Source organism: Ziziphus jujuba, chromosome 6 (assembly GCF_031755915.1).
Source record: "Ziziphus jujuba cultivar Dongzao chromosome 6, ASM3175591v1".
Taxonomy (NCBI): Eukaryota; Viridiplantae; Streptophyta; class Magnoliopsida; order Rosales; family Rhamnaceae; genus Ziziphus; species Ziziphus jujuba.
Genome location: NC_083384.1, coordinates 31,256,120 through 31,366,029, shown reverse-complemented (window position 1 = coordinate 31,366,029; position 109,910 = coordinate 31,256,120). Strand labels below are relative to the sequence as shown.

Here is a 109,910-nt window from a genome sequence, read left to right as displayed (position 1 = left end):
CCACAATAAATCAAATAAATATTTGGCACATAGAAATTAAATTCCAAATATTTAAATCACACATAATATATTCACCAATTAAATTCCCAAAATTAATTTGAAGGTGGGTCACTTACCTGGAGCACGCAATTAAACCACGATCCACTACGGGATCAATTCTACGACTCACCGGTGCTCCTAGAACAAAATTCACAGACAGTCAAATAAATTAATATTTTATTCGAGTAAATAATACCCGGTACCCGGGGGGTCAAACACAAACGATTTCTAGAATTTACGAGTTATATACCTAATCGAAGCTCGAGTGATGCTAATCACAGATTCGGTCTCAATTTCCAAGGATCGTACCCGACGAGGTTTGAATTTCGTCGGAATGTTTTTCGGGTTTTGGCTCCGCAATTCTCCCAAACCGTCGCGAATTGGCGGAAACGGATGCCGGATTCGGGTTCAGGAGGTCGAACACAGCAGACTGGAGCCGGCCGGAAAACTGGGTACTCGCCGGAACAGTACTTTCCGGCGAGCCGCCGCGGTCACCGGTAACCGTCTCCGGCGGCGGCGCGTGCAATGGCCGTTGGTCGTGAAATTTTACAGATTTGTAGATAGTGAGGAGAGCAACCCAACGGGATCGGCGGTGAGCAAAACGGAGGCCGGACGGCGGAGAAATCACCGTTTGAAGATTTCCGGTCCCTCGTCGGTGGTCCGATGGCCGTGATTTTTGGTGGGTCGGCCGGAATTGAGGAGAGGATCAAGGGTGTACGGCGCGTGTGGTCGGAAAATGGCCGGAAGTGGGTCGATTTGCGGTGGCCGGCGGTGGAGGGGAAAAAGTCACCGCCGATCTTCGAAGGTCCGATCCGGGCGCGTCCGGCGGCCGTTCGCCGTGAAATTTGGAGGTTTTGCCGGAAATGAGGAGGGGAAACTTTCTGGCCGGCATGTGTACAGTAACTCGGCCGGAACAGTGGAAAAATTCCGGTGGCCGGCGGATCCTCTCTCTCTCTTTCTCTCTCCTCTCTCTCTTTCTCTCTCTTCCCCGGGAATTTTATCAAATAAAAACCCCTGTGTGATACTGTTCATGTCACGTGGACCAATCAGAAGCTGACACGTGATTATGCATATTAACCATGTGCTCTGATACCAATTGTTAGATTTTATGGATCTAAATATACATAATAAATTCCATTAATCATAAATCACTAACCTCCAAACGCAGCCATTGATAGATTATATCTTTAATCCTGCAAAATAGAAAACAATATAAAGTAATACCTATGGACACACTACTCTCAAACCACTCTCAGATCTCTGAAAATCCTAATATCAAAATACCGTATGGCATTCTTTGTTTGCTTACCCTAGACCTTTTATAGTCTCTGCAAGTCATACTTACCCATTAATTTTAACACACACAAAATACTAATAATTTAATAATATAATAATACTAGGAAAAATATGGGTAAGTCATTGGGCTTTTAAAGAGAGTTGGTCCTCCAGTCTAATGGGCCAACTGGAGTCTTATAGAGAGTATGTGACCAAGGGCCCTACTACAAAATAATAAAATAAGTCAATCCCATTAATGGCATAAATAGGCCCTGTAAGTGAGTAATTGATTATGCCAAGTCCACAAATATTCCTCCAGCTTACTTGTAATTTTGGCGAGCTTATGTCTAATTTAGTAATTCAACAAATTAGTTTAGTTCAGTTGACAAATTTCATTTGGATCCTTCACTTTTATCGTTATTATATTTTGAGTCTATGTTTTTGGAAATGATCAAACAACTATTTACTTTGTTTTCAAAGCCAAAAAAAAAAAAAAAACACCATTTACTTTGTTGGTCTCTCAACTATATCCATGTTTGCATTTTGATTTTGAAATTTTCTTTTACACACTTTCAACTCTAAATTTTTATTTTTGATATATTTTAGTTAGTTATTATATTATTTTTATCTATTTTTTAATGGTTTTAAATACATAATCCATTTAATAGAACGTGTAAAAATCTCATATGGTTATTCCGTTCTGCAAGTATATTATATTATTATTGCACTAAATGCATTGCATATGCCACAAAACTATTAAAAATAGTTTTGAATATTCAAATGGACCAAAAACTAAAGTTTAGTAATTAAAGTGTAAAAAACAAAAATAAAGACCGAAAGTTGAAATGTGAGTATAGTTCAGGAGTAATAGAGTTAAAAACTGTTTTGGAAATTCATCAATAACTTCTTTTTTAATCTTTATGTCTATTGAAATATAACCATATGTCAATTTTATAAGCTAAGTTACATAATTAATGTTAAAAATTTCTATTTTTATAATAGAATAATATTTATCAAAATGTAATTTTGATCTTTAATTTTAAAATCAACTATATTTTAGAAAATTTATTGTGTTTAAAATCAATTATTATACCAAATAATATTATAAATATCAATGTGATTAACATTGTTCTTATAACATATAAAAATAAAATAAAATAAAATGGTCATATACAAAACATAAATAAATAAAGTTTATAGAAAAATCAATATTATAATTGAGGTAAAAATTTAATTAATCTTTGAGGCCACACTGACGTTGAATGGTCTTATAATCGCAAATGTTTACAAAACTATAACTAATATTATCTCAAAATTGTAACACTTCGAATTCACAAAAGCAACGAACAAATTTACTAAACACTTTGTTTTTTATACAGATGAATGTATATGTATAAAACCAATTATTTATTTTCTGTTTGCCAAACATAGAAATCATACGCATATAGACACTACAAGAAAAAGGGGCAACACTTACGGCTCATTTTTGTCAGTGTATGCCCATTTTTTGTCACAATTTCATATATAGTAACAACAAACCAGTGTCACAGCTTTGTCATAAAAAATGTGACGCTAATGCATTTATACGTGTAACTAATGTGGTTGTCACTGAAAGTATATGTATTTGTGACAAAAAAATACATTGTCAGTGTTTTATATTGCATTAGCTACATTAAAAATGTCACCATATGGGCCCAAATAATTGTCACAGTAAATGGTATATTGTCACCAATTGCAATTTACGATCTTGTCAAATCTGGTAATTTAGTTACATAGTATTGTCACTGTTGTTTTTGTGACCATTTTGATATTCAACACAACAAATTTATCTGTGACAAGATACTTTGAGGATGTGGTAATGTATGTGTACGTGGATTGGAGTGTCTAATATCGGAACAGGATTGAGAAACGCCAACTATGTGATAATTGATTATTTCTGGCCGGATTATCTCTAAACAAGATGATAATTGCGATAATATTTATTTTTAACATATAGTGGAAGCACTTATCATTTTTGGAAAAGAACACATACACCCTTTTGTCACATGAATTTATAAATTTTAGTTTCTATAACAAGGTTTTAGGTTATAAATGTTTCCATTTGAAATCCATTAATAAAATCAAAACTATGTATTAAATCTTTTTATTATAAAAGAAAATATATTCTTGGGATGGAACTGGGGCAAAACATATGAATATAAATCACTATTTTTCTACATAAATTAACAGTTGTTCGAATGTCTTTGAAGAATTGACACTTTCTTTTAGTTTTAAATGTTTTTTAATAAAGGGTACAACAAATATGTCTCTTGTGGCACTTCCCACTAATTTTTGCTCAGATTCCTCACGTTAAATATCGTAGAGACCTTGTAGTTGTTCAAAGGGTGTTAGAAATTTTTTTTTGGCAATGGGCAATTGCTGTCTCAAAGGGGTCTCTGAGGACTGTTCCAATAATATCTAATATTGATGTATTTTTTAAGCTTTGAGATTGATTTTTTTTTTTTTAAAATTTTTTTACATCTGGTATCTTTTAGATTGAACATTTGGTTTTTTTTTTGTTTTTAGATTCTCAATTATTTTGTTTTTAAACATTTAGTGTTTGTTCAGACTCTTGGAATTTTTATGAACATCTAGTATTTTTTTAAACTCTTGAATTATTTTGAATTTTTAAATGGAAAATCTGAAAAATAAGTTAACAAAAATCATATTTGGAGTCATATGCGCAGCATATAAACCCAATTTGACAGTTTCTATCAATCTTAATGTTACTGGGTTAATTTGTAAAATTTTAAAAATTGGAGGTATCAACATAAAAAAATTGATTTTAGAACTCCCAAAATGAAATTAAGTGATGTTAAGGAACTATAGTGTAATTATCACTAATAAATATGCATTAAGAAAAGTAAAATACTAAGCGATTTGTCTTCCATCAAAAAGGTCCAACTTAACCAAGTGTGATCATCTACTTTCTAATAGGTCCCCATATCTCCCCACGGATGAGAGAAAAAGGAATGGTTGATTTATATGGTTGAGGTGAATAGATGGTGCAAGTGTGTTTTGCCAACTGACATATTTCACATTGGAATAATTTTGCATCTTTATTGATAAAGAGTGAAGTAAATAACATTTTTAAGTATATAAACTTGGGATGATCGAGATGATAGTGCCACATCATAATAGCACTATTTTTATTGGATTGACTAATGGACTCAATATGTTAGACAGTGTGACACTGAAAATTAAGACTAGACACATTGGAAGGAGTGGAACCCACAGTAGATGGATAAGGTACTTTGAGGAGGTATAGGCCCGCACAAAAATCATCACTGCCAATCATCTTCCCAAAGCCAAGTCCTTAAAAACACAAGACTTAGCAAAGAACTTAGTTTCACAATGGTGATCATGATTCAGTTTGCTTACAAATATTAAATTGCAATTGAGGTTAGGGACATAAAGAACCGAGTGAAGGGTTAAATTCTTGGAGATATAAATGGTACCACTTCCAACTACATGGGATCGTGACCCATTAGCTATGCGCACGGTTTAATTGTCTTGGCAAGGTGTATAAAAAGAAAATAATGATTTATCACCTATCATATGGTCGGACACTCCAGAGTCCATTATCCATGAAGTGGTTGGTGTGTGGGTGACATGAAGAGCTTGATTGGATGATGTATGATCAAGAACTCTAGATGGAGAAGAACCAAGGACTCCAACTGGAGAAGAATGAGATGGCAAATTTGCCTTGGTGAGTAGCTTTTGAAGAAGGTCTATCTGTTCCTTGGTGAATGGGAGTTAAGTGGATGTTTTGTTGGTCTCAGTTGTAACTATGTTGGCATGATTATCACGATCTCCACGAGCTGGCTTCCAGTTTGGAGGCTTGCCATGGAGCTTCTAACATGTCTCTTTGACATGATCTGGTTTTCTGCACTACTCACACCATGGGCACCCTCAGTGTGGTTGGGAATCAGTGCTTGATAGTGCGGCAAAAGCAGATGGTTCAGAAGTAACTTGCTGGTCTTTCGAAACAACAAAGGCAGAGTTGTCAGAAGGAGAGAATGAATCAGGCGTTCCTATCATAATCCATTTTCTGCTCTCTTCTCGACGAACGAACTTCCAGAAGACTTCTTGAAGGCTTGGTAATGGTTTGGTTCCAAGAATTCAGCCTCGAACTTCATTGAGAGACTTGTTGAGCCCCATCAAAAATTGGAAAATTCGCTTTGTTTCACCTATTTTTTTGAAATAGATTCTGTCATCCAAGCACTTCCACTCGTGTGACTCAAAGAGGTCTAACTACTGCCAATAGCGTTGAAGAGTCGTGAAGTAGATAGTGACAAAATTGTTGCCTTGACGAATGTCATGGAGGAGGCTCTTGACATGGAAAATTTCAGCAGTGTTGTCTTTGCTAGAGAAGGTTTCATGGGCTGCATCCCATATGTCTTTAGCCATAGTATAGAGGAGAAAATTTTCACTGATTTCTGGTATCATCGAGTTAATCAACCAAGACATGACTTGGTTGTTTTTAGCCCTCCATGAACGGAAAGAAGGATCAGTGAATGAAGGAGGAACCACACTTCCAGTAAGGTAGTCAGCTCGACTTGTGCACTAATAAACATCATCATCGATTGTGACCATTGAAGGTAATTATGGCCATTGAGTTTGTAATTGAAAAAAAGAACAACATTGTTGGAGGTTGGCCGAGGAATACCTTGAGGAGTAACTGGATTCAAGGTTGATGAGGAATTACTAGAGTTTTGCTCAGAGTTAGCCATGTTTGAAACAGAGAAGGAAAACGGAAAAAAAGCTTTATTAGAAGCACTCTTCATGCAATGGCACTATTCATGCAACGGTACTGCTCATACAGGAAAGAACCAGGCTCTGATACCATGAAGCTGAGCACGAGATTTTGGAATATTTTTCTCTATATTCTATTGTGAACCCTAATTGGTTCAATATATATACGACAATATCTAGTATTACAAGCCTATCTTTTAGGAATTGATTTACACTAAACTAGGAAACATATTTACAGCTGTATATAGTTGGTCAACCTTCCTAATATTTGCCTTTATCACATCCATTAAAATAGGAAACTATATCTCCTAATACACAGCTAGTTTGATTTCCTACATAAACAAACTAAGATCAAAGGATATACAACTGCTTGCAAAACACAAGAACTAGCCAATTCATACATTTTCCTGAAATGAAATACATCAAGCAACCTGTAACCTTTTTCTGAACTTTCTGAACTTGTATCAACAAGCACATTGCAGAGGTATATTGTTCTCCCTTATTTATCTTTGGCAGTTGTCTTCAATGATCTCAAGACATTTTGAACAATAAGAAAGTCGACAATTTTCCTATGTAGAGTAGTGCATAAGTAAAAAAACTTTTGCTTCAGTCCAATCATATTGAGGAGCACCAAAACTTAAGCTGCAAAATGCATGCAAAAAAGGTAACATAATAAGTTTTCTTATAACTTTGCTTCGCAAAATGGATGCAAATAAAGGGGGGGGGGGGGGGGGGGGGGAATAATTTTAGATTTCCCCTTCAAATTAAAGGCTAACCAGTATTTAAGATCATAATAAAAAGAAAGAAGGATCTCCATTTAAAACTTCCAAACAAGACCAAACCTTCTTCCCACCACTACCATCTAACTGAGAATACAATGGCTATGCAAAAGCAGGTTCAGCACTGAATCATAATCATGGCCCAAACAATTAGACCTGACAATTCGTGTTCTTGTCAACACGTTTAATAAATGTGTCAAAAATGCCTAACCCAAATACGACCTATTTATTAATCATGTCAGGTACCTAAAACACTAACTCGACCTGTTTATAAACTGGTCAACACGACATGACCTGATTAACACGATTACTTTAACGGATCGTGTTGACTTATTAACTTGTTAACCTGAAATTGATCCGTTAACCCGAAAATTAACCTATTTATTTTTGTTTTATTAAAGATTTATTTTTTGTCTTTAAAAAATTAATAATAGAAAATTATTTTTATGAAGTTTTTAATTTATAATATTTTTTAGTTATTAAATATTATATTATGAATAAAATGATAATTTAAAATTAAATTTAAATGGATTGTAATAGGTATATAATCGTATCGGATTGAAATTGACACGTTTAATAAATTGGTCATAACAAGTTAATTTCGAGTTAAACAAGTCAACCCGAAAATGACACGATTAATAATCATGTTAAACGAGTTGATCCGATTATAACCCGAACCCATTTATGATAAATCAAAACTCATTTATTCCGTATCGTTTTTGAGTCATGTCGCCGTGTCATGACCTAATTTGCCACCTCTACAAGCAATCTCAAATAGTACAAGAAATTAAACAAGGAAAAAGTAGCAGCCATAACCAACAGACAACTATACAATTATACATGTTGAGTTCATATAAAAGGATCTTGTTTGAGGTTGGTCTGTTGATATGGTCATTTGTTTCTGAGATTGGTAGCAATGAGAGGAATTTTCCTCTGTAAAGAAAGGCATCCAACATTCTTGATGAAAGCCAATATTTATTCATAGCAAATGTAACACACAAGGAGATATCAAGTATATATACCTCAATCACACATATATAAAAGTTGTAGAAATGTGAATTTTATACCTATCCTTTTAGAAGTGCACACACACACACACAAGAGAAGATTTAAACCACAAGGACAATATGATGAATCTACCACCGCTGACCATTTTTCTGTTAATCTAACAAGAGTTGCAGAGACTTTACCCAAAGAAAAAAAAAAAAGAAAAAGGCCAGAGTATCAGACACCATTTATCCATGAATACATGGAAACACGAGATTCTTGGAAACATCAAATAATCAAAATGTTTAAATCATCTTACTATTTACATCACCTGTAATGTAACTCCCAAATAGGACCAAACCGGCACAAATATCTTACAACCTCTCAAATCATGCAAAGAATTCTCAACATCAAACCAAACAAGATACAACATTTTGCATTTTGAGCCAAATGTCATGTTCCGCACTACAAAGGGTGGAATTCTCGAGGTTAAGACGGAAGATTCTACACTCTCTATGAAAATTCATGAAAGTTCATGAGAATTTAAGAGAAGTCTAGGAGGTTTTAGAAGATCCAAGAATATCGTAGACTAATGTAATTAGTAGGCTTTCTAGTAGGGCTAGAAATTTGGATTATGACATGGTGACATGACTTGAAAACGATACGGAATAAATGAGTTTGAGTTTATCATAAATGGGTTGAGGTCATAATCGAGTCAACCTGTTTAACACGATTATTAATCGTGTCATTCTGTTTAACTCGAAATTGACCCATTAGGATCCATTTATTAAACGTGTCAATTTCAACCTGACACGATTATATACATATTACAACCTATTTAAATTTAATTTTAAATTATATTTTTACCCATAATATATTATTTAATAAATAAAAATATTATAAATTAAAAAACTTTATAAAAGTATTTTTTTATAAAAGCACATGTATTGAGATTTATGTATTGTGGATTAGGATTTGCAAATATAATTTGAGGGTATATTACTATGAAATTTAAAAATTGTATCTTAAATTTTTAATGTTTAAATTATTTTTATGTTGTTTTTTTAATTATTATTTTTAAATCATTTTCAAATAAGGAGCTTGATTTTCAAGTTAGTAGAATAAATATATTAATAAGCAAGTTAATTTTTAATAGATAGGTTAATTTTGGATTAATAGGTTAATTTCGATAAATAGGTTAATTTTTAGGTTAATAGGTTAACAACTCAACACGACCTGTTAAAGTAATCATGTTAAACGGGTCGTGTCGGGTTGACCTGTTTATAAATATGTTGGGTTAGTATTTTAGATACCTGACACGATTAATAAACGGATCAGATTAGGATTGAGCATTTTTGACACAATTATTAAACAGGTTAACACGAAATCGACACGTAAATACGAATTGCTATCTATCTATGCTTTCTAGAATAGTCCATATAAATATCTAATAGAATAACCTACACCTCATCTAGGATAATACTATGTGTACATTATCTAAAAGTTTGTATTCTCGTACTACGTACCAAGCCCTCTATATAAAAGATTGGCTTTTAGTAAAGCAAGCATTTTCCGCATTCTCTCGAACTCTTTAAAACTCTCCTACTTCCTGCTCTACTATTTTTAGCTTCCATATTGTGCTAACTTGTGGGCAAGACTGACTTAGTAAGGGAGGTGCTAAGTGCCACCATTTTTTCAAGATATAAAATCAATTTGAATAGTTAAAATAAACCAAGAAAAAGAAAAAACCAACATGAGATGCTAAGCACAAAATAGGGCACAATAAAAGCATTCGATGGCCTTCTCCCACTCACTATTTAGATGCTGCAGTGTACCATCCAATCCTGCCATATCAAGCATATCTTCACGAGGGATTCTTGGCAAATAGTACCCATTCAACATCACCCAAACATCTGATGTGCGATCAAGGCCATGAATCAATGAGCGTGGAAATGGATTCATTGCCTGTAGTATGTAAAGGGGAACTTGGGCTTCATCCTTTAGGTCTAGTTGCACTAGACCCAAGAGATTGTACTTCATCAAGTACGATCTCAAACTTCGGCGCCATACCATGAAGTCTTCCTCACCGTGCAAAGGAAACGGAATCGAAAATGGAGGTATGCCCGCCATTTTCAAACTTGCTTGTGTAAAAAGAAAAATGGAAAAGGTTTTAGGGTTTTCTTGGTTGAATGGAAAGGGCCTCTGGGTTTTCTTGGCTTTCTGGGTTGAATGAAAAGAAAAATGGAAAGGGTCGGCAGAGGCTTGGGTTTATATTATAGCAGCTTGCGAGAGGCAAAGGGACTAAATTGGGGATCAAGAAACAACACTCTATCTCAAGTATGCAATGTGTGCATTGTGCCTTTGGAATCTGGGAGATTTTTCCCGCTATCGTCTTCTGACTACTCTTCTTCCCTTCCCTTCCTTTCCCTTTGCTTCCTTTGTTCAATATTGGGAATATTAATACTAAAAGGCAATGACAATTTGTATTTTTGTGGGTGATTTGACTCCCTCCCATTGGCCAACCACGAAATTCTACTTTATCATTGAAAGGAAGTCTTCAATGACAAACACATTTTTGTCGGTTGAAAATTTGTTGCTAAATCCCATATTTGTTGTTGTGCTCATGATAAAAAATTTAGTGCACTTAAAATTAAATAGTATTTTCATAAGATTATCTATACTGCAATATTTTTCATAACTGTTGAACTCTAATGAATTTTTTCATTAAGGTATGCAATAAAAACAATAGCTAAAAGTTCAATATGGTATTTAACCATGCTAAATTATTTTTAATAGACCATGTAAATTTATTTGTCCATAACAATGTGAATCAATTAAAGAGTATCATAGTTTAAAAAAATGATTAATGCAATTGAAGTTGCTTAAAATAGTTTTTTTCTTCATAATATAAAGTGAATTTTATTGATATTAATTAAGATAGTACAATGTAATCATTTTATAATGCATAAAAGTATAAGTTTATTACTAGTTTATATGTATATATGTAGTTAATTGTCATGTTTAAGATATCTAATATATATAAGTATATAATAAGAAAAAAAAACTAATTGCAAAATTCTTATGTAATAATATATGAAAATGAAAAAGTAATAAAATTAAATAAGAAATTTTTATGATAAAGTAGTAATAAAGATAAGGGCCATATATTATATTATCTAACACTTATATTTTTTATTAAGGGTATTTAAATCATTTAATATACCATATATGAAAATAATTGGACAGTTCTATCTATACCACAAAACATACACATTACCTACCTATATTACAATTTTAATAATTTAGATATTCCAACAATATACACGAAAAAAATATATATCTTACATAACTTAAATATTTAAAAAAAAATGTTTGATACAGATTTTATAAAATTGAAGATAAAAAAATTCTTTGTTTTATTGTCTTATTTTATTAAGGATATTAAGGTAAATTATGGGTTGCAGCGCATGTAGGTTTAATTTTAAATTATTAAAGATAAAATAGTTTGAAATTAGCAAAAATAAATTTTAAAATCAATGTATATAGATTGTAATACAGCTAATATGTTTTGTATATGGATAGAACCCTAAAATAATTTTGTTTTTATTTTTATTTTTATTTTTATTTTTTTTAGATGATAGTTATGTAAGAGGGTGCTTTTTGAGTTATTGTGAAATATTGTTTGAGCATATAACAATAATTTCAAATAGTGCCTAACCTTAAGGACAAAAAATATATACTTAATTATTATCCATATACCTTTATTAATTACCATAAATAAAATATTTATATAAGAAAAAAGATAATCACAAATTAACTACGCAACTCATAATTAAATCATATTCATAAAAGTAAATATTAAAAATAGGTGTCTATAACAATAATAGTAATTAAGGCAAAAGGAAGGCATGGACATTGGGTATTTTCAGCACTATAGAAAACAATTATCAGAATTGCAAATTAAAAAGCTTAAAATCTTTAAAAAAACGTTCTAGCATGATCCTCCAACGATTCCACCAAAGCCATAATGATTTGTCCTTATGGAGTAATTGTGGAATAACATGAGTAAATGTCAAATTTATAGACTGGTGAGAAAAAATTGGCGAGAAAAATGTAACAAGGCATATATTTCTTGGAACAGTGGTGCAAAAAATAAAATAAAATAATAATTATTATTTTGTATCTGCCCTCTAAATTCGTATTTGAGTTAAACTGTAAGGAGTTTTAGTATTTTTTTCATGGATTCTCTAACAAAAACGCTGGGTGTAAACATACGGAAGGGCGTTGATGATTATTTTATTTTGTAGCTTGCTAGAAAAGGGTCAAATTCAATAAATAAATAAATAATAATAAATAAAATAAAATAAAAGAAATAAAATTCAATATCTCATTGATAGATTAAAATAAAATAATTAAATTTTGCAATGATAATATTTAAATTATAAGATCCTTAAAGTTAAAATTTTGAACCTCTAATTGTTTTAAGAGAAAGCAGATTCCCAATGATACATCTGACTTGTATTTTTAACCCAAAAACAAAAAAAAAGGACCGAATTTTACAGAGATTATTATTATTATTATTATTATCATTATTTTAATGGAAGAGATTCCCTGAGAGAGTTTTCTTTTTTTAATTTATTTGTCACGTTGATGTTTATTTATACGCCCACAATGATCCTTTTTTCCTCTCAATTACACTTTTCCATAGTAACAGTGAGAGAAACCATTTAGAAATTAACTTTTGATTAAATAAATAAATAAAAAAAGAAAGAAACTAAACTTTTTGACTAGAAGCTTTAACACCAATTTCGAAATCTTACTATGAAATATACCAATTAAATATATTTGAATATGTAACATTTTCTGTCATCAAGTAATATTGTTTTAGAAAATGTCACGTTGGTAAATAATTACTTCTACTGATTTGCTTCTTTAATAGGCGGACTTACTGCGTTAACTTATAAGGAAAAGTTCTAATAATAAAAGCAAACAAAAATTACAGAGTACAGAAAAAATTAAGATCTCCCGAAACTGTATCTTCACCTCCAAAAAGAGAACCAGTGAAGGGGGGAAATTTATTCCCCCTCAAGCTTCTATCCAATCACGAAAATTACAGTAAAGTCTGCTTGCCCTAAAAACCTATGTCCTCATTTTTCTACTGCTTTATAAGCAGTGATCAAACAAAAAGAAAAAAAAAAAAAAAAAAAAAGCTAAAAATTTATTTAAAGTTCATCATGTGAATCATCATCTTCTGCTGATTCACCACCGCCTGGGGCACCACCTGACCTCTGGTACACTGCCGTGATGATAGGGTTGCAAACAGCTTCCACCTCCTTGAGCTTCTCTTCGTAGTCCTCTTTCTCGGCGCTCTGGTTGTCATCCAGCCATTCAAGAGCCTCTTTCACCGCGGTCTCAATCTTTTCCTTCTCGTCGGACTCGAGCTTGTCAGCAAGCTTGTCTTTGTCATTGACCTGGTTCTTCATGTTGTAGACATAGGTCTCGAGGCTGTTACGTGCATCGATCTTTTCCTTCACCTTCTTATCTTCTTCTGCAAACTCTTCTGCCTCGCGAACCATGCGTTCAATTTCCTCTTGGCTCAATCGACCCTTGTCGTTTGTGATGGTGATCTTCTCTGATTTCCCGGTGCCCTTGTCTTCTGCCTTCACATTCAGGATACCATTTGCATCGACTTCGAAAGTCACTTCAATTTGTGGTGTACCCCTGTTCAATTGAGGAACCAAAAACCATTAGATCACTTGAAGCATACAAGGCATATATAAATTAAAGAAATAATGACAGCAAATGCAAACCTTGGGGCTGGCGGAATTCCAGTAAGATCGAATTTACCAAGATTTCTGCAATCCTTAGTCAGACTCCTTTCACCCTCAAAGACCTGAAATAAAGAAAACAGGATTAAGCATTTCTTCATATGCAATAGACTATTAAATCTAAAGTGCAACATAAAGTGTAAAATAGTAGATCCTCACCTGAATAGAGACTGTTGTCTGCTGATCCTGATAGGTAGTGAAAACCTGTGACTTCTTGGTTGGGATAACAGTGTTTCTTGGAATCAACTTGGTCATCACTCCACCAACAGTTTCAATACCAAGGGTCAAAGGAGCAACATCCAGAAGAAGGATATCTGTACAAAGAATGCCCACATGACAGTCAATGCTTTAGTTCATCAAAACAGTCCATCAAGCAATATATTTATTGTTATTTTCAGCACAGTAAAAGATAAAGCTACCTTTGGTTTCTTCACCACCCTCTCCACTCAAGATGCTGCCTTGTACTGCAGCACCATAAGCGACTGCCTCATCAGGGTTCACACCCTTGTTTGGCTCCTTTCCATCAAAGTAGTCCTTAAGAAGCTGTTGGACCTTTGGAATCCTAGTGCTTCCACCAACAAGAACAATCTCATCGATTTGGCTTTTCTCCAATCCAGCATCTTCCATAGCCTTCTTCACGGGTCCCATGGTCTTTCTGAACAAATCATTGTTCAACTCTTCAAAACGAGCTCGGGTCAATGGTTCAGAAAAGTCTATTCCATCAAAAAGTGATTCAATCTCCACACGGACTTGGTGCTGGCTACTGAGAGCTCTCTTGGCACGCTCAGCTTCTCTCCTCAACTTCCCGATAGCTCTGCTATCCTTGCTAATATCCTTTCCATGCTTTTTCTTGATCAATTTGATGAAGTAATCCATGATCCTCTGATCAAAATCCTCACCTGCAGGTAGCAAAAACAACCAAAAATTGGTTATTTTCCAGGCTGTGTATACACTCTAAAGCATGTGCATGCATCTATAATGCAGTAAATTTTAACTAGGATGTAGTATAAAACAAAAGCAATTCTCACCTCCCAAATGAGTGTCACCATTTGTGGCAAGCACCTCAAAGACTCCATTGTCAATTGTCAAAATACTGACATCAAATGTTCCACCACCAAGATCAAAGACAAGAATATTCTTTTCCCCACCTTTCTTGTCCAAACCATAAGCGATTGCAGCAGCAGTTGGCTCATTAATAATCCTGGCAACATTCAGGCCGGCAATGACGCCAGCATCCTTGGTAGCCTGCCTCTGAGCATCATTGAAGTAAGCTGCATATTGGAAGAAAAACACCATTAAGTTTCAAGAACAACTGACATCCAGGATATATAAATGGGGAATAATAACTTGGGTATGCTTTACACACCAGGAACTGTGACAACAGCATCCTTGATCTTCTTCCCAAGAAAAGCTTCCGCTGTTTCCTTCATCTTAAGAAGAACCATAGCACTGATCTCCTCAGGGCTGAACACCTTGGTCTCACCATCCTTGATCTTCACTTGAATGTAAGGCTTGCCATCCTTATTCACAATCTTGTAAGGAAAAAGCTTCATGTCCTTCTGGACCTCTTTGTCATCAAACCTGGAAAGAAGATTGAACCACATTTAGTACTGTTCAACGATCCAAAGTAATATAAAGTGAAAAACAGAACTTAGAAGGTTGCTTTACTTTCTTCCGATAAGTCTCTTAACGTCAAAGATGGTTCTCTCGGCGTTGACAGCTGCCTGGTTCTTTGCAGCCTCACCGATCAGCCTCTCACTGTCAGTGAAAGCAACCCATGATGGGGTAATACGGTTTCCTTGGTCATTGGCTATGATTTCAACATGACCATTCTTATAAACACCGACACAGGAATAAGTTGTTCCAAGATCTATCCCAATGACTGTTCCCAACTTGGTAGCTTCCTCTTTAGCAATGGAAATTGCAAAAAGACAACCTGTTACGCAGCTTCCGCTGAGTTAGTACAGTAAAAGCATATCCCAGAAACTTTCCATTTAAAAAAACATATATATTACATATACACTTCCCAAACATATGCTAAAACACATTATTAACATCTAAGACACAATTATCTTATAGAGAATCAAAATGACCAACTTTACCTCAGTTACAATACATTTCCACGTATAAAAAGTGTGATATTTATGGTTTAACCATAATGGTAATAACATAAGAATGGGTATAAGACATCGCCACATTAACGACTAATGAATTTTATAGCTAGTGCTCCATATGCCATTAGAAGGTTTATTGCTAGTATACCATTCGCAACCACTGACGAATCAAATAAATCAAAGGCCTTATCTCAACAAAAACTCACGTCATTTAGCTTAATGATTCCGATTTTCTAATAAATAGCACTCTACTACAATAAATAATATAATCTCTTCAAAATTTTCTAAAAAACAGATCTACCAATGAATAAATCATTGCGGACACACTGATAAATCCAAATTAGCAACCAAATAACAACGAATTCAATCAATTTACACTCATCAATTACCATTTCCAGATCTAAAACCTCAAACTATTCACTATCTCAAACAAAACCGGAATACAAAAATGTAGCAAAATAACACAAAACCTTTACAATTTCCATCCATTTACGTGCTAACTAACGGTAACAAACAAGCAGAAAACCATCAAACCAAATCCAGATCCGTAGCATTTCCGGAATTCAAAAACTACAAACCCAACCAAAGAACAGTCAGATCTGAGCCACAGAAAAAGAAAACACTTACCGAACGAAACGATCGCAAGCACGATCAGAGACCCGCGAGCTCTCCACGAGCCAGCCATCGCGTCAAAGAATCTCTCTTTCCCTTCTGTTTCTCGAACCTTCTCTCTCTCTCTCTCTCGGCCTCTCTGGCTTTCCCTGCGATTCGGAAAAATGCACAACTTCGAAGTGATTCGCTTCGGCTTTTTTGGGTTTCTATTTAAGAATGTTTAAACGCGCGTTGCTCTCTGAACCTTTTATAGACTGAGATTTACGTCTGGAATCCGCTACTAAATAAGCAATTCGAGCGAACATGTCATTCATCCTGACGTGGACCAATCACATTTCGAGGACGGATTCATAGAGCCAATGACATCGTACCTTGTGTTGGGACAATCCGAACCGTTCGTTCTCCTAATTTGTTTACGTGGCCGTTTATCCACCGCTTTGCGCTGGACTCTTCCCTTTTCTGTCGAAAAAACGAACTGTCGTTTTGATCTTCGTTTCATGGTACTTTCGTCCACCTGATGACTTCAACGCTTCAGCAAATCAAAACCGCTGTGTGGTTCAGCCAATAAATTTTAAAGAGAAATTGCATGCAATTAATAAGTCAAAATAAAGATAATTAGAACAATAAAAGTTATAGGATTATCCTAAAGTTATCATTTCATTTCATCACAAATAATTATAAAAAAAAAAGGTCATTTTTTTAATAAAAAGAAATAGACAATTTGATTATTACTTTGCAGATTGATACTTTGTTTTCTTTTTTAAATAGGCTTGTTACTTTTTCTTTTTTCTTTTTTTTTTTTTCTTATTTTCACCATCCCTTTTTGTTTTGTTTAACAATTAATTTGGGCACTCATTTAATATTTATTTTGAATGTAAAATTAATTTGTTAGTGTGTGCATGTGTAGCTACTTTGCCAAGCATTGCAATGTGGCAATGCAAGAAATTGAATAATTTGTTTTCTTTTTTAAATGGGCTTATTAGTAATTGAAAAAAAAAAAAAAAGAAGAAGCTTATTTGTACTTCCCTTTTCCCCCTTCCTTTTTGCTTTCTTTGAAAATTAATTTGTGCATTAATGTGATAGTTATTCTAAAGGAAATAAGGTAAGCATTAGATTTTTTTTTTTTTTGACAAATTAATTTGTTAATATGTACATGTATAGCCACTTTCCCAAGTGTTCAATCTACAACAAATCATTGCAATGTGGCAATACAAGAAGTTGTCAAATGCAAGTTTAATTTGCTCTAAAATTTCTCCATGCCTTTCTCTGATCATATATATATATATATATATATGAGATGTCATGTAATTAATTAGTTTCATAAAATCGATTATATGATATATCCATTTAAAAAAAAAAATCAACAGTGTAAATTATTTGCTCAAAAAACAGATATATGATAGAGAAGATTGGATCAGAAAATTGAAAGAAATAATAAAAGACCCAAAAAAAATTTCTCAAAAAGGAAGAATAATTAAACCATTTACTTCTTTTGAATACATATTTTTCCATTAATTCAATAAAAAAGAGGTAATTACAGAATATATATAGATATAGTTAAAAAAAAAAACAAAAATAAGAGCAAGTATTTCCTATTATTCTCCATGAATACTCTCTGCCACTGTTTTCATGTCTTGGCTACAATTCAAATTGGCACTGATTATGTTATAGCCTAGGATTTCATAAGCTTTGAGCAATGGAGTTTACCTTCCAATGACTCCCTTCCTGTCATTATTTTTATTTTTTTACATTAAAAAAATACAACATTTTAATATCTATTGTTTTAATCACAAAAAATAAAATTACAACATTTTTATATCTATTGTTTTAATTTATATTCTCTTAAATAAATTTCAAAATTTTAATATTCAGTTAACTTTTTTTAAACATGATTTGTATAAAAATAACTTTTAAGATTTTAAATTATTTTTGGAGAAAAGTCTTTCAACTTTTCTTTTTACTTGTTTTTATCATTTTTTCTTTTAATTTTAGAAATAATTTTATAAAAAAATTCTCTCATATTTTTTGGAAAAAAGAAAAAAGAGATAGAGAATGTGAATGAGAGAAAATAAAACAGATAAAAAATAGAGTGAGTAAGAGCAAAGAACTATTTTGATAAAAAATTAATTATTATACGTAGTATAGTTAATTCAATTATTTGCATATTTGATTTCAAGAATATTTTTGTCAAAATAATTTGTTTCCATTATCCATTCAGTTGTTGATTCAAATGTTCAAAATATTTAAACTCATTCCACTCTTGGCTTAGTTTAGCCGAAATCGAAGCCACTTTTGGTGAAAGAGATACCCAGGGATCACTTTTGGGGCTTGAAATAATTATAAAGGGAGGAGGATATATAAATGAGCCCAATTCAAATCTATTGGGCTAACTCTTCTTACCCATTCGTTAAGCACATTTCTATTTTAGATGCTCAGATATTTTTGACTTTTGACTTTGATCTTAGGAAGCACACACACCTGCGTAACACTTTATTATTTCCAAGACTACCTCTCTCTCTCTCTCTCTCTCCAAGAATCAAGATTTTCTCACTCCTCCTCCTCTCTCTCTCTCTCTCTCTCTCTCCAAGAATCAAGATTTTCTCACTCCTCTCTCTCTCTCTCTCTCTCTCTCTCTTTCTCTCTCTCATTTCTGCAGAAAAGAAAAACTCCGATATTTTTTTCTCTTTTTTTTTTTTTGAAACCCCAAACCTAAAAGCTTGAAAAAATCTGCTTCAATGGCAATCGCGTATCCGACATCTCCGACTTTCTCAGCTTCATTCTACTGCATTCGAAGAGAATCACCGGTCGGCTTAGCTCAATTCCCCTCCATTGCGCTATCTCACACCCGCCGAACTGTAGCCCGAATTCATCCCCTAGCTCATCGACTCGCCGTCTCATCTCGTCTCAACTCGACTACGCCATCCGGAGCCGGAGGCTCGGTCTCGCCGGACAACGGTGACCTGCAGTACGAGCTATTCCATGGATTCTCCCCACAGCGCCGGACGGGATCGCCGGTTTACGTCATGCTTCCCGTGGATGCTGTGGGACCGGACGGTCTGGTTCGTAGGCGCAAAGCTATGTTGCAGTCGTTTCGGGCGCTCGCGCTTGCTGGAGTTGAAGGTGTGGTTATGGAGGTCTGGTGGGGACTGGTTGAGAGGAAGCGGCCTATGGTTTACGAATGGAAAGGCTATTCGGAGATCGTCGAGCTAGCAAGAAAGTGCGGGCTCAAAGTTCGAGCTGTTATGGCGTTTCATCAATGTGGCACTAGCCCTGATGAGCCTCATTGGTTAGTTTTTATTTTTAATTTTATATTATTGGCTTCAGTTCAATTCGGTTTTAAATAATTCCAATTGAGTCAATTTCTGATACTAGTAGTAATATGCCACATTGATGCGTCTTAATTGTTTTACTTCGAGTTCTTGGATTAATTCTTTACATCAAGTTTGACTCATTTCCTTTATTTGGTTTGGATTATGGGATTCTTTTGTTCTTTTCCGTATAGTACTTGTCATCGTTGCTTCAGTGGATTATACCGTAAGTTGCAACTTTGGAGCTAATGCCTAAAAGCTACTCTCAATTTCCATATCTAAATGCAAAACAAACGATGACAACTTCAGGATCTTTAAGTCTTTAAGCCAGTCTTGTAGGCAGTTGGAGTATGGACATGTTTGCTGATTCGAAGAAGATAATAATACCTTAATGTATGTTTTCTAACCACCCCCATGTGATTCCCAAAGACATGCAATAACACATTCTATTGACACCTGAAATATAATTGTCCAATAAAGAACTTAAAATGATTGTTGTTATGTCACTTGAAAGTACTTTCCTATAATCGATGGTATAATCATAACAATAATGAGTAATAACAATGGGTATACGATTGCTGAGGCCACTTTATAGCTAGTTCTCCCATATACCATCCTTACTGCTGTTCACCTTATTTTAGTTAGCTTTTCTGGAGGATGCTTGTAATCATATTCCCTACACTACTTTTTTGTTGCTAATACGGGAGATTTTGAGGCATTGCCTGAGATTTAAAGACAACATGTTAGGTTCCAGATGGCTGATGCAATACATTAGTTGTTATCTTCGTAGTGCTGGAATTGAAATTTTCTTTTTGGAGGCATTGCATGGGTCTTTTTAATTTACCACAGCTACCTCACTTTTGGATAAGCATTTTTAAGCTTTAGTTCTTGCCTTCCCTCTATAACTTTTTGTACATATGCCAACATTTCATGATCTAATAATGTGTATGCAATTGTTGTGACATGGTCATGATATTCAAAGTGAAAAATTTTCTGACTTGTAACTTATAGCTTATATAATTAACGTACTATAGTGTGTGCTATGAGAATGTCTTCTATAGCTATCTTCCCATTTGTTACTTTGGGGTTGGTAAATATTTCCTGAATTTACTCCCTGGCTTGTTTTTTGCAACATGCTGACTCTGAGCCTTTTTTTAAAATAATTTTGTTTGTGTGCATGAAAGGATTCCTCTTCCTCTATGGGTACTTGAAGAGATTGATAAAGATCCAGATATAGCATATTGTGATAGATTTGGTAGAAGAAATATGGAATACATTTCTCTTGGATGTGATACTCTCCCTGTTTTACGTGGTCGGTCACCAATCCAAGCATATTCAGATTTTATGAGGAACTTCAGAGATACTTTTAGACCTTCTCTTGGTGTAATCATAACAGTAAGATGATGCCATGGTGATATAACACGTTAAGGTTTTGTCGTACTGGTAATTTCCTTGAACTTAAATTGAGTTCCCTGGCTTTTCAGGGAATTCAGGTTGGAATGGGTCCTGATGGTGAATTGAGATATCCTTCATGCCCTTCCCGAATGATGACATGGGCTTGGCGCTTTCGAGAACTTGGAGAGTTTCAGTGCTATGATAAGGTATGAAAAATGGTTTAGCGCTAGCTCTATTTACAAGCAAGTAATATCTGCCTGTGTGGAGGAGGTTGCTTTGGTGTATTTATTTATTATTCTTTTCTTTAGCCTAAACCTATATCTCAGTTTCTGTACTGATTTGATTTGATTTCCTTTTTGTCTTCCTAAATGGTCTGGCCAGTACATGCTTGCGTCTCTCAATGCTTGTGCTAGAAAGGTCGGAATGCGTGAATGGGGAGATGGGGGCCCCCTTGGAACAGGCAGTTTGATGCACAATCCTGAATTTACAGAGTTTTTCAATAGTTACACTGGTTCTTGGAGGACACCGTATGGTGAATTTTTTCTTGAATGGTACTCAAGAATGCTGCTTATGCATGGCGAGAGGATATGTAGGGAAGCAGAGACCATTTTTCGGGGTACAAAAGTTAATACATCTGCAAAAGTGGCTGCTATCCACTGGCACTATAAAAAGCAGTCACATCCATCAGAGTTAACGGCTGGATACTATAATACTGGTTCAAGAGATGGATACCTGCCAATAGCTCGCATGTTTGCTAGGTATGGATTTACTTTATGCTGCTCATGTTTTGAAATGAAAGATGTCGAAGAGAAACCAGTGCACCCATTCAGTAGCCCGGAAGGCTTTCTTATGCAGCTTCTATGGGCTGCTAGGAGGTGTGACGTTCCCCTGCAAGGAGAAAATTCCGGGGCCAATTTGGATGATTCGTCATTCGAACAGATTGTAAAGATGGCAAAGTTTTACTCGGGTGGTATTGAAAAGCCCTCCTTCTCTTTCAACTTTGTTAGGATGCAGAAAAACATGTTTGAATATAATAACTGGCATCGTTTTACAAATTTTGTGAGGCAAATGTCTAGTGGTGATATTTTTCGAGCCAAACTAGAATCTGGAGGTGATATTAATCATTGTCCATCTTTCATCTTATCAGATGCTGCGAAAGTTGGAATTGCTTTTACATATTGTTAGGGAAAAAAATAAAAAAAACTACGTTTAACTGACACAATCAAGGCAAAATGTAATATTTTTTTTTTTTTTTTTTCACAATACCACCATTTGTTGTGCATACTTACACAAGAATTGATTACCTCTGAGCTATGTAATGAGATTGTGGAGTAATGACTCATTTTCTTCTTGCTAATGATTTACTCCGCACATATTGGCTCCTTTCTCTGTCTCTTGTCTCTTTTATCTTTTATTTTAAGGAAGGGCAACCCTTTGGAATGGATTTGAAAATATGGCTTGGTCCATCCATTATTGATCGCTTAGGCTGTTGGAATCCACCCTGTTCTGACAAAAGTTGTTTGCTTGTTTCGTTTTTTCCTGCACAGTTTCTTGGACCGATCAAGAGATGGATTTGGTGAAAATAAACTATTTGGAAGAAATAGATTCGATTGGGATTACATAACCCAGAAAAATGCAAAAATGCAAAAAAAAATATTATCATCATATGAGTTTTCATCATTCCCTTGAACCGAGGAGGTCCGACACATCCAGATTTTAAGCTGATAATGCTCTGGGAACTGCTTTTAAGATCCAAAACCTAACTTGTGGCCCCTAATTGGAATATTTTTTGCTTAGTCCACAAGAAATCTTGTGCCCTTTCAATGCTATAATGGTATTGGTGTGTACATTTTCCACATTAGGAGTGCCCATATTCTTGGGATTTCTTCATTCTCAACCATAGAGAGATTAAAAAGGAAAATTAATTTCCATTCACATTGTTTGCATGTCATTTTCCATTAATTCATAATGCAAGTCTGAGGGCATATACAGTTGCACCTTGATGATGCAACTGCCATGTGCCACAGCATTTGGAAAGGATGAAAGCGATTACACTATTAAAATTGACTACAGCACTCCACATTCCACCAATTTTTATTTTTTTAATTTTTATCTTTTTAAAGTTCTATGATTTCGTATCCAAGAGTCAATGGTCAGTTACATTCCAAACTAAGTTTTTAATTTTAAATTATTAGTTGAGGTGTTATCATATACATTTTAATTTGCCGTGTATGTTCTCTAAAGCATATCTCTCTATCCATATATATATTTCTCTAATCCTTGACTAACTCATGACGATTCACTGTTGACATGGCAGGTCCTGATTGGTCAGCAATATGTAAAATTTAATTGCCAATTTCACTGTATCTAAAGAAGTAGCTCCTGTTCAAATAAGATGACCAGTTCCTCCTTTTGGCAGAGATTCTAAAGAGCAAAGGCTGAAAATTGCTGCCGACAGTGCTTTAGATAAACACCAGTAGTATTTGACCTGTCACTGCAAGGGGAAAAAAAAAAAGAAAAAAGTAAAAAAAAAAAAAAAGGATTTTATAATTAATGCTTGTGAAGGAAAAGAGAGTAGAAAAACTGGGTGGTCAACTTTAGAAGGATTAAGACTTTCTTTGATTTGACTGCCACCATTCATGTATCAAAGACAAAATAAGAGAGAAGAAAGAAGAAGGAAGGTCCTCTTCGTGTAGAAGTGTACTCTATCCATGACCATACAATATGACATTTAAAAAAAAACAAAAAAAAAAAAGGTAGAAAAAAAAAGGGGAATCAATATGGGGAGGATAAGTTAAAGTTTGGTAAAGATAAGCATGCAATATGAATAGTGAACAATTCTGATCAACTATTTAGTGTTTGACTATTGTGTTGTGAGCTCATCGGCCATATTTGGTTTTTATTTTTATATTATTTTTTTAACTGATGCATTTTCCGTGCCTCATTTGTTTTAGACTAGTTCAAAGCTACATAACTACTTTGCGTTTTTGCTTTTTTTGTGGACAGTAATTATCGATCAGAATGTGTGTGTCACAAAATTTTAAGAAAGTCTTTAGAAAAAAATCCGACAAAACTGCAAATGGTCATAACTAGAAGGCAGGTATTCAAAGTTTTGAATAAGCATAGGGATTCAATATATGTATTTAAGTTATATCTGAACAAAGAATAAGAAAAAACCATGAAAGAAAACCCAAGATATAAGAAACGAAAAAACTGCAAATGATTCATATATATATAGAAGGATCAATGAAAAGTTATGAATGAGGACATATATGTATATAACAAAAGAATAACGTCTTGTTAAACATTCATAGATTAAAAACTTAATTAAGCTGAGTAGTAACTCTCAACACTTGCCAAATCATCATATCTTCCAACATAAAGTGGGAGATTATTCCCAACAAATCATGCAATATATGTGTGTGTGTACGTGTGTATATATATATATCTGTGCAGCATTTTCTGTGGATTTGATCAGTTTTTCAACTGCAGCCTCAAGTTCTGCAGAAATTAAGATGGTGGGTATATTAAGTTAGCATTTTAGTCTTTATGTTCTTTGAATTGAACCCGCCAAACAATAACATCATCATCAGCATTTGCTGCAACAGGATATATGATAGTGAAATTTAATAGGAAAATATAAGTGCTACGGCCGATGGGGTTTAAATTATTTTTTATTTTTTTCCTCTCCTATATATAGTATTTCTGCTAATTGATGGTTCACTTCCTTAAACAGCATTTCTAAATGCTTTTGACAATGATTTCAATTGTTGGTTCCCTCTCAGTTGACTTAATATAATATATGTAAATACTACATTAATTCCAAGATCAACAGCTTCATGCATTAAGTAGTAGTACCAAATACAAATCTTATATGAGTTGAGAAATGACATAAGGGCATTTTGCAAATGTCTTATAGTGGACTATTGCGGACAACCAATGACTATCCTTTTAAAAATAGATATGTTTAAAAATTTATACATTTATTTTTTTAAACATAAGCATGTAAATTTTTATATGGCCTATACACAGTTGCTATTAGCCATTTAGTCATGGTCGCCCTCTTTAGCAAAACCCCTTATATATATATATATATATATATGCATAAGACAATACAATAATGGATTAAATGTGGCATATGTTTGAGCGTTGGAGATCGTAAGCAAAAACCTAATAGCCAAACAAAACACATGGAGAGCTTGAGCCATGCAAAGCATTGACTCCTATTTCCATCCTTGTACATTTGATTAATTTGCCATATATAATAAATTAAGATTAATTGAACTTTAGAATTCTCAACTTTCATAATTTTGCAAATCAGATTTTTAACTTTTCAATTTAATAATTTAGATTTCAATTAGTTACAAATTTTTTAATTTAGTAATTTAAACTCTTAATTTTTCAATTAGTTACAATTTAAATCTCAATTGATTTTTAACTATAGGGTTTAACTACTGTCTTATATGCATTTAATTGTATCAAAATTGAAATTATAATAGACTATACAAATACAAATTTTTAAAACTAGTTTTAAAATTTTACATTTTAATATATTTTAAATAAAAATTTTATTTACTTTAATATTAGTTATACAACGTAACACGACTCTTAAGCTCTATTAATTAAAAGTAAAAAAAAAAATATTTAAATTATAACAAATTGAAAAATTAAAAATTTAAATTGCTTAGTTGAAAAGTTATAAATCTAAATTGAAAAACTTTAAAAGTGAAATATATCAAAATACAATTAACTTTAAATTTAAAAAATAAAAAATGTCAAAAGTAATATGTGCATGGTTGACTTTACATGGTGCTCTGCCTCAGATGCTAATGCCCCCACCCACCCATTCCAACTCAATTCTATATATATATATATATAGCATAAGTCTCTACCCCGTCAAAGTACCAAAACTTGTTCTCAAACATTAATATCCACAAGATGGTTTCTATGATCAAAGTCTATGCTGTCATTCTCCTCTTGATCTTTGTGAGCATGTCTTCAGGTGAGAATTTGTTAAACAATGCCTTTGATCAATTTGAATTTGTCAGATTCAAAATGCCTAAAGTGTATATATATATATATATATATTAATCTTTTCACCCTATATGCAGGTAGAGTGCAAGGGATCAGGAATGGGTTTTATCACAGAAACACACCAAATGAGGTTAGCGGATTATGTTTTTGAGTAATTCTAATCTTAAAACTTTTTGAGTATTCTAAGGATGTTCTTGTTGCCAAGGTTATTATAGTTACATCATCTTGTGTTTATGAATTTAAGGTAACTGTTGAAAAGGAAATGAGAAATCTCATGTCAGTTGAAGAAGTATTGGACTATCCACCGGCAAGACCTAATCCAAGGCATGGCAAAGGGCAACCTTAGCGCCTGGAGGCCCTAACTGCTGACCAACTTCATATATTCACTGCCTAATTAAGATATTCATATGTAACAATAAATTCCACTCTCTTTGTAGGAAAAGAGGGCTGCTGGGGTCCTTAGAACCCAATAAATGGAGAACAGGTTATATGGAATTATATAAAATATGTGTTTATAATATTATGTTTTTGTTAATTAATGCTAAATCAAAATTATACTGAGTATAAATAAATTAAGCCAAAAAACCCTGCAGCAGTGAAGGAAAATATTTGTATGTTTTTTTGGTAATTAGAAAATAATTATATGTTATATTACTGCAAGTTGTTCCATTTCATAAAGTTATGTATACATGTGTTTTACTGTGTTTTTATTTTTTATTTTTCTCCAAGTGTTAAAGATTGCTTCTTGTCCCGATTAGGTTTTAATATTAATTTATTAATTGAAGTGACATTTTTAACATTTGACACGTTCAAACATTCTATTTTATATTGATAACATGTTATCAATAGATCAATTTCCTATATATTTATATGTGTATATATATATATCATCTCAAAAATTATTTCTTAATTAATAGTGAAAAATATATATGGTAATATGACAAATGCTATGATAGTCAATTCCAATAAAATTTTTAATTTTAAATTATTAATCAAGATGCCATATTTGTTTAATATTATAAATTTCAAAAAGAATAATAGATAAATTATTTAAAAAAAGAAATGATAATTTGCATGATGTAGGTGCAACTTTGAAGTACTGAAAATGCTGCTGATTTGCATGACAAAAGATATAATATATATTATATAACAACTCGACAATGAGTTGGATTTGAAATGGTAGGGATAAAGTGGTACTTTTGAGGAAAGACATGAAAGGAAGGAGAGAGGCTCTAGCTAAGCTGAGAGGTGGGTTAGAAAATCATGGTTTTGATTAATATTTGGATGAAAGAGACCACGTGTATGGCCCTGAAGATGATATTGAGAAAGTTGTTGGGGTTGCTCCTAATTCATTTCTTTAATTTTAATTTTTTTTTTATTTGTAAAATAGGTGACCTAATTTTCACATCCTTTTGACATAATTCGACTCGATATTACATCTTGTCTGCCATTACCTTTGAAGTAGAAGCTTTTTTCAATATACCACAAAATCATCACTAAGATTGAAAACCTACCTCTCAAAGAGATAGATATTTGGTGAGCTTCCAATCTATAAGACAAATTCTATGGGGAGCTCTACTTTATCTGCCCATTCATTTCCCCTAAAACAACTATACTCTTCGTTAGGCATTATATATGTAAGCTCTCTCACAGTTAAACTTATCTGCATGGCAGAACACCTCTTTCTCACCTTATTATTATTATTATTTGGTAATTTTCTCAACCAAATATTATTACATACATAGGAGAGTTTTTATACAGGATCTTGGACTAAAGTTAAAATTCAATGCATCTTATTAGTGGTAATAGGAAACAAACAAATCTATGTTACAAGAATCTAACAGCTTATTAGTGGTTATAAGAGCCTATTATATATCTCTAATAGGATGTTCCTCAACTTTAATTTTTGATTCACATTCCATATAATTGAATTTTTTGTATCTAAATAAATCCTTAAATGATATTAAATCAGGATATATTGATTTGGAAGAAATTCTCCAAAACTTAGATCTAAGGTGGAAAAAAATGATGGGGGTTAGATGATAGGAAAACTTTTATTGGTTAGCTAGCTGGTTTGGCTGGTTGAGCTTACTGGTAGAGAAGCTTATTATGACAGGTACTAACAGTGAAAAGCATGATTTATCTAACCAACAACAGAGTTGGCGTAAAGGCACTGTAGATAATAATTAGACAGAAAAATGGAGGACCTGGCTCTGCAAGGAATCGAATTTAATGCATTAAAAGCTTAGCAAAAATGGGCTAAAGTCTTCTTCAGTATAGCTGGCATAGTTAGGAAGTCAATTTCAGGGCAAAGCTCTGCCAATATAATATGATTTTCATGACCACGTACCATTAATTCTTATGCATCACATTTCTTTCTATAAGGAAAGTAATGAAGCTGCAGGGTAAATATTTTCATACCCATTATTTTGGAAAATCCAATTTTTTAAAACCCATTTAATTAGTTAAACTGGTTTAACTAAACTTGGGGGGGGGGGGGGGGGGGGTGAAGGTCTAGAAAGAGATCTTGTTTTAAATTGGTTTGCTAATAATAACACACATAGATCTTTTTTAAAACTATATATTTGTTTTCTCTGATAATCAGAAAACAGAATCTGTATATAAAGAAGCTGAATTGTTGGTTGTTGGTAGTGTTATACATTCATATCTATTAGTTGGTTTTATCTTTCTCTGTGTTCCCTTAATCTCCTGCAGAATGTAACATGAGAAAGAATCTAGGGTTCATCAATGAGCTAGAGAAGACAACATCTTATTGGATGCATGAAAAGAACAAATAAAGAAGGATAATACTATGGATTATAATAATAATAATAATAATAATAATAAAAAGAGGTTATTTTAATGTTTTTTTTCGTGTTAGTAACCGGGGGATTGATGAGCATTTATATGGGTTTTCCTCCTGACAGCTTTAAAGCTTTTGTTGTTATAATGAGTATTTGGCCTTTGTTATTATGTCTGCCGACAACTTCAAGTTGTGTACGCAAACAAAGGACTGGAATCTTAATCATTTTTCACCTTAATTAATTGCTCTAAGGGCCACCATTATCAATTTGCAATCCTTATCCCAGGTGTTTTGTTGAATATATATATATATATATAAATAAACCATGTAAAAAAATGTACTTTTAACTCGTGTTGAAATGGATTAATCATGTATTACAACTTGGGAGTTAATACCAATGCTCATTGTTATTTGGACCGTTTCTAAACGAACGTGTATATATATGTTTCATACCCCGGAGTCCTCAAATGAGGGGATTTGTTTTTGAATAGGTCCCACCATTGATATTCACACTAGATTCTCACCCAAACGAGTGCTTTGATGTTGATTTATTTCCCTGATTAGTGTTTCAGTGTTTGCCATCCTGTTGATTGATTAAAATCAAAGTCCAAACAACATCTTAAATGAGGATTATTTAAAGCCACTAATTTGACAGAGTATAAACTATAAATGGAATGATACCTAACATGGTGAAAATGGCCCATGTGAGTGTCAAAGGGTTGAAAAGAAATTTTTTATTTTTATTTTTGTTTTTTTATATATGTAGATATAGATATTAAAAAGAGTGGGGGAAGTGAATTCCAAAAGGTGAACAAAACCCAACAAGAAAAAGTTGAATTGTCCCGCACCAACACTAAAATGCTTTTTTGGCAGATAAAAGAAGAAACCTGTATCGGAAAGGAACAAAAAAGAAAAAAAATGGTTTTGTAGTAGTAGTAGTAGCAGTAGCAGCGGAAATTGGTGCAGTTGACTTATGGGGCAGATGGTGGAATATTAATGGAGTACCAATGTATTTTCCCATAATCATTCCACAATGCTTTTGTGGGGAGTGTCATTATTGCATGCTGTTTTGGCTTCATTCTCTTGCCCACTCAATAAAATCCCAGACTACTTCCATATGTTCTTCCTATAAAACTCTTACACTTGCATATCTATCTATCTATCTATCTATCTATCTCAAGTCTGCATTTTTAAATAAACAACTATTATTAGTGAGAAAAAATATATATCTATATACCAAAACCATGATTCCTCATCAGATCAAGATCTTTATCCTCCTCTGCCTACTCATTTTGTCATTTTCAGGTAAGATTAGCTAGAAAGTTCTTAATAGTGTTTGAACTATTAGCTAATCTATTTTTCCAAAAATCTATACACACAAGCTGAAGTAGCTTAGAAACTTAATTTTCTGATCTTTTGAACTTGTAGGAAGAGTAGACAGCTTCAAGAATGGTGTGGAGCCCATCGATAACCCAAGTGGTCATGAGGTAAAGTTCACATTCCAAATTTTAACAGATAGATTTGCTCTTAATCATATATATTCAACCTCTCTCTCTCTCTCTCTCTCTCTAGATATATATATATATATATATATATATATATATATATATATATATTGTTTTCCCATTAGGCTTCTTAGATATGTAAAACTGGCATTTTGAACATACATATATATATATATATAAGTAAACTTCATAGAGATAAATATGGTGATGATGTTCTTGAGAATATATATATATATATGTTTGGAAAGTTAATTGAAATTGAGGATATGAGATGTGATATTGTAGGTGATGAATATTATCCAGATAAAGGGAAGAAAGCTTATAAAAGTAGAAGCAATGCTGGATTATCAACAGCCAGGACCCAATCCTACACATGAGCCACGTAAAGGAAAAGGAGGTGGTAATCCTTGATCATCATTAGCAGGAACTCAGCCTCCTCTCTTCTCTCTTCTTGGATATTTTATCTATATATATATATATATATACATATATATCAAGCTCTTTCCTGCAGCCTTCCATTGACTTGATGAGAACGAGGAAGAGAATTATTCATGTTTGCACTTCCTGTGGCTATGAGTGAATGAGTGAGTGAATAAGTGAGTGAAAGAGAGAACAAAGAGAGAGAGAGAGAGAGAGAGAGAGAGAGAGAGAGAGAGAGAGAGAGAGAGAGTTATGCATGTATGTGTGCACTTTCCATGGCTATGAGTGATCATCAGTACTGGTATTTATTTTGGGTGTCAAACTGTAAATACAATCAACCTTTTTTTTTTTGGTGAGAGAATTTAATTCTTAATTGGTTTGGTATTTGAATGTATTATCAAAACTGAATGTATTGCACGCACTTCTGGCATCTGTGAAGGAGTTGTGGAAAGAAATAAAAATTAACTTGTTTTAAAATGACATGAAAATTAACAAAATAATTTGTTTCAAATTACATTTGCAAATTTAATGGTAGGAGAGGAATGAATAAGGCTGGCATGACATATTATACATATATATATATATATATATATATATGTTATATACATGTATATGATCAGCTGCCTCTACAATAATATCATGACCAACTAGAATAATATCCAAATCCAGCACAGAGCTAAGATATAAGAATCAGAAAAAATATATAATAAAATAAACCCCAACGAATATTTAATAAAAAAAAAATTTGAGGACTCAAACTGCATGCATATTTATATGGTATTTTTGAAGAATTCCGTTGAATTTGGCTTCTTGTGACTTTTGCCATCTTACAAGGAAGCAACGATGACAATGGGTTTGCCTAATTATCTTTTTCTTTAGTTTGTCTTTACATACATGTATGTCACGTAACATACCTGAATTATATATATATATATATTGGCAATTTATATATAGGAATACACACACACACACACACACACACACACACACACACACACATATGCATGAGGAAATCAACATTTGCATGGTTTGAATTTGATCAGATAGAACAGTTGGTTGTTCTTAGCAATGGTATGACGAACAGCTCTTTTCTGGGGCCAAAATTATTCATCAATTTATTTATTGTGTAGCCTTTGTATATATGCATATGGGAAAGATATTTAATGGATATTCAACCATTTACTCTCAAAAACAAGTACATAAAATACAAGTTCCAATATTTGACACCGTTTCCTTCCCCTGTACCAGCTTCCTTTTTTTTTATTAAAAAAACAAAGAAAGTTACTGTATTTGACTGTTAAAAGAAGGGGAAAAAAACAAAAAAACATTTTTTTTTAAGTTAGATAAGATTTTTTTAATTTCAAATTTACAAATAAAAAAAAAAAGAAAAAAGAAAATTCCCAAGAGTGAAAATGACACTCAAAGCTCACGGCGTTAACGGAACAGTGAAGTTCCAGTTCTCAAGCAGGAGCAGCGGCACCAGAGAGCCCAAAACAGACGGAGGAGTATGGTAAATATTATGGTCCCATTCGTCATTGAGTCAATACTATACCGCCAAGTGCAAAAACAAACAGCAAGATCACGAGGCATCGACAAGTGTATAAAACGGTTGGAAAAGTCAAATCTGTATTGACCATTTTGTCCTCGTATCCAGAGGAGAGAGAGAGAGAGAGAGAGACAGAAAGAGAGGGATCAACCTCCATCACACTTTTGCCAGCGTTGCAGAGAGAGAAAGTTCAGTGATCTGGAATTGGCAACCCAAAATTCAGAGCTCGCTCTTCGTCTACTGCTTTCTCTCTGTGTCTCTGTCTCTCTCTCTGAGCCAGTGAATTCAATCACTCACTGAAAAAAAAAAAAAAAAAAAAAGTTGGTAGAGCATGGTAGCAAGTTCTAATCCACAATTAACTCCATAACCTCTTCTTTTTCTCTCACTCTCTCTCTCTGTCTTTCTCTTTTATTTATCAATTTTCTATCTATTTTCTTTGCTTCAACAAAAACAATTCACACACATTTTCATCATCTTCTTCATCTTCTACGATGCCGGGCTTGGTTTCCGTCAAAACCCCACCGGAGGCACCGCCGCTCCGAATCTCAGTCCCAGAAACCCAGACCCAAACCCAGTCCCAAAGATCCGAACCCGGAATCTCCAAAACCCCATCCCCACTTCCCAAAAAGCCACCTTCCCCTTCCCCTTCCCGATCCAAACCATCTCCGGATCGTCGCTCTAAAAAGCCCCAGCCTGAGAGTCCGAACCCGATCTTATCCGAAGCCTCGCTCGACAATCCGGATCTCGGACCGTTCCTTCTCAAGTTGGCTAGGGATACTATTGCTTCCGGTGAAGGTCCCACTAAAGCTCTGGACTATGCGGTTCGAGCTTCAAAGTCGTTCGAGAGGTGTGCGGTAGAGGGCGAGCCGAGCTTGGACTTGGCTATGAGCTTGCACGTGTTGGCGGCTATATATTGTAGCTTGGGGAGGTTTGAGGAGGCAGTGCCGGTCCTGGAGCGAGCCATTAAGGTACCTGATGTATCGAGGGGTGCGGATCACGCGCTCGCGGCGTTCTCTGGGTATATGCAATTGGGGGACACGTTTTCGATGCTCGGCCAGGTGGACCGGTCCATTTCTTGCTATGAGGAGGGCTTGAAGATCCAGATCGATGCCTTGGGAGAGACCGATCCTAGAGTCGGAGAGACTTCCAGGTCTTTTTTTTAATTTTTTATTTTTATTATCACTATTTTTTTCTGTTATTAATTTGTTTGGCAAAGTGGGTTTTTTGTTTGATTATTAAAGACCGGATTTTTATTACGCATTGGATTGTGGATTTTTATGTTTACGGAAAAAAAGGGGGCGAGGATATAAAGATATTTTTCAATTTGGATTAAGTTAAAACGCATTGATATAGGAGTAGGACTTGTAAGAGTGTCTAACCAAATTTAGAAATTTGTCATTTGCAAATTGCAACAATTTTCTATTTTTTGTGTTATTTGTCTTAATGTTTGAATATGCTAAAGCATTTGGCATTTAATTGATAATCTGGTAAAATGAACTTTATGACAATTGGCTACTTGCTTATTGACCAAAAAAACAAAAATAAATAAAATCAAAATTAAACTAAATCAGGTCCAATTTCTTTTTTTTTTTTTGGTCTAATTCTTTTACATGTAATCTGTCGACTAAAACTGATTGTTGTACTAAATTATAAGCACGCTTTGGATTATTTATCATGTTGCATCATTTCTATTGATTCATTTTTGTTAACTTCATATTCTAAATGGATGAGTTTGGCATATTTGTGCATATAAAATGTAATGTATATGGAGTATTGATGCAAATTTGACTGGATTATGAAGTTTTCAATGCAAGTGATTAGATTTTGATTTTCTTAGTTAAGGGGCTTGGTAAGTTACAGAATGTTCAATTGAAAATTTTAAGGTGCTGCAGACCCATGATACAGAATTGAATCAATATTTTTTTCCTGATTGTGAAAAAATTTCATTTGGACTAGAACATCCTAAATCGTTTATGGAAACCATTATCAGTTAAAATTATTCTCTCGTTGTGAAAATGCAGAAAATACATGCATCTCTTCTAACTCTGATTAATCTCTCATACTTTCTTCAATAGCCTTGTTCATTATAGGATTTATGCTTAAAATCTTTGAAATATTAATAAATTTATTGTTTGTCTCATCGAAATTAGATAATAAAGATTCCTTAGATAAATTTTGGCATGGCATTTACAAAGTGAAAACCAGGTAGAAAATTGGAAAAGAACAAAGAGACAAGTATCTTTAAGAACAAAAAGAAAAGTATCTTTCTTGTTTAATTATGTTATTGTTAGAAAGAAAAAACTTTAAATTTTCTCTTCAGTTATAGAACCTTTAAGTATAGGATATCTTGTATGCTAGCGCAGAAAGGTGATGCAAATGAAAATTTCTTGTACATGATTTAAGATTATTGCAAATGGTTAATTTTGCTAGCGGCTCATATTTAATTTCCTAAATGTTTTACCTGAAAAAAAAAAAAAAAAAAAAAAAAAAAGGAAAAAAAGATCATTCTATCTCTAGACTTGATTTGTTCCTCCAGTACTAAACCTTAGACTTATGACCGAATGGGAATATATACCTTTCTATTCTGACTTTGTGTTCATTCCCAGAGTGCAACAGACTGCTTTTCTTCTAATATCTGCGTGATAAATGTTACATTTTATTGAATGCTGTAACATCTTGAGTGAATTTATCCCCAGTAATTTTATGAAGGAAAAGGAAAAAGAGAAAGAAAGACAAACTAAATTTAACTGAATTGGTATTGGAAAATTCAGGTACTTGGCTGAGGCCCATGTTCAAGCAATGCAATTTGATAGAGCAGAAGAATTGTGTAAGAAAACTCTTGAAATTCATCGCGTACATAGCGAACCAGCATCTCTTGAAGAGGCAGCTGACCGTCGGCTTATTGCCCTGATATGCGAGGCAAAGGGTGATTATGAATTAGCCCTTGAGCACCTTGTCCTTGCCAGCATGGCCATGATTGCAAATGGACAAGACAATGAGGTTGCCGCTATTGATGTCAGTATAGGCAACATCTATATGTGTCTTTGTCGTTTTGATGAGGCTATCTTCTCCTACCAGAAGGCACTAACTGTTTTTAAGGCATCAAAGGGTGACAACCACCCTTTGGTTGCTTCTGTCTTTGTACGGCTTGCTGATCTGTATCACAGAACAGGAAAGCTCCGGGAGTCCAAGTCATACTGTGAAAATGCCCTGAGAATATATGCCAAACCTGTGCCTGGGACCACAGCAGAAGAGATTGCTGGTGGGCTGACTGAAATTTCGGCCATTTATGAGTCCATTGATGAGCCTGAGGAGGCATTAAAGCTTCTGCAGAAGGCAATGAAGTTGTTGGAAGATAAACCAGGACAGCAAAGCTCAATTGCAGGAATAGAAGCACGGATGGGGGTGATGTTTTACATGGTTGGGAGATATGATGAAGCACGGAACTCTTTTGAGAGTGCTATTGCAAAACTTAGAGCAAGTGGAGAGAGAAAATCAGCCTTCTTTGGGGTTGTGTTGAACCAGATGGGATTGGCTTGTGTGCAGTTGTTCAAGATAGATGAGGCTGCTGAATTGTTTGAAGAAGCTAGGGGGATACTAGAACAAGAGCGTGGATCTTGCCATCAAGATACCATTGGGGTATATGGAAATCTTGCTGCAACCTATGATGCTCTGGGGAGGTAATCTATCAATCATTCTTGCTTGCACTTTGGCTCAAGCTCTTAGCTTGTGGCTGATTTGCCTGAACTCTCAATGCCAAAAGTATTGTTTCACTTTATTTGGTTTTGTCCTAGTTGATAGCATATATTGTCTCTGTAATTGGAAAGCTTAAAATGCCAATGGGCAGCAAAATTGTAACTAATGATGATAGTATCATGGTAAGAATTGTGTTTTTCTGCCCACCATGTGACCTATATCAGCAAAAGTGGATCGCTAAGTGCCATATATTCAGTAGAGGAAACACAGTCAATGCTGTGGAGTTATCAAACTTCTGTAGGGGACTTCGTCTTTGCAGGCTTCCTGTGTCGTTGAGAAATTAAACCTTCGCATACACTGTTTGCTAACTTATGAGGGGGAAAAAGAAAAAAAGGAAAAAAAGAAAAGAAAAAAGAATGTATGATATGGTATTATTGTCGTCATTTGTTACATCTAGAGTTTGACAGCTTTCTTGAAAATTGTCGTTGACCATGGTATATATTAAATCTTTATCGAGTGTGCTTTTGTTTCTTGTAATCGTTCTACCTATCCTCTGGTGCTCTGTCTCTGTCTCTCTTATATATTTTGTTTTTTTTCCAAGCTTCCCCAATTGTCATGATGATTTTAGATTGTGTTACTTTATCTTTATCCATTCTATTCTAAGCTTCAAGATATCCTGAGATATAAAGTGAGAAAATTTGAGGGTTGAGGGTTCATTCCTAGTTATGGCCACATTGCTGAACCATTACATATATGTACTCCAATCACCCATAACTCGTAAATGAAACTTCATATTGTATTATATGGTATGGTATTACTGTCTTCATTTGTGACATCTAGAGTTTGACAGCTTTCTTGAAAATTGTTATCCATAGTATATATTAAATCTTTATCGAGTGTGCTTTTGTTTCTTGTAATTGTTCTACCGATTCTTTGGGCTCTATCTCTGTCTCTCTCTTATATATTCTTTTCCCGGCTTCCCCACATTGAATGCTTTCAGATTGTGTTACTTTAACTTTCTCTATTCCATTCTAAGCTTCAAGATATCATGAGATTTAAAGTGAGAAAGTTTGAAGGGTTCATTCTTAGTCATGGCTACATTGCTGAACCACTACATATATGTACTCCAATCACCCATGACTTGTAAATGAAACCTCATCTTGAAAAATATATGTTTGACCATCTCAACTTTTCATATATCTTTTGTTGCCATGTTGATTCTTCTGTGAGACGTTCTATATTTTCTGCCTTGATTTTTTCCAGTTCAATGTCTGGGTAATAACTGAGAATACAGTGCTAACAATTTTAATGTGTTATTGACATCCTGGTTTTCCACTAATTTAAAGCAAGTTGAGTATTCTTCAATATTTAGTTATTTTCCCTCTTGCTTTAATGAACTTACGTGTAACTTTTACAGAGTTGAAGATGCAATTGAGATCCTGGAGTTTGTTCTTAAATTGCGGGAAGAAAAGCTCGGAATTGCAAATCCTGATTTTGAAGATGAGAAAAGAAGGCTAGCTGAGCTGCTGAAAGAAGCAGGTAAGACCCGAGATAGAAAAGCAAAATCCCTCGAAAACCTCATTGATCCAAATTCTAAGAAGACCAAGAAGGAAGTGACAAAGAGGTGGCCTGGCTTGGGTTTTAGAATTTAAAGGGAAAATTCCTCTTCAGTATCCATATGCTTTTACAAGTGCACATTCTGTAACATATAAGATCATGTACAGGGTTGATGTTTTAATTTTGTCAAGGTTTCCTGTTACTTGAGCTTTGAAATTCTCATTTATTTTTCTCTGTTTAATTGTTTTATTGAATGTCTGAATTTTGAGCTTGAAGTTGTTCACTTGAAAGAGAAGATGTTCATCTGCGTGAATAAAGTTCTTGTGTTTTCTCCCTCGTCATTCGCTGTGTACTTTGCATTGCTTGATTATCTGATTGCTCTTTGAACATTATTTTAGTTGTGATAAGATTAAGTGAAAGCTGTAATTTGACCTATTTGGAATGCACAACCTGCATAGAACTTAGGAAAGAGCTGCGTACAATTATGCTGACAGATCCTTGTATTTGCATTCTGTCTGGGATGATCAATCATCAATGTCAGATTAGCTTGACTAATTTGTATGGGAAGCAAGTTCAAAAACAGGTATTAGAAAATGAAGCCACTTAAATTCAGGTATGGCCAAAAGTTAGATGCTATGTCTGATCTCAAGAGTTTGTATCACATAATTAAAGCATTGCTTGTTAGATGTCAAAGTTTAAACCATGTAAATTCTCCATGGTCCTAGATTTCGCTTGCATCTTGTTCCACAGTATGATGTCAATCTCTTCATAAAGACTAGTCATTGAGACTTGTAAATGACTTTTGCCATCGTCTACCTCTTCCCAATTATAGAGAGTCTTAGAACTGAGAATGAGTATTTTTCCCATTCTTGCTTACTCTTGCAAGTGATGCAACAGATAATCTCTCCTAAAAAGTGATGTTTTCTTGAACATTTTCATGTTTAAGCTTCTCTAGTGCACAAAATAAAGGATGTGTTTGTGTTTCTGTATATATACTTTTTCCTCTGATACATATATACATATACATATATGTATATACGGACCTACAAAAATCATTTGCTGAGTTCGATCAAGCCCTTTATATCGGGCTTTTAGCATCTTATAATTGGTAATAAGCCATGGGGCGTCCAACATAATGTCTGGACGTAGTAAATTATTTTTATACATACATATATGTCTAGGTTTGTATGTATGTATATCCATGCAGAAGAAAGGAATTTTATATCTCTTTAAAGGATGACAATCCTTTTCTGGTAGGGCCTCTCTCTGAAACTATACTGAACTGCATTATCCTAACTTCATCATTATTACCCATAGCCAGCTTGAAAAAGTTTTGGGATGTGAATCCCATAATCCCCCTATCCATTGGCTGACAAAAGCTTGTGGTTATTATTTGGTTTTGACATTAAACCAACTATAATGGAATTACATAAAGTTTAATTGAAAGAAAAAGAGCATCAAATGGAAGGATCAGTGGTTATGCAGAACTTATATCATACACAATGAATAGGCAAGTATCAGCACCTTTTAGAATGAAGTAGGTTTGGTGTTGTAAGATAATTATTCCGCTTCCAGAAAAAGAGGACTAGGTTGAAAAAGAATATCATAAAGAATTGGAGAAGTTAGTGATTTGGTTTTAAAAAAAGGAAAAGCTTTCCAAAAATATATATCACACGGGGCAGCTTTAGAAGCAAATTAACCATTTTTCGAAAATCATGAAGAATATATATGACTTTGGAAATTTTGCCCATATCTTGTCCTATTATTCCCCATTTCTTTGCTTCTCAAAATTGCAGATTGGACTATGTTAATGTCCCATCAAATACCACCTTGATTTTTGGTCCAATCATCAAAATTTCAGGTGTTGAAAGTGACATCTCTTTATCAGAATTTGATTCATCGATAAGACCCATAAAAAATTATAAAACAAAAAAAAAAATCATTCCTTGGAGGAAAAAAGAAAAGATTTTTTTTCTTTTTTTCTTTTCTTTTGCAATACCCTAAAAATTCTTTAAGTGCCTGCCCATGTCTTGATTGCGGCTGGAATCTTTCTTGCCACTAGTTGATATTTTTGGGTTGTGCTGTAAGGACTGTCTACCACTGGGTGTGCTTTTTATGCTTTCCTTGAGAGCTAAATTCATAAAAGACCTGCTTATCTGTTTCAGGGCTGCTTCCTCATTATGAAAGTTGTCTGAAAAACTTTTAAATTCTGAAATGATATAAAGGGAACCTAAACAGTTTTTTTCCAGCTAAAAGTATGTAGCCGCAGTAGTAGTTATGGAAGAAGAAGAAAAGTATCAATTAGGAAGTAAGAAAAATTCGATTTTGCCTCCATAAAAATATGTTTTTGATACGACTTTAAATATGATATCCAAATTAATATATATGACATTAGCATTTTTGTCCTATATGTTTACTACTAATTATAGCCTCATCCTCTTGTCATATATGATTAACTAAATGCTTTCTCGTATGGAATGGAGTTTATGCTCGAGCACCCTATACGGACAATTGAATAAAAAAACCATTTTTTTTTTTTTCAAATAATGATTCTGCTATTGAATTCTAACATATCTTATATAAAGAATTAATATGTATATATATATATATATATATATATATGTCAATTTTAAAAGTAATAGTTCAAACATTATAATCTGTTTGATATAGCTGATAAAAATATAATTCTAGTCTGAATAACTTTACATAATAGATTTTTTTTAAAAAAAATTATTAAAAAATTAATAAGTATTTGATTGTAAATAAAAAAACTGCATTAAATGTTTATTAAATTTTCAAAAAAAGTTAAAAAAATTGCATTAAATGCTATTAAATTTTTATATAAATTAAAAAAAAATTTATAGAGAAGTATAAAATTTAAGCTATTTTAAAACAGTTTAAAAAAATTGTTTCTTTCGTCAACAAGTACTTGTTGATTTTTACTAAAAATTTTCAATTTTTAATAAAAGAACTTTTGACCTTCAAGTAGAGTTTTTGGTCAAAAAAATACTCTGTCAAACAGATACTTATTATTTTCTGTGGGGAAACTAGATGCTAGTATGAGATAATTTTATGAGGGAAACTTACAAAAATTTACATAAGATTAGCATTTTTGTAAAGTAAAAACAAATCTAGTTAAAAGTAACAAGTCTTACCTATTAATATATATTACCATAATATATTAACTTTAATAAATAAAAGGTATAAAAGGGAAAAAGCTAAAGGCTAGACAGACCAAATTGCTTAATCAAAATTTTGATAAACAATGATATGAGAATATCTGAATAATTGATAGATAATTCATGCTCTATAAATATGAGAGAAAAACCAATTATAAATTGTTAATTTATTGTTTATTGAATTTTTGATAAATAAATTTAATAAGTGTAGAATTATTAAAAAAAAAAATACCAAATTATAATACCCATATCCACTTTGAATTTTATATTTATTATCGTGCTAAAATATTAACCAACTCATCCATATAAGGAAAAAAAATATCTTCTAAATCATCATTTAACCTTAGATTTCAGCACCAAAATAGTTAATGCAACTAAGAATTACTAATTTTAACATGGAACGTATTTTAATTTTAAAAAAATGGTTAAAAGTTCATAATCTTTGCTCACCACATTTCTTTTTCATTTTCTTCAAATAAGCCACTTCAAACCTTTTTTTCCCCTCGAACTTAAGATTACTGAATAAAAATATTACCATGTAAAGATATATATATATATATATATATTTTCTTAATGTACCCTTTTTCTTTCCTTTTATTTTTCTGACTCTCTTTCTCTCTCTCTCTCTTCCATTTCTATTTTTAATTTAATATTAATATTAATATTTTTTTAATTAGGGCCCACTTAATCTCTATGTAGCTCTATCTCTGTGTCAAAACCACTTTTTATTTTTTATTTATTTATTTTTTATAATTCTGATATCGTATTCCAGCAATTTTTTTTTATATAAATAAATTTAAAACGGAATAATCCAAGCATTAATATTCGCTCAGGGCATGAGATAATTTCGTATGTCCAGCTTACAAAATTTTCATAATTTGTTTAGCTATATATATGATCTCATTTTTCATAGTAGATTTCTTTTTTTTTATTGTCATTTTTTATGGTAGTGGTATTGTAATTAATGAACGGCATCATCATATGACATAACATTGTTGGCATCATGTATATTAGTGCACATATTTTTTTTTATATATCACATTATTTAATTACATGGCATCATTTACAAATATATATATATAACAATTCTATGGTGCGGTGTTGGCATATTTTTATTGTTTCAAAAAAACAATGATTTTTGAATAAATTGTTGTTTTGTGTAAAATATTGATGACAATTTTTTCAAAGAATATCTTTTTTACGAGTGTCCACGTGTAGATGTCTGCACCATAGTAGCGCCGTGATCTCTTCAACATTTAGAATTTTGCATTTTAGATCCTTAATTTTTTGATTTAACAATTTAAGTTGTTGATTTTTTAATTTATTGAAATTTACATTTTATTTGACTTTTGATTATGAGGTTTAATGACCAACTCATATAATTAATGTTAAATTGTATCAATTTTCATATTAAAATATAATAAAGTATAAAATATTAACCTATTTTAAAAATTTTGCATTTTTCGTTTCCTTTATTTGTTTAAAAAAAGTTGATCAAGGTCATTCACTTGGTTTTTAAACTGTATTAAATTTCAAACTATAAGATATCAAAATTGTAAATTTTTAATTTGGTTTTTTAAAACTTTGCACTTTTGTATTTTTATTACTAGAAGTTTGATGTAGTAATACTAGTTAAGGAAATGGCCGTTATGCTATATTAATCAAAAGCTAAGAGGTCCAAATTATAACAGATAGAAAATTTAAAGTCTAAATTAGTAAATGAAAGAGTTGAAAATCTAAATTGTAATATTTTAAAAATCAAAGATACAAAAATACAATTTAACATTTATATCTATATGTATAAATTACATCACACATATAAATACCACATGATAATATAGTGAATATATTATTGAAGGTGGGTAATTTTTCTATTTTATTTTATTTTATTTTTTTAGGATTCATGAATCGAAACCAATTCATATAAACCTACTTTTTTTAAAAAAAAAATATTAATAACAATAAATTGAACATATTCAAAAGGTACATTATTATACTTACGGAATTGCAATCTTTATTACACATAGCATTGTATCTTCGAACCATTTTTGAGAGTCAGAATCGCATGCTATAACCATTTTTTTATTATAAATTTCAAAATCATTCTTCAGACATGGTGGCCTAACTTTCATTTATTAAGTACCAAAGGAACCAATACCAAAACTACAAAATTGATCACACAGTAAACATGCTTAGTTTCTACTATAAAATGAAAACACCTCATGTTGTTTTCTACCTTTACTAAATATTCTTTTCCGATTTCGATTCAACAAAAGGAAAAAGTATAATTGTTTTTTAAAATGTACCCTTAATTTCAAGCTTAGTGGGTCATTGACTTAAAAAATCTCACTCATTCAAATTAATCTCCATCGTAAAAATATATATAAAATATTTATGGATGAGTGTGTATCCAATATCAATCAATATATTAAACTTTGAAGACTTTATTAATTTGCTTCTATTCCTTCTCAGAAATAATTACTTTTTTTACTTTATAAAGCTTCCTACATTTTAATTATGATTTATCCTTATTTGGAATTCCCAAACTACCATGAAACAGTGTGAACATACTGTTTCCCTCTTTCTTTTTCTTTTTCTTTTTTTTTCATATATATCTTCTTCATGAGACTAATTAAAGGAACTATTAGACCAAGCAAAATCTACTTCAGAAGAAGAAGATGATAAATATCATAATCTGAATTAATATGCAACATTAAATGCATAATTACAAAAAAAAAAAAAAAAAAATTCAACATTAAATGCATGGCCTACTCATGTTTTAACCATGAACCACCAATCCCCAAATCATGACCATCTTAATCTTATCCAATATCCAACTGTTAATGGAAGTTGGATTAAAAAATGGTTCAATGCAGAAATCAGGGGACACTACTTTTCTAAGTTTTTAATTTTAGTAGAGCTGCAAATCAAAACCCATTTATGCCCTTTGTAATTCATAACAGTGATCATTCTGGATTCTTTGTAAACATGATTAGAGAGGTGAAATTTGACAATTTTTCATGTAGATTAAAAGTCAGTAGCCGAGATAAACTTCATCTGTGCCTCTGATCCAAATGGCATAAAATGCACCTTACCTGGAATTGGATAAGTTAGACTATGAATATATTACCAAAAAAGTTAAGACTATGAATAATTTAGTTTCAATGGGGAAAAAGGGGCAGCCAATGACAAAATGGCTGCAAATCATTAAATATGTATTTCTCTATCTTTTTCTTTTTTTCTTTTCTTTTATTTTATATTATTTTTATTTTTATTTTTTTTCAAAAGAAAAGGTTTTGAAGGAAAAATGGAAAATTAATAAATGGGTCATTGTCTGAGACCCTGTAACGCTAGGGCTGTGAGAATCTTGAAGACAGTGCCAGCCAAAGCATTCTCTCTTTCTCTTTGTCTGTGTGCACTGGATATATATATATATATATATATATATGAACATGTCTATCCTTGGTCTGTGTATATGTTCCATATATTTAAGGCGGTTTTGTTACATGTGTTGGTTGAGTTCAACACCCCAATACATGCCTTGCAAGTAGCTAGCTTTTGGAAATACAAATCCAATCTTCCAACCATATATCAGACACATTCCCACCGACCTCTCTCCTCCTTATAATTCTCTTCCTTATTCACTTAATCTTCTTATCTCTCTCTCTCTCGCCTCTCTCTTCTCTCTCTTCCACCATTGTTCTTATCCTCTTTCTCTTTCTTCTTCATCTTCGTCATTTTCTTCATCATCGTCTTCTTCTTCTTTCTTCAGCTACTGCTTGTCCTGCAATATTAACCATGGTTTCTGCTGATGCTGCACGAACCGTAGTTGGTATCATAGGTTGGTCAAAGTGACTAAACATATACTGTGCTTTTATTTTTCTGTTTCTTGTTATAAAGGTAGCAGATTTTATAATCTATTTGGTTTTTTTTTTTTTTTTTTAATTCTTCTAAAATATCAAAAATTTATGTGGGATACTGTTAATCTTTTTTGTTCTTCTGTTTCCAGGAAACATCATCTCCCTTTTCTTGTTCTTGTCTCCAGTGTAAGCACAATTTTATTCTGTCTCTTCTTTCAGTGACAGTGAAATCAGTTCTGGCAACTTCATATAATTTTATTGGAGAGTTCATTTTACAGATCATATATATACATATATATATATATATATATATATATATATAAAGAGAGAGAGAGAGAGAGAGAGATAGGATATAAATTTGATGGTTAATTTCCTATATATATATATATATACACACACAAAATAAACGGTAATTATTTTATATATATAATTTATTTGCTAAAATAATTATTTTATATGTTACAATAATAATTATAAAAGGGATGATTGATTTGTGAAGTTGTTGCTATCGTTATCAAGCGGTGGTAGTGTGGTACTTTTTATAATATAAAATGTAATCTATGGTTTCCCTATAAGAAGCACTAATGAAGTCTTTTTTTGTGCTAAATTTGTCCCTTTTCTGCAAAGTCAAAATAATATAAATATATATACAATTTTTGCATCAGGTAACATAGTGGTAGGATAGGAAAATCTATAGCAAATAATATAACAAACATAAGATGTTATCTAATATTAAATATATACATTTTACATAATATGTTATGTAATATTAAATATATGTATTTTACAAAGGATAAATACTTTATATAACAAAATTATATACATCTATATATATATATATATATTTATTCCTTAAAAAATTAATCGTAAATTAATTTAATTAATTTTTCAGGCCAACTTTCATTCGGATATTGAAGAAAAGATCGGTGGAGCAATATTCACCAGCTCCATACCTAGCAACCTTAATAAACTGCATGGTATGGACCCTGTACGGACTGCCCATGGTTCACCCAGGAAGCATACTGGTTGTGACCATTAATGGCTCAGGGACCGCCATCGAGTGCGTCTACATCATCCTCTTCTTCATTTTCTCGGACAAGAAGAAGAGGCTCAAAGTGTCTCTGGTTGTGCTCTTTGAGATTGTATTCGTTGGTTGTCTGAGCCTTCTGGTTTTAACCCTTGCTCACACTCACAAAAAGAGATCTTTGGTTGTTGGCATGGTTTGTATTCTCTTTAACATCATGATGTATGCTTCTCCCTTGGCTGTCATGGTAAGTCTCTCTCTTCTTCAACTTTGAAACATTAATTTGCACCTCATTTTCTTATTTATATATGATAATATAAATTATCTATAGACTCCATTGAGTAGGCACTATGGTTTATGTATAAATTGTCTAATGGAACACAACAAATAATTGTTGATATATGATAATTGTTGCTCAATTTTTGATATATGATAATTGATGTTCAATAGGCTGTCTGTATATGCAATCACATATAAATTAATAACGAAAAGTTATGGAAATTAAAGATAATATCTAAATTTATATTAGTTGGATGGACTTATTTAATGGAAAAGATTGTTAATCAAAATATATTTTAAATATATCTATATATATATATATGTGTATATTATAATAATAATAATATTGTTATTATTTTATGAATGGTACAGAAACTGGTGATCACCACAAAAAGCGTGGAGTATATGCCATTTTTCCTCTCCTTGGCCTCCTTTGCTAATGGCCTTGCCTGGACTGCCTACGCTCTCATCCGTTTTGACCTCTTTATCACTGTAATTTCCTAACTCTACCCTTTTCTTTTTTTTGTTTTAATAATTAAATGTAAAAAATGACTAAACCTTTGATTACATACATACATATATATATATATATATATATATATATATATATATATTGTTTTTGTGTCTGTTGTAACTTTAGAATGTTTTAAATCTTTTTTATTTCTTAACAAAGAAGATAGCTCTAATGGTTGAATAGGTTATATCTATACCATAAGAGCATGGATTCGAATCATGGAAATAAAATTTGGGATAACTTATAATTTTCAAAAAAGAAAGAAATATTTTTGACTTATTTCAAAAAAATAACTTTTTGATTTTTTTTTTTTTTTGAGAAAAAACTTTTCAATACGGTATTTTGTAAAACATGGATAAACACACACTATCAAACATATTCTATTAAAAAATAATATATTTTTTTGTTTTATTTAGAAGCTTCTCACTTTTTTTTTTTAACTAAAAAAATACTTTCATTTAAGAAAAATAGAGGGAAAATAAATCGCATGCCCATTTTTCCTCATTGCATTAAATTTGTTTTTTTTTTTTTTTTTTAACTGAAAATGGGCTTTAATATGGTCTTGGGCTCTTGATTATCAGGTACCCAATGGGCTTGGAACATTGTTTGGCTTGGCCCAGCTGCTTCTCTACGCAGCATACTACAAGTCCACAAAGAGACAGATGGAAGCAAGGAAAACCAAAGAAGTTGATTTTTCAGAGATTATTGTGGCTGGAGATCAACAAGTGTCCAAGAAAACAGCCGCTGCTGCTCCAACTCAGATCAAGAGTGGTCCTACTACTCATGAGAACCATGGGACATAATGATAGAAAAGCTCTGATTTTCTCTCCACCGCCGGATCATACTGGGACCCCCCACCACCAGAAAAAATAGAAATTAATTTTAACTAAATATAAATCAAGAGTGACAGTCCATTTACCATAATATGGGCATGAAACGTGTAATATTTTGTCCTTGTTTTTTTATAACCTGTGGAATGTTAACCCACTAGAAATATCCTTCTCTACAGTCTCAGCTGCGAAGCTCTTTTCACATTTTTAGGACCAATTTAACTGGGCATCTGTGTACCCATGATGATCGTGAAAGGACCAAATGCCCTGTACTGTGGTTTCCCTGCAAAACAACGATATAATCCCAGTAAAAACTATTTGATCTTTTTTAATCTGTTTATAATCGGTTGCTTAATTATGCTCCATATACTTTTTGTATTTTGACCTAAAATGCCAAATGGATAGTTTGAACTAATGAGTTAAAAGAGGCTATGGTTAAGAGAAAGGGCCAAAAAAAAAAAAAAAAAAAAAGTTTTGGAACCAAATTACAAATCATGATATGGTTTAAGGACAATTGGTGCAAATAACCATATGTATAGCGCATACGTTTATATGAGTTTAGTGGAAAAGCTTGGATTTTATTTAAGTGGATTAATTAAATTATACATGTTATATATTTTATAACTTATAAATATACTACATCCGAATGAAAATGTTTTAGTGAAAACAAAATTGGAGAGAATTAGGTGCCTAGTGAATCATATGTTTCCATCAATTGCCCGCATCCAATACTTCTTTTTTTTTTCTAATTGTTAAATACTTATTCTCCACCATTTTTAGCAAGAAGTAATTCCGGTACAAAGGACATAAAATGAATGATCAGGCTTAGTTTCAATGATCAGGCTTAGTTTCGATGTAAATAAATACATAAAAATATGTATAATAATTAATATGCAAAATGGATGTAGACGATGCATATTGTATAGCCTGAGATTCTTTTGTGATATCCGTCCTCATCTTTGTCTTTCAATACGTCTCTGTTAGGTCAGGGAATGATGAATATTGTGATTTTAGGTATCGAAAAGGCAATCATTGGTTGGATTTCAATATCCAAGAATTCGCATATATACCACTAAAATATGTTATGGAACATGGAATATGGGAAATCTATCAATTTATAGAATAACTTTAATTCAATGAACCAATCTTTCATTGCTTTCTGGTTGTCCAGATTTCCCTTTTCTTTTTTCTTTCCATTTTTGGCAACGTAAAAAGGAAGGGACTCGACCCCTTTTTTTTTTTTTTTTTTTTTTTTTTGGGCTTTAGTATTGCTTTTAGATACGTATGCATGCAGAAATATTGTTAGTCCCACTGGTAGTCATCAATGTGTATCTCACAGATCTATGGCATGCTGCCACATGGCAGTGTTAGGGCCTTAGAAGAGGACATATAGCATAGGGTGTACTTTTATGGTCCATATCACTTTCCCTTGCCTGTGCAATCTTTGTTGTCCAATCACATGATGACACCTTGCTGCTAAATCCGATTCTCTATTGTCCAGAAGTAATAACAAAACAAAATGTTCGCATTCGTTAGCCTCTCGAGTTCCCAACTCATACTGATTTATTTATGTCTTATTTTGGTAATACTCAACTCATGCTGGTATCGTATGGGGATGGAAGTCAAATATATTCCTTTCCTTGTAGATAAGTATGTTTACTGTTCCTTTCATAAAAAAAATAAAAAATAAAAAAAGGATGTTTTCTGTTAGGATGTTTTCTGTAATAGACCATGTTTGATAATTTGTGTGTCCCACCCATGACACATACATTCATTTAATTATTTAGTAACAAATAATAAAATCTATTCATTCAAAAGTTCCAACACACCAAATAATAAATAAATATATAAAAAGGAAACAAAACAAAACAATGTTTTAGTCAGAAACGAAAATGGGTCTGCATTTTTAATTGGGTCTCTTGAGTTTGCCCAGTTGGTCCTTTATATCCAAAGAGAGAATTCTATTTAGACACACTGGTTGGGAGATCTCAAGACTATAGTCATGCTTGCATAATACCACAGAGCAAGCTTTAAAGTTTAGCTGCTTGCTAGAAAACTCAATGGAAGCAGCGCTCATGGCTTTTGTTAAGAGGGTTTTGGATTGTTAGCTTACTGGGGTATTGAACAATGAATGACAGCGGCCATTTCTAGTGATTGAACCTCTGAAAATTGGCTAGCTGCTCATACATTGCTGAATGGTATCAACACTATAATCTTAATGCTTTGGATTAACAAGCTAATTCACTTGATTACCTCCTAAATTGGGGGATAAGTTTCAAGGAACGCTTCGAAACGGAAACATCTCAGAATGTTTAAAGAAAATTTCAAAACATTTTTGAGTTTTATTTGCTTTTTTTTTATACTTTTTTTTTTTTTTTAAAATCCATATATTAGCCATATAACATTAAAAGGGGTGAAAGGTGAAAATATTACATAGACAACTGGGATTTCTACAATTTCACTCAAAAATTTTCTAACTGAAACAAAAGCCCTAGTAACTAAAATATACACCTTGACTTTCCCAGCATCCTATAGAAATTTGTTACAAATTGAACGTATATACAATCTAATCTTCACTCAGTGCTCTCACAGGAGCTACCAAGATTTGGCATTATGTCATGGACCAAAAGTCTAATCATATTGCTGCCTGATGATATGCAAATATCCATGCATTCTTGGAGGTCTGCATCGCATGCTATCAGAACCCATTCATGGTCATCATCCATATATTTGATATCAAATGTACCTACCTCCAATTTCAATCGTTTCGCCACTTCCTCTTTTAGCTCCACAATACCAGAACCTAAAGTGATCCGGAATCTTATGATATCTTCTCTATATGTAGCCTTTATGGTGACACTCTTCATTTCTTGCCTTGGTTTAAGATGTGACGTTGTTGGGGCAAGTGTTCCCATTGGTAGCTTGGTAGCCAGGTCCAAGCATTGAGGGTTTACCCAACAAAACTCTGGAACCTGTTCATCCAAAATTGCATCTGCTGTAGGACACAGATTTCTCAAATCTTTTGAACTTCCAGCATCCTCAATCAGCATTCTCCCAAATGGTTCTTGAGATTCTGTCGTCACAAGAGCGTCTATTGAGCATGCAACTGGAAATTTAAGTAGTTCATCTGTAGGTTGTAATGCTGACTCAGGTGAGACATCTACCTTAACACATTGCTCATGGATGGAAGAAATAGGATCCTTTATGATTGTAGTTCCATTCGCAGGACTATCTTGGCATGAAGCCAGGTAGTCCTTTTCAGCTGCACTTCCATTTGCGGGACTACCTTGGCATGAACCATGAGAAGTGGGGGTCCCAGCACTTGCTTCCCTTGAGCTGCTTCCTGATTTGGACTGGTTCAAGCCTCTACCAATCTCTGGCAAGAATCTAATATTTTCGTGAATGAGTTCCTCTGGCCTCAATACCCCTCCCAGCAGCGGTTCTTCCATTCCAGCCAATCCCTCTCTTCCTAGTGAAAAAGATGTTTGTTGTTTTTTCTTTTCTGTTAGAGGTTCACAGGCTTTAGGACTTGGGGAATTAGTCCCATTTAACATAAAAGGCTGAGAAACAGAGGCTACGGAAACAGGAAGTGGACTCGAACTAAGAGGAGTTAACCCAAAGGCTCCTTCAGCACCTTGGACAGATTCAATTACACGTTTTAGCTTAGAGAGGGAACGGTTGACCTTGTTGATCTTGCGAGATGGCCAGCGGGGGATTCCATGCTGTCTACAAATGCGTTTCATAGTAGTAGGGCAAACTGCAAAGCAATATCGTTTATGAGAAAAGTATATTTCAATTGCAAATGTACGTAAATAAACCAAGGCAGATAATACAGACATTAGTATATTTTTAGAAGCAATATTTGAAAGCAACAAGAAACATACCACCAAGGCTTTTAGCAGCATCTTTAAGACTCCCAGCAAAGTATTGTTGAAGAACCTCTAGACTAATTGATTTCTCAGTCTTTCCACGTTTCCTCTCTGATGTTTTTTTAGTGTCTTTGCTCTCTCGTAAAGAAACATGACTGTGGCTTCTGCCATCCTGAGCAGCAGTGCTCCGATCATTTGCAGCACAAAAGTCCTCAATTAATTGGTGTGGTGATGAATCTGGCTGCACTATATCTCCTACATTTGATAATATGTTAGGCCCTGGGGATGATTCTGGGGATTGGGAAACCTGAATACATTCAAGTCTTGAATCAAGTCCCTCACTTGAAGAAGCTTGAATGATTTCAACAAACACTTCCTCATCAAATCCAACTCCAGAAGCAACCCTGAGACTCTGGAAATGCTTCTTCATTGTTGCCAATAGAGAGCCCAGGAAAATTTGTTGTTGACTACTGTCTGATATACTAGGGGGCAGGAAAAATTCTAGAATGTAATCATCATCTCCAGTATGAGTGCTCCGTAAGCAGATTGCAAAACAGCTGGTTAATCCAAACATGCGTGCATAGTGCACCAAGGGGTACTCAATTTTGCAGAATTGGGTAATATCTGCACAGAAGCATAAGTTATGGGTCAGAAATGCCCTTCCAGCAACTCCTTGACCCTTTTGTAAGTGATGCTCAAGACATGCCTCGCGGAAACGCCACATGGAAGAATCTATGATATAGAATGCTACATCAGTTATGGACATACAGACTTGTCCCATGCAACTTCCATCAAAGCTAGTACAGCTCTTCTTCAGGCCACCACCATAAGTCAAAACATTGCGATGCATGCAAGGAACCCAGGTCTGAGCCATTGGCAATTTGTGAGTTTCACACACCACTGTGAGTATCTCCAAAATTTCTGTCAACGCATTTTGGCGACCTTCATTACAAATCTGGTTTACAAGAATTGCCAAGTATTTTCGTCTGTGAGAATGGAGGAGGAAGAAATGAAAGAAATCCAGACTTACATTCCTGGTTTTCAAAAGCACAAACAAATTTGGAAAGCATAATAGTTGCAACTCACCTGAGTGCCTGTGTGATCCAATATCTCTGAACTTTTCAAATTTACTGCCTGCAGAACAGCTGAAAATGTGAGAAACAAATTTCACTATTTGTGCACCTTTACATTTTCCAGATGCAGGACAAAACAGTAAAATAATCATACAGGAAAGCATTTCGTGAACATTATCCAACATTCACCACGTGTGCATAATACATAATATTTTATGCATATGGAAAATGGGAAGAAATACCAACCTCAAGTGCTTTGCAAACTTTATCAACCTCAGGTGCATAGTTGATCTTTGGGGAAGTCATTATGAGCTCAAGCACACCAACACACGCCTGTCCAGAAGGCTCAAACACAGGCACAGCCAAGGTTCCCTGGACGTTGTAATGCTGAGCATGACCAAGCCTGGGATACTCTCTGATGGAGTAGTACTGCACATTTGGAGTCCATTCAGGTAACTTTTGCCGGAAAACACGGCCAGGAAGCCCAAGTGCTCCCTCACTATCACCATCCACAGAAAACATATACATCAGGGAGACCATCCTATACTGATGAAGTCCATTACTATGTGGATCAAGAACAAAAGGTTGTCCTGAAGTTGCGAGTACATATTGACAACCATTTTTTACTGGTGCCCAAACCTGAGCTAGAATATGCTGGTCGGTTGAGTCCTTCAAGTATCGAAGTGCTTGATTCATCTTCTCTTTGATTAAACAATATCCATCTAGATTTTCAATTGGTGCCGGTCCCAAAAGTGGGGATATCCACACTCTCTTGTCTTCATTCATCTTCTCTGCTGGCGTTTCCGTTACCGAATTGGAGTCACCTGTATTTTGTGAGATTTCAGGGCAAAATAAACTTCATGAGTGGACACACTGGTATTATTACTAAGGACTGCAAGAACTAAAAGAAACAATACCACGAGAGTTTCTTACAAGATGATCAATTGAATTTGTTTTTTCAGTTCCAAACTATGAACTAAGAAATCTTCACAAATCGGTAATGTGCCAAATTTAGATATAAACAAATAATAAAAAAATTCAGAAAAGAAGATTTAGAATAGTACAGTTTCCAAATTTAAAATATGTCTCAACAGGAGGATTTCAGAGTGCCTTAAAAAGGGGGGTATTTTTGGATGCTGAGGGAAAAAAGATAATATATTCCAATTTCAGCAGTTTACGTTGTTTGGTTCCCGAGAGAGTATACCCAAAATAGGAAGAAAAAGAAAAAAAACTGTAGCACTCCATAGAAATGCCAACAAGTGTTCCTTAGTTGAAATCACTTTCCAGAAAGAAACACGGGAAAGCTTATCCTATCTTAAAAATCCCTTTTTTTTTTTTTTGGTATATCATCCTGCTTGTCAACAAGCAAACAGAAATTAAAAAAACTTTCCAGGAAAAAATATAAGAACTTTATGCTAAAGTTACGAACTTCATATACATTTCCGATCAGAAAAAGCATATCCAACACGAAACATAGCAAAAAACCGACAGACCCACATAGGAAAAAACGAATCAAAGCTGCGAAAAGGAACAAAAACCCCATAAAAACATAGACCCACAAAGAGCAAAAGGGAAAAAACATAAAATAAACTCACAGGAAATCATTCGAGGGCAGTCAGCGATGGGTGAGTTAACATTGCCAGCGAGCTTTTCGTCGTTGTCTCCGTCACAAAAAGCCCAGAGAGGAGAATAAGGCTGCTCAGTTGACGAGAAGGTAAGCGGAGACATGGGATTTGAAACAAAGGCGATCTGATCCAACGGCCATGGACTTGCGATTTCCAGGTCGAAGTCCATAAGAGCTGCTTCTCGGACGTCGTCCACCACGTCCTTTGACTTTGGCGGGAAGGATGGAGTTTCCTCCTCGGATTCGGACATTTTTCCTAGGGGAAGTGTTTGGTTTCCGGGAAAACTCTCTCTGTGGAAAGAAAAGAGTCGGCAAGGTAGAAAGATGAGCGTTGCTGTTGTTTTTTTGGCTTTTGCTGTTGCTGTTGTTGTTGTTGGTAAAATGCAGCAGAGAGCGATTCCATGGAATCCAACAGTTTTTTACAACTTGCTTTCTTTCAAGTTGCTTAAACTCATAAAATATGGAGCAATTATTCCATGTTGCTCACGAGTACCAAATCTTCCCTGTAATCAAATATAATTTATTTATTTATTTATTTTTTGTTTTTCGGATCATACAATATCAAATAATTTATGTTCATGATTTGTCTTTCTTGTTTTATTTTATTTTATTTGTCAAATTCATTTTATGATAAAATAAAAGAACCATTTTTCAACTCCTTGTTGTTCAAAAGTTTCACTAATTGAAGAAGAAAAAAAAAAAAAAAAAGCTTCATTTATTCTCCACAAAGGACAATTGATACGTGAAAACCTGTATTCTTCTTTGGAATTTATTTTATAATAAAATACATTTTTTAAACTTATAATTTGTTTATTTATTTTCTATCCTCGAAATCAAATTAAATAACATAATTATTGTGGTTGATGGATGTCAAGTAAAAATCTATATGACAATTTATCGCCTACTTAAAGTTGTTAATGTTACATGGGCAATATATAAGTAGAATAGAACAGTAAATTTTCAACATTGCAACATTGGTGTAGGTCAGAATCTAATGTACATATATACTATATAGGTGTGCGATCTAAATCTATGTAATTTTTTTGGTAGAAAATCTAAATCCGTACACAATGGAAGAAAGATAGCAATAAGGATTTTTTTTATTTTTTATTTTTTTGGTTTCTTGGATAGTAAGGAAGATTGTGATAAGTGGTGTGGTTATTGAGTGGTAGAGATCTGAAACATTGTGGTCCTCTAATCTTTCTTAAACTTCTCATCATTACGCCCATATATTCCCTTTCAAAAAAAAAAAAAAAGAAACAAGGGAGATGTGGTCTCCCCCAGCACATACAAACAAGTATTTAATCCCTATTTCCATCCCATTTTCAAAACAAAATAAATCCTAAATTCAGATTTACATGTTTTGCAACTTCACAAGTCAAAAACAAACAAAAAAAACAAAAAGGGAAAGGATAACCCTGGAAGGTTGAAGGAAATAGGAAAACAGAATCTACAATAAAAAAATGTAATACCAAGTAAGTGCGCATAGCCTATGATACAATTACCAAAAGGAAGCCTCTAGTTTTTTGATAATCGTTTTCTGATTCAACCAGCATGTTGCATCACTGTTTTTGTTTTATTATGGAGTAAAAAAACAAAAAAAAAAAAAAAAATTGAAAAATTAATGCTGAGACAAAGCAAATTGACTAGTGGGTCTCACACTTTGGTTATTATACAAACTAATAGAAAAATGAGCAAGTTGTTAACTTTTTAACATATTGAATTAGCTCTATATATACAAATTAGATTTTGTTTAATCTTATAAATGAATTTATGATTGGCCCACTTCCTAGCACTATTATATAAGGAGCGGTACTATACATTTCAATAAATAAGATTACCTCACACATCATTTCTTTTTCTTATATATTGTATAAAAACGAAAATGAGAAAGAGTTTACTATTCTACTATTGTTTAAACGAAAGAAATGGTCAATGTGATGCTGAATCTAGACATAGTTATTTTACTTTCCATAATGTTGCAAGTGTGAAATCCAATACTATTAATACAGTTGTTTTTATTTGGACAGTGATTTGTGAATAAGCAGTACATTTGTTTTTTTGGCAAGCGATGCATATGGATATAATATAATGGACCCATTAGAAAGACATTGACAAAATTGGTTATATCGATGAAGGCCATGTAAGTTCCTTATTCTAAGAAAAAAAAAACAAATTAAAAAAAATCAATAATTTTCAGATAATCATCAATGAGACATCAATAATTTTGTAATACATTATGCTTAAAACTTTCTTCTATCTCTTTTTGCCTTTTGGTTGATGTGGACTTTGCATTGTTTCTTACAGCTCTACTTCCACGTCCTACGAACCATATATATATATATATATATATTTTTTAATTATGATATTTGAACAGTAAATCCCAAAATGACCACCATAGAGTTGAGGACATTCTCCATCACTGAATTTGTATATATAATTGATTTTGTACTGTATATATATATATATATTTTCTGAATGCACTGTATATATATATATATAGAAAAATTTTATAATATAAATGTTTATATTTTTTATTGTCCGAATATTTTTAAAAAATAACACTTTTAAAAAAAATTTGTTATTTATGTAAGATAGTATTAACTATTATTTTTTAAAAATCATTGTATTTTTTAACATCCATACAAATATATACATATATATATATATATATATTATATTTATAATGTAGATATCTGTATTTTTTATTGTTCGAATATTTTTAAAAAATAATATTTTTTAAAAAAATTATTATTTTTGTAAGATAGTATTAACTACTATTTTTTAAAAATCATTATATTTTTTAGCATCAATACAAATATATATATATATATATATATATTTGTGAGCGTTAACATGGAATAAGATTGAAGAATATACTAGAATGAAGACTTCGCTAGCTTGCTTGCTTTTACTGTTATCATGCTGAGTTGAGGAAAGATAAATGAAGGGCATGATCTCTTCCTTTTTTATTTGTTTTGTTTTTCATTCTATATATATATATATATATATATTTTTTCCCTAAAAGACTGCAAAATAGAGAGAAGACGAAAACTAAGTTATTATGGTTTTTTATTTTTATTTTTTTCTTTGCACAACCAACCCCACAAATCTTCTTTCTATTTGTTCCCAAAAAAAAAAAAAAAAAAAAAAAAAAAAAAAAAAGGAAAAGAAAAAAACTAATAATCTTCTTGTCTCATACCTCATGGTATTTCATGCTGGCACATATAACCCCACTTCAGGAAAAGTACTGAAAATTACACCTTTGAAGCACCAATCTATTGGCTGATCAAGTGGAAATGTATTTGATGCTACACTAAGTGCAATATATGGAATTCTTATTAAGGCTATTCTAGTCAATTGTGAGGCAAGAAATGAAAGTACTTTTGAGAATATGCATAGTCCAGCTTCAGATTGCTAAAAGGCTATTTGTTTCTTGGACAGATTATAGATCTATGTTTTCAAAGATGAAAATAATTTCGATTATTTAGTAGCTTCAGATTGCTAAAAGGCTATTTGTTTCTTGGACAGATTATAGGTCTATGTTTTCAAAGATGAAAATAATTTCGATTATGTAATTTTAAAAATTTCTTTCTATTCAAGGATATTGTAACAAGTAGAGAGAAATTGTTAAGAAAAATAGGTTTTCTGCAAGCGTTCTATAATCATATAACTGGATAAGGAATCATTAAGCAAAGAAAGAATCTGGAAATGGTGGACCAAAATATTCTTGGTGTTTTTTTTTTTTTTTTCAATATTTCTCAGTGGGGTTTGGAGGCTGCTCTTTGTTGAACAGATCCAAATTCCCATTGGAGAACATCTTTAAAGTTGTATGGGAATTCAATTTGGCTAATGATGTGTACCATTTATAGTTTTATGAAACATATAAAAAACTCCTCACACCTCATGCCGCTTCATCTTCACAGTCATATGTCACAATGATAAAGATCCCATATACATAAAATAATAAAATAAAAAAAATTATTGCATAAGAAATAAAGAAAAAATGAAAAGGAAGTCCACCGCCATAGCTTTAGTTAGTGCACAGCATATAATATACAATTACAACCTCCAATTGGGTCAACAAAATTGTGGCAAACTTTACTCAAAAATGATAAAACAGAATAAACTAACAAAAAGAAAAAAATGTAAAAGTCAACTAAACATAGTAAACAACGATTTATGTTGCCTTCTTTAGCAAATTATATAAAAGAGAAAGTGAGATGGCACAAATTATTGATTGCTAACCACACCAGAAACGAAAAATAATAATAATAATAAAATGGTCTAATAATAATAATAAAATGGTCTATTCACCACGTACAGACTATACCAAAATCAGATAAGAATTTTCGAAATATCTTTTATAAGGATTCCTTTTGTTGGATTTTAAAATAAAGTTTTATGTTTTTTTTATCCTTTTAGAATTTTACTATCTTTACTATACATATATATAATTTATAAATATATTTTTAAATCGTAATTTTTAAAACAAGCAATTCAAAGAGTTAGGCTGACATGACCATTCATGATTCGTTGAGCATATCACAGTTCATAGTGTGGGTGGTATATATTTATGACAGCCAAGTTGCTCTCCATATACTTGTTAGAAGCGTCCATTATTCCAACACATATGGGGTCAACTTGCTGTTTTCTATTATATACCTTTTTTTTTTTTTTTTTTGTGAGCCTATAAGAAAACCAATTGAACTGCAACTGGCAATATACATATACATATACATATATATACCACTGATGGTACATGGGAAGAAGAAACATTGTGATCAAGTTGTCCAAGAAACAGAGACATTTGCAAACAAATTGCAATCTGTGAAAAGACAAATAATGAAATAATGGGTTTTTTATAAATTGGTTCATTTTGGTGATGAAATATAGGGTAACAAGAAACATAGTCAAGTTGTCTAAGAAACCGAGACATTTTCAAACAAATAGGCTTTTTTTTTATTTTATTTTATTTTTTTATTTGGGGTAAAACTCAAACAAATAGGCTTAAGTACACATAAGTACTGCAGATGTACATTGTTTTATTATAAAATCTCATTAGTTTTAGATGAAGAATAATTTTCTATATCCTTTAGTTTGCCATTGATGATCAATGTAGCTCTAGATATGTAGGTCTGTGTTAGGAAAGTCAAGATCATAATGTTCTATTTGCATAGGTTCGAGAATGATTATTTGTTTTATGTAATAGGGTTTTCCTGTCATCAATTCATCTGAACATATCTCCATTTATTATTATTATTATTATTATTATTTTGCAACACGTTATTATTAAAACGTTTAATGGCAAAATAAGGAAAATCAATGATCAGTTTTGGAGGATACTCTTTGAACGTTAATTATGATTTTATGCAAATTACCAGCAAATTTTTGATATTATGAAAATTGTCATTAATTATTTTGTAAAAATTTCACATAGAACCCTTACGCAGGATAGACCACAACTATTTTTCAGCAAGATGAAGTTTAAATCACTTTAATTGGCATTTATTTAACTTTACCAGTCATATATTATCAAAATTTGTATATCTCTCATTCTAGTCGACCTGAAGCTGCTTCAAGAAATGCAAAAAGTTTCAAGAAACTGGTTTTCCATTGATTTCAAGCACAAAAGTTAAATCACTTCCTGTTTCCACCTCGTGGTAGGAAAAAAGAAAGCAACTTGACATTTAGCAAGGCACATAAAATTTCTCTACTCGAATAAGTCATAATCAAGACATTCCTATAATCCAAATATGATTGGCAGCTCCGGAAACCATCGACTAAAAGTGTACCACGTTGCACTACTCCCCTCCAGGGTAGGGTACAAATGAATACCTCTTAGCTTAGAAGAATATGATTGAGACTCCCATCGTGAAGCATCCAGCAGCCACCCAAGGACTCAAACGTTCACCTGTTTCAAGTGGCCACACAAAGTCATTCCACCATAAAATGACTTCACGAGGTAAAAACTTAAAGAGGGGTTTTTATTGCTAGCTTGTGCAGGTGATATCTAAGTAAAAGTTAGCATATCTTCTTTGACTTACAACAGACCAAGACAAAGATGGTCAAATCATCAAGCTGAGGTTTCCAAATCAAAAAGCAAGACCACTAACCTATTCCCATTTTTTTAATATACATTCTCCATGGGTGGTCTACATACGTAAATGGGAACCTGTGCATCAAGACATATTAAGGTGGGAATTTCCTTAGCCATGATTTTCTCATATTAGGATAAGTCCTAAAGTGTTGCTTTCATCATGTAAGCTACCCTGGTTGGTTGTTTATTTAATTTTGCTTTTTCATTCTTTAGTGCGCACAAGATGATGATAAAAGCAGCATTTAGTTTCAAATGCCATTCGTGTGAAGTGATGCAAATTATGTATTCAACTACTTTAAGCCCTACCTATTCTAGCTGCCTTCCAAAAGAATCCGCGGAACCTGCCAGAAGGACAAACCTGATAAGAACATAGCTTGATTTGAATATAGACATTTATACACAGAGCTAGACCACAAAAAGAAAGCAAATAATAATACTGAGAAGAACAACTAGTTGGTGCAAATAGGAAACACCAAAGCAAAAAAGGAAAATAAACTTGCAAAAGTGAACATTAATTCCACTACACATAGCGAGAGACTATGTCCTCTATGCTGTAAGCTTACCCAAAATCATATCCCAAAAAATAATAGAATCCTTTATTTCACACCACGAACACTAAACTGTGACACTTAGTCTTTTCCTAACCAATTCTTTTCTGCAATGCTTGAACTGTATTCACAATACGTGGTGGCGGATGAAAGCCAAAAATCAAATATAACGTCAAATTGTTTAACCTAAGCTAATATAATCTGCACCCCAACCTGTGATGCCAGCTCAGATAAGTACTTCCTCCAATATCAACTGAGAAACAGCCATATCTATCTTCATAATCCATAATTCTACTTTCAGTACCGAAACAAAAGACCCCCAATACAAGCCTGAAATAGCTGATTCACAACTTCATGAATCCATATAAACATTGACACTCGGAACCAACAAGCAAATGCACTTTTAGTCCATTTACTCAAACCTTTAACACTAGACAGATTATACAAATCTCCCAAGTTACTAATATTGATGCTAATAGTCAATGAAAATCTTATTAAAGTTTGATAATTTCTTCTAGCTTTCAGCCCCCAGGAAGGGGAAATAAAAAAAAAATCTATAGAAGCATGGTTCAGATCAAAGCAACGCATTATCTATTCAAAAACGAAATTACAAGTTCATAGTAATGCAAAAGGAAAAATTACAAGAAGAGAGAAGGTAAGGAACAAACCCAGTTTTCTGTTCAAGGAAGGTTGGGAACTGCATCTTCAAGAAAGTGCATGTGCAAATCACCAACAACACCACCGTCAAGAACGAATTGAAATTGAAAAGCGCCGACTACATTCGCAAATATATTGAAAAATTAGAAAAAATAAAAAATAAAGAACCTGAAAATTTCAATCAAATCGGAGATAATTTATTCGGAAACTAATTCAGTAACTAGAAGGGATTGGCATCAACCATTTCTGGTTTTCTTTGAATTCGTTCAGATCTGCAGGGAAAATGGTGCAATAGCAAATTAGCAATAATTAAATCCAAATAACAACTAAAATATGCACAGAACAGTAAATAGATAGAGACAAAGGCTTGCCTGAGGATCTAGGTCACTCTAAGCTAGGGTTTACGAAGATTTGCAAGAGATTAAAACTGTGGAGCTCACTGATTCTTCCACAGATTGATGACCGATCGACTAAGGCGTTTGAAACTTTTTCACGCCTTTCTTTCGCTTAAAGAAACGCTAACACAAATGGCGGTTCTGGGCAAAGCAATCAGCCAACAGAGAGAAACCGAAGTTGTGAATTTGGTGCTCTTCGGCAAAACGACATGCTGAAAAACTATTCATCTTTGTACGGTATGTCGTTTTCTGTTTGTAACTCGTAATGTATCACTGTGAACTCCAACACACGCCACGTGGTGAAGTATATTATTGTCTTGCCGAAAAGGCCCACTGAATCTGGCAAATATTACGATGCTCAGCCACTATAAAATGCGGCACGGTTTCGCTCTTACCAAGAGATTCCCGCCATTTCGAAACACAGAAATGAGACCGAAAGGCACTCTCTGAAAAATCTTCATCGTCTTCTCGATTCGTTAGCGTTTTCAGATTATTACTTCGGATTTTTCGGAATTCTTTATTTTTTTTTTTCAAATTTTGTTTTTGGTGAAGAATTTATTCTCTGATTTATTTTGAGAGACTGCTATGGAGGATGTAAAGCGATGGAGCGTGACCTACACGAAGCACTTGAAGCAGAAGCGCAAGGTTTATCAAGACGGTTTATTGGACCTCCATACCCCAACAAACAAGGTTCTGAATTACAATTATTCAGAGAATTAAGTTTTTTTTTTTTGGTTATACTTCAATTTCAATTCTGTTTTCCTTTTTTAGGCGTTTAAATTTTAAATTTTTTGTTTTTTAAAATTCGGAGGTAGAGAAATTTTGTATATCTAATACTTGTGTTTGGTTGCCCGGAAACTGAACTTTGGTTACAGCTACTGCTGTACGATGACTGCGAGAAACTCTTGGAATGCAGGATGTTGAAGAAAGACGAAGTGGTTAGCTGCGGCGAAACACTCACATTCAATGCTTACCTTGTTGATGTTAATGCCTCCGAGGGAGATCAAAAACCTGCTACGCCTGCTTCGACTTCATTTGCAAGAGATTGTAAAATAGTTGGGAAAAACAAATTGCGACCGACTCTGAGTCCGTCTCAAAAGATTATAAGAGGTTCGATTCTCGAAATTTAGCAAATATGTAGTGATTTATTTCTGTTAGAATATGTTAATTTAGGTGAGTTTCGTGCATAAATCTCCGAAAAAATTTGTTTCGTTGTCATCGAAATATATTGCTTTTCTTTAATTGACAATGGCGCTATGCTTCTCAGTATGGTTTTGTGTTTGCTAACATTTCAGACTTTAAGAAGAGAGAAGTACGGAAGTATGCCACAACGCCGACCGCAACTAGTCCTGATTTTATGGAATCTAATACAAGAGGTCAGTCTTGAACCGGAATACAAGTAGAATTTGGATTTTTTTTTTTTTTTTTTTTTTTTTAATAATTATGTTAGTGCTATGAAATGGTTAAGTTTTGAAAAATTGTGCTGCCGCAACTTGGATGGCTCTTGGAGTCTATGTATTGTCTAGATGAGTCATGCTTACTTCTTAATTTTCATATGTCGTATTTCATTTGACTTTGATGATTTGCCATAGGAAGTTTTTGCGCTCTACACTGGTTTACTTTGATTCTAGTTGCTGTGTTCTCAATGTAGAATGGGAGGTGTTGTACACGACACAAATCACTCAAAAGGCTAAGAAGTATCATGATGGTTTTTTACAACTTTCAACTCGAGGATCCTTCGGGAGGCAGGTTGAGTTCTGAAAATACTTCCCTTAGTTTCAATTTTAGATGCTCAGTTCTCTTCTTAGTTGATAATTAATGATATTCAGGTTTTGAAATATTGGTTTGATGTTCTTAATCTTTTGTAAATTGTCTGACCCACTCTGTAAGTCCCTCTTCAGGTCATGCTGTATGATGCAAGCAGGAATCTCTTAGATAGCAGGTTCCTTAAGAATGATGAGGTGATAGAATCTGGAGAAGCAATAGCATTGGATGCTCATCTAGTTGAAATTGGAGAAAACCAGGGAGATCATAAAGTTTTTAAAGAAAATAATTGTAATGTTAATAAGGAAACAGGAACAGCGCCCGCAGAGCACCATGGTTCTCATGTCCAGAGACCTGTCGAAAAAGGTCAGTAAGTGAAATATTAATATTTTTCGGGTTGATATTCATATGCCTTTTTTTAAATATTGATTTGCACTATATCAATCTCCTTTCAGTGGATTCTTGCAAGTTATATTTACTCCTTTATTAGTATTCTCAATAAACAGAAGTGTGAAGCCTGTGTTGCCTCTTGCAAGTGTAGTAAATCCATCTAGTTTCTAGGATATAAGACTGCTTTCTTTCGCAGTTTCATCTTTTGAAGCCTTAAGATGCACTCCATTTTTTCCTTCAAACAACTAAGTAGTTACCTTCCCTTTCATGGTGCCATTTGAACCTTATATTGAGTTTTCTGATATTCTTTGCTTCAGAATAATTTAGACTTTAGATGATTGTCCATATTCGAGTTTGATGTTTACCTTATTCCAGGGTTTATTAAGAATGAATTCAACAAATTTGGGGCATCTCATAGCAGTAGAGGTACAACAGGATCTAGTACAAGAGGTTAACATGTTCAATCTGTTCAGGTTTTTCCCTGTTTTTGACTATCTATTCTCAGGTTAATGTTTTCTTTTCAATATAGAATGGAATGTCATGTACACTACACAATTAACTCAGAAGGCCAAGAAGTATCATGATGGTTTCCTACAACTTGCAAATTGTGGCTTGCGTGGGCGGCAGGTATCTTCTCTGAACTTATTATTTCATCTTCATAAGGTGATAATTGTCCAGGCATTGTAGCTAAACATCCTCTGTGCGGAGATAAACATAACGATAAAAGTCTGATTTTTTTTCTTTTGTTGATTTCCTGGTTAGGTCATGCTTTATGATTTAACCAGGAAACTCATCGACAGCAGATTCCTTAAAAAAGAAGAACTTATAGAATCTGGTGAATCATTGGCTTTTGCTACGCATTTGGTTGACATTGGAGAACCTGAAGTAAAAAAAGAACCTCCAGATAATTTGAATGTTCAAGGAAAGTGTTTCAATGTTCTTCAGAAAACAGGGAAAATGCACAGGCAACAGGAGCATCTTGCAGTCAATAATATTGTTCTTAAAGGTCCATAAGATGCATGCCAGACTGTTGCATTTTTCTGGTGGCAATTTAATAGGTCACTTATAATATTATTTATTCCATCTAATATGGATGCTTTTGATTCTTCTACCTTGTCCTGTGTTTCTTTTTTGATTTTTCTAAACTTCAGGAAAATGCATTACTTTGATGCGACTCCATAAGTAATATCTTAATAGTGTTGAACATAAAGATTTTCGTCTACTTCATTGGTTGGTATATTGATACTATTTAAATATGAATTAAATGGTCAATATCATGTAAAATCAAGAGATCAGTTTGATGCTTTTGACATAAATATTGGGTGGTTAGTGGAGATTTTTTTTTTCTTCTCTGTTCTATTCTACTTAAAACTATATGAGTGACCTTTGTTCTTATATTTTTGAGACTCATCCTTGCATGGTCCTTCATCTCTTTTCTCCTAATGTTGTTTTGGCCTGAATATGCAGGAAGACCTCATACGAATTCTTCTTCAGGGAAAGATGTAGACTTAAAAATTCTCTTTTCTAATGCTAACAAGACAAAAGCAAATGAGAAAGTCCCCATAGACAAGCCTTTACGTGACGGTATGTTATTGGTTATTTGGTTACTTGTTGAATCAGATTCATTTGTTATTTTAATTATTATTCTATAATTTAATCTTCTTCTGGTGCAGCCAGTCAAATTTTATCCATTCTCCAAAAGCCTAGGGCTCAGATAAGCATGGTTGAGGATGATACTAATGGCAGTACGACAAGATCAGTTTCACCCACAAAGGAGCCTCCAGTATCAGATGTTGTGGATTTGCATTTCCCTGAAGATGATGGACCACCAAGTTCATCATTGGCTCATCAGGAATTAAGTGAAAATGTGGACGCTAAAGAATCAAGAGAAAACGTAGTTCTCAAGAGACCGCCTGAAGTTGCATCTTCCAAAGGCAAGTTTTATTGCAACCTTTTTACTCTTGTAACACCCTTCACCATTTGGACCTCTTATATATAGTTTGAAATCCAAAAATATGACAAACTTAAACTGTTTTCAACTTTGCAGCATCATCTAGTTGTAAGGACAGTCAATTAGTCATGGGCACCGAGTCTGGAAACTCCTACCAGGTCTGATCCATCAACTTAAGGCTTTCATATAAATATGCCATTAGATGTTGTATTAACCATGCTTATCATACATATAGAAGCTTCTTTCATTTCCCTATTTATGAAGCGCATTTCTGAAATTCTCTAGCTTGGCTTTTAGTACAAAGTATAAAGCATCTGCATATTGTTCAAGCAGCTTTATTCAGACAACATGGAAGCAGACACTAGCAGTGATGAAGTAAATGCTTCTAATAGAGCAACTTCTGCTACCTGTGCTTCTTATGGTGATGATGACAGGAAGAAATCCGAGGAGCTTACATGTGCAAGGGAAACAGTTGAAGGTCCAAGTTTTGATCTTGGATTTTAAAATGATTATTGATTACAAATTTCCCTTGTGGAATGTAATCAAGCCACTGTCTACATGCTATTTTTGAAAACTGCATGTGGATGTTATATACCCGTCTCAAAAATTAAATGCCTATTATTGTACTAGCAATTTGATTAATTTCTCTGGCCATATTCTTTTAATTGTTGATCTTGGGAAATTTTGAATGTTTATAAATTTGATGAAATATTGGACAAATCCTTGAGATAGAGGGAATGACAATGTATAATATCAGTCGGTTAAATAGATATCTATGAGATACCGAGTGGGTAAAAACTTAATACTAACATGCACCATCAAATTCTCATCTTTCTTCATTTGATAAACACCCATGAATAACAACTTTTCCATTTATACGAAACATCATTATCACTTTAAGATTTATAAAGTTCACAATCACTGAAACGTTTGATAAATAATTCACTCCAAAGCAAATAGAAAATGTTACTCAAACTCTTACAAGAAGGGAAGCTCCAAGAACGGGTTTAACTGTATGGTACAAACATTCTCCTTTCATTTACTTATTTTTTATGGCAATCTTTCTATTCATTTCTCTCTCTCTCTCTCTCTCTCCTTCGAGTAAGAAAGAAATTACCCACCAAGTTTATATTTTGTGAACCTAAAATTATGGGAAGCAGTGATGCAAACATGACCACCTTCTGCTTAGTCCTCTTTTCAGTTCTCATCTGTTTATTGGCGTTAGATGACATCCTTTCTTGACTTGCGCATGCTGAGCAAGGCCTTAAACAACCGTTTGTCTTTGCTATAATGTTGTTCACTTTCTTTTTCTCTGTCTCTTTCACCAGGAATAGACACTGAAACCGATCTCCGTGGACCTGGTGGATACTGCAAATATAACAGAAATATATGATCTTGAAGTCAGAAAAAAATGCAAACAACATGTACTAGTATTTAGACTAGTTATGTCACAGTCTGACTATTTCATTCAACATGCCTCTTCTTGTCTATCTTACCCTCTGTTTAGAAGTAGAGAAGTTTATGGTACTTGATCTCTGAATAATATGAGAACCAGAACGCATGAATGGAAACTGTTGAGGTGAGAGCACACGCCTCTCTAACAGGACAAAAAGAAAAATCGAAATGAAAAAAAGTTAAAAGAACATAATATTCAATAAATCACCATCAAAACACATCAGGGTGAGAGATAAACAAGTGATTTCTATATGAGAATTAATCATTTAAATGTTTTTTTCCAGACCTTGTCTTGATCCAGTTCTTGAAAACTGAAAGTTTCCGAGTGAAGATTGTGGAGAGTATGATGCAGGATGTTCTTCACTGAATCATAATTTTAAATAAGAGAATGACATTGATGAAGTTTAGGGACATAATAAGTTTATCATAGTGAAGGGAAAATGTTGTTTCAAAGCGTACCTGACTATTGTTGGAGAGGTCTCCCTTGTTCCTATATGGAAAAATATTCATATAATAGAGATAAAGTCATTCCACTACCTTTTTTTGTTTTTTTTTTTGGTAATTGAAATTAGAATGAATGATGAATATTAAGTGATGAAATATGATACCATTAATAAATTGGCTCAACTCCTCTTCAACACTGTGATATATAGACTGGCCAACAACATCCATGGTTGCTCCAGCTGAAGGAAAAATGAGAGAAACCAGGTCGAGTAAATCATATATACGTATATATGTATGTAAATATTTTCTTCTCCATTTGGCTTAAGAATCAAGTTATAAATGCAAATGAAAAGGAAGAGAATATATTTGCCTGGAAAGATGTAACGCTTATGGTGCTTGGAGAAACTTAGCGCTAAAGATTGTTCGAAAAGGCCTCCACCAGCAATGAATTCTTTGCATGTCCGAAGTCTCTAAAGATTTCCAGAAATTAGAAAACATTGTTAAAAGAGAAACAATGATCAAAGAAACAAATGCAAGTTTATAGATTTTTTTTCAATACTACTCGGAAGAAGTTTATGTGAAGTAAATTGTAATACCAAAAGCATTAACAAGAATGGGGTTAGCACTTAGCATAACTCTGATGATCAAAAACCAGGCTTTAATTCATTCTAAGTTACAAATAATCCCGAAACATTAAGCGGATAGGAAGTAGGCGTAACTATGTGTTATGAAGGGAGACAACAGACAGATAGCTAGCACCTACTGGAATCAACTTAAAAGGGTAATCTTTTCACATCATGCACTTTGGTGTGAATGGTAGTTTTAGAGTAGTGGAAATAATATGGAAGTGAATTTGAAGCACTACCTGTTCAATGCAACATAACCTAAGCTCCACTCCTGAAACTTCACCAATTTTTTCATCCAAACAATCATTGACCTTATATGCTATAGAACCCAAGTGATCTACTGTATTGATTAAGGCTTTGATGGTATAATCCTTCACGGTGGTCACCACCCTACACAGATTGATAAAAATGTTGCAAATAATTAGAATCAATATCTGAAGCTTTTGTCTCCCAAATATGATAATTTCTGTTCTAAGAACAAGGAAAGAATCAACTATGAAAAAGGAAAAGCTCACTCACATACTTCTATTTTCTTCTTTTCTGTAGGATAATTCAAAGTACTCTGCTGCTGAATGCAACTGTTTTCTCAGATTCTTCAATTCCTAAATTCCCAAATGCCTTCAGAAAGTATACATATTCATAGTTTCATAAATAGTTCTCAATTATACACCAAAAAAAAAAAAAATTCATTTTTTCCTTGATCATAATTCTTCAATCTTAATTGGTTTTTACTTTGATTTTTTTTTAAATTTTTATGAACACCGTTTTGCATAAAATGAATTATAAAAAAAACAAGGTGATTTATAATCATAGATAACAAACATTCAAACTCTCTGAAAATAGAATGCTCTGCTGCATGAAGAGTTCATCCTGGTGGGAAGCTTCTTGTGGGGCAGAAACTGAACAGCCAGAAGTCACACTCTCCATGAAAGAGAACTCTGTTGACTGTTGCAATAATTTATAGTAGAAACAGAAAAAAAGAAAAAAGAAAAAAAATAATATTAACCATTAGAATGTTCAAATGATAATTACTCCCCATATTCATAAAGTCTCCGAGGAGAGTTTAAAACCAGAAAAATGGTATTCAATGAACAAATATACAAGTAGTTTTGTCAAACTGTTAACTCTGAGTCTAAGCTTAGTTAAGACTGTGGAAATGAAAGACAACAATAAACATTCAAACAAACACAAGGATTGCTTCTCCTTTCTAAACAAACAGAAAAATGGACGTCTGCTGTATCATGCTAAACAAATTCAATAGAGAACCGGCTATAAGAATAGTGATGAGAGTATACAACTGGGTTTTCGTTGTTCCTAGTCTGGAAACTGCAATCCGAGGCTTTTTCCACTCAAACTAGCTTGACTGCTTCTTTGTTCTTAGAAAGAACATATTATAGAGAACTTGTAAAACTTATAGAGAACTTGTAATACTTCATGACTCGAATAACAGGTCTTTTCTGACATTCAATTAGAGAGAGAGAGAGAGAGAGAGAGAGAGAAGTAGAGAGAGAATGCTTAATGAAGTATTAAAAAAGTAATAACGATCAATAATTCATCAAAAAAAAGTAATAACAATCAATAAAAGGGCCAAGTGAGACATATTATTATTTTTGCTAAGCAACTTAATGTTTGATTTTTTCTTTTTCTTTTTTTTGCAGTTGGAAAGAGCCTAATAATAAGAACATAATACAAGTCAGCCAAGTGTTGGCATTGGACGGGTTTGATTATTTCCAAAAAAGGTGGGACCCTTGAGTAGATGGGAAGAAAAACTGGTCTTGAATTCTTATTTACATCATCATCATTCACCTAGTTATGGAGGGTTTTAGCTACTTTGCCTGCAGAAATTTAACAGCGTAATATATACAGAGCATGCAAAAAGTGCTCCATCAAACGTATTTACTTCAATCTATATACGAGCCAACAACTTTAACCCTTTTCATATAATGAGCTTTCACTGATTTCTTAATTGTAAAAATTTATAATCCAACTGCAAAAATAAATCAGTATAATGAATTCCAACTTTTCTTAGCTTGGTTGTGTTGCTTAAATTCTCAATTTTGGCCTCTCATATGACTGAGTTGAAAAAGGATGGTTCTTTCTTTGAACAACTTCCAAGTATAAAAGACATGGCTTTTTACATATATTTTGATGATGCTGTGAGAACAGAAGGGCAATGTTGGCATAGAGAAAGAAGACAATGTCACCAATTAATTAAATTTGGAATTCATGGTTGTTGTGGGCTCGCATCAATATCAGATGGTTGAATCATATGATTTATGATATAAAAAGATGGTTGGATCACGTATGATTTATGATAAAAATGATAAAGAGTGATTAAAGCGTCTCAGCTGCCATCATTTGACCTACTCTTAACATGGTTTATATCTTTCTTCAGCCTTCTTGCTTGGTTGAGGTCTAATTAATATGTAAATTGTGCAAATTGAAGATTGACTATTGGGACTTGGAAAAATACATATAATTAATTTGGGAATTGCCCTATTGACTATTCAATTCCAATCAACCTCAGAAATTCATTTCCACTAATATTTGTCAAACGTCCATGTTGATGAATGTAAATGCCAGAATAACCAGGCTCGAAAAATGTCACAGATATAACAAAATCAAAATACAAAGTAATTTCTTAAGTAGGAGATAAATTCTAAAGTAGCACAAATTGTTTTGGAGTTTTTTTTTTAATCTCAAGCACATATCAGTTACACAATCCGCTCCAACTCTCTTGCATAACTAAGAGTCTGGTTGATGAGTTGCAGGGAAGGAATCTCTTTGCAAGGTGCAGATTCTTTTGCCTTCTGGAAATAAACAGAACCATCCTTTATCTCCCACTCAGGATGCTCCTGCATTAACAGAACAGATTCTCAGATTGTTAAAATATATATATATATATATGTATATATGTATATGAAAAAAAAATAAAAAAATCAAATCAAATCAAATCAACAGAAAAGGGCCTGCATTAGAATACTGGTAAGCTGGGGATCTTCAAGCTATCTCATATAAGGGCAATATATAATAAGACTGGCAAACAATTGCTTAACACAAGAAAACAAAGAGTGTTCATGCATTTGTAGTAGAGCCCTCTTGGATATTCCAGGTCAAAGCCCAAGCCATTCAACAACGTTTAAATGAACTCCAAAGCAGCTTCTGCATTTATAATGCCTATGCCTTTTCCACTTTCCAATTAAGGAATTTCAATGGGTACCATAGAATAATTGCTAAAGATGTTCTACAGCTCATAGGAAGTTCATTCAAACAAAAGATACTCCAAAGTTGGTCAACACTTAAATAATGGTTTCTTTTACGAAGGAAAAATAAAAGGAAAAGGAAAAACGTTCAAAACTGTTCACCTCTTCAATATAATTCAGCAGTTCTTTGTCAGAAGTGAACAGCAACATTTGCCGTGCATTGCTAATTGAAAGATAATCATATGCCTTCTCACTACATCCAGCTATTTCATCTCTAAAAGTGACAACATAAACCAACCAATAAGAATAACATGATAAAAGCATGTTCCAAAAGTACAAGCAAACATAAAAACTAAACTAATGAGGATTAGTATTCAAATGCACCAACCAATGGTTAGCAAGAATCAGTGATTATACACCACGACCACATGCAATTGCTGTTCTTGCAAAAAGAAATATGCTAATAGACAGTCCAAGTCCATTTTCCAGGCTTCCAACAACTTATGAGTCAAACTATAAATTGTAACTCCTAACTTGTATTAAAAGGGTATTTCTTATTATCTGATATTTTCTTAGGGAAAAAAAAATGGAACCATTATTTATGTTAATAAATGTTGATACTAGGAAACATAACAACGTAAAACAAATGAGAAACATATGCTTAATAACACACTGAAAATGGAGGTAGTAAATTATACAAGAAGCATGGTGCTGAATGCAATATCTAATAAACCAAAACTTAGTTAAACTGCTGGATCACCCAGTGATGAGCATTTATTTTAAAACTCTTTTCCTCTCATTTGCTGTTGCTTTTCATTTTATTTCTTCTCTACATTACACTTTTGTTGACATTAAACTAATGAAGCCACACTACTCCCAATCACGAACCCTAATCCCTAAAAGAAGATAGGAAAGCACATAGAAAAAAAGTCTCAAGATATAAATGAGTTCATTCAATCATCAAAATTCTTACCACTCTCAGCAAAGTCATAAACATACCTTACTGTCTTTGCAAGGAGATCCATAAAATAAACATAAGTCTCATGTGGCACTGTCTGTCTAGCACTTAACACACGGTTGTAAGCCCCCTCCATGAAGGATTGCTCCAACTCCACGGCATGCTTAATGCAAGGATTTTCCAAAGCAGTGGATGAAAGCAGTTCCAGTTCAGTATGAAACTCAGCAATTCTGTTCTGCACAAGCAGTCTCAACAAGTTGAGACCTAAGATTGGGTACTCTTGAGGTGATTGCGGAAGCCGATTACTGCACCACAACAAAACAAATGAAATTAACAAACATAGGCTTTGCTCTTGTTGCTTCAGTCAGATACCCGACTCAGTTTTCCCATAATAAAAAGGGATTCTAAATGCATAAGTTAGCTGAAACCTAGAATAGCTTACCGAGCATCTGTGTAATAAGGCTTCAACTGAAAGAAATCCCTCTCAAAAGCATCTTGATCCTCAACCTTCACACTGAGGACGACAGCATGCTCATATATGTCTCCTAACAGTTCACAAATGCAAAATTGGACATTAAAAAACCACTAAGGTAATGAAAGCAATAACATCTACTAGAAAATATCAGAGAGAGGAATTTCATATAATTATTGCCTTTTATTATGGTGGCGTTCCCATAAAATATGGCAAATCAAATGGTATATGCATTAAATATTGGGGAAGCACACTTTGAAAATTGAAGAACAGGGATTACAAGTATGGCCGAAGAACCAAAATAATGCAAAATAAAAAAAATAAAAAATAAAAAAATGCTAAAAGAATGAGCCACCGACTGAGTAAAGAAAGTTACTTGCTAGGGTTAATTCATGAACTGCGTTAGGAGTATCTTCAAACAATGGTGGCAGGCTCCTGAATCCTGTCAGCAAGACCTGCAAAATATAAGCCAAGATGAACATAAAGTATCCACTTAAATACTCAAAAATGCAAGAAAAATTGGCTTCAAATCATGTCAAAGTACCACTACCACACCATAAAACAAATTGCTAGAGCTGGAAAACCTTCTTTTGCTTCGCTTATCAAATAAATAAACAAAGAAGCAAACATACACTCAAATAAACGTATTTATATTATTCAATATCCAACCTTTCATTTATTTCATCTTTGTTATCTTTAATATGCTTCCAACCCACTAAGCAATGAGATAATAAATCAAAAGAACAGCCAGATACTAATGTTCAATCTGATTAATGCTAAATTGCAAAACGCGCAACGAAGTCCTAATTACATGAAAAATCTCAATCTTGCTTCCAAAGTCTTCGTATCAATATATAGAATTCCAATACAAGCCCCCCACCTCAGCATTCCCCAATTTATCACTTAGAGAAACCATGAACGCCAAAAAGAACTGATATTTATCAAAACATCACACAAAAAGTAAGGGGAAAAAACCATATCTCGGACATTGCCCAATTTAGCTTCTGTAAGTCTAACTACCCAAACTCATTCATGCAATAATACAACGCTATTTGGGCACTAATTCAGAAGTCCCATTACATTGTCGCACTATATAAAATCACTCATTCATAGGAGGAAAAAAAGAAAAAAAATCAAAACTTGATTCAAATTCAAGTGTTAGGCCACTATACACACTTTTTTTAATTTCCCATAAAAAATTACCAATAACCCAAAAAAATAGATGAATATTGGAGAACATAGAATAGCAAAAAGGCAAATATTAATTAAAAAAAAAAATTAGGGCTACGGAATCGGTACCTTCAGCTGGGAAAGAAAATTTTCACAGGTGTTGAAATCTTTACGAATAAACGCAGCTTTGAAGCGCTCGAACAGTTGGGAAACTTCTGTTAACTTGGGATCCATGGTTGCCTCTTCTCGTCTTCTTTGAGCTCTGTGTGTTTCGTTGTTGATTTTGCTAATTCCTTTTTCTTTTCTTTTTTTTTAATGCTTTCAGTCGCTCTTTGCTTGCTCTTTAAGAAGGAAAGAATTGATACCGGGTTAGATCCAACCCGTTGATAGACAAATCCAAATCCGAATCCGAATCCAAATCAAAAGATTTTTCCTTTTTTTTGGTTATATATATATATATATATATACTTTTTCATTGTTTTTAGTTTCCTTAAGCTAAAAAAATAGTTTGATTTATTATTAGTTACTATTTATTAGATATTTCAGTCAAAAAAATAATTGATATTATACATTTGTATATTTTTTTTGGATCTTTATATTTATATTTATATTAATGAGAAGATTACTATTTTAATTTGTAAGAGCAAAGGAATCCTTTACCGCTTGTTTGCCACGTGTATTAAAGTTTTGTATTGTATTATTTTATTCAATACAGTATTTGATCATTTTCGTAAATAAAAATATTTATTTTATTTTATTTTTAATACTTTTATGTAACATTTAATTTGCTATAAAAAGTTTAATTTATTATTTTTTACTATTTAATGGATATTTATATTAATAGGAGAATTTGGATTTTTTTTTTTTTTTTTTTTTTTTTGGTAATTGATGAGGTTCGAATCCGAGCTGTGATATTAGTGCTTCTAACGTTAGGACTACCACACGATTTCAAATTTTGGATTTTATGTTGTAACTCTAAAAAAGTAAAAAAATAAAAAATTTGAAAGTAACTCATAAAAAATGATGATTAATTTCTCATAATTTTGATGAAAATTACAATATAAATTATATTGCTCTAGCTTTCTTTAGAGGATCCAAAGAGAGTGAAAAATATTTCTACCAAAAAAAAAAGAGGGAGAAAAATATAAAATAAATAAAATAAAGTTTTCTTAAGCAAAAATAAATATGCACAATATAATAAAAGAAAACAAAAAAAGCTTTCTTTCGTTATTTCGTGGAGTAATTTCTAACGTACGCCGTGGTGCGCAAAACCCTCGCCTTATCTAAAAGCTATTTTCACTTGCTGAAGAACGCAAAATTTTTTTGCCAAACTGTTGCTCCAACAATGGCCTCTTCTTCCTCACTCTCTGCCACTCGCACCTCTCTTCCTTCTTCCTCCTCCTCATCATCCTCCAAATTCCCATTTTGCCCCAAATCGTTTTCCCAATTTACATCTCCCCAACCCATTATATCTTTCACCCACAGCCTTAGACCTTTTCCTTCTAAATCAAAACCTCTGTTTGGCCTAACAAGAACCCACAAAGGCCTAGCCGTCAATGCCCAGACACTGGACTTCTCGGGCTCATTCTTCGAGGGTGGTTTCGGGTCGGAGGACGACCCGCCATCTCCGCCCGGGCCGGGCCTGATTGCCGTGGATGACAAAGAGGAGCCTCAATGCCCACCTGGGCTCAGACAGTACGAAACAATGGCGGTTCTGAGGCCAGACATGTCCGAAGATGAGCGTCTTGCACTTACCCAGAAGTACGAAGAGGTAAAAGTTCGAATCTTTTTTACCTTTCCTTTTGATTTTTTGGGTTGTGTTTGGTTGCTGTGAAAATATTTAAAGGGAAATAAGGGAATGCTTTTTTTTAGTGAGAGATTTTTGAATATGATGCAGTGACGACTGAATAAAAACATTGAGCTTTGATTTCGATTTTTATGTTAATAATTAAAGAAACTGAAGTAGAAAAGGAGCTAAATTTATGCATGGCCTGCAAGGGAGAACATGATCCTAAAGCAACAAAAAAACACAAACTTTTGTCTCTATGGAGTTTAGATGGGGACTCCATCTTTAAGATGGTCCAATTTAATTTGTAGTGTTTGGCTGGAAACAAACTTTTAAGGAGGAGTTAGATGATGTCAAATTATTCGCATCTTTCTGTGAGAATTATAAACGAAAATGGGAATTTTTTTATTTTTATTTTTTTTTGTGTGTGTGTGTGTAATGGTAATCGTTTTCTAAACCAATTTTGGCGTTAATGATAAACATATCTATTCTCGATAGATATGTTGCTGTTTTCACCCAAAAAAAAATATATATATATCCTATTGATTGATCCATAGTGCGTGATGAGCAAGCTTTACAATGCAATAGGAAACACAATCCGATCCGCTAAAAGTTTGTACATATATTTGGTTAATCATGGGTTGGTGCTTCACATGAGTGAAGAATAATCATTTATTCCATCCTGTATTTAATATTTTGACATTCCATGAAACTATTTGTCTTAGCGTCATCTGTGTGCTCTGGTATAGTGCTGTCCTTATTTGAAAACTTGGTACTTTTGGTGTTGTAAGTAACAGGAAAAATTACCGGTTATAATTCTGACATCCAAAACAAGTTTGAGTTAGGTCAAAGTGCCTTGTGAACCCAGTCGAATTACATTTGTGTCCACATGTCAACCAAAATGTCCCTTGTGGTTAAACAGATTATGGATTTACAAGTTGTTTCTGTTTCAGCAATAGTATATCCATTTGACCATTTAGTTGACCCATAATCCATTAACTAGGCTGTGAACTTGTTGGTTGTCTTCTTTCAATGAAGAAGAAGAGGCTGTAGACCTGGTTAGAAACCTTTTCTCTGTTTTTCTTTCGATAACCAAGTTAGAATTATCAAAAAGGAACTTTCTGTTAGGGATTTACAAGTTGTTTCTGTTTCAGCAATAATATGGCCATTTGACCATTTGGTTGACCCATAATCCATAACTTGGAAGAACTAGGCTGTGAACTTGTTGTCTTCTTTCAATGAAGAAGAGGAGGTTGTACACCTGGTTAAAAACATTTTCTCTGTTTTCTTTCAATAACCATGTAAGAATTTATCAAAAAGGAACTTTCTGTTAGACCATTAAATAACCAGCTGTTTTTCTAAACTATAACAAAACTTCGATGTTTAAGTAGCCAAGCAATTTGCATTCATGCATGGTATATTGTTCATTAATATTCAGTAAAGCATCTTGAAGCAATGAGAGATGGGGCTTTACACACTACCCATTAGAAGAATGTATTTGCTAAATGGTCCTCATTTTGCAGTTGCTTGTTGCTGGAGGAGGCATGTATGTTGAGGTATTCAACAGAGGGGTCATTCCACTAGCCTATAGCATCAGGAAGAGAAACAAAGCTGGAGAGACTAATACTTACTTGGATGGTATCTATCTTCTCTTCACCTACTTTACAAAACCTGAGTCCATTGAAGTTCTTGACCAGACACTGAAAACAGATGATGATGTCATCCGATCAACGAGTTTCAAAATAAGGAAGAGGAAGTATTAGTTTTGGTTTTATTTCATTTTTTCTAGTTCTCGAAGGAAGACATATATTGCAAAGATAAGTTACATGTACCATGTAATATTATATGTACTGGATCTGACTTCTTTCCCTATTCAATTTGTTTTTGTAAACATAGTTGGTTTAATGAGAAAAGAAGGACAATTTCAGTTGCTAAAAGCAGTGTACCAAAATTCATCAGCCTGTTTCCAATTTGTTCTTTAGTTTATAGAAATGCATATTCAGCAGAAAATTCAACATAAATTGTTGGAGCATCATGTCTACTAAAGCACAACGAAATGAATAATAAAAGTGATTAAAATAAGTAATCTGTAAGTTACAATCACACGCACAACACACAAACTCCATTTGTTCTATAGTTTATGGAAATGCATATTCAGCAGAAAATTCAACATAAATTGTTGGAGCATCATGTTTACAAGCACAATGAAATGAATAATAAAAGTGATTCATTTACCCAAAAAAAAAAAAAAAGAATAATAAAAGTGATTCAAAAAGTAATCTGTCAGTTACACACACATACACACACATATGGAAGTTGAATCTGATCACACACACACACACATATATGGAAGTTGAATCAGATGATTTGCTGACAAAATCAAGCAGTAATAATGTCATTAAGCTAACAAAGTTAAGTTTACTTTTGTCTATAATGTTGAGGGAGGTTTATATCAATCTGATGACGTTGCTCAAATCTGTCCTTTCTGAAAAAGAATTCAAACCGAATGGTATTTTCTATATCTCTGTGTTTCTAACATGTCTTACACAAGTTAGTCATCATCCACTGTAACAAAGATCCTACTTTCTTAATTCCAGCAACAATATTAAAGTCTGCTGTACAAAGATGCATAGAGATGCAGTCATATACCGTTGGAAAAAAAATAAATAAATAATTCATGCCTTGAGATTCAAAATCAATTCTTCTTGGAGAGCACTTTTATCAAAATAATTAGGCATTTATATTATAGTTAAATAATACGAGCCTATGGAGTCAGCTTTTGCCCATGTAAGCTGCAAAAAATTCTAAAGCTTTCACAGCCGCCAGTTGATAGTGATGGAACTCTTTTTCACTTGTCAATTTCAAACTTCACTCAGCTGCTAAGGATAAAAGAGATAAAAATGAGAGCACTTCGCTTAGTAAAAAGCAAATCTGTGATATAAAAGTAAGCACATTTTTTTTTTTTTTTTGGTTTTTTTAGGCTAGAGAATACGATTTGAGTGTAGATTGAGATCTGATTTCATGCCCACTACGTGAGATGATGAAGCTTTCGTCATGGTCCACCAACAACGGCAAAAAAATCTCATCTACTCAAGTGTGGGACACCTAAACATCAAAAACTGTACAAAAGAAAAAAAAACATAAAAAAAAGATGAAAAAGGAGGTCCCATTTGCACTTGGTAAGAACATAAAATAAGTGTGAAAATAAATTAAAAAAACAGAGCAGAAAAAGTGAGGAACCTTGCCAGTTGGTCTCAGATATTCATTCCTGTAGACTAAGATCATTGTTTGCTATGCTTAACTTAAGTGGCCATATCAAAAAAAATCCATAGTCCGTATAATGAAACGCAATAAAGATTGCTCTGCACTTTACCACTATGTCTCTATGAAATTTGATCAAATTAATCTCTTCATATAAATCAAAAGGCTAATATCTGCAACTGCAAAAACAAATTTTGAGAAGCTATATATATATATATATATTTACATATTAACTGGTAAAAAAAAAATTGTAAAAATGATATCTCTAAAAAATCTGTAAGCATATAAAATAGATGGAAATTATCAGCAGTAAGATCCGTTTAGTCTATCATTCTTTTGGTCTATTGTTTAAGCTTTGGATTTAATCAAGTAAAAAATATAACACACAGGGTCTCTCTCAGAATAAGTACCAGGTGACCATACTTTTTTAGTGATGCTTTAATGTCGATCTCTTGTTTAAGCAAGGATGAAAAGTACAAAGCACCAACATTGGTTGAAGTTAATGCACGAAAGAAAGGTATTCTTCCTTTTCCTTTTTTTAGTGACGGTTTACAAATTTCCCTTCCATTTCCAAAAAGAACAAATTCTCTCACTAAATCTAAAAATTTAATGACCACTCAAATATTGTTTGACCCTTATAATATATATTTTGAGAGATCGTTTCGATCTCCTTAACCACTTTGTTAAGCTTATAAGATGTCACATCATCATTTCTCACCATAAATTTAACGACATTACATTGATAATATAAATCATTTAATTGTATAATCATTTTCACATTAAAATATATTAATTTCAATAAAATCCAAATGCATTAATTTCGTGCAAGTTTGTTCTTTTTAGAGATTGCTATCAAAACACTTTTTTTTTTAATAAAATAATGCATGTAATTATGCATTTAAACTTCATTCAAATTGAAATATTTAGATGTGATAATTTTTATATAAAAATTATAGATATAATCACTAAATGGGTGTGTACTCTGTACAACTTATCCTCCCAAAAATGTATTCTGGTGTTGATTTGACAAATGTTGGGTAACATCTATGGCAAACAAACTCAAATCTGCATTATCCGTTTATATATATATATGCATGCCTAACCATGCAGGTGGGCTCAGCACTATAAGTTAGAATTGTGTCAATTATAGAAGTTGAAGTGGAGAAAGAAAGACATATAGTAGGGTCTTGATTAGAGGTTTGTTAGGTCATTGACCTGCCAACCATGGATAAGATCCAACAGCTAATTAAAACAGAAAATCTAGGCCTAAAGCAAAGAGCTAACAACAGCCAAAACATAAAAAAAGAAAAAAAAGAAAAAGAAAAAGCAAAAAAAACAAAACACAAAAATAAAAAAGAAGCTATCTACCTTGTTTTGAGAGTGAAGCATTTCCACACTAGATCTCTAGGAGAAAATAATGAATCAAAGTTGCTGAGCTAACCATCCACCAGAACAATTACTAATTACTTCTTATAATCCAAGTAATTAATTTTGAGATTCACAAAAAAAAAAAAAAGAAAAAGAAAAAAGTAATTACTTTTGAGTTTTAGAAATCTGATTTTAGAAATTAAAAGACTTTATGATAATTTTTGGGCCCTCATGCTTTGCTGAATAAGAGATAAATGGGCCTTAGTGCTAGGTCTTGGTGCCCATAGTTTAGTGGAGAGGCATGGGCTTGTCCCATCATTGAAAAGGAAGGAAAGAAGGAATATATACCATCATGTTAATTTGATCTGAAAAAAACTTGTTGCTGGTTCCTATTTTATTAAGAAAGTTTACACTAGTAATCTGTCTTTTTCTCCAATCTAAAAGCAATCATTAAGTACCTCAGCTTTCCTCCCTCCAGGCCACAATGGAAAAAAAACATAATAATAATAAAACAAAATAAAAAACCAAAAGAATAAAAAATACCAGCTTTTTAATCAGATGGCATTAGTTCTTCTAAGTAACAAAGATATAAGTTTAAGGATCATATCTATGACCCCCCACCCTCCTAATAAATAAGATATCTCTCTCAGAGCAACAAACCCACAAATAGTTTTCAAGAAAAAAATAAATAAATATAAAAAAAACCCACCATTAGTTGTCTCCATAAATACACTCAACAAAGCCTTTCTATCTCTCATGTATCTATATGATCTCTCTCTACTTGGGCAAATTATGATCTTATAGGTTTCTCTTTAGCTAGAAACTAATCCCATCACCATTTTTCTCTCCCCAATTAAAAAAAAAAAAGAAAAAAAAGAAAAAAGAAAGAGAAAAATTCTATATCTTCAGCTAAACAAGCATATATACTAATTCTCACCAGCTTTTGAAAAAGCTAGCTCTAGATGGGCCTTCCTCAATCTTCAACCTCTCCTCATCTTTACTCTCAAGCACTCCAACTTAAACTATACCAGGCCTTCATTTTCTCAATTCCTATCCTTTTTTCCATCATTCTCTTCCTGTTGTTTTACTTGTTCTATCTCAAGAGGAGGGCTTCAACTCTTTCAACCTCTCCATCCATACTTGCAAGAAGATCTGATATTCATCAAGATGCACCCTATGTTTCTTCTGTAAGAACTCTATCTTCTCTCTCTCTGTAATTATTTGAAACATACAAAACATGCATGCTTGGACTCAAACTACAATGAGAACCAAGAAGATCCATAATTATATGTTTGTTCATCTTCAGACAATAGATTCTTAATTTCAGAGTTTAATTATTTTATGAATCCAATATATATCTTTTTTACATCTAATTCCAAAGCAATAGCCTTGTCAGGTGGGTTTGAAGGGGGAGCTGAAAGATAAGCTACCAATAGTTTTGTTTGATGAAGAATTAAGGAAGAGGGATTCACAGTAAGGCTTTTGCTTTCTATATCTTTCATTTTCAAATTTAATTGGTTTTCTGATCATAATGAACCCAAAATAGACATGTTATTAGAATTTGGTCTTTATTTTGGAGACATTACTGTGGTCCATAATGAGTCATACCCTACAACATGTGCATAAAATAGTGTAATATCATATCCTTTGAATTGCAAAAGGTCAGTGCAATTTAGGATGGGTGATTGAGATTGACCCCTGAAAGAAAAAAGGGGGTTAAAATAGCTAGGGGCATCTTTGAAAACCCTTATATGCCGGTATAGAGTTATATTCTTTTTTTCCTTTGGGTAGAAAAGATAAAGAGTTATCTTCTTGCAACCAATACTCATGGCCTAAAAGAAAACTTGATAGCACTTATCTTCTCTTCACATGCCCAGAATATCTAATAACATCCACTATTTTTAAAAAGGAAAAAGAAAAAAAAAATAAAAAAATAAAAAAAGACTTTTTAGAATATCAAAAAGGAAGTAAATATAAGGGATTGGAGGTGAGAACTTTGGCAAAGTTTTACATGGAATAAAAAATGGTTTTCTAAACAAGTCCTAATTAAGAGTTTACAGTACACGTGGGTCTGACACTACATTTAGTTGACATAAAATATTGCACTGTTTAGCAAATAGAGTCCAATTGAATTGGATTGCCAAAAGAACATTGTTATTCATAACCATTAATGTTAAATCACATCAATAGTATGGATAACAATTCTATTCTTTAAAGATAAACTGTATAGTAAAATGCATTTAACTATTGTTAATGCGGGAACAACCTAGTAACTTGTTTTCTCAGAAATTTAGTGGTTTATTTTCTTAAACAATAATCCCGAGTACAAACCTCACTCCCCCAATATAAAAACAAATGCCTTTAACTATTCAAGATTGTCCAAAAGAGATAAGTAAAGTGGATAAGGGGAACATAAGTCAAGGCCTGCTATGTGCATACGGGGTTGATGTCCCATTCAAGTTCTATGACAAAAGCACTTGAAAGAAACTGTGCTTTTGATCCTACCCTTTGATGAATTAGTCCACTTTTCTGGGTCTTTTTAGCTAAATCCATACTAATATCTTTAACAGATGCTGTGTGTGCTTGGGAGACTTCGAAATCAAAGAGGAGTTACTTCAGATCCCATCTTGCAAACACGTGTTTCACATTGATTGCATTCACCATTGGCTGCAATCCAACACAAGCTGTCCACTATGTAGATGCTCAGTCATCCCTACCGCCACGAAACTCGCCAATCCTGTACCGCCACCTAGCGAATCCGAGCCTAGGCCTGAACCAATCATCCAGCCAAACGTTGCCGTTTCTAACCAGAGTCAACAGGTTGTACCACAGGAACAGCAGCAGCAGGTTACTTCCCCTTCAAGTATGGAAGGAATATCACCATCAAGTCCCATGAGAAGCACAATTCCAAGGGACTGTGGTAGCTCATCCTGGTTTTCATCTATCTGTAGGGGGAATAATGAGATGGGGAATTATCCAGAACAAGAATCAGTTATCATCCACATCCAAACACATAATTCCTGAGGCAAAAAATAAAAAAATCATGATTTCTTCATTTTCAAGTTCAAATAACAAGGCAGGCATGCATAAGATGGATCCTATATATGCCTGTTGGCAAACCCATTCTTCAGCCATGTAGGCTTCTGTTTTTGTTTCCCCGGTGAGTTGTCCAATAGTACTGGAGCAGTTTTGTAGATCACTTATGATCAGGAAGTAATATGATCTCTATATCAGATAAAAAATAGTTTGTTATTTTGGAAATCTTAACCAACTAATTTGTCTTTAATCTTCGAGAAAGTCTTTATATACAATTTTTGTACAAGTAAGATAATGCAACAAGACAACATATTGTCATTTATTTATTTTGTAGATTTCATATGCTTTAAAGTTCTCATTATGTGTGGCGATTGGTTGTGGAATGTACATGACACATAATAATTTGGCGTACCAAAGCAAAAGTGATGAAATTGCTAAATCACACATTAATGTTATACTAGAATTTCTTTGCAGTACTTGAGAATACAATTGTATAGAAAATTATTAAAGTAGGAGGTGGAAGAAACTGCAGCAGCACTAATGCTACCTTAAAGTAGCATTTTTTTTTCCCATAACACAACTTGGCTTATTGGAGGTGAGCTCAGAATCATTTATATACTTTGAATAATTTAAAGAGCAAATTAAAGCTCCTCAACTTAATTCCTCAGAATAAAACCAGATGCTTTATAAACAATCCATGTAAGAAAAGCTGCAAGCACTGTAGTTTTGCTAGGAAGCTTTCCTTTGTCGCTCCTAAGGAAGACAGAGTCATAAATTGGCCAAAAATTCAGTGCAAAATATCCTGCAATAAACATCTGCACAAACAGTTCCTCCATTAATTTGCTTCCTCTGATGATCTGTACAATCCCCACAAAGAATGATACCAGATTGAGTATTGCAGCCATTGTTAATGGCACAAAAATGGGTGATGGGACTCCAAACTCAAAGATTCCTTGTTCATATCTTTTGCTTTGTTCATCTTCAACAACTTTGCTAGTCACATTGAATCCTTGGGTGGAAATTCCAAAGCATTTGAGAAAATATTCGACCAATCCAAACAAGTAGGATGACAGTCCCCTTATCATCCACATCCTCTGATCATTCCACCAATTTTGTACTGTTCCTTCTTCTAAAACATAGATAATCAAATTATGTCCATATGCTCCTAGTCCAAGAAACATGTACAATAAAAACCATGTTTCTGAGACCTGCAAAATATATCATTCAATCAACCCTTCAACAAAAATGATTATATTGAATAAGAAGTTTTATTATCTATAAAGTAACACTTAATTGTGTAGATGAATGATACATACCTTGGGGAAGATTGGGAATCCTTTTATAAGAGCTAGTTGGGGGAGGAAAGCATAAATGGTGATTGGAATGGACCATGTGGGCCAAAAAGCTATATTCGAATAAGCAAGGCCCATGCGTAGGCCCAATGATCGTATTCCGAAAGTTATTGGACTATATTTTGAGAAACCCACCTCAAGGAGCCCAATGGACCATCGTTTAGTTTGGTTTAAGATATCAACGAGGTTGATAGGCGCATCACCCAAAAATGCTGGTCTTTCAGGATCACAGAATATGGATGTCCATCCTCCACAGTGCAACCTAAAGCTTGTGTAGTAGTCCTCCACTAGGGATCCATATCTAAAGCCAATCTGCATATTTTGGAATAAATTCGATTTGTTCAAATCAAATGTATGATTATAAACAGAAATAAAAAATTATAAATAAAAATAAAGTAAAATGAAGCTAACCTTAGAGCCCCAGTAGGTGTGCTTCTCATAAGTGCAAGATGATACACGATCAGCCAGTGCCAAAACTTCTTGTGACTTAATAGGCCTTTTCACAATGTTATATGGTTCAAGCTCAGCGATTTCTGGTGGCTGAAAAGACAATGGACTACCAAAAAGAGCACGCCGATGGAAAAAGCAACCAGTGCCATTAAAATTACTACCGGCAAGTCCATCAAATCCCTTAGGATCAAGTCGGAATATATATTTGTATTCAGAAGCATATATATCATTCTTGTTAATCCCATGAAATCGTTGAGGAAATTGAACAAATCCCAAATTGGGTATAGCTTGATGGCCTAAAAAGTAACATAGTTGGCGCAAAGGTGTTTTGGGATCATTTGAATACATATCACAATCCAAGACTAGGAATATGGGCGCATTGGTCATGGTAGCTGAAACTCTAATCTAAAGAATCTCACAATATAACAAACAAAATTCTCTCATTAAAATTAGACTTAAAAATAATGATTAAATGAAAATTAAAAAAAAAAAAAAAAACCATGTAAATGGGTTATAATAAGGAGCTTACTAAGACATTAAGAGCACCAGCCTTAAAATTGTGAGGTGAAGTGGTGGACTTTTGCCTAGACACATAAATAAGGTTGGGCAAAAAATGACCGGTGATGTCTTTGTCTTGAGTATTTTGCAAGATAACTTCAATAACTGAGGGGTGTTGAGAGCGTGTAAATCCTTCACTCCAGTACTTCTTGAACGCCTCAACTTCTGTTCCCCCGTTGATGTGCTCTAACTCTGCTTGCCCAACTTTCCCTCTCTCTACCACTTTCTCTACCCTGTCTTTCATGCTATCGTACATAATCTGAAACCCAAATTCATTTGGTTGTAAATGATATTCCAATTATTATATGTACATATACATACATATGTTACGGTAAAAACAAGATATATGCGGATCTTTAATATGTACGACAGTTTTTAAAAGAATCGTCATCAATGTATTAATGTTGTAAATGGTATTTCAATTATTATATATATATATATATATATTTGTTATAAATTGTTATGAGAACATTAATTACAAAAAAAGGGCTCTTATTCCCCAAAATAGGTTGGTTGCTAAAAAGTCTAATTCCCGCGAGAAAAAAATGCATACGTATTGTTTCCGGTGGAGACCTTTTATACCAAAGCTTATTTGGTATACCAAAAAAACTAGGTCGCTAAATTTTATTTTTGTTTATTATCGTGACCTGAAAAATACAGCGATACTGTGAACAAATGCAGTTCCAAGCAGCATTCAATGATTGGAAAAGTCCAAAACCAAGTTTAATTAATTCCCCAGCATCTTTATACAAACAAGAATACGTATTATTTATTCAAACAAAAAAAACAAAAAAAAAAAAAATAAGTACCAATATATGTGTGGGTCAATAGTCTTTGATTATAATTTATCTTTTCTTTTTATTTATTTTTGGTTCCAGTCAATAGAAACAATATTATTGGGGTCAAACTTTTCTCCCTTGATAGATAAAATATAATAACACAATTATTTGTTTAAATATATGTTGATTAATTCTATACCTATAAGCAATATATCTTCATTATCATAAATGAAAGTGGGAAATAAAATGTCATAATTTATTAATTATGCACGTGGAAAAATAGTGAAAATAAAACTAATTCGAAAAGGAAAAATGAAAAAACTAAAAGCAGAAGAAGGACAGATTTTGAGTTGTTATAATTACCTTGATCTTCTGAGATTCGGATTTTAAGCTGGAAGAGTAATGATTAGCAGCAAAATAAGCTTCAGGGCTCCGCTCTACAACATTGTTCTTCCTGCAAAAAGGCAACCAGTGGCTGGCAAACTTTGCAGCCTCCATCAAAGCGAAAAGGGTTAGAGCCGAGCCTCCGTCGTCGGAAACATACACCGAAAGCTTCTCCGTCGGATAATCATAAGCCATCACCGATATCGCAGTATTCACGACGCTCATAGCTGGCTCCTTTTGTGGATCCGCCGTGCATATGAACACGTCCAGTGCCGGAAACTCGGATTCCTTCGCAACTTTCTTGATGTTTTCCGGGAATTCATTCCTGTAAACCAGACGCATACGGAAAGTCTGTGTCATGGCCCACATGGAAGCAAGAACAAGGTCGGAGATAAGCAAGCAGAGAGAGATGAAGAAGGACGATGACAAGGTGGTGGAGTGGAGGAGCGTGAGTGCATGGTGATAGAGCAAGGCCATTATGGCCGCCGCGTAAATAGCGGCATAAACACCGTTCACGGCGGTCCGACGGGAGATATGAACCGTGTGAAGAGTTGGAGCATGGCTGGCCCTGGCCTCCATTTTTATTTTTTTTCCTTGTGCTGTGAGCTTTGCTAGAGCTGCACCACAAGGAGAGATGGTACTTATATAATAATGTGAAATCTAATTAAAGACATATATATATATTTTTTTTGTTTTTGTTTATGTTGTTTATAGGGATAATTGTATAAACTTTACTTATATTTTAAAATTTTTGCACACTTACCCTTCCATTTCCTTTGTTTTGCAGAAAATTCCCTATAGTTTGACTTTTTTTTTTTTTTCATAATTACTCTTGCATTTTCGTTTTTAACAGAAATTTCCTTTTGAATTTTACATTATTTACTATTTTCTCATTCTTTAGCATAATTATAAAAATAAACGAAAATTGATGGGTTGGACAAGAAAATAATTAAAGCGATATATATGTATTTTCAACTTTAATTAAAGAGTAAAAATTATCGACTCAAAAATTTAATTTGTAAATATTATCATTATAAAACCTAATTATTTTATTTTAGTCCATCAATAAGATGGTGAATTTTGTTACTTCAATTTAGATTATGTTTTTTCTCATAAAAATTTTAATCCGATTTTATATTTTATTCCAAAAAAAAAATGAAGAAATTGTAATGAAAAGTGAAATTTAAAAGGAAGTTGATATGCTAGAGTAAATAAGTAAAATATTTCAAACTTAAGGAAGTTTCTACAAAAGATTAAAACAGAAAGGTAAGTGTGCAAAAGTGTGTCCGATCAATAATATATAATTCAGTAATTTTATTAGATTCAATAATCTAATTCCATGTATAAATTGCATATGATTAAATGGGTACACATTTAATATCAAAGACATGTATGTGTTTTATAGCAAATTTCATATAAAAAGCATACATTGATCATGTGATGGTGATATTCTAAGCAAATTTATCTTTTTAGTAATAATTCTAAGCAAATGTAGTTGGTTTGGTTGATTGAATTTGAATGGATGTTTTTTCGTCTATATGCATATGACAGGGCACATGCGCATAAACTAAACAACATTATCAAGATGGTGAATCTATATATATAGTTTAATTCATATATTCGGGTGCTAGACAGACGAAAAAAAAAAAAATCATGTGTCAGTATAAAAAATTTAACCCAAGTTTTATTTAATATTTTAATATATAGTTGAGAAACAAAGCAAAAAAGATCAATACTTATATATCAACTAGTAATTAAATGTATTTAAATCAATTTTCACTTTTTAAAATGAAAAACCTATATATAAAGGATATGGATCCTCTCCTAAAAATCTAACAGTGTACTCTCATTTTAAAACCATTAATAATTAACACATTTATTTTATTGGTAATAATAATGTAAATAATGTTTTTCTTATTATTAATGTACATAAAAGGAAAATATTAATTATTAATCTCCAAGTGGCAGTATATTTGTAAGCATCTCCACGAAAAGAATCTTTTGTAGTTCGTGAAATATATATATATATATATATATATATACACATATATATATCAATAACGACCAAAATTTGGTAAGCTCTTAGAAACTAAATAATGAAACACACCTCAAAATTAACAAATACAATTTTTTTCCTTTTTTTAAATGACAGGGATATGATGCTGCACATGACACTGAACCATTGGCCATGTGCACCAACTTATATTCCACCAGCCGCAGATTGAACATAAAAATTTTACCCATTCTGGGATCAAACAAAACCTTCGCTATTCACCAAAAAAATACAAAACAAAACCTTCACTTAATTAAATGCCTAAATGTAGCTGAAAGATAAGCTGCCTATAGTTTTTATTTGATGAGGATTTAAAAAAGAAGGATATTCAAGTAAGCATTTGTTTTTCTATCTTTTATTTTCAAATTTAATTATTATTATTATTATTTTTTTTTTTTATCATATTGATCCAAAATTATAGATGATAATATAGTCTGGTCTTTAATTTGGAGACATTATTGTGTTCCATAATGAGTGCATACCCTACAACATGTGCACAAAATAAAATAGTATAATATCAAATCCTTTTAAGTGAAAAAGGCAAGTGCAATTAAGGATGGGTTCAAGATTGACCACTAAAGACAAGGTTACAATAGGGGAATCTTTGAAAACCCTATATACGATTAGACCATATATAATTAAACAGTACTACAGTTGTACACATAAAGATGATGTTCTTCTAATTGCTAGTATAAGAGTCTTAAAAAAAACACTTACCTAATAAAGAGCGATGAAATTTCTAAATCACACCAATTATTTGTTTAAATATTATATCAGAATTTCATTGCAGTAATTAACAATATAACTGTATTCCCTGAAAAGATAAAATCTCATAGGAGGCAGCAGAATCTACAGCAGCTCTAACTCCGTCTTAATTAAAGTAGCAACTTTATATTTGTATTTTTCTTCTAATAGAATTGGGCTTATTGGATCTGGTAAGCATAGAATCATTTGTTTGCTGCTTTGACAAAGTTAAAAGAGTAAAAAAGCTCCTCAACTTAATTGAACAGAATAAAACCAGTTGCTTTATAAGCAACCCATGTAAGAAAAGCTGCAGTTACGGTAGTTTTGGTGGGAAGCTTCCCTTTGTCATTCCTGAAGAAGATTGCTTCATAAAATGGCCAAAAGTTCACTGCAAAATAACCTGCAATAAATATTTGCATAAACATTTCCTCCATAAATTTGCTTCCTCTGATAATTTGCACAAGCCCCACAAAGAATGACACTAGATTGAGTATTGCAGCCATTGTTAGTGGCACAAATATAGGTGATGGAACTCCAAACTCAAAAATTCCTTTATCATATCTTTTTCTTTGTTCATCTTCCACAACTTTGCTAGTCACATTGAATCCATGTGTGGAAATTCCAAAGGATTTCAGAAAATATTCCACCAGTCCGAACAAGTAGGATGAGAGTCCCCTTATCATCCACATTCTCTGATCATTCCACCATTTTTTCCCTGTTCCTCCTTCTAAAACGAAGATAATCAAATCCTGTCCATATGCTCCTATTGCAAGAAACATGTACAAGAAAAACCATGGTTCTGAAACCTGCAAAACATATTTATCAATCGTTTTTCTCAGACACCACCACAAAGATGACTTGTTGAATAAGATGTTATGTATAAAGTAACATTTATTGATGAAGCTAAACAATACCTTGGGGAAGATTGAAAATCCATTAATGAGAGCTAGTTGGGGCAGGAAAGCATATATGGTAACTGGAATGGACCATAAGGCCCAAAATGCTAGTTCGCATATCCAAGGCCCATGAGGAGGCCTATTGACCGGGTTCCAAATGTTATTGGACTGTATTTCGAGAAGCCTACTTCAAGGAGACCGTTGGACCATCTCTTACTTTGGTTTATGACATCAATGATGCTGATGGGTGCATACCCTAAAAATGCTGGTCTTTCGGGATTGCAAAATATGGACTTCCATCCCTCACAATGCAACATGAAGCTTGTAAAATAGTCTTCTACTAGGGATCCGTATCTAAAGCCAATCTGCAAATTTATGACAAATTCGATTAGCTCAATTAATTGATGATTATGAATAGAAATTAAAAAGATATTAAAAACATGAAGCTAACCTTAGAGCCCCAGTTGGTGTGCTTCTCATAAGTGCAAGATGATACATGATGGGCCAATGCCATAACTTCTTTGGACTTGATAGACCTTTTCACAATGTTATATGGTCCAAGCTCAGCAACTTCCGGTGGCTGAAAAGATGAAGGGCCACCGAAAAAAGCTCGCCGATGGAAAAAGCAACCGGTACCATAGAAATTACTTCCGACAAGTCCATCAAATCCTTTGGGATTGGTTTCAAACACATATTTATACTCAGAGCCATATATATCATCTTTGTTGATCCCACGAAATCGTTGAGGAAATTGAATGAATCCCAAATTTGGCCAAGCTTGAGGGCTCAAGAAGTAACACAATTGTCGCAAAGGTGTTTTGGGATCATTGGAATACATATCACAATCCAAGACTAAAATAATGGGCGCATTGGTCATGGTTGCAGAAACTCTAATATAAAAAAGCCCACAATTTAACCCAAAAAATAAAAAAATAAAAAAATAAAAATCTCTCATTAAGCAGAAACTCTAATCTAAAAAAGCCCACAATTTAACCCAAAAAATAAAAAAATAAAAAAATAAAAATCTCTCATTAAAATTAGACTTAAAAAAATAATATATACCAAAAAAAAAAAAAAAACAAATGTAAAATTTGGTTATGATAAGAAGCTTACTAAGACATTAAGAGCACCAGCCTTAAAATTATGAGGTGAAGTGGTGGATTTTTGCCTAGAAACATAAATAAGATTGGGCAAGAAATGGCCTGTGATGTCTTTGTGTTGGGTATTTTGCAAGAGAACTTCAATAATTGAAGGATGTTGTGAACGTGTAAATCCATCATTCCAGTACTGCTTCAACGCCTCAAATTCAGATCTTTCATTGATGAACTCTTGGCCAACCTTCCCTATCTCTACCACTTTTTCTACTCTATCTTTCATGCTATCGTACATTACCTGAAACCCAAATAATTTGGATAAAACAAAGAGGAGGAGAGAAAATATTAAGCTAAAAAATTAATTGAGAGCATAGACTCTATCTTTGAAGCTATTATACAAGAGGAGGGAAAACATTAAGCCAAATAAAAATAACTGCGAACATAGAATCTCTATCTTTCATGCTATCGTACATTAACGGAAACCCAAATGATTTGGATAAAAGAAAGAATAGAGGGTGAAAAACACTAAGCCAACAAAGTTAACTGAGAATATTCCACCAAAACAAAAACAAAGTTAACTGAGAATATAGAATCGTCGCCAGCAGGGTTCCAACCTGCGCGGGCAAAACCCAACAGATTTCAAGTCTATCTCCTTAACAACTCGGACATATCGACGCATTTTCGGTATTTTATTTTTCATATTTATTTTGTATGGCAAGATCGATTTATTTATTTATTTTCCTGCGCGAGCCAGATTCAATTTTTTAAGTCCCATGTCTAACTACAAAGTTTTTATTATAATTTTTTTTGGCTGGTTCTTTCATCGAATTAATTAAAATCATCGTGCTTTCAACATTTAATGGTAATGATCAAATTTGGTATCATATATTTTATATAATACTTCTTGGATATTTTGATAATTAATATTCAACACAAGATGTAATGATTCGTCTAGTCCTTTCTTTTTCCTTCTCTCTTTCAATTTCGTTTTCAATGGAGATTGAAATATCATGTTCCATACATTATTAACACTTGCAGCTAACTTGCTAACAATCCAATTGGTTGATGACACCGAAAATATCAAGAAAATTGTGACCCTTTGTAATACTTTTCCAATTTCTCCTTCTTTTTATTCCCTACCATTTATTTCACATATAATTGGAAGACTATGGGTTTAGCATATACACTCTATGCAGAATATACTTTATTTTTTCTCGACTTATTTTATTTTTTTAATGAGATAATATTATACTATTGATCAACATAGATTGAAGGGAAAAAAACAAAAAAACAAAAAAAAAAGGAGAAGATAGGAGATCCAAAATCAACTTTGTGGCCACAAAATGTCCATCACTCAAAAATCAATCTAATCAAGAAAAACAAAGAAATTGTCTCAAACTAATTCATAACTCTTGGCTCTTTTTAGCTCAAACCAATTCATATGGACCCTACTTTGATAATTAGAATGTTTAACAATTTTAATGATAATGTGCATGAATTTAAGAGCATATATATATATATATAGAATTACTGTAGTTTTTTGCACATTTCTTGTTAGACAATATATTATCTGCCGTGAGAAGTACAAATTATAATGGGATGAAAAGCATTTTGTAAAAAAAATTATATATATATATATAGCCTAGCATGCATATATTTTGGTGAAATAAATATAAAATTAAGTCTCACACACACACACACATATTACCTTAATCTTCTGATTCTCAGAGCTCCACTTAGCTTGATTTAATGCAAAATATGCATCTGGGTTCCTCTCAACCAGATTATTAGTCTTGCAAAAGGGCAACCAATAGGAAGCAAATTTAGCAGCCTCCATGAAAGCAAAGAGAGTAAGCTGTGAACCTCCATCATCAGAAACATACACAGAGAGTTTCTCTGTTGGATAATCATAAGCCATCACTGATAACGCAGTGTTCACCACACTCATCGGCGGCTCCTTGTATGGATCCGCAGTGCATATGAACACATCCAACGCCGGAAAATCTGCTTCTTTCACAACCCGTTGGAGGTTTTCAGGGAATTCCCGACGGTGAATCGGGTTCACGCGGAAAGACAGAGTGGTGATCCACATGAAAGCGAGAAGAAGATCGGAGATTATGAAGGAGAAGGAGATGGAGAAAGAAGAAATGTTGGTGGAGGCAGAAAGTGAGCGTGCATGGTGAAAGAGAAGGGCAAAGATCGCAACACTGTAAATAGCTGCAAAGGCACGGTTTGTGGGAGTGTAGGGAAGGAGGCTATAAGTGTGAAGGTGATCATCAATGGTGTGAGAAGAAGCTTGAGAAGTGGCTCTCACATTCTCCATTTGTTTCTGAATGTGTTCTGATAGTGTTGGTGTTAACTGGGTCTGTATTTATATGTAGTCATTTTCTACAGGAGGATGTGGGACACATTAATTATATGTAGTTTATGATCCGATCAGATATAATGAATAGGTTATTAGAGAAAATAGCATACCAGATACAGGCGGACAGCCCATTAAATTATTTCTCTATATTATATAAATAAAAATAAAAATATAGTCATATATATATATATATATATATATATATTATCTATGAGAAAAATATGGGTGGACCGTTTTTATTCTTTTGTTTTTGATAAAAGTAAAAAATGATTTTTCAATGGGAATCATCAATCTAGAAACTACTTGAATTAGTATATCACTAATCCATCTTTGTAATATTAACCCTATCTTTGCAACCTTATGGGAGTCCAAATCCAATAATATACAGCTTTTGTAGCCCTTTCCACCACATAACTGGGCATAATGTCGTGTACAGGAGGCTTACTAGAGACCGAATTAGCAATCTCAGACTCACAAAGTGATTATTTCCTTCCACTGCTTCACCTTCCCATGTGTGGTGGATCATTTTCATTTATTTGGTTGGCATTGTCCTGACTTTGACTGTCTTGTTGATGAATCAATAGGAATCTTTGGTTGCCCTCTAGAAGACTATGATCTTTTGCTTGCAAAGTGCTAGTTTGCTCGAGTAATTGATTATTTGCAATTAACTCACTAAGCTTCAATGATTATTTTATAAAGTGTCAAAGTGATAATTTTGTATGTAGAACATGGATAAATTAGGATCTATTTAGGAATGATTATGTAGCTAGGAACCGATAATTTGTTCTATTAGATCTATTGAGACTGTTTCTATGTTCAGAAAACAATCTTTTGAAATCATTTTCTATTATCTATCCCCAAAATAAACTTTTTAATATCATTTTGGAATTCATACTTTCTATTTTCTGACTTTTTTTTTTTCCCCTGCCATCTATATCTTATGCTTTGGTATTTCACCATTTTGTTAAGGTACTCTGCTTTTTTGCATTTACCTCTTTGTCTATGTCCCACTTTATTCATATATAAAATCTGTCTTTGTGTATACATTGCACGGACCAGAGAAATTAAGGCCATATTACTCTACTTAACAAGTTGAAATTAATATTGTACTATTGTACTATTATAATTACAGAATGACTTGCATCAATTTATAAAATTGATCTCCTAATTAACCCTGACAAATAATTAAATTCAATAATGGCCTTTTATTAATTAACCACTACACAACAAAAAACAGAACATTAAAGAAAAAAACAGGAAAGGGAAAATTCAGCCCCCAGTTCCCTTCAATTCCTCAAGACAAAAGAAAATGCTACAATAAGAGCAACAGCAAGCACCATCGAAAGTAAAGTGGTTTTTATAGGAAGTCCTCCTTTGTCACTTCTCTTAACTAAAGCATGATAAACAGGCTTGCAATTCAGTATACCAAAACCTGCTATAAAAATCTGCACAAAGAGCTCCTCTAGATTATTGCTCCCTCTCAAAACCCCCAAAATCCCCCAAACAAAACCTCCCAAATTGGCAAATGCAGCCATTGTCAAAGCCACAAACATGGGTGATTGAACGCCAAACTCAAACACCCCTTGTTCATATCTTTTGCTCTGTTCATCAAGCAAGACTTTGCTTGTGACATTAAACCCATGTGTATAAATGCCTAAAGATTTCAAAAAGAATTCAATGGATCCAAACAAGAAGCATGAAAGTCCCCTAATTAGCCACATCCTTTGGTCATTCCACCACCTTTGGAATGTTCCTCCATTTACCAAAAAATCCAAAAAATCTTGACCATAAGCTCCAAGAGAAAGAAATAAATACACCAAAAACCATGGGTCTGAAACCTGCAAAACAAGTTTTGGGTTTTGTCAGAAGATTTTTACATGAAAAATGGGATAAAAAGTTGTGAAAAATAAAATGTTACCTTTGGAAAGATGGTGATTCCATTGAAGAGAGCTAACTGGGGAAGGAAGGCATATATAGTAATTGGAATGAACCAAATGGGCCAAAATGCATAGTGGGCATAGGCAAAACCCATTAAAGGACCCATTGCCTGAGTCCCAAAGGTTACAGGACAATATTTAGAGAATGCCACCTCAAGGAGGCCTAGGGCCCACCTTTTGTTCTGATTTAACACATCAACAAGGCTGATTGGTGCATCCCCATAAAATGCAGCTCTTTCTGGGTTGCAGAATATGGAATTCCATCCCTCACATTGCAGACAATACCCCGTGAAATAGTCCTCCACCAATGATCCATACCTCACACCGATCTGCAAAATTTTAACAAACATTTTTGCATTAAATTGTGGTAAAATTCTCTTATGTAGTTTATTGCAGCATATATATATATATATATATATATCTTTGATTCAGAACTTCAGTCAACCATAACAATCGAGCCACCAATTTGCCTACCATATATTCTGATGCTGAGTCATATGGTAAGATATTAAAGGGTGAAAATCACCACATATATCGGTGGGACCGGTATGAACTAATAATTAATATATTATCATATCATATCCGAAATTTATGAAGTACTGCCATTCAGTCATACTCAGAAAATGCTGTGAAATTTTGACAGTTGCGTAGACACCATTAAGACATGCCATGTGACAATGTGGGACAAAGTGGAGACAAATGACTCTTTCCATTAGTCCATGACTCCAATATTAATACTATTCAATCAATATTAATACTCTGTTTACCTTGAAGCCCCACTGAGTCTGCTTCTCATAATTGCAACCAGCCACAACCTGAGCTAACTTCAACACTTCAGGGGACTGAATAGGATTTTCCACAACACTTTCCGGACGCAGTTGAGGAATCTCCGGTGGCACAAAAGCCGATGGTCCTCCGAAGAAAACACGTCTAGAGAAGAAACAACCAGTTCCAACATAACTCGTCCCTGCTAAGCCATCCATTCCAACAGGGTTGATTTGGAAGAGTCTTTTGAACTCACAAGCATAGATGTCATTCTTGTTGATGCCGCGAAAACGCTGAGGGAACTGAATGTAGCCGAGTTTCGGCTGAAGTTTCTTGTCTGATAAGTAACAGAGGACTCGTACAGGGGTTTGAGGATCGTTGGAGTTCATGTCACAATCTAAGGTTAAGACCACTGGTGCATTGGTCATGGCGGCCGATACTCGAAGCTTATACATACACCAATATAAACATATACATAATTATAAGCGTTTTATTATATGAAATAACATAGTAATGGAAAAGAATGAATTGGGTGCGATGAATATGGAAGAGATATATCTAGGTTGCTTACAAGAACGTTAAGAGCACCGGCTTTGAAATGGTGTGGAGAAGTCTTTCTTTTCTCTCTGGAGACATAAACAAGGTTTGGCATCACATGACCTGCGTTGTCTCTGTCTCTGCTGCTGTCCAATATAACCTGCTTGGTTGATTAATTAAAAATTTTATATTAGTCGAGGGTTTATTTTAATTAAATTTCTTACTAAACACATGATATTATAACAGAAATAATCATAAAAATTAACAATGGTGAATCTTAATTTAGGAGTAGTTAAAGCTGAAATGATATGGATTTGAACCTGAATGATAGTGGGATGTTCATGGCGGGTGAATCCAGGAGTATTCCATTTGCTGAAAGCTTGGCGATCTCGTTCATGGACAATGTGTTCCTCACCAATTTTCCCTCTCTCAACTACATTTTCCACCTTCACTTTCAGGCTTTCATATAAAATCTGTGTTTAAAAAACCAAAAAAAAAAAATGCTATTAATAATCCAGCTCATTTATTGGGCTTGAAATGAGTTAAAAATCCTAATAGCAGGGCATAGAGTGGCATTGAACTTGTAAAAATATTTATAGAAAAACCGGCTAGCTGTTCTATATAATAGGTATGTTTTACTTTTGACATCATTATAGTTCTGTTTCATTACTTATAATTAACCAAGAAGTCCAATTAAATTAACCACCATGATCTAAGCATGCGAAAAAAAGGTCAAAAAAGTTGGTGCGTAGATACACACACACATATATACAGGATCCTTTCTACGTACCGATGACAAAGGTTTGTCAAATTATTGTAAACCATTAAATAAAATTAATTTAATTGTTTTATTTTAACGAATTGTAATTTTAAAAAACTATTTATTTTGATAAATGTTTAATTGAGGAATATTAATTCACCGATGAATTAACCAAATCAATTCAATGGTTAGGACGATTTGTCAAAATTCGTTGGCATATAAAACACTAGCCTAAATAATATATATGTGAACCACATAATCAAGTGCTTGCCCTCTAGACTTATAACTAGAAAAGAACAAAAGGAAAAGCCTCCTAAACAAACAAGTCGCTTGAAGCCTTGTATAAGTTCTTACACCTAAAAATAGAGTTCCTTGTAGAAGTTCCTACACCTAAAAATAGAATTTTTAGATTTTTAAGAGGTCGTGCCCAAACAAAAAACTAAGTGGTAGTGTTTTAATAAATTGCTGATATTTGTAATCATCCATCATTATCATGAACGATATTTATAGATAGAGTTTTTTTAATGTCATCAATTGTGATATTCACTGCATAGTAAACTTTAATTGAAATATTTAATTTATTACTATACAATTAATTATTAATTTAAATATATATAAAAAAATATTATATATCATAATTAGTAAATTGTTACTCATACAATAATATATATCAAATGACCATTTAAATAATAATTATTAAAAAATTTTAATTAAAAAAATAATAATAAAATTAAATATTTTATTTAAAATTTACCGTTAATAACAAATAACAAAATACTCACCGAAAGAATATCATTGTTCTTTCATTAATAATGAACACGATGGGTTCTTTGGCAGCATTAAATGATTGGAAAAGTCCAAACCAAGTTTGATTAATCCCAACCGTCACAAAAACAGAGGATAGAGTTCTATATTCAGAAAAAAAAACAAAACCAAAAAAAAAAAAAAAAAGAAATGAAAAAAAGGTAGAGTTCCATTGCTCTACCAAAGCTACATACTTTATAGCCATGGAGTCAACAGTACTAGTCCTTCAAAAGGCCCTTTTTTTTTTTTTTTTTCAGTCAATAGAAATATTATTGGGGTCAAACTTTTCTCCCTTGACAGATAAAATAAAATATCTTAATTATTTATTTAAATTTATACATAATTAATTAATTATATAAACATAAGCAATCTTAATTATCACAAATGAAAGTAGCAGATAAATTATATATCACATTAATTTACTATATAAATTAATTAGAAAATAAAACTGTTTCCCTCCATATTTTGATCATTTTTATTTTTATATTTTTTTATAGTTTCAGTAACCACGTCGATTAAATAATTATGTAAGTACTGATTGTGATTGTGCCATCAAGTTACATAATTAAATTGGTGATTAATTAATTAAAATTAATTATACATGTTGAAAAATAGTGAAAAATATACCTGAAAACAAAAGAAACTAAAACAGAAAGGAAATTTTGTACGTGGTATGATTACCTTTATTTTCTGAGTTTCAGAGTCGGAGTTGGAAGAATAATGATTGGCAGCAAAATAAGCATCCGGGCTTCGCTCCATTACGTTGTTCTTCCTGCAAAAAGGCAACCAGTGGCTGGCAAACTTCGCAGCCTCAATGAACGCGAAAAGGGTCAGAGCCGAGCCTCCGTCGTCGGAAACGTACACCGAAACCTTCTCCGTCGGATAATCATAAGCCATCACCGATAACGCTGTATTCACCACGCTCATAGGCGGTTCCTTATATGGATCCGCCGTGCATACGAACACATCCAGTGCCGGAAACTCCAATTCTTCCACCACTTTCTTCACGTTTGCCGGGAATTCTTTCCTGTAAACGGGACGCATACGACAAGACTGCGTCGTCGTCCACATGAAAGCAAGAACAAGGTCGGAGATGAGCAAGCAGACGGAGATAAGGAAGGATGAGAAGGTGGTGGAATGGAGGAGAAGTGTGAGTGCATGGTGATAGAGCAAGGCCATTATGGCCGTCGCATAAACCACCGCAAATACACGGTTCATGGCCGTCCGACGGGAGACGATAACGGTGTGAAGAGGTGGAGCATGGCTGGCCTCCATTTTTATTTTATTTTTTATTTTTTTTCCTGGTGCTGCAAGCTTGCTAGAGCTGCACCACGCAAGGGATATGATACTTATAATGTGAAATCTAGTAAAAGGATTTTTTTTTTTATTATTATTTTAAGATTCTACAATTTTATATGCCTAAGTGTAAGAGACTCACCAATAATTAAAACAATTTTATTTAATTAATATTTATAATGTTTTGAAAGGTAAATTACTCAGGTTTTGTAATATTATTGATGTGATCATTTAAGTTCAAATTAGATATTTAATATTAAAATTAATGTTAATATTTTTTTTAAAATTTTTATATTATATTAAAAATTAAAAATTAAAAATATATTTATTAATTATCAAATTACCATACAACTTACATTTTTATTTAATATATTATTAAATTTATATTTTAATATTTTTAAATTTTAAATTTTAAATTAAAATTTGACAGAGAAAATTTTAATATTAAAATTATCAAGTCTAATGCCGTGAACTTAATGTGATAATGATATATGCTGAGCAAATTTTTTTCGTTTGATTGACTGAATTGGAATGTGTGTTTGTTGTCCATATGCATATCACCTTTCATGCAACTAAATTAAACAATATTACCATGTGGTCAATCTTTATGTAGTTTAATTTACATCTTTTGGGGTTTGGACCCATTTTGCACCAAAAACAATCTAGCTGATCGATAATATCAAAATTTAACCCATGTTTTATTAATTCAATAATCTTTACTAAAATTAAACATTTTGAATAAGAAAATTATTTTAAATAAATCTGTGTACTAAATATAGTGCCAACCATATATATATATATGAATTATACACAAACACGGTTAATACTAGTGGACTTTCAGAAAATAAATAAATACATAAAATAAATACTAGTGAACAAGAGGAAACAAGAAAATTTTTAATGTTCGTAAAAGAGAAATTATAATTGTTAGTCTCCAAGTGGCAGTGTGTAATTAATTGTTCATTAGCGTCTCCAATTGAAAAGGATCTTTTGTAATTTAAAAATAATATTTGTGAGCACTGGTTTCCTTTATCCTTGGGATCCATATTTATATGTTAGTAAATAATGCTAATGGTTCACTTTTTGAGTTAGGATTTTCGTTATTAAAACGTTAAAATTGATTTAAATGCAATAACTACTAATTCATATGTAAGAGAGTCGAAATAATCATTTTTAGGGAAATATTGTGAGCATGGAAAAGAAAATAACAGTTTGCAGGGGGAAAAAAAGAAAGAAAGGAAAAGTAAGATAATAAATAAATAACTAAATGATCAACAGGATGTTACTGGGTTAACCCTTCAAACATTTCTAATGAAATAAATAATGATGTTTAATTTAATTTTTTAATTAATTATTTCAAATAGTAAAGAAAAAAAATAATAGCGATTAATATGCAACCAAACAATTGTTTATTAAATTATATTTTAGCTGGTAGGATCAAGTTATTGATTCATGTACCTTCTGCATCTGAATTATTTTTATATGAGATTTTTGACCGAGCAGAACAATGGCAAAAGATGTTCGAGACCATCTTTTTCCTTTTTCTATTTTTTAAATGTTACATGGGAGTACGTGCTAGGTTTTGTTTTATTTTACTTAGTATTTGTTAGGATTATATTATAATTCTTATTTACAGGTGAAGGACGATTGTGATTTGAACCCACGATATCAAAGCTGTGCGTGTAAAGCAAATATATATATAATATATATATATATATATTAACAAATCATTTTTTTTTTTTATTAAAAACAAATGGATCCATGAGACGTATGTATGTATCAATTATCTAAGAGAGTTGAGAGAATCATTTTAGGGAAATATATATATATATATACATATATATATGCAAACAGACAATGGTTTCTTAAATTATATTTTATCTACTTATTGATTCATGCACTTCTCCATACGAATTATTATTGTAAATGAGATTTTTGACTGAGAAGAATATAGCAAAAGTATTAAATGTTACATCGATATACGTGTTCTATTTTATTTTACTTTGTCGTTGTTAGGATTATAATATAATTCTCTATACGGGAGAGACCGCCGTGATTGCGTATAAAGGATATATTACTTTATCAACATTACTTGTCAAAATGTGTGTAAGGTTGAACCACATAGAATATAAGTTTGATCCAGATATTTTTCTTTTTCCCATTTGTGACGCTGAGCAGAAGTTTGATTGTTTTCAAGGAAAAAAAAAGGAAGAAAAGTTGAAATTTGATGCAGATTTGCCAATCAAAGTGGCACCTTTGATAAGGGGAAGCTTTTAATTCGCTTATTAGGACAACTATTTTCCACATGAAAGATTACCGTCCGATTGCGACCAAACAAAACAATAATTTAATTGAATGTAATTGAATGTATATATATATATATATGCAAAATGTCAGGATTATCAATCTATTATTGGTACTTGGTAACTCTAATAGAAAGTCTCTTATTTTTTAAAATTTTTTTTTTTCAGTTTGAAAAGTATTAAATTTTTGAGAGAATTGATTTGTTTGAGAAGTGTAGGAGACCGTGCTTTTAATTCAATTTTGTAGGAATAACTTTCATGAAAATCAATTTTCCTCATCTAATATTTAAACAGTACTAAAATGTTTGAATTTAAAAAGTAATTAAATTAAATTTAATATTGCAAATTAATGGTAACTTTTTATTTTAAAAAATTCCATAAGTATTTTTCCCCAGATATTAGTTTTTACTACTATAAGTTACGGTAGGAAAATGTGCATAACAATGCCCAATAAAATAAAATTTCATATACATCTTTATCTATATGTATGGACACGACACCAAAAATAATAGTCAATCACGTGGCTTACTTTATGACTGGCAGGCTAGGAGCTAAGGTATAATTATTTTTGTCTTTTGATGAGTAAGCTAAGGTAGAATTAAACATGTTGCTTTCCAACTTGCAAGGAGACTAGTAAATTGAGGAAACATAATCATTATACCATACAGATTCTTAGGATAAGTATGTAAGAATTGGAAGGTGGATATGAAGATAAGGATCCCTTGTGGTATTGTAGACCAAAAAAAAATCCCTTCTAGTATATATGTTTTCTCGTGATTAGTTTTTGATTTTTTGTTGGTAAACTTCTCTCATAGTAACTGTTCTCTTTCTTTTCTTTTTTATTTTCTTCGGAATTCGTCTCTGTCATGATTACTTCTTTTTTTTTTACTTTTAAATATTCTCTCGTGATCACTTACTAATTTGTTATTTCCTTTATGCATAATCACCTTTATCACATTAAAAAATCTTAATTTTATAAAATCAAATATTAATATGTAAATTAATCGGTCGGGATATAAAATAAATGAATTATCTATAACTATTTTATAATATATATATTGATTTTATAAAATCAAAATATTTGGATGTGATTAATAATATATATCTGAATTAATTATGAACGTATATTTTTTCTGGTGAAATAAGGAATTAGTTATTGATTGATATTTTAAAGAATTACTTTTTGGTAAGTGGACTGTGAAATTTGCAAAAATACATGTCAAGCACTTGTAGCAGATTTATTAGTTTTACTACGTATAATTTCCAACAATGCTATACGGCACGACTTTTTCTAAAATACAAATCCAGTTGGCATGCTTCTGAAATACAAGACTTGATTTATTGGGTATCCTAATTTTTATTTTTTTTCCTTTTTTTGGAATTGGGTATTTATTGATGTTTTGGAGTTTGTCGAATAGTAAAAGTTATTATTTGCTAATACAGTGATCCAGTTTGGAAAAGAAGAAGAAGACAGTAAACCAGAGGACCAATGCTTGGTTGCCTTTTTGGCCTATTACTGACAAGAAAGTGTCTTTCACAACCCCACAAGTGGTAATATAGTGAATCCTGGACAAATTGTGTTCAGGTTTCCAGAGCTGAAAAATATTATAAAGTTATACAATAAGCATGGGTGGGACCGTTTTCATTCAGTTCCTCAAGACAAAAGAAAATGCTACAGTAAGAAGAAAAGCAAGAACCATTGAAAGTAAAGTGGTTTTCATAGGTAGTCCTCCTTTGTCACTCCTCCTAACCAAAGCATGATAAACAGGCCTGCAATTCAGTGTACCAAAACCTGCTATAAAAATCTGCACAAAGAGCTCCTCTAAATCTTTGCTTCCTCTCAAAACTCCCAAAACCCCCCAAACAAATGCACCAAGGTTAGCGAATGCAGCCATTGTCAAAGGCACGAACATGGGTGATTGAACTCCAAACTCGAATACCTCTTGTTTATATCTTTTGCTCTGTTCATCATCCAGAACTTTGCTCGTGACGTTAAACCCATGTGTATAAATTCCTAAACATTTCAAAAAGTATTCAATGGGTCCAAACCAAAAGCATGATAGGCCCCTAATTAGCCATATCCTTTGGTCATTCCACCACCTTTGTATTGTTCCTCCATGTACCAGAAAATCCAATAAATCTTGACCATAAGCTCCAAGGGAAAGAAATACATACAACAAAAACCATGGGTCGGAAACCTGCAAATTAAACAAGTTTTGGGTTTTCTTAGTAGATTTTTACTTGAAAAATTGGGATGAAAAAGTTGTAAAAAACGAAAAAAGAAACAAAATTAAGTTACCTTTGGGAAGATGGTAACTCCATTGATGAGAGCTAATTGGGGAAGGAAGGCATATACAGTAATTGGGATGAACCAAATGGACCAAAATGCATAAAAGGCATAAGCAAAACCCATTAGAGGACCCATTGCCTGAATCCCAAAGGCTAGAGGACAATATTTAGAGAAAGCTACCTCAAGGAGGCCTATGACCCACCTTTTGTTCTGATTTAGCATATCAACAAGGCTGATTGGTGCATCCCCATAAAATGCAGCTCTTTCCGGGTAGCAGAATATGGAATTCCATCCCTCACATTGCAAACGATACCCAGTGAAATAGTCCTCCACCAATGATCCATATCTCATACCAATCTGCAAAATTTTAACAAACATTTTTGCATTAAATTGTGGTAAAATTCCCTTATTTACTAACATTTTGCAACAAATATATTTGATTCAGAAATTCAAAGTCATTAAGAAATATTTATTCAGTCCTGCTCCGAAAATTAATACTTCGAAATTTTCAAAGCTGGGTTGACACCATTAAAATAATGCCATGTGACAATGTGCGATCCAAAAATGTCACATGGTAGTGTCTTAATGGTTATAAAGTTGGAATAAATTCCCTAATTATACCATTAATCCATGACTCTATTTAATATTAGTACTTTTAAATCAATATTAATATTGTGATAACCTTGAAGCCCCACTGAGTCTGCTTCTCATAATTGCAATCAGCCACAAGATGAGCCAACTCCAAAACTTCGGGAGACTGAATAGGCTTCTCCACATCACTTTCCGGACCCAGTTGAGGAATCTCCGGCGATACAAAAGCCAACGGTCCTCCGAAGAAAGCACGTCTGGAGAAGAAACAACCAGTTCCCAAATAATCGGGCCCTCCTAAACCATCGAACCCAACCGCGTTGATGTGAAAGAGTCTTTTGAACTCACAAGCATAGATATCATTCTTGTTGATCCCACGAAACCGCTGAGGGAATTGAATGTAGCCAAGTTTCGGTTGAAGTTTCTTGTCCGACAAGTAACAGAGGACTCGTAGAGGGGTTTGAGGATCGTTGGAGTACATATCACAATCCAAGGTCATGACCACCGGTGCATTGGTCATGACAGCTGATACACGAAGCTTATACATACACCAATATAAAACATTTATATAAATATAAGCATTTTATTATATATGAAGAAGATAGTACTAATGGAAAAGAAATGAAATGGGTTTTGAATATGGAAGATATAGAGGTAGCTTACAAGAACGTTAAGAGCACCAGCTTTGAAATGGTGTATAGAAGTCCTGCTTTTCTCTCTGGAGACATAGATGAGGTTTGGCATCACATTACCTGTGATATCTGTGTCTCTGCTGCTGTCCAATATAACCTGCTCATTATTGATTTGTAAATGGTGGATCTTAATTTGGAGTAATAGTAAGTCGATCAATGATGTGGAATTAATTAACCTGAATGACAGTGGGATGTTCATGGCGGGTGAATTCAGGAGTATTCCATTTGCTGAAAGCTTGGAGATCTCGTTCATGGATAATGTGTTCCTCGCCAACTTTCCCTATCTCAACCACATTTTCCACCTTCTCTTTCAGACTTTCATATAAACTCTGTATTTAGAATAAAAAAAAAAAAAAAAAAAACTAAATTATTTTAGGATATATAGGTGCTTTTATTAATGTTCTGGAACCTATAATAAATTTTGTTTTCTTTAAATAATTATTTTCAAGTGCTATTTACCAAATTTTCTGGGATCTGATTGTTACTATTAATTAAAAATTAATGTTAAATATCAATTTTTTTTGGTGGTAAATGCTTCATCGTCTAATGCTTCATTTATTATTATTATTTTTTTTCCTCAAGTCTTGTATTAATGATATCAAAAAAAATTTCAATTTTATTGGGCTTGTGTCAATTAAATGTATAATTTAAATGTAGTTTATATTTCATATATGTCAAAAGAATAAAAGAATTATTATTATTATTATTATCTTTCACCAGTAGCTTATTTTGATTATTCAAATAAAAATAATTATTGAAAACAAAATAATTAATGATGGTGAAAGATTTGTATTTATTATGAGATGTGACGGGAATATATCGACAAAAGAAGAAAGACAGAGAGAAAGATAAAAGAGTACTCCACGGCAGGCATGTCCAAGATGAGTTTGAGATATTTTAGAGGTGGTGCCCAAACAAAACACTAGTGGCAGTGTTTTCACAAATTGACCATGGATCATGTGAACATGCGTTTCAAGAACGAATATTGAAGAGTCAAATCGTAATTCTGTGAAGATGTATACTTTTGGCAGCATGCGATGATTGATGGAGATTTCCAAAACCAAGTATAATTGATTCTCAACCATCTCTACGGCTTTACTCGAACAAAGGACAATTTCTGTATCTCAACCAAAGCTATATAGCCATGGCTTTCATAGTCCTTTGAAAGGTTTCGAAAAGATTTTTTTTTCAGTTAATAAAAATATTAATTGAGTCAAACATTCTTCACTTGTAGATAAAAAATAGGAAATGAGGTATCTCTCACCTTTGATAGTATATGTACTATTTGATAAATATTTAATTAATTATTTAAAAATATTTATTTTTGCATATTAAATTTTTATGTAAAAAATTAGTATGTATTAAAGTATACCAAATTAGTATTTTATTTATTTATTTATTTTAGTAAAATTTTAAAAAACAATTTTATAATAATTATTAAAATATTTATATATAGTTAATTAATTATAGAAGTATAATCAATCTTAATTATCATAAATGAAAGTGCATGGGAGATTGAAATTAATTCGTTGGAAATATTCCATCTAAAAGCTCCTGGAACTTAGACTTTAAAATTTTCAATCATCACATCTTTGAGGGATTTAAGTGATGTAAACTCAAAAAGTATGAATGAAACAATAAGAAAAAAAATTAAATTTAAAACGTAAGAAGAGTACTGATGATAGTTTTAAAACTTGAACGATGATATTGTAGTTAACATGTACCTCAATGGAGCTAAATGATATTAAATACTCTTAATTCATTATATAAATTAGCAAATTAAACTGTTTTGCCCCCGGTTTTTGATCAGGTTTTTAATTTTTTTTTTTAATTTTTTCTTTTGGTAATGACATCAAATAATTAATATTACAAGTACAATTGTGATTACAATTGTAAACGTATCATCAAGATAGATAATTAAATTGGTGAAAAACTAAATTAATTATTCATGTGGAAAAATAGTAAAAGATACTTGGAAATAAAAGTAAATAGTAATGGATCAAAATTAAGAAAGTAAAGCAGGAGGAAAAAATTTTCCTTGGTATTTTTACCTTTATTTTTTGAGTTTCAGACTCAGAGCTGGCGGAAAAATAATGGTTGGTAGCAAAATAAGCTTCAGGGCTCCGCTCTACAACATTGTTCTTCCTGCAAAAAGGCAACCAGTGGCTGGCAAACTTTGCAGCCTCCATGAACGCGAAAAGGGTTAAAGCCGAGCCTCCATCGTCGGAAACATACACCGAAACCTTCTCCATCGGGTAATCATAAGCCATTACAGATAACGCAGTATTCACGACGCTCATAGGCGGCTCCTTGTGTGGATCCGCCGTGCATATGAACAAGTCTATTGCCGGAAACTCGGATTCTTTTACCACTTTCTTGATGTTTTCCGGGAATTCTTTCCGGTAAACCGGACGCATACGAACAGACTGCGACATCGTCCACATGAAAGCAAGAACAACGTCGGAGATGGACAAGCAGACAGAGATAAGGAAGGATGAGATGGTGGTGGAATGGAGGAGGAGTGTGAGTGCATGGTGATAGAGCAAGGCCATTATGGCCGTCGCATAAACCACCGCAAATACACGGTTCATGGTCGTCCAACCGGCGACGTTATCGGTGTGAAGAGGTGAAGCATGGCTGGCCTCCATTTGTTTTTTTTTTTTTTTTTTTTGGCTCTGCAAGCTTGCTAGAGATGAGCTACAGTACCAAAGGGAGCGATGGTAGTATGGTACTTATAATGTGAAATCTAATTAAAGGCTTTTTTTTTTTTATTTCTTTCTTTCTTTTCTTTTATTATTATTATTTTTAATGTTTTGGATATTTGAGTATGTATTTATGTGACCCAGTGATATGTTGAACAAGTTTATTTGGTTAAGTTGATTGAATGGGAATTTTTGCTTTTTGTCTCTATATACCGATGACCTTACCTTCATTCACCGACAGAAAACGTATGATTTATTTATTTTTTATATTAAAAATGGGATGATTCAAAGTCGGGTCATTACCTAACAGAAAAATGGTTAATATATATTACTGTACCCACAGAAATTAAACTATATTATAAGGTAATCAATATTTATATATAGTTTTTCTTTTTCTTTTTTTTTTTTTGGGGGGGGGGGGGGGGGGGTGGGTTGGTTTAGTCCAATAGGCAGCAAAAATAATCGTGCACCATTAATGTATATAAAAGTTTAACACAAATTTTATTCAATAACCTTTATCATCCATAACATTTTGAATAAGAAAATTAATTTAAATTAACTTTTATATAGTTTTACTACAAAGATGGTTAGGTTTATTACGTAAAGTAAAAATCTAACATCAATATCATTTAAAAAAAATCAATTTTTATATCAAAATAGATTATAAAAGAGCCTCCACTTTAACATCAAACTATCTTTAAAATCAAACTAACATTTCTCAAAACTGTGTATATGAATACTTTTTTTCGGAAACACAATAAATGCTTGTGGACAAAACCGTATGTTGTCAGCTCAATTAATTCATTTGAAATGTACGAAAAACGCAAAGGTTAATCATCTGTTTCCCAATGGCGGTGTATTTGTCTCCAATTGAAACTAATATTTTTGTACGATGTGAAAAATATATATGATCAGTGGCAATCAAAATTTCGCAACCTATCTCTTTTCCAGCTTGGAAAACTAAATAATTATATTGTAAACACGCCTCAAAACTAACAAATACTCTTTTTATTTATTTATTTATTTTTACTTT

At 33.0% G+C, this 109,910-nt stretch overlaps 15 protein-coding genes, 1 long non-coding RNA gene and 1 pseudogene across 23 annotated transcripts; 8 read left to right on the top strand and 9 right to left on the bottom strand.

Moving 5' to 3' along the window:
* Positions 1-12,827: 12,827 nt before the first annotated feature.
* On the bottom strand, positions 12,828-16,660 carry LOC107429814 (endoplasmic reticulum chaperone BiP). The gene is made up of 8 exons (XM_048463989.2): positions 16,444-16,660; positions 15,371-15,638; positions 15,069-15,283; positions 14,731-14,973; positions 14,122-14,601; positions 13,862-14,016; positions 13,685-13,767; positions 12,828-13,595 (listed from the first exon to the last, which is right to left on the bottom strand). Exons 1-8 carry the CDS (start codon positions 16,499-16,501, stop codon positions 13,097-13,099), a joined length of 2,001 nt encoding a protein of 666 aa, XP_048319946.1. The 5' UTR covers positions 16,502-16,660; the 3' UTR covers positions 12,828-13,096.
* A 2,296-nt stretch (positions 16,661-18,956) lies between these two features.
* Positions 18,957-22,514, top strand: LOC107429815 (beta-amylase 1, chloroplastic). Its single transcript, XM_016040564.4, has 4 exons — positions 18,957-19,714; positions 20,921-21,131; positions 21,221-21,337; positions 21,513-22,514. Exons 1-4 carry the CDS (start codon positions 19,164-19,166, stop codon positions 22,314-22,316), a joined length of 1,683 nt encoding a protein of 560 aa, XP_015896050.1. The 5' UTR covers positions 18,957-19,163; the 3' UTR covers positions 22,317-22,514.
* A 3,511-nt stretch (positions 22,515-26,025) lies between these two features.
* LOC107429810 (uncharacterized) lies at positions 26,026-26,819 on the top strand. Its single transcript, XR_001582473.4, has 3 exons — positions 26,026-26,133; positions 26,243-26,295; positions 26,410-26,819. It is a non-coding gene; the product is annotated as an uncharacterized LOC107429810 (long non-coding RNA).
* Positions 26,820-29,899: 3,080 nt separating this feature from the next.
* LOC112493358 (uncharacterized) lies at positions 29,900-31,323 on the top strand. The gene is made up of 3 exons (XM_025078885.3): positions 29,900-30,273; positions 30,397-30,455; positions 30,759-31,323. The coding sequence occupies exons 1-3, from the start codon at positions 29,976-29,978 to the stop codon at positions 30,882-30,884; spliced, it is 483 nt and encodes a 160-aa protein (XP_024934653.1). The 5' UTR covers positions 29,900-29,975; the 3' UTR covers positions 30,885-31,323.
* Positions 31,324-32,415: 1,092 nt separating this feature from the next.
* Positions 32,416-38,033, top strand: LOC107429821 (protein KINESIN LIGHT CHAIN-RELATED 1). The gene is made up of 3 exons (XM_016040572.4): positions 32,416-33,589; positions 35,211-36,119; positions 37,553-38,033. The coding sequence occupies exons 1-3, from the start codon at positions 32,931-32,933 to the stop codon at positions 37,785-37,787; spliced, it is 1,803 nt and encodes a 600-aa protein (XP_015896058.2). The 5' UTR covers positions 32,416-32,930; the 3' UTR covers positions 37,788-38,033.
* A 6,298-nt stretch (positions 38,034-44,331) lies between these two features.
* Positions 44,332-47,556, top strand: LOC107429824 (bidirectional sugar transporter SWEET4). Its single transcript, XM_016040575.4, has 5 exons — positions 44,332-44,712; positions 44,881-44,917; positions 45,624-46,002; positions 46,407-46,526; positions 47,130-47,556. Exons 1-5 carry the CDS (start codon positions 44,670-44,672, stop codon positions 47,349-47,351), a joined length of 801 nt encoding a protein of 266 aa, XP_015896061.2. The 5' UTR covers positions 44,332-44,669; the 3' UTR covers positions 47,352-47,556.
* A 2,144-nt stretch (positions 47,557-49,700) lies between these two features.
* Positions 49,701-54,461, bottom strand: LOC107429823 (protein NLP7). Of its 2 annotated transcripts, XM_025079022.3 has the most exons (6): positions 53,916-54,461; positions 52,567-53,144; positions 52,334-52,381; positions 51,263-52,202; positions 50,543-51,135; positions 50,290-50,451 (listed from the first exon to the last, which is right to left on the bottom strand). In XM_025079022.3, the coding sequence occupies exons 1-6, from the start codon at positions 54,193-54,195 to the stop codon at positions 50,422-50,424; spliced, it is 2,469 nt and encodes an 822-aa protein (XP_024934790.1). In that variant the 5' UTR covers positions 54,196-54,461; the 3' UTR covers positions 50,290-50,421. The 2 variants fall into 2 exon arrangements, with proteins under 2 accessions (XP_015896060.1, XP_024934790.1); XM_016040574.4 differs by having other exon boundaries at positions 49,701-51,135; positions 53,916-54,459.
* A 5,078-nt stretch (positions 54,462-59,539) lies between these two features.
* On the bottom strand, positions 59,540-61,813 carry LOC107429799 (uncharacterized). The gene is made up of 5 exons (XM_016040548.4): positions 61,621-61,813; positions 61,491-61,521; positions 61,261-61,367; positions 60,351-60,385; positions 59,540-59,858 (listed from the first exon to the last, which is right to left on the bottom strand). The coding sequence occupies exons 2-5, from the start codon at positions 61,491-61,493 to the stop codon at positions 59,791-59,793; spliced, it is 213 nt and encodes a 70-aa protein (XP_015896034.1). The 5' UTR covers positions 61,494-61,521; positions 61,621-61,813; the 3' UTR covers positions 59,540-59,790.
* Positions 61,814-62,020: 207 nt separating this feature from the next.
* On the top strand, positions 62,021-66,421 carry LOC107429776 (uncharacterized). 6 transcript variants are annotated; one of them, XM_025079443.3, is made up of 12 exons: positions 62,021-62,334; positions 62,561-62,754; positions 62,940-63,020; positions 63,296-63,393; positions 63,546-63,774; positions 64,174-64,248; positions 64,328-64,425; positions 64,561-64,804; positions 65,266-65,382; positions 65,472-65,732; positions 65,846-65,907; positions 66,083-66,421. In XM_025079443.3, exons 2-12 carry the CDS (start codon positions 62,562-62,564, stop codon positions 66,251-66,253), a joined length of 1,629 nt encoding a protein of 542 aa, XP_024935211.1. In that variant the 5' UTR covers positions 62,021-62,334; position 62,561; the 3' UTR covers positions 66,254-66,421. The 6 variants fall into 6 exon arrangements, with proteins under 6 accessions (XP_024935211.1, XP_024935208.1, XP_024935210.1 ...); XM_025079440.3 differs by having other exon boundaries at positions 62,520-62,754; positions 64,174-64,224; XM_025079442.3 differs by having other exon boundaries at positions 62,520-62,754; positions 64,561-64,724; positions 65,270-65,382.
* A 141-nt stretch (positions 66,422-66,562) lies between these two features.
* LOC107405469 (protein ABIL2) lies at positions 66,563-69,967 on the bottom strand. Its single transcript, XM_016012526.4, has 10 exons — positions 69,570-69,967; positions 69,097-69,219; positions 68,794-68,876; positions 68,514-68,664; positions 68,019-68,118; positions 67,813-67,887; positions 67,664-67,694; positions 67,491-67,567; positions 67,246-67,346; positions 66,563-67,117 (listed from the first exon to the last, which is right to left on the bottom strand). The coding sequence occupies exons 2-10, from the start codon at positions 69,199-69,201 to the stop codon at positions 66,971-66,973; spliced, it is 870 nt and encodes a 289-aa protein (XP_015868012.3). The 5' UTR covers positions 69,202-69,219; positions 69,570-69,967; the 3' UTR covers positions 66,563-66,970.
* An 818-nt stretch (positions 69,968-70,785) lies between these two features.
* On the bottom strand, positions 70,786-74,400 carry LOC107429793 (26S proteasome non-ATPase regulatory subunit 8 homolog A). The gene is made up of 6 exons (XM_016040542.3): positions 74,207-74,400; positions 73,284-73,362; positions 72,878-72,980; positions 72,477-72,740; positions 71,640-71,751; positions 70,786-71,129 (listed from the first exon to the last, which is right to left on the bottom strand). Exons 1-6 carry the CDS (start codon positions 74,309-74,311, stop codon positions 70,989-70,991), a joined length of 804 nt encoding a protein of 267 aa, XP_015896028.3. The 5' UTR covers positions 74,312-74,400; the 3' UTR covers positions 70,786-70,988.
* Positions 74,401-75,333: 933 nt separating this feature from the next.
* LOC107405472 (small ribosomal subunit protein bS6c) lies at positions 75,334-77,800 on the top strand. Its single transcript, XM_016012531.4, has 2 exons — positions 75,334-75,848; positions 77,387-77,800. The coding sequence occupies exons 1-2, from the start codon at positions 75,423-75,425 to the stop codon at positions 77,624-77,626; spliced, it is 666 nt and encodes a 221-aa protein (XP_015868017.1). The 5' UTR covers positions 75,334-75,422; the 3' UTR covers positions 77,627-77,800.
* Positions 77,801-81,103: 3,303 nt separating this feature from the next.
* Positions 81,104-83,854, top strand: LOC107407519 (probable E3 ubiquitin-protein ligase RHA4A). 2 transcript variants are annotated; one of them, XM_016014807.4, is made up of 3 exons: positions 81,104-81,679; positions 81,889-81,965; positions 83,063-83,854. In XM_016014807.4, exons 1-3 carry the CDS (start codon positions 81,455-81,457, stop codon positions 83,514-83,516), a joined length of 756 nt encoding a protein of 251 aa, XP_015870293.1. In that variant the 5' UTR covers positions 81,104-81,454; the 3' UTR covers positions 83,517-83,854. The 2 variants fall into 2 exon arrangements, with proteins under 2 accessions (XP_015870293.1, XP_015870292.1); XM_016014806.4 differs by having other exon boundaries at positions 81,108-81,679; positions 81,880-81,965.
* A 149-nt stretch (positions 83,855-84,003) lies between these two features.
* Positions 84,004-87,822, bottom strand: LOC107407276 (cellulose synthase-like protein G2). Its single transcript, XM_016014537.4, has 6 exons — positions 87,815-87,822; positions 87,031-87,691; positions 85,860-86,147; positions 85,292-85,735; positions 84,845-85,192; positions 84,004-84,736 (listed from the first exon to the last, which is right to left on the bottom strand). Exons 1-6 carry the CDS (start codon positions 87,820-87,822, stop codon positions 84,185-84,187), a joined length of 2,301 nt encoding a protein of 766 aa, XP_015870023.3. The 3' UTR covers positions 84,004-84,184.
* Positions 87,823-89,979: 2,157 nt separating this feature from the next.
* LOC107405466 (cellulose synthase-like protein G3) lies at positions 89,980-94,362 on the bottom strand (annotated as a pseudogene).
* Positions 94,363-95,388: 1,026 nt separating this feature from the next.
* Positions 95,389-100,409, bottom strand: LOC132799072 (cellulose synthase-like protein G3). The gene is made up of 6 exons (XM_048463891.2): positions 99,688-100,409; positions 97,763-97,915; positions 97,477-97,602; positions 96,908-97,351; positions 96,122-96,469; positions 95,389-96,041 (listed from the first exon to the last, which is right to left on the bottom strand). Exons 1-6 carry the CDS (start codon positions 100,279-100,281, stop codon positions 95,490-95,492), a joined length of 2,217 nt encoding a protein of 738 aa, XP_048319848.2. The 5' UTR covers positions 100,282-100,409; the 3' UTR covers positions 95,389-95,489.
* Positions 100,410-104,079: 3,670 nt separating this feature from the next.
* Positions 104,080-108,988, bottom strand: LOC107406686 (cellulose synthase-like protein G3). The gene is made up of 6 exons (XM_016040562.4): positions 108,227-108,988; positions 106,352-106,504; positions 106,147-106,272; positions 105,578-106,021; positions 104,905-105,252; positions 104,080-104,803 (listed from the first exon to the last, which is right to left on the bottom strand). Exons 1-6 carry the CDS (start codon positions 108,821-108,823, stop codon positions 104,252-104,254), a joined length of 2,220 nt encoding a protein of 739 aa, XP_015896048.3. The 5' UTR covers positions 108,824-108,988; the 3' UTR covers positions 104,080-104,251.
* Between the last annotated feature and the right edge of the window lie 922 nt (positions 108,989-109,910).

What these genes read in the sequence shown, in the direction of transcription:
- LOC107429821 (XM_016040572.4), top strand. Translation starts at nt 32,931, where the DNA reads ATGCCGGGCTTGGTTTCCGTCAAAACCCCACCGGAGGCACCGCCGCTC. An exon ending in AGAGTCGGAGAGACTTCCAG is followed by an intron (nt 33,590 to 35,210) that starts GTCTTTTTTTTA and finishes TGGAAAATTCAG; the next exon opens with GTACTTGGCTGAGGCCCATG. An exon ending in ACCTATGATGCTCTGGGGAG is followed by an intron (nt 36,120 to 37,552) that starts GTAATCTATCAA and finishes TAACTTTTACAG; the next exon opens with AGTTGAAGATGCAATTGAGA.
- LOC107405472 (XM_016012531.4), top strand. Translation starts at nt 75,423, where the DNA reads ATGGCCTCTTCTTCCTCACTCTCTGCCACTCGCACCTCTCTTCCTTCT. An exon ending in TTACCCAGAAGTACGAAGAG is followed by an intron (nt 75,849 to 77,386) that starts GTAAAAGTTCGA and finishes CTCATTTTGCAG; the next exon opens with TTGCTTGTTGCTGGAGGAGG.
- LOC107429799 (XM_016040548.4), bottom strand. An exon ending in TTCCTTGAACAGAAAACTGG is followed by an intron (nt 60,386 to 61,260) that starts GTTTGTTCCTTA and finishes TCCTTCTGGCAG; the next exon opens with GTTCCGCGGATTCTTTTGGA. An exon ending in TTGGAAGGCAGCTAGAATAG is followed by an intron (nt 59,859 to 60,350) that starts GTAGGGCTTAAA and finishes CACTTGAAACAG; the next exon opens with GTGAACGTTTGAGTCCTTGG.
- LOC132799072 (XM_048463891.2), bottom strand. Translation starts at nt 100,281, where the DNA reads ATGGAGGCCAGCCATGCTCCACCTCTTCACACCGTTATCGTCTCCCGT. An exon ending in AACATCCCACTATCATTCAG is followed by an intron (nt 97,603 to 97,762) that starts GTTCAAATCCAT and finishes TCAACCAAGCAG; the next exon opens with GTTATATTGGACAGCAGCAG. An exon ending in AGACTCAGTGGGGCTTCAAG is followed by an intron (nt 96,470 to 96,907) that starts GTAAACAGAGTA and finishes AAAATTTTGCAG; the next exon opens with ATCGGTGTGAGGTATGGATC.
- LOC107429814 (XM_048463989.2), bottom strand. Translation starts at nt 16,501, where the DNA reads ATGGCTGGCTCGTGGAGAGCTCGCGGGTCTCTGATCGTGCTTGCGATC. An exon ending in TGGTGACACTCATTTGGGAG is followed by an intron (nt 14,602 to 14,730) that starts GTGAGAATTGCT and finishes TGCTACCTGCAG; the next exon opens with GTGAGGATTTTGATCAGAGG. An exon ending in GGGTGGTGAAGAAACCAAAG is followed by an intron (nt 14,017 to 14,121) that starts GTAGCTTTATCT and finishes TTCTTTGTACAG; the next exon opens with ATATCCTTCTTCTGGATGTT.
- LOC112493358 (XM_025078885.3), top strand. Translation starts at nt 29,976, where the DNA reads ATGTATTTTCCCATAATCATTCCACAATGCTTTTGTGGGGAGTGTCAT. An exon ending in ACTCATTTTGTCATTTTCAG is followed by an intron (nt 30,274 to 30,396) that starts GTAAGATTAGCT and finishes TTGAACTTGTAG; the next exon opens with GAAGAGTAGACAGCTTCAAG. An exon ending in ATAACCCAAGTGGTCATGAG is followed by an intron (nt 30,456 to 30,758) that starts GTAAAGTTCACA and finishes GTGATATTGTAG; the next exon opens with GTGATGAATATTATCCAGAT.
- LOC107407276 (XM_016014537.4), bottom strand. An exon ending in ACACCTACTGGGGCTCTAAG is followed by an intron (nt 85,193 to 85,291) that starts GTTAGCTTCATT and finishes CAAAATATGCAG; the next exon opens with ATTGGCTTTAGATATGGATC. An exon ending in GATTCCCAATCTTCCCCAAG is followed by an intron (nt 84,737 to 84,844) that starts GTATGTATCATT and finishes TATATTTTGCAG; the next exon opens with GTCTCAGAAACATGGTTTTT.
- LOC107429823 (XM_016040574.4), bottom strand. Translation starts at nt 54,195, where the DNA reads ATGTCCGAATCCGAGGAGGAAACTCCATCCTTCCCGCCAAAGTCAAAG. An exon ending in AAGTTTGCAAAGCACTTGAG is followed by an intron (nt 52,382 to 52,566) that starts GTTGGTATTTCT and finishes GCTGTTCTGCAG; the next exon opens with GCAGTAAATTTGAAAAGTTC. An exon ending in TGCTGCTAAAAGCCTTGGTG is followed by an intron (nt 51,136 to 51,262) that starts GTATGTTTCTTG and finishes ATTGCTTTGCAG; the next exon opens with TTTGCCCTACTACTATGAAA.
- LOC107406686 (XM_016040562.4), bottom strand. Translation starts at nt 108,823, where the DNA reads ATGGAGGCCAGCCATGCTTCACCTCTTCACACCGATAACGTCGCCGGT. An exon ending in CTGAAACTCAAAAAATAAAG is followed by an intron (nt 106,505 to 108,226) that starts GTAAAAATACCA and finishes TTCTAAATACAG; the next exon opens with AGTTTATATGAAAGTCTGAA. An exon ending in AACATCCCACTGTCATTCAG is followed by an intron (nt 106,273 to 106,351) that starts GTTAATTAATTC and finishes AATAATGAGCAG; the next exon opens with GTTATATTGGACAGCAGCAG.
- LOC107429776 (XM_025079439.3), top strand. Translation starts at nt 62,230, where the DNA reads ATGGAGGATGTAAAGCGATGGAGCGTGACCTACACGAAGCACTTGAAG. An exon ending in GAGGATCCTTCGGGAGGCAG is followed by an intron (nt 63,394 to 63,545) that starts GTTGAGTTCTGA and finishes GTCCCTCTTCAG; the next exon opens with GTCATGCTGTATGATGCAAG. An exon ending in GTGGCTTGCGTGGGCGGCAG is followed by an intron (nt 64,426 to 64,560) that starts GTATCTTCTCTG and finishes TTTCCTGGTTAG; the next exon opens with GTCATGCTTTATGATTTAAC.
- LOC107429793 (XM_016040542.3), bottom strand. Translation starts at nt 74,311, where the DNA reads ATGGATCCCAAGTTAACAGAAGTTTCCCAACTGTTCGAGCGCTTCAAA. An exon ending in TCATGAATTAACCCTAGCAA is followed by an intron (nt 72,981 to 73,283) that starts GTAACTTTCTTT and finishes GTGAACTGTTAG; the next exon opens with GAGACATATATGAGCATGCT. An exon ending in TGCTGAATTATATTGAAGAG is followed by an intron (nt 71,130 to 71,639) that starts GTGAACAGTTTT and finishes CTGTTAATGCAG; the next exon opens with GAGCATCCTGAGTGGGAGAT.
- LOC107429824 (XM_016040575.4), top strand. Translation starts at nt 44,670, where the DNA reads ATGGTTTCTGCTGATGCTGCACGAACCGTAGTTGGTATCATAG. An exon ending in CTTCTCCCTTGGCTGTCATG is followed by an intron (nt 46,003 to 46,406) that starts GTAAGTCTCTCT and finishes TGAATGGTACAG; the next exon opens with AAACTGGTGATCACCACAAA. An exon ending in GTTTTGACCTCTTTATCACT is followed by an intron (nt 46,527 to 47,129) that starts GTAATTTCCTAA and finishes CTTGATTATCAG; the next exon opens with GTACCCAATGGGCTTGGAAC.
- LOC107405469 (XM_016012526.4), bottom strand. Translation starts at nt 69,201, where the DNA reads ATGGAGAGTGTGACTTCTGGCTGTTCAGTTTCTGCCCCACAAGAAGCT. An exon ending in TATTTTCAGAGAGTTTGAAT is followed by an intron (nt 68,877 to 69,096) that starts GTTTGTTATCTA and finishes TTGGGAATTTAG; the next exon opens with GAATTGAAGAATCTGAGAAA. An exon ending in ACCTCTCCAACAATAGTCAG is followed by an intron (nt 67,568 to 67,663) that starts GTACGCTTTGAA and finishes ATTATGATTCAG; the next exon opens with TGAAGAACATCCTGCATCAT.
- LOC107429815 (XM_016040564.4), top strand. Translation starts at nt 19,164, where the DNA reads ATGGCAATCGCGTATCCGACATCTCCGACTTTCTCAGCTTCATTCTAC. An exon ending in CTCTTGGTGTAATCATAACA is followed by an intron (nt 21,132 to 21,220) that starts GTAAGATGATGC and finishes CTGGCTTTTCAG; the next exon opens with GGAATTCAGGTTGGAATGGG. An exon ending in AGTTTCAGTGCTATGATAAG is followed by an intron (nt 21,338 to 21,512) that starts GTATGAAAAATG and finishes TGGTCTGGCCAG; the next exon opens with TACATGCTTGCGTCTCTCAA.
- LOC107407519 (XM_016014806.4), top strand. Translation starts at nt 81,455, where the DNA reads ATGGGCCTTCCTCAATCTTCAACCTCTCCTCATCTTTACTCTCAAGCA. An exon ending in ATGCACCCTATGTTTCTTCT is followed by an intron (nt 81,680 to 81,879) that starts GTAAGAACTCTA and finishes CCAAAGCAATAG; the next exon opens with CCTTGTCAGGTGGGTTTGAA. An exon ending in TTAAGGAAGAGGGATTCACA is followed by an intron (nt 81,966 to 83,062) that starts GTAAGGCTTTTG and finishes TATCTTTAACAG; the next exon opens with ATGCTGTGTGTGCTTGGGAG.